Below are 144,179 nucleotides of genomic sequence, written 5' to 3'. Positions count from 1 at the left end.
CACACACACATTCATTGTGTATAGTAAACATTCTTAGTTTTCATTATCCACAGTGTCTTTCATTTCATTATTCCAGCAAACATTTCTTTTCATACATTTCTAGTACTTTTTTGTAACATAATTCTCTCTTTTGAAGGACTTCTATATCTTCTAATTTTGTTTCCATTTTCCATTTAATTCTTTGAAAGAATAGTCTGTATTTATTTAATTTTGCATTTTTCAGTTTATTATTGCATACCCCGAAATTATTAGGAATAGGGTTGGAGGTAAATAGATTTAGTGCTTTATTTATTTATTTAGAATATATATATATATTTTCCATTTTACAACAGCACGAAGCTTGGAAACTTCAGCCTGATGATGGTGAATGTGATTTCGCCGAAACGTCGCATAAACATGCAAAATATTACACAGGGCAAAACCCGAACTCAGAACAATCTACATATATATATATATATATATATATATATATATATATATATATATATATATATATATATGTTTTCGTAAATTTTCACGGGTATATGTATGTAGATTGTTCTGAGTTCGGGTTTTGCCCTGTGTAATGTTTTGCATGTCTATGCGACGTTTCGGTAAAATCACATTTACCATCATCAGGCTGGAGTTCCAATCTCTGTGTTTTTGCAAATGAATATTAGCAACTGACATTCCTTCTTAGCATGTAGTGTGGGGGTGGAGATTTGCTTTGAATGTAGCAAATAGATTGGGTGACTATGCTTCCGTGATCTGATTGGTTGGTGTAATCATGGTTATAGAAGGAATGGTATGAAGATTATGAAGTGTTTTGTTTAAGTCTGATTTCCAAATATAACCATATACAGAAACTATTACCTCATATGTTCAAAATTCATCCCACTTTATACAAATAATTAAAAAACAAAACCTACAACCCGATGACCTACTTGTAAGTTTCGATGTCGTGTCCCTGTTCACACAAATACCTATTACAGAAGCCTTGACAGCTATCCAAGACAAACACAAACCCCCCAAATATATCCTAGACCTTACCAACCACTGCCTGACCAATACATACTTCATCTATAATGAACAAAGATATAAACAAATAGAGGGAGCCCCCATGGGATCACCTCTATCACCTGTCATAGCCAACCTCTATATGGAATATTTCGAAAATAATGCTTTAGAGCAAGCCAAATACAAACCCAAACTTTGGCTGAGATATGTTGATGATACCTTTGTAATTTGGCCACATGGTAAAGAAAAACTAGACAATTTCCTCACTCATCTCAACAGCCTACACCCCAAAATACAGTTTACTATGGAAACAGAAATCAATGATCAACTTCCCTTTCTAGATGTACTGGTCTATAAAAAACCCAATGGCAGCCTAGGACATACTATCTACCAAAAGAAAACCCATACCAACCGTTATCTAAATGCACACTCACACCACCACCCCGCACAAATCACCTCAGTGGCCAAAACTCTCATCACCAGAACCAAACGCTTAGCTGACCATGAGCACTTAAAAACTGAATTGAACAAACTCAAAGATGTACTAATTTCTAATGGATTCAAAGAGAAAACAATAACAAACCTAATCAATAAAGAGACACCCCCCAAAAAACAAGATCAAGAACAGGACAATGGCACCACCATCCTTCCTTACATCAAAGGCACCACGGATAAAATTAGTAAAATTCTACAAAAACATAACATCAAAACCTCATTTTGCACTAACCAAAAAATATCTAATATCCTAAGGAGCCCCAAAGATAAAATCCAATTAGAATACCAAGGTATCTATGAAATCCCTTGCAAAACATGTGCAGCCACATACATTGGACAAACTAACCGAAGAGTGAGCCAGCGCATGGCAGAACATATGAATGCAGTCAAGAAACAGGAGAAGACCTCCTCCCTTGTCCAGCACATTAAAAGAACAGGGCACGAAATTGACTTTGAAAAAACTAAATTACTCCACAAAACAGAGAATTTATATAAAAGAATCTCTCTAGAAGCTATTGAAATTGAAAAAAGATCTTTTTGTTTAAATAAACGGGATGATACCTCACGTCTGCCAGAGATTTGGAAACCAGCCTTAAACAAAATAAAAACTTCATTATAATCAATATGTCAATCCTTTAATTATTATGATTTTAGAATTTTATATTTGGAAATCAGACTTAAACAAAACACTTCATAATCTTCATACCATTCCTTCTATAACCATGATTACACCAACCAATCAGATCACGGAAGCATAGTCACCCAATCTATTTGCTACATTCAAAGCAAATCTCCACCCCCACACTACATGCTAAGAAGGAATGTCAGTTGCTAATATTCATTTGCAAAAACACAGAGATTGGAACTCCAGCCTGATGATGGTAAATGTGATTTTACCGAAACGTCGCATAGACATGCAAAACATTACACAGGGCAAAACCCGAACTCAGAACAATCTACATATATATATATATATATATATATATATATATATATATATATATATATATATATATATATATATTAAGTCGGATCACCCTGGTATATTTAAGGAACGTCACAGCTCCTTTTTGCCTCTAGGCCCAACCCAGGACCACTACAAGGCAGTTAATATATTTATAGCCGACAACTATATTCTGTATGTGTTAAAATGTTTTCAGCTGAAAACATTTTAACATATATATATATATATATATATATATTTATTTGTTTTCGTAAATTTATATATATATATATATATATATATATATATATATATATATATATATATATATATATATATATATCCATCTACTCTCTCACAGTAACTCTAGGCAGCTTACAATAATAAAAACACAACACAGAAAAAAATAAAAAAAGCAATAACCCTCACCCCATTCCCCTAGTGACAGCACACAATGAATGATATCGACTATTCTTTTACATTTTTTATTTTACTTGTTTCCTTATTCACCCCAAAATTTGCCAAAATTATTTTTTTACACAATGAAACATGAATGAATGAAATGATTATTCCATTTTTTAAATTTCTCATCATTCTTATGTTTTTCTGGATCAGGTCATCTTGATATCGATCTATTACATCCACCCCCTTTAACTTCTGGACTACATGTTCTCCTCCTCCCAGCTTGTACCAGATAGATAGATAGATAGATAGATAGATAGATAGATAGATAGATAGATAGATAGATAGATAGATAGATAGATAGATAGATAGATAGATAGATAGATACGTAGGTAGGTAGATAGGTAGATAGGTAGATAGGTAGATAGGTAGATAGGTAGATAGGTAGATAGGTAGATAGGTAGATAGGTAGATAGGTAGATAGGTAGATAGGTAGATAGGTAGATAGGTAGATAGGTAGATAGGTAGATAGGTAGATAGGTAGATAGGTAGATAGGTAGATAGGTAGATAGGTAGATAGGTAGGTAGATAGGTAGATAGGTAGGTAGGTAGGTAGGTAGGTAGGTACATAGGCAGGCAGGCAGCAGGCAGGCAGGCAGAGATGGAGATGGAGATGGAAATGGGGATGGAGATGGAGATGGAGATGGAGATAGGGATAGGGATAGAGATAGAGATAGAGATGTGTGTATATACACAAACACAGAGAAAGAGAGAGAGATACACAGACACACATAGATACATACATACAAACACATAGATACACGCACATACATGCAAACACACACACACACACAAACATACATAGCATATTTTTGGGAGTATAAGATGCACCAGAATATTTTATACCCTGATGGGGGCTTAAGAAAACCTTCTTTGGAGGGAGTAACAATGAAGAAAGGTCTTCAAGCCAAGAAGAGCTTGGAAGATCGTTGGGACCTTGTTAGGGTTGAATGAGAGTGTAAAACTCACCTTAATTTTCAATCTCTTTTAGAGTGAGGAGAAGGTGTGTCTTATACTCCAAAAATATAGTACATGCATAAACATATTAACCATTGTCCATTTTGAATACATGGAGAGAGGAAACTAGAGCTTTCACAAAATTGGTGCTATGTGGAAGAAAACTATGACTGAATCTAGATTTTCTGCTTCAGATACCATGAAGCCTCCACCCAGAAGTAATAAAGAAAACAGGCCATGAAGAGGAGGTATCATGTTCCAGACAATCCTGCAGACCCTGCTTAAGCATCACTTACAGTATATGCAATGTCCTGGATGGAAGGGAGTGAACTGCCAATAATCTTTTCTGCTGTCCTCACCACTCCCCGCACTGCCTTACTGTCCAAATTAGTAATACTTCCCAACCAAACTCTATTTTAATATGACAGGTTGCTTTAGATCGTCCCACTTTAGAAACAGTGCTATATTGCAACAATAAAGAGAAATTTGCTAAATACAAAACAGGGAAATTGGTGCTTTTTTTCTCAGTGTGGAAATTATTTCTTCAGAGAGTCTTTCAAGACCTCTTTGAACTTCTGGTTTCTCAGAGTATAAATAAAAGGATTCAACAAAGGAATAATAACTAGAGTGAGAAGTGCAGTAGGTTTTTGCAAATCTCGCAAATGTCCTTTGGAGGGTAAGGAGTACATGAAGATGGAGCTGCCATAGAAAATGCTAGCTACTGTAATGTGGGAAGCACAGGTGAAAAACGTCTTCTTTTGGCCTTCGGTGGAGTGCATCCGTAAGACGGTGGAAATAATATAGACGTACGAGACCCCACTTAAAGATAGGGAAATGAGCATCGCCACTAAGGAGAGAGCTGCCTCATAGTCCATGAGGAAAGTTACACTCTTGCTGCAAGAAAGCTTTATAATTGAGGCATAGTCACAGAAAAAATGGTCAATGAGATTAGAGGCACAGAAGGAGAGATTGAGAAGGAAGGGCACTGGAACGAAAATGAGAATGAATCCTCCAGTCCAGCAGACAAGGGCCAAGAAGACACAGAGACCTTTGCTCATGATGATGGTATAGTGGAGTGGGTAGCAGACTGCAGTGTAGCGATCAAAAGACATTACAGCAATAAGAAGACACTCACAGATACCCAAGGAAAAATAGAAATAGCATTGGATAATACATCCCTCAAAAGAAATAGTTTTCTTCAGAGAAATCAGGTTTGCGAGCATCTTTGGGCTGACTGTGAAGACAAAGATAGTCTCTAGAAGAGACAAGTTGCAGAGGAAGAAATACATAGGTGTTTGGAGTCGTTGGTCCATACATACCAGGCTGATGATGGCAAAGTTCCCAGTTAATGTGAGCAGAAAAACCATCAGAAAGACACAAAACAATAAGTATTCCAAGGTCTTTGGAAGTTGGAAGCCTACTAAGATGAACTCAGTCACCACTGTGACATTGGGAGAGTTCAGTTCCATCCCAATTTCCACACATCCTGAAAGTCCAGATTGTTTCAGTGTATTAACTTCTAATAGTCCACATTTAGAATTAGAAGGATATTTGTTTCTGTGCTGTATTTGGATTACGTCTTGATATATTTCCATAGGATCACACATTCAGTAAATTACATGGTTTGAAAAAAAAACCAGTCCAAAATGCATAGCATCATCCCCACCCAAATTTTGTCCCCAAAACTTTTGCTTTAGAAATCTACCAGTGCTTTCTTTCTTTTCTCATGTAATTGTCCTTATTTTTCAATATCAAGGATTCCTACTTATCATAATTTTAAAATCCAAAATTGCAGAATATATACTGATTTTCTACATTGCTAGAATGATGCACTAGTTTCTTAGTTATTTACCTAGGCAAAAGTGTTGATGGCAGTAGATCTCATTCATATTTATGGTTTGCATTCTAATTTGTAGCCACCTTCATTTTGATGATCTTCTTGGTGAAATCTTAAGAAGGTGAAGAAAATGAGACCAACATCTTTTCTTCTTGCCTGTAGATTTGTTTAGCTTCTGTTGACTTCATTGGTTGAATATCCTGGCTTAATTGTGTTTACAGAAAGAAAGTTGAGGCTTGATTTATATTTGTATATCAAAGTATTGTCTGGATGACATTTTAATTGCATCCTTTAGGAATAATTGTTTGTCCTGTAAAAATAAAATTCTGACCATTGTCTCATTCTTTTGTGGAATGAATTAAAGGCCATGATTGTATAGCACAAAAGTAAGACACATAAAATGTGATTGTTTGATGAGAAATAAATTATATGTTTGATATTTCTGGTAACTTCTAATGACTTTTTCATTAAACCAGGACTGAAAATATTTCTGACTTGCATACGTATATGAGTTACTTCACACTAAGATGATTTTTTTTCTTTACAATTTTTAAAAAAGTATTATTATATTAATTTGTTTGTAGTGTGATGGAGGTTGGAACTTACTTCCTTATTATGATCTTGACGTCTTTTTTCTTTTTCTCTTATCATCACTCTTTCTTACTTTCTTACTTTCTTTCTCTTTTTCTTTCTTTCTATTCTCCTCTGTGCTTTTCTTTCTTTCTTTCTCTATTTTTCTTTTTTCTTTCTTTCCTTTTTTCTTCCTTTCTTTCTTTCTTTTTCTCCTCTCACTTTTTAAGCTTCTTTCTTACATTACTTTAATTTTTAGTATAGTTTCTGTTCCTTTGACACTGTCTATTAAAAACTTCAATATAATATAAAAATAGTAGTAAACATGAAAATGGGTGTCACTCATCTACTATTCATCTTGGAGTTTCAGCAAGGAGTAACTCCAGATGACCTACTAATTCTCAGAATTTCACTTTCTAAATCACTATCTTTTTAAAAACAAATTATTGAATTTTAAAAACAGAAACAAAGCACAGAACAAAAAAAGGAATTAAATTTTAATTAAGTTTGTTCAGACATAAAAGTTGCTAACAAAATGGGGAAAAAGCAGGAAAAACATAAATAAAACATACATTTTGGATATTTACATCCCCTTCTCATTTAGAATTTCGATCGGAGATATGTACGTTTTTACCCTTTTTTTGTTGATGTATTGCTTTACATATTTACACACTTGCGTACTTTTCTGTAAACTTGGATTATAATTTTTTGGACTGTCTTTCTGTATAGTTTCTTTTCTTTTATCCTTTCTTTCTTTCTTTCTTTCTTTCTTTCTTTCTTTCTTTTAATTATAAATGTTCTCCCATATTTTATAATAGCCTGAATCCACCTTCCCTTGTTGTTTTCTTGGCAGCATATCCATCTCTGCACAATCCATCACATTTTTAATAACCATCCCCCCTTCTGGTATTTTTTCACTTTTCCAATGCTCGGCATATATGATCCTCGCCACTGTCAAAATATGGATGATCAAATGCTACATTTCTTTTTTATACTTCGTATTAAAAATACCCAATAAAAAAAATTATGTTTCTCAACTTCTTTTTTTGTGCTAAATCACTACCTTTTTCTGCTATCACCCCCCCACCCCCCAAAAAAAATTCATCCTAAATTCAATAAATGTTTGAAATTATTCTGGAAAGATTTCTCTTCTAACATTATTATGGAACATTGCTCATGTATGTGAGGTTGTGAGTGTGTGTTTCATTGTTGTTATGAAACTGAACATATCTATCTGGTTCATTTCCAAGCTGGAAGAAAGGTACCTGAACACAAAATGGTAGTTAGAGGCTGATTGGAAACTGGGTTCATTTATTGATGAAGCAGAATAATCAAGCAAATGTGATTCTTGGCAGTTGATCATATGGAGTTGAAAGTGAGGGGTTTTTAAACCTTTCTTTGGACTTTGAACGTGAGCTTCCTGTTCCGGTGCAAGAACATATATTTTATTGGGTGTTGTCAGATTCCCATATGGGTTATGTAGGGGTCATACCTGGCTCTTTAGGCAAAGTAAAAATCCTCCCTCGTTTGGTTGGAATTTGGACCGCTCTGGAAAGATGGAATGAAGGGGCTTGTGTTGTGAAAGAGGGTTGGGCAATTCCTGTGATGGCTTAATGGCTTTCATCCATAGCTGAGGTGGCGCATCAGGTAGAATGCAGTACTGCAAGCCACTAAATCTGACTGTAGATCTGCAGGTCAGCGGTTCAAATCTCATCACCGGCTCAAGGTTGACTCAGCCTTCCATCCTTCCGAGGTGCGTAAAATGAGAACCTGGATTGTGGGGGCAATATGCTGGCTCTGTTAAAAAGTGCCAATGTATGCCAATAAATAAATTGCCAACATGTTGTAAGCGGCCCTGAGTTTAAGGAGAAGGGTGGCATAAAAAATAAATAAATTTCAAACACATACTTGTATATTCCAAAACCTTTTTCATAAATTGTATGGTTATTTGACATGAGATTAAAGAAAAACATTTTACAGTGATGTTGTATTTTAAACAACGGTCAGTGTATATTGAACAGACCTTTATCTATACTATGCTAAATACCATATTTTTCAGACTATAAAACACACTGGAGTATAACATGTACCTTAGTTTTTGTGGAGGAAAATAAGAAAAAAGCTGATTGGTGGGTGAATCGGCCTCTTACATAAATACATACATACATCTATACAAATATACATATGCAATTAAATTTCATTATAATGTATGCCAATTAACGTACATTTAATGTGACAATAACATTATTTTAAATCTAAGTTTATTCTTCTTCCACAATCATTAAATTCCTAACTTAAAATCATAATGTTTACTGATTTTTCCTCCTCCTTTCTCATTGACACTTGTCTTCAAATTCTTCAACATCTGTTTCCTATAATGGCTACTTTGTACCATATTTTTCAGAGTATAAGATGCACCAAAGTGTAAGATGCATCTTAGTTTTGGGGGAGAAAAATCTGGGGGGAAAATCTGCCTACGAGGTATTCATCTGGCTAGCATCCTTAGTCTGGTCAGCTTCAGTATATTATTTTATCCCCTGATTAGGGGTTTAAAAAAACCTTCTTTGGTGGGAGTAGCAATGAAAAAAGCCTGCAAGGACTTAGGGCTGGAAAAAGCATTCTTCGGAGGAAATAGCAATGAAAAATGTCTGCAAACTGGGAAGAGCCAGAAAGATTGTTGGGACCTTGTTAGCAGTGATGAGCTACCAAATTTTTTACTACCACACTGTTGGCATGCCTTATACATTTTGTTTCACATCTTTCAGTGCAAATTGGGTGTTCTGGGGTGGAGCTCCATTTTTGCTACCCCACTGCATTCGCCCTCCCATCTGGGCAGTAGCCCACCCCTGATTATCTACTATATAAAGCAGGGGTCTCAAACTCGTGGCCCGTGGGCCAACTACGGCCCTCAGGATAATAGTTTGTAGGCCCCACCTCAATATCAAAGTTTTATGTTAGTGTGGCCCGAGTTTGATATGAATGGCACTTTTCAGTGTTGTGTGTAGAGCTGAATGAACCTACCAATCATGGTGGGGTATATTGCTCTTAGAGGCGGGACATCAGCCGGGCATATTAGGAACTTGCACCATTACCCTGGGCTCAGAAGCAGAGGTGGAAATTGCTACTGAGCAGGACAGAAAAAAAGTGGAAAAAACACATCAGCTAAAGTTTAGCCGCTAAACACTGAAACAGTGACACCAAGTGGAATTATATATTACACAGCCCCAGACATGTATTTTTCTGCAGTGAAGAGAAAGGTTGATGATGAGCAAGGATAATTTCAGGAAAAGTGGGAAGTGCAATATTTCTTTGTTGAGCACAGGGACATCCCAACCTGTCTTATTTGCACAGAAAAAGTTGTGGTGCACAAAGAATACAATTTGAAACGTCATTACACAACTAGTATGCAAAATACTAGGGAGATGAGAGAGCAAACCAGGTTGCCAATCTTAAAACATATCTACTGAGGCAATAAGATTTATTTAAGAAAGCAACCAAAGAGAATGATACAGCGGTCGAAGCTAGCTACGTGGTTAGTGAGATTATTGTTAAAGCAGGAAAGCCATTCAAAGAAGGTGAATTTCTAAAAAAGTGCATATTACAGGCTGCAAGTATTGTCTGTCCAGAAAAGAAAGGTCAGTTTAGCAACATCAGCCTTTCTGCCAACATGATAGCAGAGTGCATTTCTGACCAGTCAAGTGATATTTATGATCAACTGTGTGAGAAAGCAAAATGTTTCAGTGTATACTCAGTCGCCCTTGATGAGACCACAGACATCACCGACACTGCCCAGCTCGCAATCTATGTCCGTTAAATGTTAAAGAATTGTTAATACAGACATTATTATTACAGAACCTGAATAATAATAATTACATTTCTCTAGTCAGCACCTATATGTGGTTTCTTCAGTCTTCTATATCTGCTGTATTATTATTATTATTATTATTATTACTAATTTATTTATTTTTTTCTTATGAATTTTTCTTATGAATTATTTTTTAATACAAAATAAGAAAAAAAATAAAGACAATTGATAACATTGGAATGTTTTTGTAAGAGCTTTTCTTGTATAAAACCTGTTGTGGCCCAGCCTCAACCAGCCTCTACCTCCAGTGCCCCCGGGTAAATTGTGTTTGAGGCCCCTGATATAAAGTGTATGTACACACATGCACGCACAGCTCCTCTAAAATTATACACATTCCACCTCATTTACTGTGATAGGAAAAACAGAGCCCAGAAGCGGGGGGGGGGGGGGGAGAGAGAAATCAAAATTTTGCTACTGGTACTCTGTACCTGACGGTACCCGTAAGAGCCCACCACTGCTTGTTAGGGCTGAACAACAAGCTTCAAAAAAGCTACATTCAGAGTGTAAGATGCGCCCAAATTTTCAATCTCTTTTAGGGGGGGGGGAAAGGTGTGACTTATACTCCAAAAAATATAGTACATACATGCATATATTAACCACTATCCATTTAGACTACATAGTGGAAAGAAGAAACTCAAAAGTTCATAAAATTGATGCTATATGGAAAACCATTATGACTGAATCTGGATTTTCTGCTTTGGATACCATGAAGCCTCCTTCCAGACAATCCTGCAGACTCTGCTCAAGCATCGCTTATATTATATGCAATGTCCTGGAGTGAACGGCCAATAATCTTTTCTGCTGTCCTCACCACTCTCTGCACTGCCTTATTGTCCAAAATAGTAATACTTCCCAACCAGACTGTATTGTAATATGACAGGATGCTCTTGATCGTCCCACTTTAGAAACAGTGCTGTATTGCAACCATAAGGAGAAATTTGCTAAATGCAGAACAGGGAAATTGATGCTGTTTTTCTCAGTGGGGAAATGATTTCTTCACACAGTCTTTCAAGACCTCTTTGACCTTCTGGTTTCTCAGAGTATAAATAAAGGGATTCAACAATGGAATAATAACTGCAGTGAGAAGTGCAGTGGGCTTTTGCAAATCTCGCATACGTCCTTTGGAGGGTAAGGAATACATGAAGATGGAGCTGCCATAGAAAATGCTAGCTACTGTAATATGGGAAGCACAAGTGGAAAAGGTCTTCTTTTGGCCTTCGGTGGAGTGCATCCGTAGGACGGTGGAAATAATATAGATGTACGAAACCCCATTGAAAGATATGGAAGTGAGCATCACCGCTAAGGAGAGAACTGTCTCATAGCCTAGGAGGAAGGTCACACTCTTGCTGCAAGAAAGCTTTATAATTGGGGCATAGTCACAGAAAAAATGGTCAATGAGATTAGAGGCACAGAAGGAGAGATTGAGAAGGAAGGGCACTGGAACGAAAAGGAAAATGAATCCCCCAGTCCAGCAGCCCAGGACCAAGAAGACACAAAGGCGTTTGCCCATGATGATGGTATAGTGGAGTGGGTAGCAGACTGCAACGTAGCGATCAAAGGCCATAACAGCAATAAGAACACACTCACAGGTACCCAAGGAGAAGTAGAAATAGCATTGGGCAATACATCCCTCAAAAGAAATAGTTTTGTTCACAGAAATCAGGCTTACAAGCATCTTTGGGAATATTGTCAAGACAAAGAGAGTCTCAATAAGAGACAAGTTGCAGAGGAAGAAGTACATAGGTGTTTGGAGTCGTTGGTCCGTACATACCAGGCTGATGATGGCAAAGTTCCCAGTTAACGTCAGCAGAAAAACCAACAGGAGGACCCAAAACAAGACGTATTCCAAGGTCTTTGAAAGTTGGAAGCCTACTAAGATGAACTCAGTCACCACTGTGACATTGGGAGAGTTCAGTTCCATCGCAATTTCCACACATCCTGAAACTTTGGAGGAGTCCAGATTGTGACAGTGTATTAACTTGTAATTGTCCACATTTAGAATTAGAAGGACATCTGTTTCTGTGCTGTATTTGGATTACGTCTTGATATATTTTATATAGGGTTACTTCAATAAATTACATGGTTTTTAAAAAATGACAGTCCAAAATGCATAGCATCATCCCCACCCAAATTTTGTCCCATAAACTTTGCTTTAGAAATCTACCAGTGCTTTCTTTCTTTTCTCATGTAATTGTCCTTTTTTTTCAATATCAAGGATTCCTACATATCATGGTTTTAAAATCCAAAATCTCAGAATATATACTGATTTTATATATTGCTAGAATGATGCACTGGTTTTTAGTTATTTACCTAGCCAAAAGTGTTGGTTTCTTTCTTTTCTCCTGTAATTGTCCTTATTTTTCAACATTCCTACATATCATACTTTTAAAATCCAAAATCGAAGAATACATACTGATTTTACACATTGCTAGAACGATGCACTGATTTTTTAGTTATTTACCTAGCCGAAAGTGTTAATGACAGTAGACTTCATTCATATTTATGGTTTTCATTCTCATTTGTAGCCACCTTCATTTTGATGATCTTCTTGGTGAAATCTCAAGAAGGTGAAGAAAATTAGATCAACATCTTTTCTTCTTGCCTGTAGATTTGTTTAGCTTCTGTTGACTTCATTGGTTGAATATCCTGGCTTAATTGTGTTTATAGAAAGAAAGTTGAAGCTTGATTTATATTTGTATATCAAAGTATTGTCTGGATGACATTTTAATTGTATCCTTTAGGAATAATTATTTGTCTTGTTAAAAAAAGAAATCTGACCATTGTCTCATTCTTTTGCGGAATGAATTAAAAGCATGATTGTATAGCACAAAAGTAAGACATATAAAATTTGATTCTTTGATGAGAGATAAATTATATGTTTGATATTTTTGGTAACTTTTAATGACTTTTTGTTAAGCCAGCACTGAAAATATTTCTGACTTGCATACATATATGAGTTACTTTACACTAAGAAGATTTTTTTCCTTATTATTTTTAGAAAAGAGTAAAGTATTATTATATTAATTTGTGTTTCATGTGATGGTCGTATAATGGTCTTGGCTTCTTCTTCTTTTTCTATCATCACTCTATTTCTTTCTTTCTTTCTTTCTACTATCTATCTTTCTTTCTCTTTTTCTTTCTTTCATTTGTTCTCTATTCTTTTTTCTTCCTTCCTTCTTTCTTTCTTTCTTTCTTTCATTCATTCATTCATTCTTTCTTTCTTTCTTTCTTTCTCTTTTTCTTTCTTTCCTTTCTTCTCTATCCTTTTTTCTTTTTTTCTTTCTTTTTTTATTTTTTAAGCTTCTTTCTTACATTTCTTTGATATTTTAGTATAGTTTACATTTCTTTGACAATTTCTATTAAAAATTTAAATACAATATAAAAACAGTAGTAAACGTGAAAGTGGGTGTTATTCATCTACTATTCATAATGAAGTTTCAGCAAGGAGTAACTCTGGATGACTCTCAGGGCTTTGAACATAAGCTTCCTGTTCCTGTGCAAAAGCATGCATTCTATTGGCTGTTGTCAGATTCCCATGTGGCCATGTAGGGATTATGTAGGGGTCATAGCTAGCTCTATAGGCAAATTACAAATTCTAGGAGCCTGTCTAAGTTCCCAGTTGCTTGAAATTTTGACTTTTCTGGGATGATGCAATGGACGGGCTTGTGTTCTGAAAGGGCGTTGGGCAATTCCTATGATGGCTTAATGGCTTTCATCCTGTTTTGATCTTGAGTGATGGGGCTAATCCTATCAGTCTGTCTTGGGTCAGAGTTTGCTTCAGGGAGTTTCAAAGTATCATGTCTTGAAAAAATATGGCATATTTCACTTAATCTTCCAAGGAAAGATTTAAGAAAAATGAAGTCTAGGCAGAAGAAGAGCACCATGGCTTTAAAATCTAAGGGGCTAGTTTGGACAAAACTCAGAAGCACTTATTTGTGTAGCTGTTGATTAAAAAATAGGGTTGCCAATATGATTACCAATGTCTGATGACAGAGATGGCACAACAACAAGAAGATCCTATCTTGAATGTATTTCTGCCTGCAGTATTTGCTCTGCTTATGAATAATCTCTTTATCGCTCTATCTCTTTATATCAGCTGTGGTCTGTTAAAGAAAGTGGGGCTGCTTTCTGTCTCTAAGAACTCATTTTTCCATTTCTCATTTAGAGAAATAAATAAAAATTAATATTTTATGTATTAGTTTGCTCATTTTTCATTTTTAAAACATGTATTTATTTATTTATTTATTTTATTTATTTATTGGATTTGTATGCCGCCCCTCTCCGTAGACTCGGGGCGGCTAACAACAATGATAAAAACAGCATGTAACAATCCAATCCAATACTAAAATAACTAAAAAAAACCTTATTATACAAACCAAACATACATACAGACATATCATGCATAAATTGTAAAGGCCTAGGGGGAAAGAATATCTCAGTTCCCCCATGCCTGATGGCAGAGGTGGGTTTTAAGAAGTTTACGAAAGGCGAGGAGGGTGGGGGCAATTCTGATCTCTGGGGGGAGTTGGTTCCAAAGGGCCGGGGCCACCACAGAGAAAGCTTTTCCCCTGGGTCCCGCCAAACGACATTGTTTAGTTGACGGGACCTGGAGAAGGCCCACTCTGTGGGACCTAACTGGTCACTGGGATCCGCGCAGCAGAAGGCGGTCCCTGAGATAATCTATAATGTATGATAATGTATGAGATAGCAAGTATAGGTATAAATAAAGAAAATACAGATAAATGGGAACAGTAAGACAAAATGGTAGACCCACTGGTGTGCTTATACATGGCCCCTTTACGAACCTCTTAGGAATGGGACAAGGGCCATGGTAGACAGTTTGAGGTTGAAGCTGTAAGGGTTTGAGACTGTAACAAGGGAGTCAGGTAGAGCACTCCAGGCATTTACACTGTTGTTGAAGTTGTAGTTTCTGCAATCAAGTTTGGAGCGGTTTACTTTGAGTTTGTATTGATTGTTTTCCCATGTATTATTGTATTGAAGCTGAAGAAGTCATTGACAAGAAAGACAAATCAAAGGCAAAACGAACAATATCTACCTTTTTTTAATTCCCTAGTTTATTTTTGCCAAGCATCATTTTTACCACTAAACAATATACTTAAAACATATTTAGGATGTCCCAAGACTTCTTTCTGAAGAGGCAACAGGACTTTGTGTTTTTTTCCCCTCTTGAATAAAGCACTTTTGACACAGCTATGACTTGGATGACTGACAATCTCCATAGATATGTAATATTTAGAAAATTTCCATGCTCTCTCTCTGCTATTATCGTATATTTTTTGTTAGTCATAGCCATTTTTCTAAATTGTGAGAATGTGCTGATTTTGCTTATGAATCAGAGAAAAAGCAAATGCATCTGTTAAAAAAATTATCCCTTAATTCAAAGTTTTAGAAGCATAATTTTCTCCATTATCAATGCTTTGATGGAGATGCTTTGTCTTCTTAGCCCACGGATGAATCCTCTGCACAGTTTTACTGCTTCCTTCTTCAATATTTTTTCTGGGCAATGAACATGGAAGCCACTTCTTATGAACAATGGACCTAGTTATTGTTTTGAAACACCTGTTTGAGATTAACTATGAACATCCCAAGGAGCAAAAAAGCCTATTGTTAATTGCATGAAATATCTATCATACATTTTCGATTGGCTTCCTGTGTAGATGTGAAACCCAATGTTAGACTAAACCATTGGGCATGTATTTCTCATGAATTGTGGTTTATTTTGTTGGGGATTATCAGAAGTTTTGGTTCCTGATTACCATCATCATCATCATCATCATGTTTTAATGATCCCATAATCCCTTGCAAGTTGTAGTCTGGCAAACTTAACGGATTTCAGTGATTACTGGCGAGATTCCCTTCCTGTCACCAAAATTGAGTTACTGGACATTCAGTAGATATATTGTACCCAGAGAAAGAAATAGCTGTCTCTATCTAGGATTGCACTCACAGCCTCATGATTGTGAGATGAGAGCTCCACCTCTAGGCCACTGCAGTACTCTTGGTTCCTGATTGCCATATCCTCTATGTATTCTCAAGTCCCTTTCTAAAACCAACTCTGTGCATTCATTACATATGAAAAGAAGCACATACCACAGCTTAACAATGTATATTTACCCATCAATGACAAATCATCTCAATTTCTTGCAAAGCCCAACCAATTGTCTCAGTTCAGTCCTCAAAGCATCCTGTACTTGTTTGTTCCTCAAACAATATATGAATGGGATCAAAAGTGGAGCCAGGACACTATTCAAAAGAGCCATTATTTTGTTAAAATCTAATTTGCTACTGCCTTTGGGTCTTATGTACATGAAAATACAGCTGCTGTACATGATGGAGACAACACTCATATGTGAGGCACAAGTGGAGAAGGTCTTCTTCCTCCCTGTGGTTGATGGGATTCTCAGAATTGTCGATATGATTTTGATGTAAGATACAATATTGATAATTAAAGTCCCAAGCAAAGAGAATATGGCAATCACAAAATTAATCAGTTCTAGGAGGCCAGTGTCCACACAGGATAGTTTGATTAGTGGCCCGTTGTCACAAAAGAAATGATTGACGACGTTGTTAGGACCACAAAATGGTATTTGAAAGAAAAAAATGGATGGAACTAGAATTAGTGACAAACCCCCAGCCCAACAACAAAGTACCAATATGGAGCAGATTTGTTCATTCATAATGGTTGGATACTGAAGAGGGTTACAGATGGCTAGGTATCGATCAACAGACATTGTGGCCAGTAGAAGGAATTCAATGGTTCCAAGAACAAAATGGAGGAACATCTGTATGAAACAACCAGCTAAGGAAATGCTTTTGCTGCCAGTAGCAATGTTGGCCAGTGTTTTTGGGATGATGGTACTCATATACCCAATCTCTACCCATGCCACATGTCTAAGGAAAAAATACATTGGGCTATACAGTTGGGCATTCAACAGTGTGATAATAATAATCAACATGTTTCCTATCAATGTTAAAATGTAAATTCCAAGCAGCATGAGAAAAAGACCAATGGCAAGTTGATGGTTGTTGGTCAGCCCTAACAATATGAACTCTCTCAGTGTGGTGCTGTTAGCCATTTAGTTAATACCTAAAAAATAGAATGAAATTATAAAATATTATTGAAACTTCATTTTCATTTTAATCACTAATTTCAAATAAGTACAATTTCACCAATCCTCAGATGATTAGTCTAAGGGGAAAAGACAAAGATGAGGGGACGTCAAGCTGTCCTCCAAAGCACCTGAAGGCAGAACAAGAAGCAGAATATGAAAACTAAGCAAGGAGAGAAGCAACCTACAACTATGGCAAAAAGTTCTTGACAGGGAGGACAATTAATCAGTGGAACAACTTGCCTTCAGAAGTTGTGTGTGTTCCAATACTCCAAGTTTGTAAGAAGAGATTGGACAACCCTTTGTCTAAAATAGTATAGGGCTTCCTAGAAGACCTCCAAGGTCCCTTTCAACTCTGCTATTCTGTTAATCTCTGATACTTCTAGTTGAAAGATTTGTCACTATTGTAATAGACTCTAAGAAGACACAGCATCATCCCTCACCTAAATTTTACCCCCAAAACATTTTCTTAAGAAATCCACCAATTGTTTCTTTCTTTTCTCCTGTAATTGTCCTTATTTTTCAACATTCCTACATATCATAGTTTTAAAATCCAAAATCAAAGACTATATACTGATTTTACACATTGCTAGAATGATGCACTTATTTTTTAGTTATTTACCTAGCCAAAAGTGTTAATGGCAGTAGACTTCATTCATATTTATGGTTTGCATTCTCATTTGTAGCCACCTTCATTTTTATGCTCTTCTTGGTGAAATCTCAAGAAGGTGAAGAAAATGAGACCAACATCTTTTCTTCTTGCCTGTAGATTTGTTTAACTTCTATTGACTTCATTAGTTGAATATCCTAGCTTAATTGTGTTTACACAATGAAAGTTGAGGCTTGATTTATATTTATATATTAAAGAATTGTCTGAATGTCCTTTTTAATTGCATCCTTTGGGAATAATTATTTGTCCTTTAAAAAAACCCATTCTGATTATTGTCTCATTCTTTAGCAGAATGAATTATAGGCCAAGATTGTATAGCACAAAAGTAAGACATATAAAATATGGTTGATTATACAGTATTTTTGATATTTCTGGTAACTACTAATAAACTTTTTGTTAAACCTGGACTGAAAAGATTTCTGGCTTGCATAGATATGAGTTACTTCATGCTAAGAAGATTTTTCTTTTTATAATTTTTAGAAAATAATGAACTATTATTATATTAATTTGTGTTTAGTGTGATGGGGGTTGGGGCTCACTTCTTCATTGTGGTCTTGGTTACTTTTCTCGTTTTCTTCTTTCATTAATCTTCTTCTTTTTCTTTCTTTTTCTTTGTTTTTTGTTCTCTATCCTTTCTTTCTTTCTCATTTTTAAGCTTCTGATATTTCTTTATTATTTTAGTATACTGTCTGTTTCCTTTTGATAGTGTCTATTAAAAACTTAAATACAATGTAAACACAGTAATGAAAGGGAAAGTGGGTACCACTCATCTACTATTCATCTAGAAGTTTCAAAAAAAGTAACCCCAGATGACCTGCTAATTCTCAGAATTTCACTTTGTAAATCATTATCTTTTTCTCTCCCAAAAAATTCATCCTAAATTCAATAAATGTTTGAAGTTATTCCCGGATTTGTCTTCAAACAGTATCATAGATCTTAGCATTATCCAATTGACTCATTTTTGTATGTGAGGTTGTGAGGTTGTGTTTCGTTGCTATTATGAAGCTGAAAATGTTGTGGGAAGAAATATTTATTTACTTACTTACTTACTTACTTATTTATTTATTTGTTTATTTATTTATTTGGATTTGTATGCCGCCCCTCTCCGAGGACTCGGGGCGGCTCACAGCATATAAAAAAACAGAACAATAATATAAATCCGATTAATACTACATTAAAAACAACCATTAAATTCAATTTTTAAAAAGTAAAACCTATCAAACCAATCATTCAACACTCATACTTAAAACATTCATTGATCAGGGGGAAGATCTAAAAGTCCCAAGCCTGGCAGCAAAGATGAGTTTTTAAGCTCTTTTGGAAAGTGAGGAGGGTGGGGGCAGTGCAAATCTCTGGGGGGAGCTGCTTCCAGAGGGTCAGGCTCCCACAGAGAAGGCTCTTTCCCTAGGTCCCGCCAGCTGATATTATTTGGTTGACGGGACCCTAAGGAGGCCAAATCTGTGGGACCTCACCAGTCACTGGGATTCGTGTGGCAGAAGGCGGTCTTGGAGATGATCTGGTCCTATGCAATGAAGGGCTTTATAGGTCATAACCAACACTTTGAATTATGCCCAGAAATGGATTGGTAGCCAATGCAGTCCGCAGAGTGATGGCGAGATGTGGGCATTTCTTGAAAGGCCCAAGACTGCTCACGCGGCTTTATTTTGGACGAGTTGAAGTTTCCAAACACTCTTCAAAGGTAGCCCCATGTAGAGAGCATTGCAGTAGTTGAACCTCATGGTTCAGTTCCAAGCCAGGAGAAAGGCACTGGAGACAAAACAGAGGCTCATTGGAAACAGGGCCATTTATTGATGAAGCACAATAACCAAGCAAATGTGATTCTTGGCTGCTGACCACATGGAGTTGAGAGTAAGGGGTTTTTATACCTTTTCTTGGGCTTTGAACATGAACTTCCTACTCCTGTACAAAAACATGTATTCTATTGGCTGTTGTTAGATTACCATGAAACCATGTAGGGGTTATGTAGAGGTCACAGCTGGCTCTATAAGCAAAGTTCAAATCCTAGGAATTTGTCTGAGCTTTCAGGTTTGGTTGAAGTTTAAACTTCTCTGGGATGATGCAGTGAAGGAACTTGTGTTATGAAAGGGGATTGGGTAATTCCTATGATGGCTTAGTGGCTTTCATCCTGTTTTGGATATTGAATAATGGGGCTAATCCTACCATTCTGCCTTTGGTCAGATTTTGTTTCAGAGAGTTTCAAAATATCATGTTTTGAAAAATATGGCATATTTGACTTAATCTTCCAAGGAAAGATTGAAGGCAAATAAAGTCCAGGCAGAAGAACAACATCATGGTTTCAAAATCTAAGCGGCTGGTTTGGACAAGACTCAGAAGCACTTATTTGTATGTCTGTTGATGAAAATGGGATTGCCAACATGATTGCCAATGTCTAATGACAGAGATGGCACAACAACAAGAAGATCCTGTTTTGCAGTATTTGTTCTGCCTATGAATAAGCTAACGCTTTATATCTTAAGTTCCGACATCTGCTTTGGGCTATTAAAGAAGGTGGGGGCTCCTTTCTGTCTCCAAGAGCTTGCTTTTCCATTCCTCCTTTAGAGAAATATAATATTGTATTTATTTGTTTGTTTCTTTGTCAGACATGCACAAGATAGAAAGTATAGACATAAGCATAAACAAAGGAAGTACAGATAAATGGGGACAGTTAGACACGGATGGTAGCCACACTGGTGAGCTTATGCATGTCCCCTTTACAGACTTCTTAGGAATGGGGTAAGATCTGTGGTAGATAGTTTGAGGTTGAAGCTGTAAGCGTTTGAGGCTGTAACAAGGGAATCAGGTAGAACATTTCAGGCATTGACCACTCTGTTGCTACAGTCATATTTTCTGCAAACAATTTTGGAATGGTTTACCTTGAGTTTGCATCGATTGTTTACCTGTGTATTATTGCATTGAAGCTGAAGAAGTCATTGACAGGAAAGACTTTGTAGCAAACAATTTTGTGCCCTATGCTTAGATCGGATTGCAGGTGGCACAGGTCTAAATTGTCCAAGCCTAGAATTCCAAGCCTGGTGGCATAAGGAATTATATTTTTAATAGAAGAGTGGAATACTCTACTCATGAAAATACTTCTGAGCTCTCTCAATTGTGTTCATGTTTGATATACAGTGTAGATTCCAAGTGGATGAGCTGTATTTAAGAATTGGCCTGGCAAAGGTTTTGTATGACCTAATTAGCAATACAATGTTGCCTTTTTAATATTCCTTAAAATATTTCATTCTTCTAGAAGAGGTTTGGATGCAAACGTTCTACAATATGCACTGCAACCTAGGAAAATCAGGTCTATTATCATTAAACTTTTGATGGCATCAGAATGAAAAAAAATTATTTCCAAACTTTACTCTCTGGGGAACCCATTAAGAAATGTCTCCAAGGAAGTATCTCAACTTATACTTTTAAAATGCCAGTTTATTTAACTGATTGTCAAGAAGGATTTGCTGTCTACTAGGTTCATTTTCAGAGAAAGTGTCAGAGGATGGAGGAAAATACAAACAGATTCTACATATTGGAACAACAAGAATGTCAGAATGCCAATCTAAGGAAGACTGGATTGGAAGTGGCCACATGAGATTTTCCTGATGAAAGTTTGGGATATGGAGATAAAAAAAGGACCCACTACTTCCATTCTTCTTCCAGATGCAAGCTGGACGTCTCACTGATGATTCTCCCAGAGGAATCCCCATTCTTCAGGCCAGTGGTGCCTCTCAGTTCATGTACCCTTTACAAGAAGGATTTTTTGTGAGGCTTTTAAATAAAGCATATGTTGTTCAATTGTCTATGCACAATTCAGTGGAAGCAACAGGCAGCCCCAAAGGATTACAATTGGTAATTTTTTCCTTCCATCACTTATTATCAAATGTAGCCAATAGGAAGAATTCTCATAACAGAATAACAGATGTGGAAGTCTTCTATCCAATCTAGAAGTTGTAAATGCCCCAACAGTGGAAATTTTTAAAGAAGGGGTTAGATAACCATTTGTCTGAAATACTATAGGGTTTCCTAAGCAGGGGGTTAGACGAAAAGACCTCCAAGGTCCCTTACAAATCTGTTATTCTATTCTAACCCCCGATATGGCAGGAATAGAACCCTATATTATTTCAGACAAACAGCTGTCCAATCTCTTCTTTAAAAACACCCAGTGATGGACCATATTCAACTTCTAAAAGTAAGCTGTTCCATTGATTAATTGTTCTAACTGTCAGGAAATTTCTCCTTAATTCTAAGTTGGAGCTCACCTTGATCAGCTTCCATCCATCGCTTTCTTTTTCTGCCTTCAGCTGTTTTAGAGAATAGATTTATCCCTTCCTCTTTGTCGCAACCCCTGAGATATTGGAACACTGCTATCACATCACCCCTAGTCCTTCTTTTCATTAAACTAGACATATACAATTCCTGCAACCGTTCTTCATATGTTTTTTAGCCCCTGGTTATTTATACATGTTTCTTGCTTTTCTCGGGACTCTTTCTAGAGCTCCAATATGTTTTTTTGCATCTTGGCAACCAAATCTGAATGCAGTGTTCCAAGTGTGGTCTTACCAAGGCATTATAGAGTGGTATTAACACTTCACATAATAATAGTCATAGGAAGAGCTTAAAATCTGAGGACCTTAAACTGGGAAAGCAACTGTTCTAGACCTTTGTCCTCGATGGCTTCTAAGCATACATGTTATAATTAGAACCTGACTATCCATGATAATTCAGAAATTTGTACCTTCCAATATGTTATTTGAAGTAGCACATATGATGAGGGTCATTCAGCAATTATGTTTTCATAGTTAAATTGATTGGGTTGGAAGATAATCTTTATATGTAGAATTTCAGTTCCAGAGTACCAGTTTGATTCTTCCTTCCAAAAGACAAAGACTCCACTAAAGAGCTGCCTGAAGAAAGACTGTAGGTGAAAGCATCGTTCCACCTGTCAGTCAAGAAAATATGACAACTTACAGCCCTGGCAGTTTCAAAGGAGAAGGGTGCAAAACTCCATTGATAGAAGAGTTTACAGGACATTTCACATCAATGTCACCTAAGATATTTCATCTCCTAATAATAAGCTCTAGTTGACTTAAAAGAAATGTATCTTATGGTCAATGTCTTTTACTTGTACCGATAGAAGAACTGAAAACTGCCTATGGTAAGTTCCTGCATGGATCTCTCAATTTTCCTCTAGTGTGTTTTTGAGCTCTCCATATTTTGTTGGATATAAATTACTTAGAGAATACTTTGTTAGGCCAAGTGTGATTAGACACAAGGTATTTATTTGGGCCTTGGTGGCACAGTGGTTAGAGTACAGTGCTACAGGCTACTTCTGCTGGCTGACGGCTCAAGGTTGACTCAGCCTTCCATCCTCCCGAGGTGGTTAAAATGAAGGCCCAAATTGTTGAGGACAAAATGCTGACTCTGTAAGCATCCGAGAGAGGGCAGTGAAGCACTGTGAAGTGGTATATAAGACTATGTGCTATTGCTACTTATTGTGTAGAAGCTCTCAGTGTTTGATACACTGTGTTTTCATATACTTTATACAGTAATTAAAAAGAAGTACTGTATCTTCACTATATAAAGGCATTCATGCTAACTTTTAATATTATATATATTAATTGTATATAATATTATATACAATCTTTCAACATGAACCATGGAAAGGAAAGGACAATAGGACAGTAAGACAGTAGGCACAATGGTGTGTTGTGCATGCCCCTTACAGACCACTTAGAAATGGGGAGAGGTCAACTGTAGACAATCTAAGGTTAAAGTTTTTGGGGTTTTGGGAAGAAATCACAGAGTCAGGTAGTGCATTCTAGGCATTGATCACTCCATTACTGAAGTTTTATTTTCTGAACTCGAGTTTAGAGCAGTTTACATTTAGTTTGAATCTATTCCGTGCTTGTTTATTGCTGCGGTTGAAGGTGAAGTAGTCATTAACAGGAAGGGCATTTTGGTATATGACTTTATGAACTACAGTTAGATGGGATTGGAGGTGATGTAAATTGTCTAATTTCAGTATTTCAAGTCTGGGGGAATAAGGTATTCTGTTGGAGCGAATATCACCTTGGAGCGAATATCTTGTATTGAATATACTTGGAGCAAATATCACCTAATAGCAGCAGTGCCAACTTTCGTAATAAAACAAGTTCCTGTTTTATTAAAAAAAAATCAGACATGCATCCATTGACTGAAAAGCAGTGATCCAATCAAAACACTTTTTTTTTTAACATAGTCACATTCTGAAAGGCAAGTGATTATTAGAACTCAGTTTCTATTCCTTGGGAGAAGGCATTTCAATGTTGGTGCATTTCTATGAGAAAAAGCCCAGTCTCATGGCTTCAGGAGTCTGTTTCTGGCATTCTTTGGTGAGAGGTCTCCAGGTTTGAACTTGGGACTTAACCCTGCTGTTCTGTTGAGAAAAACTCCCTAATCTTCTGTTCCCAGGTCACATACGATCCGGACCGAAAACCCTTCATTTGAAGTGGTTATGTTTGGTCAATTTGAAAAGATTTTTCACCTGGAAACAAGTTTGAACATTTCTGCACACAATGGAATGAAAATTGAACTGAAAAAATTAATCCTTATTGGTTTATTTTGCACATAAATGTGCCCCCCCCATTTTTGTCATTTTTTTTTCAATTTATGGAAAGTTTTGCTTGCAAAATGCTTTCTATTTTACTAAAGTTGGTGTGTGATTGGTAGCTTGAACATTTCTGCACACAATGATATGAAAATTGAAATGAAAAAAGTAAATCTTATTGGTTTATTTTGCTGAAATAATGCATGCCCCCCCCGTTTCTGTGAAATAGTCTTCACTTTATGGATAGTTTTGCTAGCAAAATGCATTCTATTTTACTAAAGTTGGTGTGAGATTTGTAGCTTGAACATTTCTGAACATAACGATATGAAAATTGAACTGGAAAAATGGATGCATATTGGTTTATTTTGCACATAAAGTTATTTCAATTTATATAAAAATTATGCTGTTAATTTCAAACTTACTTACTTTTTTTAGTAAAATGGATTTGTTACATAAAATTAGTTCTCTGGCTACAATGTGGTTGATTTTCAAAAGGATATTCCAAATATTTCTAGCCAAATATGTATAAAAAGTGACAATAATGGCACACAGCAAGGCCGAGGGGGTGGTGGCCCTTTTGTGGCAAAAATAAACCAATAAGAACCATTTTTTTCAGTTCATTTATATTTTTCTTATGTTCAGGATTGTTCAATCTAGTATATCAAACCTTTTGGGGGGAAATTCCTTAGGGATTTGTAGCCTTAAAAAATATAAATTGACACGAAATTCAGAAAGGCTGGGGGTAGGGGCTTTTTGATCAAAATAAAAATATAAGTCTCAATTTTTCCAGTTCAATTTTCATATCATTATGTTCATAAATGTTCAAACTAGTTTTCCAGTTGAAAAAGTTTTCAAAAAGATCAAATTCAAGTACCTAAAAAAATTCTTTTTGGTCCGGTCATATACGAACAGAAACAGACTCGAAGTGATGATTTTTTTTTGCCCAGAAAACAATTAGCCACCACCCCAAAAATATTTTTTTGATGATCAGCATTGTTAAATTGAGTAAATGAATGCCTAAGATTTTAAAGAATATTTCGGATTTGGAGCATAAAAAAATAAAAAGTGAAAATGGTTGCAAGCAGCCGAGGGGGGGGGGGCTTATTTCTGATTTTAAAAAACCAATAAGAATCATTTTTTTCAGTTCCTTTATATTTTTCTTATATTCAGAAATGTTCAAGCTACCAATCCCACAACAACTTTAGTAAAATAGAATGCATTTTGCAAGCAAAACTATCCATAAATTGAAAAAAAAATCACAAAAACGGGGGGGCATGCATTATATCAGCAAAACAAACCAATAAGATTTACTTTTTTCATTTCAATTTTCATACCATTGTGTGCAGAAATGTTCAGACTACTTTCCAAGTGAAGAAAGCTTTCAAAAAGACCAAACATAAGCACTGCAAATGAAGAGTTTTCGGTCCGGGTCAGGGTGACCCGGGAACAGAAGAAGTGTGACTTTTTTTGCCCAGCAAAAACTATGCCCCCCACCCCCCAAAAAAAATTTTCATAGAGAGAACCCCTGAAATGATGAAAAGTCATGACATTTCAAGTTTCAGATATGCAGGGAAAATTTTTTACAGGGACTCAAACTTGGCTTTCGGGTCACATACGACCCGAACAGAACAGCAGGGAAGAGAAGAAGGTAAAATATTTTTTTATGGCACCAATCTGAAGTGGGTTATTTCTTTGCTTGATTTTTCTCCTGCAGCAAATCCATGATGGGAACTAGGACTCAAAATAGCACTGCACAAGTGACAGAGTTCATCTTAATTGGCTTCCAACTATCCAGGACCATGGAACTCTTCTTTGTTTCATTGCTCTTGGTTGCGTGTTTTTTCACTTTGTCTGGAAACCTCATGATTATCACTCTGGTATGCGTGGACCGACGCTTGCAGACCCCCATGTATTTCTTCCTCTCCAACCTCTCTTTTCTGGAGATATTTTTTGTTCTGACAATTGTACCAAAGATGATGATGGATCTATTTTCTCTGAACAAATCGATCTCCTTTTTGGGCTGCATCACTCAGTGCTATTCCTATTTCTTCTTTGGTACCTCTGAGATCATCCTGATCGCCGTGATGGCCTTTGACCGCTATGTTGCTGTCTGTCATCCACTGCGTTACACAATCATCATGAATGGAGGGGTCTGTGTGAGCTTGATATTGGTGTGCTGGGTTGGTGGTTTCCTGAATAATCTTGGCCCCATTATTCTCCTGAGCCAACTGACCTTCTGTAGCTCTAATGTTATCGATCATTTCTTCTGTGACTATGCTCCACTGATAAAGCTTTCTTGCAATGATGTGCATGCTCTCCTGATGCTGGAATCTACCCTCTCTGCTCTGGTATTACTCAGCTCTATGGGTATCACTGTTGTCTCTTATCTCTACATAATTGTGACTGTCTTGGGGATGCAGACCAGTGGCAGTCGTAGGAAGACTTTTTCAACCTGTGCTTCTCACCTCATAGTCGCTTCCATCTTCTACGGCAGTGCCGTCTTCATGTATTCTTTCCCCAGCAAGGGTCGGTCTCGGGATGTCCAGAAAGCTGTGGCACTTCTTAATTCTGTGATCACCCCATTATTGAACCCTTTTATTTACACTCTGAGGAATGAGAAAGTCAAGGATGCTTTACGAAACTGTTTGCAGAAACACCAACATATTTTGTGAGAAGAAATCATTGGAAGGACATTGCCAACTTTGGCTGTTCTCATAAACAGACTTGGATTTTGTTAACACATGGGTGGGAGAACAATCATATATTGCTGTAGTGAGGGACACATGACATGGACTTTGTAATTTGTTAGTTAACATGGTTTTAATTTGATTTATTTTCTATGTTCAGGCTCATTACAGACTGGAAGGTGGGAAAACTTTTTTTTAGTATACTTTACTGGGTTTTCAAATCTTTTTAAAAAAATTAAAAATCACAATAAATCTGAGCCTTTCTACATCATCATATGTGCATTAATTTCTTATATCTACCAATCTTTTATTCCCTGGTTTATTTTTGCCAGGCAGTATTTTTACCACTAAACAATATACTTAAAACATATTTAGGATGTTACAAGATTGCTTTTTGAAGAGGCAATAGCACTTTCTTGGTTCTTTTTTTCTCTTGAAAAAAGCACTTTTGAGACAATTACACTTGTATGACTGACAATCTTCACAGATATAAAATATTTAGAAATTTTTCATGCTCTCTCTGTTCTGTTAATTTATATTTTTCTGTTAGTCATAGCCATTTTTCTAAATTGTGAAACTGTGCAGATTTTGCTTATGAATCAGGGGGAAAGCAAATGCATCTGTTAAAAAAATTACCCCTTAATTCAAAGTTTTGGAAACATAATTTTCTCCATTATCAATGCTTTGATGGAGATGCTTTGTCTTCTTGGCTCATGGATGTATCTTCTGTGCCGTTTTGCTACTTTCTTTTTTGATATCTTTTCTGGGCAATGAATATGGAAGCCATTTCTTATGAACAATGAACTAGTTATTGTTTTGAGGCATAAAGTCAGTGACGGGCTCCTGCAGGAACAGTCAGGAACGGAGTTCCGGTAGCAAAATTTGGAGCTCCACCCCAGAGCACCCAATTTGCACTGAAAGATGTTGAACCAAAATGCATAAACCACACCCATGGTGTGGTAGTGAAAATTGTGGTAGCCCATCACTGTATAAAGTGGAATATCTATTTGAGATTAACTATGAAGATCCCATAGGAACTTATCAGGGAGCAAAAAAGCCTATTGTGAATTGCATAAAATACCTATCATACACTATCTATCGGCTTCCTATATAGATGTGAAACCAAATGTTAGACTAATCCATTGGGCATGTATTCCTCATGTACTGTGGTTTATTTGTTGGGGATTATCAGATGTTTTGGTTCCTGATTACCACCATCATCATCTTTTAATGATCCTATAATCCTTTGCAGGGTGTAGTCTGGTAAACTGAATGAAGCTCAGTGATTACTGGCCAGATTCCCGTCCTGTCACCAAAATGAAGTTACTGAATATTCAGTAGATATATTCTCATTGTACTCAGAGAAAGAAATAGCTTCTCTATCTAGGTGGCACAGCAGTGCTGTACTGCAGGCCACTGAAGCTGACTGTAGATCTGCAGGTCAGCAGTTCAGATCTCATCACTGGCTCAAGGTTGACTCAGCCTTCCATCCTTCCGAGGTGGGTAAAATGAGGACCCGGATTATGGGGGAAATAGGCTGGCTCTGTTAAGAAGTGCTATTGCTAACATGTTGTAAGTCGCCCTGAGTCTAAGGAGAAGGGCGGCATAAAAATTGAATGAATGAATGAATGAATGAATGGACTCACAACCTCATGATTGTGAGATGAGAGCCCCACCTTTATGCCACTGCGCTACTCTTGGTTCCTGATCACCATATCCTCTATGTATTCTCAAGTCCCCTTGTAAAACCAACTCAGTGTGTGTTCATTACATCTGGAAAGAAGCACATGCCACAGCAACAATGTATATGAACCCATCAATGACAAATCACCTCAGTTTTTTGCAAAACCCAACCCATCGTCTCAGTTCAGTCTTCAAAGCATCCTGTACTTGCTTGTTCCTCAAACAATATATGAATGGGATCAAAAGTGGAGCCAAGACAGTATTCAAAAGAGCCATTGATTTGTTGAAATCTAATTTGCTGCTGCCTTTGGGTCTTATGTACATGAAAATACAGCTGCTGTACGTGATGGAGACAACAATCATGTGTGAGGCACAAGTGGAGAAGGTCTTCTTCCTCCCTGTGGTTGATGGGATTCTCAGAATTGTCGATATGATTTTGATGTAAGATACAACATTGATAATTAAAGTCCCAAGCAAAGAGAATATGGCAATCACAATATCAATCAGTTCTAGGAGGCTGGTGTCCACACAGGATAGTTTGATTAGTGGTCCATTGTCACAAAAGAAATGATTGATGACGTTGTTAGGACCACAAAATGGTATTTGAAAGAAAAAAATGGATGGAACTAGAATTAGTGACAAACCCCCAACCCAGCAACAAAGTACTAATATAGAGCAGATTTGTTCATTCATAATGGCTGGATAGTGAAGAGGGTTACAGATGGCTAGGTATCGATCAACAGACATTGTGGCCAGTAGAAGGAATTCAATGGTTCCAAGAACAAAGTAGAGCAACATCTGTATGAAACAACCAGCTAAGGAGATGCTTTTGCTGCCAGTAGCCATGTTGGCCAGTGTTTTCGGGATGATGGTACTCATATACCCAATCTCTACCCATGCCACATGTCTGAGGAAAAAATACATTGGGCTATGCAGTTGGGCATTCAACAGTGTGATAATAATAATCAACATGTTTCCTATCAATGTTAAAATGTAAATCCCAAGCAGCATGACAAAAAGACCAATGGCAAGTTGATGGTTGTTGGTCAGCCCTAACAATATGAACCCTCTCAGTGTGGTGCTGTTAGCCATTTAGTTCATTCCTTAAAAATAGAGTGAAATGATAAGACATTACTGAAACTTCATTTTCATTTTAATCACTAATTTCAAATAAGTGCAATTTCACCAGCTTTCTTTGTCCTCAGATGATCAGTCTATGGGGACAAGACAAAGGGAGATCAAGCTATTCTCCAAAGCACATGAAGGCAGAACAAGGAGTAATGGATGAAAACGTAGCAAGCAGAGAAGCAACCTAAAACTAAGGTGAAATTTACTGATAGGGGGAACAGTTATTCACTGGAACAACTTGCCTTCAGAAGCTCTGTGTGTTCCAATACTGGAAGTTCTTAAGAAGAGATTGGACAACCCTTTGTCTAAAATGGTATAGGGCTTCCTAGAAGACCTCCAAGGTCCCTTTCAACTCTGCTATTCTGTTAATCTGTAATATTTCTAGTTGAAAGATTTGTGTCCAGTACTTCCAATCATTATTGTAAAAGATTTTAAGATGACACAGCATATTTTCACCTGTACAAGATTATTCACAGTATCCTTCTTTGGGTCCAGAATAAACTATTTTATATTTGCTCAGTACTCTCTTCCCATCTTACCTAAAAAAAGTCATTTTTTCTCTCTCTTTCAGTCAGAGGAAAGTCACACAAATTTTTCAACTTTTCATACTGCAGTTCATAAAATTATCCTAATGTTAAATCAATGGCAATTTCAAACACATATTTGTATATTCCATATAGTTTTTCATAAATTGTATGTTATTTTACATGACACAATATAGCATCCCTGACATTAAAAAAAAACCATTTTACAGTAATGTTGTATTTTGAAAAATGGACAGTGAATATTGAACAGCCCTTTTACCTGTACTACGCTAAGTACCATGTTTTTCAGACTATAAGACACACTGGAGTATAACATGCACCTTAGCTTTTGTTGAGGAAAATAAGAAAAAAGCTGATTGGTGGGTGAATCGGCCTCCTGGAATCCCCTAAACAGCTGGTCCGGGAGGTAAACTTTAGCAACAGTTTTGTTGGTTGTGAGCTCCACACTGTTAGCCTTTAAACCTCCATTTTTCGGCCCCTGAAATCTCTCTCTCAGAGGATTTTTCCCCAGCCTCTAAAACCTCCATTTCAGAAACATTTTTCAGCCCCTGAAATCTCAGTTTGAGAGGTTGGATGAGACTTTTTTCAGCTTCTTAAAGCTGTTTCAAAGGATTTTTCCAGTCCCTGAAACCTCCGTTTCAGAAGGTTTTTTCAGCCCCTGAAACCTCCGTTTGAGAGGTTGGGTGGGACTACATTCAGTACATAAGTTGCACCCAAATTTTCACCCTCTTTTAGAGAGGAAAAGATGCATCTTATACTCTGAGAAATAAAGAAGTTATTTTTACTAATTTTGTATTTCAAATTAAATAATGCTCCAAATTCTGAAGAAAAGGTGATCCTATCATTCTTCTCAATAAAGCTTCTTTGAGCTTACTTGGATGGGTCAGCAGCTACTCTGGGTTTAAGACCTATCCTGCTGCAATAGCAGAGAATGGTTTAATGCTATTTGAAGAGGAATAATTTTTGAGACTGGATGTTATTAATAATTTAATAATTGTTGAACAAGCAAGGCATATTGGGGGGAAATATAAGAAAAAATAATCTGTATTGCCACATTGGGATGATCTCCACTATAGATTGATTATATGCCATCAAGTCATTTTTTATTCCTACCAAACATGTAGATTTTTTTCCCCATGATGATTTGTCTCTAGTCCTTCAGCTCTTCCAATAGTGTGTTTATCATTGCTGTAACTGAGTCTGTCCACTTTGCTTTCTGGTCTTCCTAATATTTCAATTCCTTCCACCTTTCTGAGCATCTGAACTGCCTCTGGAGAGCTAGTTCTTCACATAATGTGACTTTCCATTATAGGCACAGTACAACTTCCTTGTTTCCTTTCTTCTCTCTGGTCTCAACCAACAAATGCTCTGTCTTACATATTGACAAAATACAAGCTGGGTGGATACAACTTCATAGATGACTCTCACTCTGTCATGGATCTTGGAGTACTCATCTCAAATCACCTAAGTGCCAGAGATCACTATAACAGCATTGACAAAAAGGCATTAAGAGTTGTTAACCTAATGTTGTGTAGATCCCTCTCCAGTAATATTGCACTGCTGACCAAGGCATACCAAACTTTTGCTAGACCAATTCTTGAATACAGCTCATCTGTCTGGAATCCGCATTGCATATTAAACATTAATACAATCAAACAAGTCCAGAGATATTTCATGAGAAGAGTCCTCCACTCTTCATGGTCTTCGATCTGACCTAAGAGTAATACATAAAATTACCTAAAATGTCCTACCTTTAGCTTCAACCACAGCAATACCCGAGCGCATGATAGATACAAATGTATGGTAAACTGCTCTAAACTTGATCGTGGAAAATATGACTTCACCAACAGAGTGGTCAATGCCTGGAATTCACTACCTGACTCTGTGGTTTCTTCCCCAAATCCCCAAAATTTTAGCCTTGGACTGTCTACTGTCAACCAAACTCCATTCCTAAGAGATCTTCAAGGGCTGTGCATAACTGTACCAGCTTGCCTACTGTCCCTGTCCTAATATTCCCTTTTATTTGTATCCCTTTCATTTATTCACATTCATATTTATACTTACATGTGTTACCTGGTACATGCTTGACTGACTGAAAGTAAGAAAGAAAGAAAGAAAGAAAGAAGGAATGAAGGAAGGAAGGAAGGAAGAAGGAAGGAGGAGGAAGGAAGGAAGGATGGATGGAATAAGAGAGACAGAGAGAAAGATAGAAAAAGAAAGAAAGAAGACAAATGGAAAGATGGGAGAGATAGTGCAGGGAGAGAGAAGGAAGGAAGGAAGGAAGGAAGGAAGGAGAGATGAATGGATGGAGCAAGGGAGGGAGGAAGAAAGAAAGAAAGAAAGAAAGAAAGAAAGAAAGAAAGAAAGAAAGAAATTCTCCCTTCTAACATCTGTAAGGGGATTCAAAGTAACAGAGATGATACACAATAATACAGACTGATAGAGTTGAAGGGAACTTGGAGATCTTTTAATCCAACCCTCTGTTCAAGCAGGAACATCTACACCATTTTACACAATTAGCTGTCCAGTCTCTTCTTAAAACCCGCCAGTGAGGGGCCACCCAAAACATCGGAAGGCAAATCAATCCACTCGTTAAGTGTTAATTGTGAAAGGTTTCTAGAATGCCTTTTTGCAACTTCACTTATATGACAACACCATTGTGCTGGTGAACCCCTCCTTAGCATCATGCCATGAGAATGAAATGGAGAGATGAATTAAACATAAAACTTATCTAGGGAAACATTGATTTGTTTAACACTGTGACCAAATGCTCATCACCCAGATATGTCAGTCATGCAAATACAATCTGTATGCTTATAAACTAGGTTCAAAAGAGACTTGGTTCAGCAGTTCTGCAGGGCATTCTCCCCTAAGTTGAATTATATGAGTAAACAAAATTTGGCTTCAGTTTTGATTCTAAACTAGTCCTAAACTTCCTTTACCTCATCTGAAACTTTGCAATCAGTGTCTCGATCTTCCAAACAATATTAAAACTCAATATTCTTGACCCAAGTGTTGAAACACTTCCAAACTACTCCCGATTTCCAATTTAGTTTAAAATATTCATACAAATTTCATATGTCGTTATCTTCTTTCTGCCAATAAAATCATGTTTCAGTTTGTTACACAAGATTGAATGTACTGACAAATCGAAAAGGAGAAATTATCCATCAGAAATTGACTCCCTAATTTAAATTTGAGAAAAAGATAATATTCACTATTCAGAGTACCTTTGGAAAGATTTTTGGTTTGCAGATATAAACAGGACAATTCTATGCATATCTTCCATATCTTTTCATGGCAACAAGCAGAGAAGTAACTTCTTATAAGCCACAGAGCTAGTTATTATTTTTAAACAGATGGTATAAGACGTATACAAGATTGGCTTGCAAAGGTCCCTCAGGGATTCCTCAAGCAATGAAGAAATGCCTTGCAGGGGAATCTATAATTGGTATTCTACATCAGTTTCCTCTATTGATGTCAAACCCAAAGGCAAGCCAAATCATTATGTGCCCAAGCCTCATGTATTGTGCTTTATTTTGGCCTCTCTCATGCAATACCCTATTCAACTTTAATTGTGGCACCAATAAAGGAAAATATTTGTAGCTCATGGTTGAAATGGGGGGTCCTTGGTACTCTCTAAGCTTGGTTGTTTTCCTGCTGACATTTTATTGGCCAAACTAGGTAATATCCTCAGTGCTAGTGCAAGTACTAATACTAGCACTGATGATGTTACCTAGTTAGGGGATTGAAATAACTGCTAGAAAAACAACTTTAGATATGGTTTGGTTGTGTCTTTGCATCTGTGAACTAAACTCCTGTGATTTGTAAACCACAATCTTTACAAGATTGGTAGAATATTGGCAATGTTTTGATGAGGTCCCACTCATCATCTTTAGGCTACTGTTTTTAGCTTTGCGCTTGGGTAAAAAAAGAGTGGATAGAGCTGCCATCTTTCTATAAATATTGGTGTGCGTGTGTAGAGTGCTGGACTGTAGTGCTGGACTCGCTGGACTGGAGTGCTGTAACAAGTTGATGGGGTAACACTTTGAGTAGTTGATGGAGTTGATTAGATTAGTTGATGTTTTGTAATGTATGTCTGTGGTGTAACATCCCAGGTTTTGGTTTGGCTCTGAGTTTGTGATTTTGCTATGTGTTTATGGCCTGTGTCAGATTGCTTTTTGTGGGTGTTGGAGGAGGGTGCAGCAGTTGGAAGTGCTGATGTGTTTTGGCTTCTGGGTGGTGGTTGTATTTTGTGTGGGGTGTGCGTATGGGTTTGGGTCTGGTAGGGGTGATTGGTGGTGGCTTTCTGTGTTGTTCTGGATCATGTGTGTGTGTGTGTGTGTTTATGTATTTATTTGTTTGTTTGTTTGTTTGCTTGTTTGTTTGTTTATTGGACTTGTTATGCCGCCCCTCTCCATGGACTCGAGATGGCTCACAACATATCAAAAAACAATAACACATCTGAAATCCAATTAATATAAATAACTTATCTAAAGCTATTCTAAAAAGGCTAAAACACTAAAAATCATTCATTCAGATTCAAACTGAATCGTTTTGGATTGGGCAGCATAGAAGTCAAATAAATAAACCACAATCATACCATACACTTGGTGGCCAGAGTCAAGGGTATAGTGACCCCAAGCCTGGTGGCATAAATAGATTTTCTTATTCTTGCAGAAGGTGAGAAGGGTGGGGGGCAGTACGAATCTCTGGCGGGAGCTGATTCCAGAGGGCTGGGACTCAGAGAATGCCAGAGAATGTTCTTCCCCTAGGCCCCACCAAGCTACATTGTCTAATTGATGGGACCTGGAGAAGGCCGACTCTGTGGGACCTAACCAAATGCTGGGATTCATGTGGCAGAAGGTAATCCTGTAAGTAATCTGGTCCAATGCCATGTAGTTCTTTACAGGTCATAACAACACTTTGAATCATGTCCAGAAACCAATTGGCAGCCAATGCAGTCTGCAGAGTGCTGAAGAAACATGGATATGCCTTGGGAGGCCCATGACTGGTCACACAGCTGCATTCTGCACAATTTGTAGTTTCAGAGGAAGCCTCATGTAGAGAGCATTTTAGTAGTGAAACCTCAAGGTGATAAAGGCATGAGTGACTGTGAGTAGAGACTCTATGTACAGATAGAGCCACAACTGGTGCACAGCCAAAAGATGATGGTCCATTGTCAGCTGTGGATATATGTATCTGTATGCATGCATGTATGTATGTACGTACGTACGTACGTACGTACGTATGTATGTATGTATGTATGTATATCCATATATGTGTGTGTGTGTGTGTGTTTCTTCCTAGAGATTCCTGGCGATGTTTCAACGAGGCCCCACTCATCATCTTAAGGCTGGTGCTTTTGGCTTTGTATTAGTCTCCTTTCCTTTTCATTATCAGCAAAAATATGTTTTACATACATACATACATACCTACATACATATACATACATACATACAAATATATATATATGCAATGAAATTTCTTTGTAATGTATGCCAATTAGTATACATTTAAAGTGACAATAATATTATTTTAGTCTAAGTTTATTCTTCTTCCACAATCATTAAATTCCTAACTTAAAATCATAATGTTTACTGTTTTTCCTCCTCTTTTCTCATTGACCCTTATCTCCAAATTCTTCAACATGTGTTCCCCATAATGGTTACTTTATACCATATTTTTCGGAGTATAAGACGCACCAAAGTGTAAAGTGCATCTTAGTTTTGGGGGAGGAAAATCTGAGGAAAAAATCTGCCTACCAGGTATTGATCTGGCTAGCGTCCTTAGTCTGGTCAGCTTCAGTATATTATTTTATCCCCTGATTAGGAGTTTAAAAAAACCTTCTTTGGTGGGAGTAGCAATGAAAAAAGCCTGCAAGGACTTAGGGCTGGAAAAAGCATTCTTCGGAGGGAGTAGCAATGAAAAAAGTCTGCAACTGGGAAGAGCCAGAAAGATCATTGGGACCTTGTTAGGGCTGAACAACAATGTTCAAAAAAGCTAAATTCAGAGTGTAAGATACACCCAAATTTTCAATATATTTTAAGGGGGGAAGGTATGTCTTATACTCCAAAAAATACAGTACATACATGCATATATTAACCACTCTCCATTTTGAATACATAGTGGGAAGAAGAAACTCAAGAGTTTAAAAAATTGATGCTATATGGAAAAAAATTATGACCGAATATAGATTTTCCGTTTAGGATACTATGAAGCCTCCTTCCAGAAATAATAAGGAAGATAGAGCATGAAGGGGAGGTATAGTGTTCCAGACAATCCTGCAGACTCTGCTCAAGCATCACTTACAGTATATGCTATGTCCTGGATGGGAAAGGAGTGAACGCCCAATAGTCTTTTCTGCTGTCCCCACCACTCTCTGCACTGCCTTATTGTCCAAAATAGTAATACTTCCCAACCAGACTGTATTGTAATATGACAGGATGCTCTTGATTGTCCCGCTTTAGAAACAGTGCTGTATTGCAACCATAAGGAGAAATTTGCTAAATGCAGAACAGGAAAATTGGTGCTCTTTTTCTCAGTGGGGAAATGATTTCTTCACACAGTCATTCAAGGCCTCTTTGACCTTCTGGTTTCTCAGAGTATAAATAAAGGGATTCAACAATGGAGTAATAACTGCAGTGAGAAGTGCAGTAGGTTTTTGCAAATCTCGCAAACGTCCCTTGGAGGGTAAGGAGTACATGAAGATGGAGCTGCCATAGAAAATGCTAGCTACTGTAATATGGGAAGCACAGGTGGAAAAGGTCTTCTTTTGGCCTTTGGTGGAGTGCATCTGTAGGACGGTGGAAATAATATAGACATACGAGACCCCATTGAAAAATATGGAAGTGAGCATCACCACTAAGGAGAGAGCTGTCTCATAGCCTAGGAGGAAGGTCACACTCTTGCTGCAAGAAAGCTTTATAATTGGGGCATAGTCACAGAAAAAATGGTCAATGAGATTAGAGGCACAGAAGGAGAGATTGAGAAGGAAGGGCACTGGAAAGGAAAGGAGAATGAATCCCCCAGTCCAGCAGCCCAGGACCAAGAAGACACAAAAATGTTTGCTCATGATGATGGTATAGTGGAGTGGGTAGCAGATAGCAACGTAGCGATCAAATGCCATCACAGCAATAAGAGCACACTCACAGGTACCCAAGGAGAAGTAGAAATAGCATTGGGCAATACATCCCTCAAAAGAAATAGTTTTATTCAGAGAAAACAAGCTTATTAGCAACTTTGGGCAGACTGTCAAGACAAAGAGAGTCTCCATAAGACTCAAGTTGCAAAGGAAGAAGTACATAGGTGTTTGGAGTCGTTTGTCTATGCATACCAGGCTGATGATGGCAAAGTTCCCAGTTAATGTGAGCAGAAAAACCAACAGGAGGACCCAAAACAAGAAGCATTCCAAGGTCTTTGAAAGTTGGAAGCCTACTAAGATGAACTCAGTCACCACTGTGACATTGTGAGAGTTCAGTTCCATTGGTGACATGAGCCTGAAGTTCTTTCAGCATTAATTCCTACAACTTCCACGCAACCTGAAACTTCGGAGCAAGTGCAGATTGTATCAGTGTATTAACTTCTGATTGTCCAGATTTAGAATTTGAAGGACATATGTTTCTGTGCTATATTTGGCTTATGTCTTGATATATTTTATATAGGGTCACTTCAAAAAATTACATGGTTTTAAAAAAATACAGTCCAAAATGCATAGAATCATCCCCCAACCAAATTTTACCCACTAAAACCTTTGCAGCAGTACTTTTTTTTCCTTTTCTTATATAATCGTCCTTATTTTCCAACATCAAGGATTCCTATATATCATGGTCTAAAATCCAAAATCGCAGAATATATACTAATTTTACACATTGCTAGAACAATGCACTGGTTTTTTAGTTATTTACCTAACCAAAAGTGTTGATAGCAGTAGACTTCATTCATATTTATGGTTTTCATTCTCATTTATACCCACCTTCATTTTGATGTTCTTCTTCGTGAAATCTCAAGAAGGTGAAGAAAATGAGACCAACATCTTTTCTTCTTGTCTGTAGATTTGTTTAGCTTCCATTGACTTCATTGGTTGAATATTCTGGCTTAATTGTGTTTATAGAAAGAAAGTTGATGCTTGATTTATATTTATATATTAAAGAATTGTCTGAATGTCCTTTTTAATTGCCTCCTTTAGGAATAATTATCTGTCCTGTTTTTTTAAAAAAAACATTCTGATGATTGTCTCATTCCTTAGCAGAATGAATTATAGGCCAAGATTGTATAGCACAAAAGTAGGACTAAGTCAACGGGACCCGGAGAAGGCCAACTCTGTGGGACCTAACCGGTCGCTGAGATTCGTGAGGCAGAAGGCAGTCCCGGAGATATTCTGGTCCGATGCCATGAAGGGCTTTATAGGTCATAACCAACACTTTGAATTGTGACCGGAAACTGATCGGCAACCAATGCAAACTGTGGAGTGTTGGTGTAACATGGGCATACCTAGGGAAGCCCATGATTGCTCTTGCAGCTGCATTCTGCACAATCTGAAGTTTCCGAACACTTTTCAAAGGTAGCCCCATGTAGAGAGCCTTACAGTAGTCGAACCTCAAGGTGATGAGGGCATGAGTGACTGTGAGCAGTGAGTCCCGGTCTAGATAGGGCCACAACTGGTGCACCAGGCGAACCTAGGCAAACGTTCCCCTCGCCACAGCTGAAAGATGGTTCTCTAATGTGAGCTGTGGATCGAGGAGGATGCCCAAGTTGCGGACCCTCTCTGAAAGGGTCAATAATTCCCCCCCCCCCCCGGATTATGGACGGACAGATGGAATTGTCCCTGGGAGGCAGAACCCACAGCCACTTCATCTTATCCAGGTTGAATTTGAGTCTGTTGAACCCATCCAGACCCTAACAGCCTCCAGACACCAGCACATCACTTCCACTGCTTCGTTGACTGGACATGGGATGGATATGTACAGCAGGGTATCATCAGCATACTGATGATACCACACCCCATGCCCCTGGATGATCTCACCCAGCGGTTTCATGTAGATATTGAATAGCAGGGGGAGAGGACAGACCCCTGAGGCACCCCACAAGGGAGTAACCTTGGAGTCGACCTCTGACACCCCACACTAACACTGACTGGGCCCCATTGTCACTCATTGTCAGTCAACTCTGTTATCCAATTGGAGTCGAGGTCCGCCCGGATCCGAGCGATTTTATCAGCGAAAAACATGTTAAACTCCTCGGCACTACTCTGCAAGGGCTCCCCAACTTCCCCCTGATTAAGAAGGGAGTGGGTCACCCTAAACAGAGTGGCTGGGCGGGATTCCGCTGATGTGATCAAGGTGGCAGGATACGCGCATCTTGCCGCCTTGAGCGCCACTTCTCTAGACATCTCTTCTGGCATTTCAACTTCCAGAGCTCATTGTTGAACCATGGAGCTCTACGGTGTCTAATGCTGCGGGGAGGTCGCAACGGCGCAATCCAGTCAAGAGCCTCCGCTGCAGCCTTGTTCCAGGCCCGAGCAAGAGACTCTGCCAAACTGTGGATGAGTGCATCTGGAATAACCCCAAGAGCCCTCTGAAAGCCCTCTGGGTCCATCAGGCATCTGGGGCGGAACCACCTAGTCAGTTCCGCCTCCCTGTGGGGAAGGATTGGAGCCAGGAAGTCAAACCGCAATAGAAAATGGTCTGACCATGACAAAGGTAACACTTCTAAGCCCCTTAGTCTCAGACCATTACTCAGTTGCTCAGAGAGGAATACCATGTTGGGTGCGTGCCCCCCCTCATGAATCGGACCCTGTACTATTTGAGTCAGGTCCATAGCTGTCATGGTGGCCATGAAATCCTATGCTAACCCAGAGTTTCCCCGAGCGATGGTAGGTTAAAGTCCCCCAAGACAATAAGTCTGGGGAACCCCACCACCAGCCCGGCTACCTCCTCGAGCAGCATAGGCAGGGCTGTTGACACGCAGATGGGAGTCATGTACGTGAGCAACAAGCCCACCTGAACCCCTAAGTCCAACTTCGCTAGGAGTGACTCACAGCCCGCAATCTCTGGAGCAAAGGCTCTCCCTGGCTATAATAGCCACTCCTCCCCCCCTTCCCTGGGGTCGAGGCTAGTGCCATACCTGAAACCCAGCTGGGCAAATTTCAGAGAGAGGAACTCCTCCCTCCAGGCCCAGCCAGGGTTAATGACTTTCATCCTGATTTGGATCTTGAGTGATAGGGTTAATCCTACCACTCTGCTTTTGGTCAGACTTTACTTCAGAGAGTTTCAAAATATCCTGTCTTGAAAAATATGGCATATTTCACTTACCATATTTTTCGGTGTATAAGATGCACTGGTGTATAAGATGCACCGGTGTATAAGACACACTTAGATTTAAGAGGCGGAAAACAAGAAAACAAGTATTCTGAACCAAATGGTGTAGTATTATATTGTTTAATAAAATAGCAGTGTAGCAAAATACTTTTTACAACCATGTATACTTTTTAAAGCCATGTACAATTTTACAAACTTCAAACTTGACAGCTTCAAGGACTTCAAGTTTCTGGACTTCAACTCCCAGAATTCCTCCACCAGTCATTCTATCTTAGGAATGGGAGTTGAAGTCCACAAGACTTAATCTTGCCAGGTTTGAAGACCCTTGCACTTTTAACCCCTAACTTCAACTCCCAGAATTCCTTCACTACTCATGAGAGAAGGGACTTGGCTGGAGGATAACACTCTACCCATCTACCTCCTAGCCACCCACCAAGATTTCTTTCTTCATTTGCTAAAACTTGGAAGGCCAGTTTGCGCTTTTGCAGAGAGGGGGAGAAAGCAAAGGGGAGGATCCACCCAAAGACCACACACACACACACACACACACACACACACACACACCCATCACCCTTCTAGGATGTTAGCCTGGATGCCACCCCCTTCTCCAGGTGCCTTCCTCTCCAGTTGGGACAAGGTTTTGCCATGAGAAATGAACGTAGGAAAAACGTCCTTCGGGACCAGATGCTGGTCTCTCGTGGAAGGTGCTTTCCCATCATCTCTCTCTCTCTCTCTCTCTCTCTCTCTCTCTCTCTCTCTCTCTCTCTTGCACACACACACACACACTCCCCTCCATTCTCCTTTCCTCTGGTTTCCTCCAAAGTCTTTTTGAGCAGACAAGCCCAAATGCCTCTCTGAGGTGGACAGTTTCAGGGTCTGCCTTTCCTATCTATCTACCTCCCCTCCCTCCTTCCCCAGTTTGGATGGTGTGATGGGACCCTGGGGGGTTGCGGGGGGGCATGTTGCTCTCCAATGCAACCTGTGGATGCACAGAGCACAGAGGGGACACCTGCCCACTTCTCTGTGGTGTCCGTCACATGCCCCTGCCTTACCCTCCTCATGGAGTCCCTGCCGGCCCTACCCCTGGCAGGGACCCAATGAGGAACACCTGCAGCCAGGCAGGTGAGATGGAGCATGCGGTGGCAGATGCAGAGAAGCAGGTGAGCATCCCCTCAGTGCTATGTGCATCCCGCCAGTGGAGAAGGCCCTGGGGAAGCCCTGATCATCCAGCGGGAGGGGGCTCATCTCCATCAGCCCCCTTCTCAATCTTCCACCTTTGGGGGTGCCTTTGGTGGGTTGCAGCAGTCAGCAAAAGGCACTCCAAGTGAAGCTGCCTAAGCTGAGGAGAGGCGGCACCTGCATGGCCCCTGCCACAGCCACTCGCCCGAGCTGCTTTTCAGCCTGCCAGGAGGGTTCCTTGGCCAATGCCCACTGGTCTCCCATGGGGGGGGGGGAAGGGAAGCAACATTTGATGTATAAGACGCACCCGGTTTTTGATGCACTTTTTTGAGGTTAAAAGGTTAGCCCTATACACCAAAAAATACAGTAATCCTCCAAAGAAAGATTGAAGGCAAAATGAAGTCCAGGCAGAAGAATGACATCATGGCACCGGACCAGGTTATCTAAGAGACTGCCTTCTGCCGCACAAATCCCAGCGACCGGTTAGGTCACACAGAGTGGGCCTTCTCCGGGTCCCGTCAACAAAACAATGTCGTTTGGTGAGGCCCAGGGGAAAAGCCTTCTCTGTGGCGGCTCCGGCCCTCTGGTACCAACTCCCCCCAGAGATTAGAATTGCCCCCACCCTCCTTGCCTTTTGTAAGCTCCTTAAAACCCACCTTAAAACTCAGGCATGGGGGAACTGAGATATTCTTTCCCCCTGGGCCTTTACAATTCATGCATGGTATGTTTGTTTGTATGGATGCATGGTTTTACAATAAGGGTTTTTAATTGTTTTAGTATTGGATTTACATGTTGTTTTTATTATTGTTGTTCGCTGCCCGGAGTCTATGGAGAGGGGCGGCATACAAATCCAATAAATAAATAAATAAATAAATAATAAAATCATGGTTTCAAAATCTAAGGGGCTGGTTTGGACAAGACTCAGAAGTATTTATTTGTGTGGCTGTTGATAAAAATAGGATTGCCAACATGATTGCCAATGTCCGATGACAGAGATGGCACAACAGGAAGAAGATCTTATCTTGAATGGATATCTGCCTGCAGTATTTGCTCTACCTATGAATAAAGCTATCTCTTTATATCTTAAGTGCTGACATTTGCTGTGGGCAATTAAAGAAGGTGGGGGCTGCTTTCTGTCTCCAAGAGCTTGTTTTTCCTTTCCTCCTTTAGAGAAATAAATAAAAATAAATATTTTATTTATGAGCTTGTTTGTTTGTCAAACACGTACAAGATTGCAAGTATAGATATAAACATAAACAAAGTAAGACAGGGATGATAGGCATTCCGATGCACTTATGCACGCCCCCTTTATGGAGTTCTTAAGAATGAGGAAGGATCCAGGGTAGATAGTTTGAGATTGAAGCTGTAAGGATTTGAGGCTGTAAAAAGGGAATCAGATAAAACATTCCAGGCATTGAACACTCTATTGCTGCAGTCGTATTTTCTGTTTGGAGTGGTTTATCTTGAGTTTGTATCAATTGTTTGCCTGTGCATTATTGTGTTGAAGCTGAAGAAGTCATTGACAGGCAGGACTTTGTAGCAGACAATTTTGTGTACTATGCTTAGATCAGACTGCAGGTGGCACAGTTCTAAATTCTCCAAGCCCAGAATTCCAAGCCTGGTGGCATAAGGGCAGTGGTGGAACCTACTAGCTGGAACCTTAAACTGGACTCGCAGTTACAGCTCATAAATGCTTGCAGGGCCAGTGCAATTTTGCTTCCGCACCTGTGGAGGTAGCAAAATCGTGCATGGAGACGCAGGCGCACCCATGTTTCAATGAGGTTTTCTTACTTCCACACATGCCAAAGCATGGACAATCCTGCAGCTCCGTGTGTGATTTTGCTACCTACACAGATGAAGAAGCAAAATCGCACTGGTCCCGCAAGCACTTACAAGCCGCGTCGGCAAGCGCAAATTAGCATTCCGGCTAGTAGCCCACTCCTGCATAAGAGATTCTATTGTGAATAGAAGAGTGCAATACTCTACTGATGAAATACTTCTGGGCTCTCTCAATTGGGTTCATGTCTGATATACAGTGGATGAACTGTATTTAAGAACTGGCCTAGCAAAAGTTTTGTATGACCTAATTAGCAATACAATGTTGCCTTTTTAATATTCCTCAAAATAACGCCGGCTGACTTACCGGCCCCACGGCGATGTTGCTGAAGGGCCGGGCAGACTCGGACCCTTCAGATGGTGGCCGCCATCTTGTTTTCGGCCGAAATCTCGCGAGACGAGATTTCGGCCGGGAATGCCCTGCCCACGTGGCTGGGCATGACGCCAGGTCTGGGCGGGGCCTGCTGGCCCTATTTAAGGGGCAGCAGGCCGGGAAACAGCCTTTTCGCCCGGACCTGGTTGCCTGAGCAGACACTCCTTGGTGCTGCTCGGCCGCCATTTTGTGTCTCCCTCGTGTTGCGGCCGCCATTTTGTGGCCTACCGAGGGGGCGAAAAGTGCTTGGAAGACTTCTTGCTTTTACTCCTTCACCGGAGCTGTTTGCAGCGATCCCCCTCGGGCCCGAGGGGGACTGGTAACCTCCTCCCGGCTGGGAGGAGGGCGCGGTGGGGGTGTTGGGTTTGGGCCCCCGGTCTTGGGCGGGGGGGTGTTCCTGGTTTGCAGGCCTCTAAGGCCTGCCTGTGCAGGGAGGTTTTCCATCTTAATAATACATTATCAATAAATACTGTGCAATATATAGATATATCATTGTACTGTTATACCCAATACAGGGGTTAATAGGGGTAGCAGGGGCTCCCAGGCCCTAGGTAGGGCCCTGTGGGGGGAGTTGGGCCTGCCATTCGTGCTGTGGGTTTCGGCCTAGGTGGTTTTTAGTGGCTTATTGCTTACCTAAGGGGAAAGTGTGATGGCTCCTAAGAAGAGGCCTGCCACTGCTCCTATGGCTCCGCCAGCAGCGCGCCCCAGGAGGGCCCTTAGGCCTTCTGCCCGGGCCCGGGCCAGCAGGGAGGGGACTGCTGGGGTGGTCCCTGAACAGGGGGGGGTGGTCTCGGTGCCTCCTGCCCCTCAACCTGATTTTTCTCCTGCTATGTCTTGGGCCAGGGTGTTGGAGAGGCTCGATGAGCTCGAGCAGTGGAGGAGCGGTGCGGTCCCCGGAGTGTCCAGCGATCAAGTGCCTGCGGCGTTGGGGAGAGATCCGGCGGCGGCCCAGGCTGGGCAGCCGGCTCCGTTCGGACGGCAGGCCCCTGCAGGGCCGATGGCGGCTTTCCCGGGCCCCACACCATTGGGCCCCCCGTGGATGTCTTCAACCCCGTACGGGGCAGGTGAGGCTGCACCACACACCACATCTCTGTCTTTTCTTCCTCCCCCCGCCCCGGGTTTTCCCCCGGCGGGGGTCGGGAGTGGGTCCAGCTTTTTGGGGTCCCCCGCGGGCACCTGCGGGCAGGTGTGGGCTCCGCCGGTTCCTCCTCCGGGGCCGCCGGCGGCCAGCGCTGCTCCGTTGTCTGGGACGGGTCCTGCGGGGACACCAGCGGTGCCAGGGGCAGGGGGGTGGGTTCCTCCGGCCCCTCCTGTCATGCCCCCGCTCCCGGTTTTCCCCTACCCCCATGGGGCGGGTGTTTTTGGTGTGGCGGCCAACTCGGTATGGGACCCCTTCGCTTGTATTAAAGCGGGGGCCATACCGTGCGGGCTGCCGTCCACCCCTCTGGGATGCCACCTTCACCCGTCGGTCAAGGAGGCTATTTGGCGGGGCGAATACGTCGATCTTTTTTCGCTTTTGAACCGCGAGGTTCCCAAGCAGGAGAAAGAGATTGTCCCGGGGGAGAAAACGAAGAAGACCAAGGTAACGAAATGCTTCAGCTCCTGGCTGTATGCCTTTCTTACCTATGGGTCGGTAGTGATCCAACGGCAGCCGGCTATGGCCTCTGCCATGTTTAAGTATATAGACTTAATTGCCAGGGCCCATTTTGAATATAAGGGCAGCATCTGGCGCCATTATGATAAGGGTTTCCGCATGAGGATGTCTGTGGAGCCCAACTTGCCGTGGGATATGGTGGTCCCGGACCTGTGGTTCCGGGCCACGCATATGTCCGGGAAGGAAGGGTGTGAGCGCACGGATAGTGGGCACTTTATGGAGGAGGAGCCCGGCGCGGCTTCGCCGGCCAAGGCGACTCCTGGTGTGGCTGGCAAGGGGGCCTCGCCCGCTTGTCATGAGTTTGCTGCAAAAGGGGCGTGTTTTCGTCCCTTTTGTAAATACAAGCATGCCTGCGGGAATTGTGGGGGGTCCCATGCAGCTTCAGTCTGTCCCCGCCCCAAGAAAGGGGCGGAGAAGAAGGGCGGGGGTCCAGGAAAACCTCCCCCACCAGCTGGGGGAAAAGGGGCCCAGCCCAATTAATGTTTCTGTACTTGAGGGTTGGTTGATCGACTACCACCCTCGCCCGAGAGCCGAGTTGCTCTTGAGGGGCTTCTCCGAGGGATTTAGGATCCCTTATGTGGGTATTAGGAGGGCCTTCATGTCCGACAACCTCAGGTCGGTTGTCGGACATGAAGATATTGTACGGGCTAAGATTCGAAAGGAGGTGGCTGAGGGCAGGGTCCTTGGGCCCTTCCCGGAGCCGCCCTTTCCGAATCTTCGTGTGTCCCCCTTAGGTGTGGTCCCCAAAAAGGCGAGTGGTGAATTTAGGTTGATTCACCATTTGTCTTTTCCAAAAGGGGAGTCAGTGAATGACTTCATTCCTGACGAGCTTTGTTCCGTCCGGTACGCATCCTTTGATGCGGCCGTGGCTATGGTTAGGGAGTGTGGGGTGGGAGCCCTTATGGGTAAATGCGACATTAAGTCGGCATTTCGGCTCCTCCCCATTCACCCAGGCGACTTCGAGCTGCTGGGCTTCCATTTCGAAGGTGGGTTTTATGTGGATAGGGCATTGCCGATGGGCTGCTCTATTTCCTGCTCCCTCTTTGAGAGCTTTAGTACCTTCCTCGAGTGGGTGCTCAGGAGGCGGAGTGGCCTGGGGTCTGTCGTTCATTACCTTGATGATTTCTTGGTGGCCGGGCCTGCGCAATCAGAGCAATGCTTTGCTTTGATGCGGGACTTCGAAGCCCTTTGTGCTCAATTGGGGGTGCCTTTAGCCTCCGAGAAGACCGAAGGCCCTGCCACCAGGATTACCTTCCTGGGTATTGAATTGGATTCAGTGGAGCAATCTTCCAGATTGCCCCTGGATAAGTTGATTAAGATCAGGTCCAAACTTGAGGCGGTCCTGGGCTGCAGGAAGGTTACTCTTCGGCAGCTCCAGGAGTTGGCTGGGATTCTTAATTTTGCCTGTCGGGTAGTGGTGCCTGGTAGGGCTTTTTCTCGCCGGTTGTATGATGCGATGAAGGGGCTGAGTTTGCCCCACCATCGTACCCGCTTATGTGCAGGGGTCAGGGCTGACCTCTGCGTGTGGCGGGAGTTTTTGGAACGTTTTAATGGGTTGTCGTTTTGGCGGCAGGAGCTTCTTTTGGAAGCGGAGCTGCAGCTGTGTTCCGACGCCGCAGGGACTTGCGGTTTTGGGGTAGTGTTAGGTGACCAGTGGTGCTGGTCGGCATGGCCTCCGGAATGGAGTGCCTGTTCGTTGGTTAAGGACCTAACCTTTTTGGAGCTTTTCCCCTTAATAGTGGCCTTAGAGCTCTGGGGGGAGCAGTTCAGGGATAAGACTGTGCATTTTTGGTGTGACAATCTAGCGGTTGTCCATGTTGTCAACGCCCTGTCCTCTAAGAGTGACAGGGTGATGCGGCTTGTCCGCCATTTTGTGCACAGGTCCTTGTCTTTGAACGCCTTGTTTTTGGCTAGGCACGTCCCTGGTTTAGATAACGGGGTGGCTGACGCCTTGTCCCGTGGTCAGTTGTCCAGGTTTCGGACCCTGGCCCCGTGGGCCCGAGAGTCGCCGGAGGTATTTCCAGCCCACCTGTGGAGCCTGGGCGGGCTCTCGAGAGCTGGAGAGACGAGGCCTCCAGGGCGATCGCCTTATCGGTAGCTCCTAGTACCCTGCGAGCTTATCAGCGTGCAGGTAAGGAGTTTGGGGATTTCAGGCTGGGTAAGGGTTACCCCCATTGCTGGCCTGCCCCGGTTGAGCACCTAGCTGAATTCTGTGTCCTGCTGAAGGGGCGTGGCCTTTCAGTGAGGACTATCAGGGCTAGGTTAGCCGGCCTCGCCTTTCTGTCCAAGGCGGGGGGGTTTGGTGATTTTACGGGTGATTTTCGCATCCGGAGGATGCTGGAGGGTTGGGTGCGGGAGCGACAGGGGTTTCCCGCTGACACTCGTCGGGCCCTGACGGTTCAGCAGCTGTCTCTGATTAATCAGATGTTTGGCAGTCTGTGCGCCTCTCCTTACGAGGCTCGGCTGTTCAGGGCAGCGACTTGCGTTATGTTTTTCGGGGCCCTCAGGGTCAGCGAGGCAATGGCCTCCTCGCAGTCTGACTCGTCGCTCCGCGCCTTCCAGCTCGCTGATCTGTCCTTTAGACAGGGGGGTGTCTCTCTTTTGGTGAGACACTCCAAGACAGATCAGTTACACAGAGGGGTTAGACTTGAACTTAGTGCAGCCACCGATAAGTCTGTTTGCCCGGTGGCTGCTTTGCAGCAATTTTGTGTTTTGCGTGGGTCAGGGCGTGGGTACCTTTTTATACACCAGGATGGTTCCCCCCTGACCCGGTATCAATTCTGGGCGATAGTGTCTAAGGCTATGTCTCAGGTAGGCATGGATCCCGCTGGCTATGGAACGCATTCGTTCCGTATCGGCGCCGCCACTAGCGCGGCACTTTCTGGTCTCCCGGCCCAACGGATTCAGGAGATCGGCCGCTGGCGGTCAGCGGCATATTTGGGTTATGTCAGGCCCGCTGAGGATCCGGGGCAGGGTTTAGGCTAGGTAACCTCTCTGTGTGTGTCCTCTTCCAGGTTCCCAGTCCAGGCAGAAACCGACGGCGCTGCTGTGTGGCCACAGCATGGTCTTCTGGGCCGGCCGCTCAGCAGCCAGAAGTGCCATCGGGACCCAGCTGTCGTTGGGACGGTGGGTCAATGTTGTTTGGATGGGCCGGAGGGGTATGCGGTGGGAGGGCCTCCTACCGACGCTGCTGGGTACGCAGCATCTCAGGGCGGTACCCGGCGCTGCTGGGCGGGCGGCTACCCAGGGTCGCGCCCAGATGGGACTGGGTGGTCGGCAGCCCATAGCCGCACCCAGATGGCTGGTCTTGCACCTTGGTGGCAATGACCTATGCCTGCTTGGCGGTCTACCGTTGATCGTCCAGGCGCGCGAAGACCTGCGGCGGCTTCGCACGGCATGGCCCACCACGCAAGTGGTGTGGTCAGAGATCCTCCCACGGATCGTTTGGAGGGACGCCATTTCCCTTAGGGCCATCCACCGGGTTAGACGTAGGGTGAATAAGGCCGTGGGAAAGACTGTCAAAGAATTAGGGGGGATTGTAGTTGCCCATCCCCTCATCACTGTAGATCGGCCGTGGCTTTACCGGGCCGATGGCGTTCACCTGTCAGAACAGGGGAACGCCATTTTCTTACAGGACCTGCAGAGGTCTCTGCGTGAGCTGGCGCAGATAGAGGGGGGAGTCGGGGGGCCAAGATAGAGATCTGACCCCCGCTCCGTGGCAGGTTAGGGGCGGAAATCTGGGTGGTTTCAGCAACTGCGCGTTCTCCCTTGGGCATCTTTGGGGATGATTGACAGGTTCTCTCCAAGACCATGGTGGGTGCTACCTGCGCTCTTGGGGGGAACCTGTCTTTGGGTCCCGCTATTGAAGTCCCAGGGTAGGGGTGAGCCGGCGGGACCCCCCTCATGCGAGTGTATGGCAGGGTCTCAGGTGAGGGAGAGGTCCCTCACCTGGACCAGCATCGATTACGCCCATAGTTGCCCAGGAATGTTGACCTTTTACGTCATTTCCGCCCCGGAAGTGTTTGTTTGACCCTGCAGGTCCATTTGGTTCCGGGTCATAGTTAAGTATGTTGATTATGCAAATTTATGCTAATTTATGCTAATTTAATTAATAAATTATGCAAATTTATTATAATAAAAATGACCCAAGTTTAAATCCAGCTCTTGTGTCCGAGTCGTTACTCCGTCTCTTCTGCAATAACGCCGGCTGACTTACCGGCCCCACGGCGATGTTGCTGAAGGGCCGGGCAGACTCGGACCCTTCAGATGGTGGCCGCCATCTTGTTTTCGGCCGAAATCTCGCGAGACGAGATTTCGGCCGGGAATGCCCTGCCCACGTGGCTGGGCATGACGCCAGGTCTGGGCGGGGCCTGCTGGCCCTATTTAAGGGGCAGCAGGCCGGGAAACAGCCTTTTCGCCCGGACCTGGTTGCCTGAGCAGACACCCACCCGCCCTTCCCTATTTTGCAGTGTGCCTAGGGGTCGCCTGCGGGGGCCGAATGGGAATTTTTTGCAGCTTCGCCCATTAGGCCAGGCTGTTTTTTCGCCCATTCCACACTGGGGAGATGGATGTGCGGTTAGGGGGTGTTCGCATTTAATTAGGTTAATTGGCTTACCTCTGGTCATTGGGTAGGCAGGTTAGGGGCGGAAATCTGGGTGGTTTCAGCAACTGCGCGTTCTCCCTTGGGCATCTTTGGGGATGATTGACAGGTTCTCTCCAAGACCATGGTGGGTGCTACCTGCGCTCTTGGGGGGAACCTGTCTTTGGGTCCCGCTATTGAAGTCCCAGGGTAGGGGTGAGCCGGCGGGACCCCCCTCATGCGAGTGTATGGCAGGGTCTCAGGTGAGGGAGAGGTCCCTCACCTGGACCAGCATCGATTACGCCCATAGTTGCCCAGGAATGTTGACCTTTTACGTCATTTCCGCCCCGGAAGTGTTTGTTTGACACTGCAGGTCCATTTGGTTCCAGGTCATAGTTAAGTATGTTGATTATGCAAATTTATGCTAATTTATGCTAATTTAATTAATAAATTATGCAAATTTATTATAATAAAAATGACCCAAGTTTAAATCCAGCTCTTGTGTCCGAGTCGTTACTCCGTCTCTTCTGCAATATTTCATTCTTCTAGGAAAGGTTTGGATGCTAACGTTCTACAATATGCAGTGCAAGCTAAGAAAATTAGGTCTAATATCATTAAAGTTTTGATGGCATCAGAAGGAATAAATTTATTTCCAAACTTTACTCTCTGGGGAATCCATTAACAAATGTCTCCAAAGAAGTATCTCAACTTATACTTTTAAAACGCTGGTTCATTTAACTGGTTGTCACGAAGTATTTGCTGTCTACTAAGTGCATTTTCAGAGAAAGTGCCATAGGATGGTGGAAAATACAAACAGATTCTACATATAGGCACAACCAGAATGTCCGAATGCCAGAATGCCAGAAGATTGGATTGGAAGTGGCCACATGAGATCTTCCTGCTAAAAGTTTGGGATATGGAGATAAAAATAGGATCCACTACTTCCATTCTTCTTCCAGATGCAAGATAGACCTCTCATGATTGTCCCAGAAGAATCCCCATTCTTCAGGCCACGGGTGTCTCCCAGTTCATGTACCCTTTACGAGAAGGATACTTGTAAGGCTTTTAAATAAAGCATATATTGTCAATTGTCTATGCACAATTCAGTGGAAGCAACAAGTAGTCCCAAAATATTACAATTGGTGATTTTTTTTCCCTTCCATCACTTATTATTCTCTTAACAGAATAACAGATGTGGAGGTCTTCTATCCAATCCAGAAGTTGTAAATGCTCCAACGGTGGAAGTTTTTAAAGAAGGGGTTGGATAACCATTTGTCTGAATTACTATAGGGTTTCCTGCCTAAGCAGGGGGTTGGACGAGAAGACCTCCAAGGTCCCTTACAACTCTGTTATTCTATTCCATTCTATTCTATTCTATTCTAACCCCTTGATATGGAAGGAATAGAATCCTATATTATTTCAGACAAACAGCTGTCCAATCTCTTCTTTAAAACATCCAGTGATGGAGCACACTCAACTTCTAAAAGTAAGCTGTTCCATTGATTAATTGTTCTAACTGTCAGGAAATTTCTCCTTAATTCTAAGTTGGAGCTCACCTTGATTAGCTTCCACCCATTGCTTACTTTTCCTGTCTTCAGGTGCTTTGGAGAATAGGTTGACCCCTTCCTCTTTGTGGCAACCCCTGAGATATTGGAACACTGCTATCACATCACCCCTAGTCCTTTTTTTCATTAAACTAGACATATACAATTCCTGCAACCGTTCTTCATATTTTTTTTTTAGCTCACGGTTATCTAAACATGTTTCTTGCTTTTCTCTGGACTCTTTCCAGAGCTCATGTGTTTTTACATCTTGTCAACCAAATATGAATGCAGTGTTCCAAGTGTGGTCTTACCAAGGCATTATAGAGTGGTATTAACACTTCACATAATAATAGTCATAGGAAGAGCTGTAAGTTCTGAGGACCTTAAAGTGGGAAAGGAACTGTTCTAGTTCACCTTTGTTCTCAAAGGTTTCTAAGCATGCATGTCATAATTAGAACCTCACTATCCATGATAATTCAGAAATCTGTACTTTCTCTATATGTTATTTAAAGTAGCACAGCTGATAAGGGTCATTCAGCAATTATGCTTTCATAGTTAAATTGATTGGGTTGGACATAATCATTATATGTAGAATTTCAGTTCCAGAGTACCAGTTGGATTCTTCCTTCCAGAAGACATAGACTTCACTAAAGAGCTGCCTGAAGAAAGACTGTAGGTGAAAGCATCGTTCCACCTGTCAGTCAAGAAAGTATGACAACTTACAGCCCTGGCAGTTTCAAAGGAGAAGGTTGCAAAACTCCATTGATAGAAGAGTGTACAGCAAATTTCACATCAATGTCATCTAAGATATTTCATCTCCTAATAATAAGCTCTAGTTGACTTAAAAGAAATGTATCTTATGGTCAATGTCTTTTACTTGTACCGATAGAAGAACTGAAAACCGACTGTGGTAAGTTCCTGCATGGATCTCTCAATTTTTCTCTATTGTATTTTTAAGCTCGCCATATTTTATTGAATATACATTACTTAGAGAATACTTTGTTTGGCCAAATGTGATTAGATGTAATGTATTTATTTGAGCCATGGTGGCACAGTGGTTAGAGTACAGTGTTGCAGGCTACTTCTGCTGACTGACAGCTGCCAGCAATTTGATAATTCAAATTTCATTAGGCTCCTTGAGGATGGATTCAGCCTTCCAAGGTGGTTAAAATGAAGACCCAAATTGTTGAGTACAAAATGCTGACTCGGTAAACCTCTTAGAGAGGGCAGTAAAACACTGTGAAGTGGTATATAAGGCTATGTGCTATTGCTATTTACAGTGTGGAAACTCTCAGTGTTTGATATACTGTGTTTTCATATACTTTATACAGTATTAAAAAGAAGTATCTTCACATACTTCTATATAAAGGCATTCATGCTAACTTTTAATATTATATACAATATTTCACCATGAATCAAGGGAAGGGAAGGACAGTAGGACAGTAAGACAGGGATGGTAGGCACAATGGTGCACTTATGCATACCCCTTACAGACCACTTAGAAATGGGGAGAGGTCAACTGTAGACAATCTAAGGTGAAAGTTTTTGGGGTTTTGGGAGGAAACCACAGAGTCAGGTAGTGCATTCCAAGCATTGATCACTCTATTGCTGAAGCTGTATTTTCTGCACTCGAGTTTAGAGCGGTTTACATTTAGTTTGAATGTATTCTGTGCCTGTGTACTGCTGCGGTTGAAGGTGAAGTAGTCATTAACAGGAAGGACATTTTGGTAGATGATTTTATGAACTACAGTTAGATCAGATCGGAGGTGATGTAGTTGTAAATTGTCTAATTGCTTCTATTTCAAGTCTGGGGGAATAAGGTACTCTGTTGGAGCGAATATCACCTTGGAGTGAATATCTTGTAGTGAATATACTTGCAGCAAATGTAACCTAACAGCAGCAGCAGCAGTAATTATAATTATTACTTTTATTACTATTACTATTATTATTATTTATTAGACTTGTATGCTACCCACCTTCCTCAATAAAACAAGTTCCTGTTTTATTTTTTAAAAAAATCACACATGCATCCATTGACTAAAAAGCAGTGATCCAATCAAAATGCCTTTTTTTTTTAACATAGTCACATTCTGAAAGGCAAGTGACTATTAGAACTCAGTTTCTATTCCTTGGGAGAAGGCATTTCAATGTTGGTGCATTTCTATGAGAAAAAGCCCAGTCTCTTGGCTTCAGGAGGTTGTTTCTGGCACTCTTTGGTGAGAGGTCTCCAGGTTTGAATTTGGGACTTAAGAGAAGAAGGTAAAATATTTTTTTAATGGCACCAATCTGAAGTGGGTTATTTCTTTGCTTGATTTCTCTCCTGCAGCAAACCCATGGTGGGAACTAGGACTCAAAATAGCACTGCACAAGTGACAGAGTTCATCTTAATTGGCTTCCAACTATCCAGGACCATGGAACTCTTCTTTGTTTCATTGCTCTTGGTTGTGTGTTTTTTCACTTTGACGGGAAACCTCATGATTATCACTCTGGTATGCGTGGACCGACGCTTGCAGACCCCCATGTATTTCTTCCTCTCCAACTTCTCCTTTCTGGAGATATTTTTCATTCTGACAATCGCACCAAAGATGATGATGAATCTATTTTCTCTGAACAAATCGATCTCTTTCTTTGGCTGCATCACTCAGTGCTATTCCTATTTCTTCTTTGGTACCTCTGAGATCATCCTGATCGCCGTAATGGCCTTTGACCGCTACGTTGCTGTCTGTCATCCACTGCGCTACACAATCATCATGAATGGAGGGGTCTGTGTGAGGTTGATATTGGTGTGCTGGGTTGGTGGTTTCCTGAATAATCTTGGCCCCATTATTCTCCTGAGCCAACTGACCTTCTGTAGCTCTAACGTTATTGATCATTTCTTCTGTGACTATGCTCCACTGATAAAGCTTTCTTGCAATGATGTGCATGCTCTCCTGATGCTGGAATCTACCCTCTCTGCTCTGGTGTTACTCAGCTCTTTGGGTATAACTGTTGTCTCTTACCTCTACATAATTGTGACTGTTTTGAGGATGCAGACCAGCGGCAGTCGTAGGAAGACTTTTTCAACCTGTGCTTCTCACTTCACAGTTGCTTCCATCTTCTACGGCAGTGCCATCTTCATGTATTCTTTGCCCAGCAAGGGTCGGTCTCGGGATGTCCAGAAAGCTGTGGCAGTACTTACTATTGTGGTCACCCCAGTACTGAACCCTTTTATTTACACTCTGAGGAATGAGAAAGTCAAGGATGCTTTACGAAACTGTTTGCAGAAACACCAACATATGTTGTGAGGAGAAATCATTGGAAGGACTTTGCCAACTTTAGCTGGTCTCATAAACAGACTTGGGTTTTGTTAACACATGGGTGGGAGAACAATCATCTATTGCTGTAGTGAGGGACACATGACATGGACTTTGTAATTTGTTAGTTAAAATGGTTTTAATTTGATTTATTTTCTATGTTCAGGCTCATTACAGACTGGAAGGTGAGAAACCTTTTTTAAAGTATACTTTATTGGTTTTTCAAATCTTTAAAAAAATCACAATAAATCTGAGCACTTCTACATCATCACATGTGCATTAATTTTGTATTGATACATTAATACATTACATATTTAGATATTTACAGAATTCTGCATTTTTATTTCCCTTTCCCTTTATTGTTTTCTATATTCAACCCATTGATACCATTTTTCCCACACGTCATAGTAATCCCAATCTTTTTGTCCTCTTCATTCTATCGCAAGTTTATCCTTTTCAGTGCAGTTGTAAATCTTTTTAATTTTTAAACTTTCCATAGCTGAATTGGAATTTTTCCAGCATTGTGCATATGCAAGGCTTGCTGCTGTATCTGTGTAAAATCAGATATTTAATATTCTTATTATATTGATTTTTAAATATTCCCAGTAGTAAGAGCTCTGGGGTGAACTCTATTGTTAATTTTGTTATTTCTTATTGCCAGTTGTGAATTTTGGTTTTTTCTTGCTTCAGGACTTAACCACCACTTATGAAAGAAGGCCTTGTACTTTTATTCTCCCCTAAAAGAGAAATAGAAATCTGAAAGGAAACAGAAATTTAGAACCACAGTTCTCTGCCCCCAAGCAGATACTGCTATTAGAAATGCAGTTTTCATAATCCCTTCAAGACAGGGTATTTGGGGGCGGGGGAGGCAGAATTATGTAGAATGGTAGGATTATTATTATTATTATTATTATTATTATTATTATTATTATTATTATTATTGTGTCAGTACAACACAGCAAACGAGATCACTATGCTGGATTTCGTATTTCATCACCAGTCGGGCACTTCCCAAACACCTAGGACTGCGTGATGTAGCGGCGAATTATGTTTGCCGATCCCAGTAAAGTGGCCTTTTGCAATTGACAGATGGAGATTTTGTCAATTCTGATGGTTTTCAAATGTCCGCTGAGATCCTTTGGTACTGCACCCAGCATGCCAAGTACCACTTGGACCACTTTCACTGGCTTATGCCAGAGTCGTTGCAGCTCGATTTTTAGATCTTCGTATTTCACTAATTTCTCTAGCTGCTTCTCCTCAATTCTGCTGTCTCCTGGGATTGATCCATACTTTCTTTTTCTCCATGATCACAATGTCTGGTGTGTGATGCTTCAGAATTCAGTCAGTCTGAAGTCAGAAGTCCCACAGTAGTTTTGCTTGCTCATTTTCGACCACTTTTTCAGGCTTATGATCCCACCAGTTCTTTGCCACTGGTAAATGGTAGTTCCGGCACAGGTTCCAGTGGATCATATTATTATTATTATTATTATTATTATTATTATTATTATTATTATTATTATTATTATTATTATTTAGATTGGTATGCCACCCCTCTCTGAAGGCTTGGAGTGGCTCACAACAACAATACACAATACAAATCCAATGATTAAAAAGAACAGTTAAAACCCTTAATATAAAAAACAGTCATACAACCCAAAAAACGATAGATAAAATGGGACGGCTGGGGGGGAATCAATTTACCCATGCCTGGTGGCAGAGGTGGGTTTTTAGGAGTTTGTGAAAGGCAAGGAGCATGGGGGCAGTCCTGATCTCTGGGGGGAGTTGATTCCAAAGGGTTGGGGCCGCCACAGAGAAGGCTCTTCCCCTGGGTCCCGCCAGATGGCATTGTTTCATCAACGGGACCTGGACAACTGGTCCAATGCCATGAAGGGCTTTATAGGTCATAACCAACACTTTGAATTGTGACCAGAAACTGTTCGGCAACCAATGCAGACTGCGGAGTGTTGATGTGACATGGACATGTCTGGGAAAGCCCGTGATTGCTCTTGCAGCTGCATTCTGCACGATCTGAAGTTTCCGAACACTCATCCCTCACTTAAGATCCAAACCAGGAAAGCCATTAAGATACAATAAGAATGGCCCAACATCTTTTCAGGCGCTTTTCAAGTCTGCTCATTGCATCATCTCAGAAAATCCAGGCTTCAATCAAACTTAATTCAGACAACCTAGAAATAGTTAGCTATGACTTCCGCATAGCTGCCATTGGGAGTCTGACAACCAATAGAATACATTTCTTGCACAAGAACAGGAAGCTCATGGGCAAGGCCCATGAGAGGGTCTCCCCCCCCCTCTCCAAAAAAATCAATTTCCAGAAGCCCACACAGATGATTGATTCAGATGGATTCATTAGCTTCTGTCTACAGAAGAATACAGATGAAGCAAACTTTACAATACCAACATAGATTCTTCTTCAAGCAGTTATAGCTGCAGAGAACAGTTAATTTCATTTCAGCAGCAGACAAGCACAGAGTGGACAAGGGAGTAGAGAGCACACTGTGGGCTCAGCCACCCCCAGCCTTGAGCTTAAGTTTCCAGTTTAGATTCTCTGCACAGACTCAGAAGTATTTAACTTCCATTGGTTGACTTAGTTGATATGCCTGTTCATTGGCTGACCTTGTTAATAGGGCTCTGTCCATTCATGAATATTTTAATAAAACCCATCTGGTCCTGTTCATCAATAAACCATCTTTCCAATCATCCTCTATGTTTCCAGTGTCTTTCTCTCCAATTGGAACTATTTATCTTTCAACTGTACTTTAAGAAAATGCTATACACATGCATGTGCAACTATACACACACATGTATACAAAATATATACAGTGATACCTTGTCTTACAAACACCTCATCATACAAACTTTTCGGGATACAAACCTGGGGTTTAAGATTTTTTTGCCTCTTCTTACAAACTATTTTCAGCTTACAAACCGACCGCCACTGCTGGGATGCCCCGCCTTCAGACTTCTGTTGCCAGCGAAGCACCCGTTTTTGCGCTGCTGGGATTCCCCTGAGGCTCCCCTCCATGGGAAACCCCACCTCCACACTTCCGTGTTTTTGTGATGCTGCAGAGGAATCCCAGCAACGCAGAAACGGGTGCTTCGCTGGCAACGGAAGTCCGGAGGTGGGGTTTCCCAGCGAGGGGAGCCTCAGTGAAATCACAGCATCACAAAAACACAGAGGTCCGGAGGTGGGGTTTCAAGGACTTCAGTGTTTTTGCAATGCTGCAATTTCACTGATGCTCCCTTCGCTGGGAAACCTCACCTCCAGACTTCCGTTGCCAGCGAAGCGCTCGTTTTTGCGATGCTGGGATTCCCCTGCAGCATTGCAAAAACACAGAGGTCCTGAGGTGGAGTTTCCCATGAAGGGGAGCCTCAGTGGAATCCCAGCAGTGCAAAAACGGGCACTTCAGCTGGCAAAAGGGGTGAATTTTGAGCTTGCACACATTAATCGCTTTTCCATTGATTCCTATGGGAAACATTGTTTCGTCTTACAAACATTTCACCTTAATAACCTCGTCCCGGAACCAATTAAGTTTGTAAGACATGTTATCACTGTATTTGTATGTATGTGTGTATATGTGTGTGTGTGTGTGTGTGTGTGTGTGTGTGTGTTTATGTTTATGTGTATCTGTCTGTCTGTCTGTCTGTCTATCTACCTCCTAGACCTGTCACATGGCAAACCTATGGCATTCATATCACAGGTGGCAAACAGAGCCATGTCAGAGGACATGCGAGATGTTGCCCTATGTTAGCTCCAGCGAGCACTGGCCAGCTGATTTTTGCCCTCCAGGCATTTCAGAGAAGCTTCCCTGAAGCCCTGGAGTGCAATAAATGCCCAACCGGAAGTTCAGAAAATGCACTTCCGATTTGCCCATTGTGCTGTTTTTTGCACTCTGGAAGGTTCAATGAAGCTTCCTTGAATCCTCCAGAATGCAAAAAACAACACAACGGGCAAATTGGAAGTATGCTTTCTGAACTTCCATATACCTATTTGGCTGTTTTTACACATCCCAGACATCACTGAAGCCTGTGTGCATGTGCGAGGATAGGGAGGATTGTGTGCATGTGCTGAGGCAGCAGGGGAGTGCGCATGCATGGAGGTGAGGGAATGGGTTTGGGCACATGCATGCATGCTAGCACACCCACACACCACCCTTTTTGGCACGCGAACCGAAAAAGATTAGCCACCCCTGTCTGAGACCATGGTTTACAAATCAGGCAGGTTGAGTTCACCCATGTGAAATCAAAAACAAGCCTCACCAAAACTTAATGTATTGCATCAGAGAGACCAAAATAAACCACAAAACAGGAGGAACATGCACGTGATGGGGTTTTTTTTCTTTGCTCTTTGAGACGTCCCTCAGGGATCCTCACAAGTCAGTCTTGAATTCTTCTAATACTCAATGCTTCAGAATAGTAACCAGCACGACTGAGTTTGAGAGATTGCTCCTGTTTTCATTGCTATGAAAAAATAGAGATATTGCACAGGGAGTACAGCTATGAGCTAAGAAGACAAGGCATCTTTGGAAAAGCACAGCGAATAGAGAACATTATGCTTTCCAAATGTTGAATTAAGGGGTAATATTTTAATAAATGCTTTTGTTTTTATTTGTAGACATAATGAAACATACTATAGATTGGGTGGATGGGTGGATGGATGGATGGATGGATGGATGGATGGATGGATGGATGATAGATGTTTACAGGGGGTGAATTCTCTTTCATGCTTATGGTCCTTGAGAGCCATGACCAGTAAGATTACTTTATAAAATTAAGAAATATTTTGTATAGTTCAAAAGTGATAAATTAAATCAGGTGATTTCTAATGTATAATATTGGGGACTGTTTTATAAGAAAACATAAATTACATTTGATCCAAATAATTCATATATGAATATAATACAGAATGCAGTAGCACTTGGTCCGCATGCTGGCTTTAACCATAGTTTAAGCCAGGATTGGTGGAAGTACATATGCCACAATCCAGGATTTACAAACCATCAATGCCTACTGCATGCCACATATAAATGTCATAATGGCTAGGTGCAATGTATCTTCTTGTTATTCAGAATAATCATTAGATTTCTTTAATAAAGTTACATTGTGAGGCTGAAAACAGATGTTCTCCATGTTTCAAGGCTGCAAGGAATGAAATCCAGTGAATATTCATCAGTTGTTATCTTAAAGTAAATATTTAAATATAGTTCTAATGACATTTTTAACAAACTCATGCAATTCTCTTCAACAAAATGAGAAAGCTTCAGATAAATGGAAAAGCAAAGATGCTACCACTGTATCCTACTTAGACAAAGAATGTGGCTTTGCTACAGCTTTTCCAAAAACTCTTCTTACTCTAAATTTTCTCTCTGCAATACAGCTTCCATGGATAAGTGAAAAATCTAGGAAGGTCCTTAAATTCAGATTAACAGAGTTGGAAGGGAACTTGGAGGTCTTCTAGTCCAACCCTTTGTTCAAGCAGGAAAATCTATACCATTTCAGACAAGTACTTGTCCAATCTCTTTTTTAAAACTTCCAGTGTTGGAGCATTCACAACCTCTGAAGCATTGGTGGGTTACACTTAACTTCACCCCCGGTTCGCATTGTGACATTTCACTCACATCTCCTCATGCAATTTGACTTCCACGCTTGCTCAGTAGCAAGAATCAGCCCGAAACACAGCTGAGTAGCTGATCAACTGTGCTTTGAGTGACAAAATAAAGGTCAGTATTAACCCAGGGGTGGGCAGGAGCATAGTTCCCTCTAAGCTGAGCAGTGAGCAATCGCTCACTTAAAAATCATCATCAACTCAGAGTTTTTCAAACCTGCCCAGAAGCCGAGAGGGAAAGAGTGAGAGGGAAGGAGAGAGAGAGGAAGAGAGGAAGAGAGAGAAACAGATAGAAAAAAGAGAGGAAGGAAAAGAGAAAGAAAAAGAATGGGAGTAAGGAAGAGAGAAAGAAAATCAAAATCTAGTTTGAAACTAGCTCAACTATTTAAGTGGCATTTTGATATTGATAGAGTTGCCCTATTATGAGCTCACTGTTATAGACACACAGTACAGTATTTTATTTTGAAATTCTCTGAGGCAAAACAGGGTGGGTTTTTTATTTATTTGTTTGTTTGTTTGTTTGTTTATTATTTCTGTGCCGCCCAGTCCCAAAGGGACTGCCGCTCAGACACTATACTTTTCCGCCCACCCCCCCAAAAAAGTAGAGGGAACACTGGGCAGGAGGTCCCTTTTTCAAACAGCAGAAGAGGAAAAGCCATCCAAACAGGGAAACATTCACAAAAACAAAAAATATAGATGGCAGTGCCCAGAGAATGGCACCGACTGAATTGAATCCATGAGGTCACCAGTGGGTCACTACCAATTCAGGTGATCTGGTCCCAATTGGGAGGAACCCATCCCTGCTCTGAAGGCAAGTCATTTCAATAATTAATCATAAGCATAAAATGTATCAGGAAAGACTTAATGAACTCAATCTGTCTAGTCTGGAGGACAGAAGGAAAAGGGGGGACATGATTGAAACATTTAAATATGTCAAAGGGTTAAATAAGGTTCAGGAGGGAAGTGTTTTCAATAGGAAAGTGAACATAAGAACAAGGGGACACAATCTGAGATTAGTTGGGGGAAAGATCAGAAGTAACGTGAGAAAATATTATTTGACTGAAAGAGTAGTAGATGCTTGGAACAAACTTCCAGCAGACGTGGTTGGTAAATCCACACTAACTGAATTTAAACATGTCTGGGATAAACATATATCCATCCTAAGACAAAATAGAAGAAATAGCATAAAGGCAGACTAGATGGACCATGAAGTCTTTTTCTGCCATCAATCTTCTAAGTTTCTTTGTTTCTATTAATCATTCTTATTGTCAGGAAATTCCTTTGTCCATGCAGCTTGGTTCTCTCCTTGACAATTTTTTATCCATTGCTTCTTGCCCTGCCTTCAGGTGGGAGAAGACTCCCTGTTCTTTATGGTAGCCCCTCAAATATCCATACACTCCTATCATGTCACCCTTAATCTTTTTTTTTTCATTAGACTTGATCCATGATGGTCAACCTATGGCATGCAAAGCCATATCATAGGGCGTTGCCCTATGTCAGCTCCAGAACCCATGCATGCATTAACCAACTGATTTTTGCCCTTGATGAAGGCCGTTTCATCCTCTGGAAGCTTCAAGAAAGTTTCCTGAAGCCCCAAAAGTGCAAAAAACAGCCAAATGGGCAAGCTGGAAATTCTGAAAAACAAACTTCCCATTTGCCCATTGTGCTGTTTTTCGTACTCCGGGGCTTCAGGAAGCTTCCTTGAAGGCTCCAGAGTGCAAAAAACAGTAAAATGGGGAAACCGGAAGTCCATTTTTCCAAACTTCTGGTTTGGCCATTTCACCATTTTTTTCACTGTCCCAAGCTTCAATGAGGCCTGTCCACCTGCGCGGGGACAGGGGGTGGATTGCAAGCATGCACAGGGGCAGCGCATGGAGTGCACATGGATGGGGAGGGAATGTGTGTGGGCACGTGCACGCATGCTAGCACATGTGCACAACTCCTTTTGGCACACAAACCAAAAAAGGTTCACCATCACTGGACTAGATCTACCCTATTTATTTATTCATTCAATTTTTTAATGCCGCCCTTCCCCTTAGACTCAGGGTGGCTTTACAATATGTTAGCAAAAGCACTTTTTAACAGAGCCAGCATATATTTCCCCCACAATCTGGGTCCTCATTTTACCCACCTTGGAAGAATGGAAGGATGAGTCAACCTTGAGCTGGTGATGAGATTTGAACTGCTGACCTACAGATGTACAGTCAGCTTTAGTGGCCTGCAGTACTGCACTCTATCTGGTGCGTCTATTCCTGAAACTGTTCTTGATACAATTTACCCTCCACACACACAAACACACACACACACTCATCTTTGCCTATTCACATGCTTTTTTTAGGTAAAGGAATCAAAAGAGAATTTGGACCCATCTCAGAAAAACAGTCTGGAGAACATTGTGCAAAGGTGAAATAACAACGACAAATCATCATGCAGAGACAGATCTTTGCAGGTCCGTGAAGATGAATTGTTTTTTGACAGGTGGAAACATGGAGAGATTCCATCTAGCTCCACTTGGATTAGCCACACCTGGAATTAGTTTGTAAGGAAGAATGGCCCTACTTCTAATAACATAGCAGAAGAATGTTGCTCTGTTTCAAACTATCAAGTTTTAAATTTTCTTGGCTTTTAATACAAGAAATGGAAACTGATAAAGCCATGCTCATTTGAAATGTGATTAAAAGAAGAAGGAAAAATAATGTTTTTAGAAATGGACTGATGACAAACAGGACCACAGTAAGGGAATTCATATTGTTGGGGCTGACTGACAGCTTTCCCCTTGAAGTTAGCCTTTTTCTCCTCCTGTTTGGAATTTATCTCTTGACTTTCATAGGAAACATAGTGGTTATTATTATCACACAGGTGAGTGTTCAACTCTGTAGCCCAATGTATTTCTTCCTCCGACATTTGGCATGGGTAGATATGGGGTATATGAGTACTATAATTCCCAAAGCACTGGTCAACATAATTACTGGTAGTAAGAGCATCTCTTTAAGTGGTTGCTTCATTCAAATGTTTCTTTATTTGGTCCTGGGTACCACTGTTTTCCTCCTACTTGCCACAATGTCTGTTGATCGATACATAGCCATCTGTAACCCTCTTCACTACCCAACCATTATGAATATCCGAATCTGTTCATTATTGGTATTTTGTTGCTTGGCTGGAGGGATATCACTAATTCTAGGTGGATGCATTCCTTTATTTCTGTTGCCATTTTGTGGTCCCAATATCATGAATCATTTCTTTTGTGACAGTGGGCCTCTAATGAAACTGGTATGTGTTGACACCAGTTTCCTAGAAATGGTGCATTTTGTGATTGCCATATTTTCTCTGCTTGGGACCTTAACTGTCAATATTATCTCTTACGTCAAAATCATTTCCACCATTCTGCGCATCCCATCCACTACAGGGAAAAGGAAGACCTTCTCCACTTGTGCTTCACACATTACTGTGGTCACCATCGCTTACAGCAGTTGCATTTTCATGTACATCAAGCCAAAGGGTAACAGCAGACTAGAGTACCACAAAATAGTGGCTCTTTTGAATACTGTTATGCTTCCTCTTCTCATCCCGATCATATATTGTTTGAGGAACAGACAAGTGCAAGATGCTTTGAAGGCTGCACTGAGACAAAGGATGAGTTTTGCAAAAAAATGAGATGATTTCCTATTTATTTATTTGTTTGTTTGTTTGTTTATTCAATTTTTATGTCGCCCTTCTCCTTAGACTCATGGCAGCTTACATGTTAGCAATACCACTTTTTAACTGAGCCTGCATATTGCCCCCACAATCCGGGTCCTATTGATATGGCTCTAAGTAGATGTTCAGATTTAATGTCTTAGAATGCAATTTTTTTTATTTTTTATTTGTTTATTTGTTTGTTTGTTTGTTTGTTTGTTTACTTACTTACTTACTTACTTACTTACTTACTTACTTACTTACTTACTTACTTACTTATTTATTTTGTCCAATACACAATGAGAGTTTTAGTGGAGATATATATATATATATACACACACACACACACACATACACGCACGCACGCACACACACACACACACACAGAGTAAAATACATGATGAAGGTTATAGAGGAGATATTCATAGTAAAATATATCTATGAAAGAATAGAAAAGAAGATATAGTAATAGAACATATCAGTGAAAGAATAGAAGAAGAGATATAGGAATAGAAGAAAGGTATAGGAGATATAGGAGAGCAAGGCACTCTAGTGCACTTGTACTCGCCCCTTACTGACCTCTTAGGAATCTGGATAGGTCAACCGTAGATAATCTAAGAGTAAAGTGTTGGAGGTTTGGGGATGACAGTATGAAGTCCAGTAATGAGTTCCACGCTTTGACAACTTGGTTACTAAAGTCATATTTTTTACAGTCAAGTTTGGAGCGGTTAATATTAAGTTTCAATCTGTTGTGTGCTCTTGTGTTGTTGTGGTTGAAGCTGAAGTAGTCTCCAACAGGCAGGACGTGGCAGCATATGATATTGTGGGCAATACTTAGATCATGTTTAAGGCATCTTAGTTCTAGGCTTTCTAGGCCCAGGATTGAAAGTCTAGTCTCGTAGGGTATTCTGTTTCAAGTGGAGGAATGAAGGGCTCTTCTGGTGAAGTATCTTTGGACATTTTCAAGGGTGTTAATGTCTGAGATGCGATATGGGTTCCAAACAGATGAGCTGTATTCGAGGATGGGTCTGGCAAAAGTTTTGTAATTGTTAAGCTGTAGCATGTGCTGCCTTCAGATGTATAAGTCACCCACTGATATGCTCTTAGAAGTGCACTTGAGAATGCATTAGAATGGAAACATGGGATTGACATCTGAGGCAGAATCCCTGAGAAACTGGTTGCTAGTGAAGAGCAATGGAAAAAGACAATTGCCTACATTTTCTCATCTGTTTACACATTATGTGACCTAGGAGGCATGAGGGTTTCATCTAAAACAGCGACGTCAAACTCCTGGCCTGCGAGCCAGATACATCATACACTTGCCACCCTGTTGCCCTTTTGAGAGAAGAAGGGAATGTTCTGATACATCACGTGCTGCTATTATGAGGGTGTGGGTTTGATACCCCTGATTTAGTGCTTCTTCAAAGCTTTTACAGTCTTCTATTTCGAACTTACAGCTACCTTCTGCTAATTGTTTCTTGTGTCTAAATTATGTTTTCCTAGTAGGCTGTTTATGTAGTAGACATATGTGAATCATATGTACGGTAAATGTTCCCCTGCACATGAGTGCTAGTCATTTCCTGCTCTAGAGCTCACTCCATTACATGGCACTAGGGATTTGAACTGCTGAACTGCTGATCTTCTTATCGACAAGCTCAACATCTTAGCCGCCCCTGAGCCCCTGCATCCTGAATCATATATAATACTATACAATAAGAGATTTGGTTTTGGTTCAGACACGGAGTCAATATTTGTGAATGTAGATTTTTCAATTGAAATTTATCCCAACTAAAATAACAGTGGAGAATGAAGGTTTGCAATTAGGGAATATCATCAGGCAATTATCCTGAATAAAACAGGAAATGCATAATGAACGCATTAAATGTGAGATCTGAGGTTGGAGAATGTAGAAATTTATGTTTGTAAACTGCCCACAGTCATCTCAATGAGCAAATAGGCTTAATAAATAAAATGAATAAAATAGATTTCTCATGAGGTGGTATTCGTTGGTTAATTCAGATTAATCCACAAGGTTATGAACTTCTTAAGTAATAGTGTTTCATTTTGCAAAGCCTATCAAAAACTTTTGCAAAGTTGCTTTGCCATATTGGGGAAAGATGGTGGGCAAGACGTCCCTTCCTTTATCTTGCTTACTGTGATTGATAGCTCTCATTTATAAATCCAGTTTGATATCCAAATATCAAGGAAAGATTGAAAGAGGGAAGTTCTTAAAAGGCTCAGAACTCAAGCAAAACTACTGTTGAATAAAAGAAAAAGAAATACAAGTACAGAGCAGAAATGGACATCGACTTCAAAGTTCTGATCATGTTTTATTTTATTTTATTAATTGGATTTCTATGCCACGCCTCTCCGAGGATTCTGTGCTGCTCTGCAATTCTTTCTCAAATATCTTCCATCTCAATCCACTGACTCATTGGGAGGTTTGGTTTTATTAACATTGGCCAGTGGAAATAGACACAGCCAAGTCTATTTGATTTCTACCATTTTCAATGTTTTTTGCAAAAATTGCATTTATACTATTTGTTAGATCTGGTACACCAGGCTGGACACGTTGTAGTTAAATTGTTTGTTATTAAGTTGGCATAAGTGCACTAGGGTGCCTTCCGACCCCTGTCCTATTGTCTCTCCTATATCTTCTCTTCTATCCCTATATCTTTCTTCTATTCTCTCATTGATTTATTTTATCCTATATTCCCTCTTCTATTCTTTCTCTAATTCTATTTCCTTGAAGATGTCATCTATTATCTTCATTGTGTATTATTGTGTATTGGACAAAATAAATAAATAAATAAATAAATAAATAAATAAATAAATAAATAAATAAATAAATAAATAAAAGTAAATAAATTAACAATTAACTGGAATGGGAGCAAATGGGTAGCACAGGCTGGGTAGCACAAGAAGCATCCTAAAATAATGGCACACTTTATAAAACAGTTCAACAGGGTAGATGTGGCTTTAACAGCTGTTTAAAACTGGCAGCAGCCATTGTTATCCAATCAGCAGCTGACATTCAAATGGCCGCTGTTATCCAATCATAGGCCAGTATGCAAATTTCCTCAGAAGAACACCATTCTACTCAAAACTGATTGAGAGATAACTTATTTGTATTATTCAATCCAAACTGAATGGATAACCAAAGGTAATTTCCTGGCAAATGGGTGCCACAACACATCTTCTCTGCTGACCTGATGGCCTGGGCAAATGTAATTGGAGAGAGACAGTCCATCACATAATCCAGCCCGCTGCTTCTTCAGTGCTTGTAAGCTCTGGCCCTTCCTCCTTATTCAAGAAATTAAAGACTCTTGAAACTTGGCATTTCAAAAGGGACCTTTTATTGAACAGGATAGCAGGGCAAAATCAAAGCAGGATATGAAGGCCCTAAGGCAATGCAGTTTACAATAAAATAATAATTACAATAAAGTAATTAAATATAATGATGAGCCTGGGTGGCGCAGCAGGTAGAGTGCTGTACTGCAGGTCACTGAAGCTGACTTTTAGATCTGAAGGTCAGCGGTTCAAATCTCATCACCGGCTCAAGGTTGACTCAGCCTTCCATCCTTCCGAGGTGGGTAAAATGAGGACCCGGATTGTGGGGGCAATATGCTGGCTCTGTTAAAAAAGTGCTATTGCTAACATGTTGTAAGCTGCCCTGAGTCTAAGGAGAAGGGCGGCATAAAAATCAAATAAATAAATAAATAAATAAATTAGAACATTGCATTGCACTGTTGAGAGGGATGGAGCAGAGCTAGGTCTTCTTTGCTACAGCGTCCATTTTGTGGAATCCTTTCTCCATCCCTCTCAACAGTCCACATCAATATATGATAATGTTACCAGGCAATGGTCCCTGAGGTGTGCCTAATTGGTATTTGGAGATAGGCCTCTGAGAGATCAATTGAGTAGATCCTGCTGACTGATTCACCCAAGGATGGATTGCAGGGTATGAATCTTAAACCTCTTGTAAAGTATATCTTTATTGAGGTGTTTCAAATCCATGATTGCCCTCCACCTGCCTGATAGTTTGGTCAACATGAAGAGATTGAGTAGAAACCTTGTCCTACTGGCTCTCGGGCACCCTCTGGATGGCCTGAATATCCAACAGGTGATGAATGGCCTCTTCCATGAGGGCCCTTTGGGTGGGATTGCATGATTTGGGGCACTGTATGAAAAATCTTGAGTGAATGGACAGAAATTCAAGAGCGAGGCCCAATGAGATTGTCTCCCAAACCCACTTATCATTGGTGGTCTCTTCCTATCAGCTGGCAAAAAGAGCCAGACGACTACCAATGTAGGTATCTGGGTTTCAATGGCTCCAACAGAAGGGGTGTCTGCCAGAGCCCCAAAAGGACCATTTGACTTGTGATCCCCTATATGCTCTATCCCCTGAAGGATGGTTAGGGGAGCTGCAGTGTCCAGGGGATTACCCATAGGGGGAGTCTGGGGGCCTTTAACCCCTCCTAGTAAACAGATTCGAGTGAAAGGGGGCCTTGCATGTGTGAAAGCCAATTAAAATCCTTCAGCTCAAATTCAATGATGGGAAGTAAAGCACATGTCCTTCGAGGCTACAGAGGGGCAGAATCAGATTCAATCCTCATTGGTCATAGAGCGGTCTTAACCCATACTTGGAGGCTAGCTCCAACCAACTTGGAGAATGCTTCTCACACCATGCTATATATGAGACTCACAATAATATTTCAGAGACACAACGAGTAAAGTGAGATATTTGTTAAGGGAGCTTTGCCCCATTTTACAACATTTCTTGTCACAGTTGTTAAGTGAATCATTGCCAATGTTAAGTTAGTAATGAGGTGGTTAACTGAATCTGGCTTTCCCATTGACTTCACTTCTCTCGCCACTGTCTCTATTCACTATTCACTAAGGCTGCATTACTAATACTATCAGTCTTCTCATCATCATAATCATCATCATCATCATTAGTGATGGGCGAACCCAATGGTGTTTGGGTTCGGCAAGTTCGGACAAACTTTATGCAAAATTAGGCCAAACCCGAACCGAATCCGAACCCGAATGGGGAATCCCACCAAGAGATTCCGGGGGCGGAGCTTTGACATCACATACACCGGCAAGTTGCTAAAGACACCAAGGTGATCACCTTGGCATCCTTAGCAACCTGCCGGTGACGTCAAGGCTCCACCCCCGAAATCTCTTCATGGGAGGAATTCCCCAGCTCCTTCAAAGGGAGGTCTTCATGTAAAAATAAACATTGTTCTTTTTACGAAAAAGTATGCCACAGCAGCACTGCAAGCAAAGGACGGTCCTTTCATGTAAAAATTATGTGAAAGGACCGCCCTTTGCTTGCAGCACCGCTACGGTGTCCTTTCATGTAAAAATAAACAGTGTTATAAATATCATAATAATATCAAATAAATAAATAAAATAAATTCCTTGAGTGTCCAGTCGCACTTGGCCAATAAAGAATTCTGTTCTGTTCTATTGTCAGAAGGTTGAAAAAAGGGATCACATGACTCAACAACACTGCAACAGTCATATACTATACAATTGATATACTAAATTGAACATTCCTGATCATAAGAAAAATAGAAATGAACTGGAAAAAATTATTCTTATTTGTTTATTTTGGCCACAAAAGGGCCACCCCCCCCCCCTCGGCCTTGCTGTGTGCCATTATTTTCACTTTTTATATATATTTGGCTAGAAATATTTGGAATATCCTTTTGAAAAGCAAGCACATTGTAGCCAGACAACTAATTTTATGAAAGAAATCCATTTTACTAAAAACAAGTATGTAGGTTTCAAATTAACAGCATAATGTTTATATAAATTGAAATAATTGAACAGGGGGGGGAGACTTTTATGTACAAAATAAACAAATATGCATCAATTTTTCCAGTTCAATTTTCATATCATCATGTTCAGAAATGTTCAAGCTGCCAATCTCACACCAAGTTTAGTAAAATAGAATGCATTTTGCAAGCAAAACTATCCATAAATTGAAAAATATTTCACAAAAACGGGGGGGGGGGCATTTTTATCAGAAAAATAAACCAATAAGCATTACTTTTTTCATTTCAATTTTCATTTCAATGTGTGCAGAAATATTCAAACTTGTTTCCAAGTGAAAAAAAGCTTTCAAAAAAGACCAAATATAAGTACCTAAAATGATCAATTTGCGGTCTGGGACAAATAGACCCGGGAACATAACATTAGGGAGTTTTATCGAATAGCACAGCAGGGTTAAAAAAGAAAGAAAGAATGAAGACACTATGGGAAGAAAGAATAAATCTTAAAATGGCTGATTCAATAAATGGGAAATCATCATTTCAACCTTGTCTGAATATTTTAATGACCTTTGCATTAAACTGAATATAACATAGAGGGGTTGTTTAACTTTGCCAGGTTTGTTTTCCAAGAGTGCTCTGGAACATGGCTTCCATATTCAGACTGTGGTCGGGGGGGGGGGGGGAAAGAGTAGGATTCCACTGTTTTAAATTCTGGCCTTCCCTACAAACCTGGCCACAATTACGAAGAATTTCTCCAACTTCTGAACCGTGAAGGTTTGAGCCCGATCAAAGAGCTTTTGCAGAATTTTCTTCACCAGATCATTCCTCAGGGTGTACACAAAAGGACTCAGGAATGGGTTAATTATGCTGCTGAGTAATGCCGGAATTTTACGAGCCCCCAAAACCGACGGCTTAGATGGGATCACATAGAGTAAGATGGAGACACTTGAAGCCATTGTGAACAAAGTCAGATGAGACGCACAGGTGTTGAAGGCCTTCTTCCTCCCAGAGTCAGTGGGGATAACCAAAATAGCAGTGACAATGTAAATATAAGAGACCAGTGTCAGGCTCAAAGAACAAAGAATGACAAGGGATGATAACACAAAGAGGATGATTTGTATTGAGCTGGTATCGGTACAAGATAATTTCAGTAGAGGTTCACTGTCACAGAAGAAGTGATCGATAACATTGGAGTGACAATAGGAGAACCTGGTGATCATGATGGTTGGATAGAGGACAAAGGCAAACGCAAGTAACCAACAAGCCACTACCATTTGGATGCAAAAACAGTCATTCATGATCAGGGGATAATGTAATGGGTTACAGACGGCCACATAGCGGTCATAGGACATACAGGTCAAGAGGAAGTATTCCACTGTGCCTAGGAAGAAGTAGAAATAGGATTGGGCCATGCAGCTAGCAAAGGAGATGGTCTTGATTCCAGAGAGGAGATTCCTCAACAAACAGGGAGCAGTTACAGTTGAAAAAAAAAGGTCTAGGACAGAGAGGTTTCCAAGGAAGAAATACATTGGTGTATGGAGACAACTGCCGGTAAGGATAATGGCCAGAATAGTCAAGTTACCAAATATTGTTGATGTATATACCACCATCAGTATGATTGCCAAGAATATCTCTGCTTTACGCCCAATCAGAAAGCCCAAGAGGATGAATTCTTGATAACTGGTGTGATTTCCCATTTCTAATTTTACAAAGGGGGGGAAAGGGTGGGGGGAGACTTGACTTCCACAAAAGAGACTTTTACTTCCAGGTAACAGGCATGTTGAAACGATGGCAACCTACACCTTGTTATTTGACATTCAAATGCTTCTATCGTTGTCCCATTCCATTAGTCTCATTCCTCTCCACTGAAGAAATTAACTTGTCTAAACCCAGGAATTGTGGCTTGTTAAACCCAGAGCTGATTGTCCTGTGGAAACCCAACCACAAAAATATTGTGAGTGAGGGTTGCTTTTCTCTTCTCTTCTGCACATATATAAAAATTGCACAGTGGTTCTTGCAGGTAGATTTATATTTTAAAACAATGCTACAGTAATTTCTGATTTTTTAAAAAATATATATATTTATGCTTCTCTCTCCTTTAATAAACGATAAAATAAAATCCTAACAGACAACAGCCAATTTAACAGACAACCTTGTGGTTAGCTAAAGCTTTATTTAAAATGGTTACGTTTAGGTTCACTCACATCAGGATTTAAGTTATGTCTCATGTTGAAATTAAATGTGATGAATGTAAAGTAGACCCCAGTTTTTCTATTGCCCTAAAATAAAATTGAAACATACATGTTTCATAATTTAGCTTTTAAAAGTCCACCGTGCTCCCTCCCTCCCTCCCTTCCCTCCCTCCATTCCCTCCTTCCATCCTTCTTACAGCTATATACCCCAAGCATCTCTGTGTAGATAAGCAACATTTCCCATATAGTCATAAAACCATTCTATTCAATACTTCCTTCCTCCTCCCTTCCTTCCTTCCTCCCTTCCTCCCTTCCCACACACCATGAGCCACCCTGAGTCCATAGAGAGGGGAGGCATACAAACAAACAAACAAATAAATAAACCATTTCACTTTACTATTGTGCCTACTATCCCTGTCCTAATGTCCCCATTTATTTGCATCCATTTCATGTATTAATAAACATGTTTATACTTTTCTCTGTTACTTTATACCTGCTTGAAAAATAAACAAAATAAATCATTTAAAGGTACAAAAAAAATTATCCAAACACATTTACTTTGTCAGCTTCTGAGACTTTTCAATGGTGACAAGATCGTCTTCCTCCTCTTCATATGGTGACCTGGTGTTTTCTTTTCTTTATCCCTTCATCACAATGCTGCACTGAGTTCAAAAAGATTTCATTCCCCAGGATATGGGAAGTATAAACAATTAGTTTCACATTACCTTCTCAAAACATCTGACAATGGAAATACAGCCCAAATAGTCAGAATGGTGACATCAAAAGCCAGTTCTCCATGATACGTTATGACAAACTAAAAATAAATACATGTATTGCAGTTGTTGCTTGTAAATTGCCTTGCTAATCAGTTTTTTGTAACTTTTTAAGAAACAAAAGCAACATAGTGCATGGTTGTTCCTATTGAGATAAATAGGATTGTATACGTGAAAAGTATCTGAAATAGAGAAAAATAGGGAAAGAGATAGATGACAGAAGTGTCAAGCTATTAAAACAGAGGATGGAAAGATGGGTACATGGATGAATGGATGGATATATAGATGAATGGATAGACAGATAGATATGATTATTTAAAATATGACTCTAACAACTTTTCAGTCAGCATTTAAAAAATGTTTATATTAACTGTACAAGAAAGAAATATTTCCATTTCTCTCTGTCCAATTATTACTATAAAAGGATGGTTTTATTCTGCACTTTAAAAAAAATCATTTTTTAAAAACTCCATTGGGTCTACTTCAATGGGAGAATACAACCCATCACCCTAGGGATCCAATTAGAAACAATAGTACCTAGAAACCAAAATATTACTGTATTGTACTTTGCTGGAATGAAACTGTTGTACTCACTCGTTCCTCAAAGTCTACTTATTCCAAGAATAAATCTACACGGCTACCAAAATTTTTACTACCACACTGTGGCTATGGCTTATGCATTTTATTTCAACATCTTTCAGTGCAAAGTGGGTGCTCTGGTTTGGAGTCACTACATTTTCCCCCATCCGGGGAGTAGCCCAATCCTGCTGCTGTCTTAAAGTTTTAGTAAGATACATGTCTTCCATGAATAGTTTCTAAATTTAGTCCCAACCCCTCCAATGGTATTAAAATTCCATTTTATAACCAATTTCTCTTTTACACTCCTTTGAACCAATTTGACATCAACTCATAACCATATAGAGCCGGGGTGGCACAGCAGGTAGAGTGCTGTACTGCAGGCCACTGAAGCTGACTGTAGATCTGTAGGTCAGCGGTTCAAATCTCATCACCGGCTTAAGGTTTGACTCAGCCTTCCATCCTTCAAGGTGGGTAAAATGAGGATCCAGATTGTGGGGGCAATATGCTGGCTCTGTTAAAAAGTGCTATTGTTAACATGTTGTAAGCCGCCTTGAGTATAAGGAGAAAGGTGGCATAAAAAAATCAAATAAACAAACAAACAAACAAATAAATAGCATTTAGACTTATATATCTCTTCACAGTACTTTAAAAGTCCTCTACAAGCGGCTTACAGAGAGTAAGCATATTGTCCCTAACAATCTGGGTCCTCATTCTACCGATCTTGGAAGAATGGAAGGCTGAGTCAACCTTGAGCCTACTGAGATTTGATCTGCCAAACTGCTGGCAACTGCTGGCAGCCGATGTTCAGCAGAACTAACTGCACTCTAACCACTGCACCACCAAGGGTCACCATGACCTGGATGATTGAGGATCTCCATAGACAAGACCTAGATTATTTATGCAGGGTGTTGGATTATTGAAAAGGCAAAATATTATATTTCCCTGGAAAAGAAATGGAGATACATTTTTTTAGAGGGAGAAAGAAGCCTCCGCCGTTTCTTAATAGCCTACTGCAGATGTCAGATAAAGAGATAGATAGCTCTATTCATAAGGAAATACCCTCACCCAAGATGCAACCCAGAAAAAAGCCATTAAGCTTTAATAGGATTTGCCCAACATTCTTTCAGCACACAAGCCTCTTCTTTGCATAATCTCAGCAGTCCAAACTTCAACCAAACCTAAGAGTTCAGACAACCTATTCAGGCAGCTAGAACCCCTACATAACCCTTACAACAGCCAATAGAATACATGTTCTTGCACAGGAACAGGAAGATCAAATGCAAAGCCCAAAGAAACTATAAAAAACACCCCACTCTCAATTCTATTTTGGACAGCTGCACCAGAATCGCAAAACCATGCAGTTCCACTTCATCAATAAACCATCTTTCCAATCAGCCTCCATGTTTCCAGTGTCATTCAGCAACATCTGGACCACAAAGATCTTTGGCTGGGCAGAAGGTTGGTTGAGCTGTAACCAATCAATTGCATTGAGCAGATTTCTCAATGTCAAAGTAGACACTTCTCAGGACAACAGCCCATTCCTCAGTTGCATACTTGAGCCGAATGAGAAAATATTGAACGACACCAATGGAGATGTGCTTGTCAGGTGTTTCATTTTATTCTGCTTGGTTGAGGCTGAGGTAGGGTAGAGTGTTTCCTGGTTCCCTGATCTCACCGTCAGCCACATATGGAAGAGGGGGAGGGGGAGGAGGACCTCTGTGATAGTCCCTTGGAACCACGTACCATGTAGGAGGAGGTAGGTCTTCTTCTGCCACCATGGATGAAACCAGAGTTTCCATTAGGCGATGGTAACGGTGGTTTTCTTCCCGTTCTCCTCCGTCTCCAGAAATCCACATTGTCCAAGAAGACAAAGGTGGACAAGATCTCTGGGCAGCCCGACGTAGCCTTGCTCCTCTCCATCCCCAAGTTGAAGTTGCCTCCTTTGGAATGGGGTCCAAACCTTGGTATAGTATCTCCTTGGAGGTAAGGGGCATCTCTTTGGACTGGAACACAAAGACAGAAAGAAAGAACCCCATTTTGGTGTCCAACTGATTGAGCATCCCACTTGTTAATATCATATTGGGTGAGTTTTAATTTCAGTTTGAATGGGGGAGGGTTAGCTTGGTGTTTCAATGGAAGTTGAAGAACATAGCACTATTTCTTAAGGAAATCTCAAAAATCTTCCAGATCTTTTCAAAATCTGTAAAAAAAACCTAGACAAAAGAACCATTTTTTTTCCTGAACACCATCACTCTGCTAAACAAAGAATTCCCCAACACTGTCAAACTATTTACTAAGTCTGGAGTACTATTAACCATGTCATCAATCCCATAATCCCATAATCCATTTCCTCCCACTAATGACTGTGTGACTATAACTTCGTTGCTTGCATCCTTGCGATTCATAGTGACGGTTCCTAATATGATTTGATTGCTTATTTGTACCTGGACTATCATTAAGTGTTTATCTTATGATTCTTGATGAGTTTATATTTTCTTTTATGTACTCTGAGAGCATGTGCACCAAGAGAAATTCCTTGTGTGTCCAATCATATTTGGTGAACAAAATTCTATTCTATTCTGTTCTGTTCTATTCTATTCTATGATCCCATATTGTGTGTTTTGGGGCAGTTCCATTTGTAGTGCATATTTCTTCCTATTCTAGCACCAGATCCAGAAGATCTTAGAGAGATGGAGGAGAAAGAGGAGGAGTGGGGAGGGAAGAGGAGGGGAAGAGAAGAGAAGGAGGACATGGATGCCAAAGAAGGGAGGAAGAGGAGGCGGGGGAGGGGGAAAGAAGGAGGAGAAGGATGGGACAAAGAGCAGAAGAAAGGGAAATTAATATACCCCTAGCTACTATGGTTTTAGGTATGGATTGTTAGGTTGTGTGATTGTTTTTCCTTTTATAATGAGGGTTTTAAATTTTTTTAAATATTAGATTTGTACATGTTGTACTGTTGTTGTGAGTCACCCCAAGTCCTCGGAGAGGGGGGGCATACAAATCTAATTTATTATTATTATTATTATTATTATTATTATTATTATTATTATTATTATTATTATTGGAGATGGAGAAGGAGATGGGGAAATGGGGGTGCAGGACATGGAGGAAGAGAAGGGGCAGGCAGAGGGGAAGGAGGAGAAGGAGGAAGAAGAGGGAGGGGTGGCAAATAAATATAACAAATACATAGTAATACTTAATACATATTTATTCATTCATTCATTCATTCATTCATTCATTTGATTTATATACCACCCTTCTCCAAGGACTCGGAGCTTACAACATATAATAAAAAACAATAAATTAAAATGGCTAAATCCAATTAATTAAGCTTGATAACTAACCTAAAATCCCCAATATATTAAAAATTAATTGTACTCATTCAGACCTCAGCTATACATTGTTGTGGTTAGCTCTGGCCCTGCTCCTGCCCCAAGGACTGTGGATGTGGGGGAGACATCCACATGCTGCAGGCCTGTTTTGCCCCCGGTGGAATCTGATGATGAAGGCTCCTCTGACCAAGAAGACATGAGTGACAGGGAGGAGGAGAGTGTGGCAGACAGCTCAGAAGGAGATCAATTATCTAGCTCCTCCTTGGATTCAGAACAAGAATTAATGATACAGCCACGCATGTGGAGAGCGATGCATAGGCAACAACTGAGAGATTATTATCAAAGAAAATGAGGCCACCTGTGGTTGGGTGGGGCTGTGGTAATTAGTGAGGCTGCTATAAATAGCAGCCTGTGGGTTTGGCCATTGTGGAGGATTATCTGATCGTTGTGTTTCGTGACTGCTTTACTGACTTTGACTTTTTGTGTGCTGATTTTTCCCCGCTTTGAAACTAAACCAGAGCAAAGTGTGTTTCACTTTTTGCAAGAAGGAGGACTGTGAATTGCCTCACAGCTGCAAGCTAAGTACCACAGAACTGATAAGGGACTTGTACAAATTACCAGTTTGTTTGGAGATGAGTGCCCTTTGCTATACCAAAAGAGGGCTTGGTTTAAGTGAATTTTCATTATAAAGAACATTGTTTTGAATTTTCAAACGTGTGTGTGTCTGAAATTTGTACCTGTGAATTTTTGGGAGGATTCTACTAGAGAGCCCGGCAGAACATACATAATATTTATCAGCCAGGGGGCCAAGATCTTATCACCCCAAGCCTGGTGATATAAGTGAATCTTAAGATTCTTGCAGAAGGTGAGGATGGGGGAACAGAACATAAAGGAGAAGGAGGGAGGGGAGGAAGAGGAGGAGATAGAAGAGGAAGAATAATGTGATGGTGGCCTGGCCTTCCTTGAACCTCTCTTCCAACTTGTGCAAGGAAAAGGAAGGAACTATAAAATGATAGCCTACTAGAAAGGAAAATTTTGAGTAAGGCATAACAACAGGAAACATTTACTTCAGTTTCCTTTAGCGCCCCTTAGTAATTATGTGTTTGGATTGCCTCTATTCCAAAGAACACTGGATAGTGTAGGAATGCAAAACGTTATAAGCACCTTTCCCTACAGTTGTGGTGGACTCTTTCTTGAAAGAGATTTCCAGTGGTGGGATGGCTGGTCAGGGTTGGATTAGTAGAGTTTTGAACAGTGAAGGGCTGCAAAAAAATTTACTATCACATTGTAGGCATGGCTTATTTTGTGGGTGTGGCTTGCTAGCCCTGGACCAGGTGGGAGTGGCTTGGTGATCATGTGATTAAGGTCACGTGACTGGCTTAAAGGTGGCCAATGCGACATCACTCACATCAAGGATTTGGGTCAGGGTTAGGGTTAGGGTGTCTGGCCTCTTCTTGCCTCAAAGAGATACAATGTCCCTATCTATTTATTATTACCGAACAACCAAAATATATTATTTAATGCTATGTATATATGCCATATGTGTACATACATATTGCACACAGGCCCACAAATACATGCATAAGAAGAGCCATGCTGAACCAGGCCAAAGCCCATCGAGTCTAGCATTCTGTGTCACACAGTGGCCCACCAATTGTATATGGGGATCTTGAGCAGAAAGAGAAGGCAAAATGCTCCCTTTCTCTTGACCCCCAACAAATGGTACTCAAGGGAATCCTGCCTGCCTCAACCAACATAGAGGTGGCACATGGACATATCATTTCAATAACCACCGATACAGTTGGCATCCATGAATTTGACATCCATGAATTTGTTTATATAGTGAATAATTCATACATTATCCACTATATAAACTGTATGTGTATGTACACACACATGCATGCACAGCTCTTTTAAAATTATACACATTCAACGTCATGTACTGTGAGATGAAAAACATACCCAGAGCCCAGAAGGGAAAAATAGGGGGGAAAAAATCAAAATTTTTCTACCGGTTCTGCGTACCTGACCATACCCATAGGAGTCCATCACTGGTTTTGAATTAAGCAAAGGGTTGAGTTAGATGAGCTAGCAGATCCCATCCAACTTCCATGTTCTCTAATTCTTATTAGAGGAGAGAAGGTTTGTGACTAGCTAGGGCAGGGGTCGGCAACCTTAAACACTCAAAGAGCCATGTGGACCCATTTTCAACAGAAAAGTAAACACTGGGATCCATAAAATGAGCATATGTAGTTGAACTAAAGATTCTGTTTTCTTCTGAAACTTTTCTTTTCTTGGATTTATCCATGGTTGACCTACCAGGGGTTGAAAAGCTCAATAAATAACGTGCCAGCAAAAATCACATGTTGATGGTTGTGGCACATATTTTGAGCGACTGTTAGCCGCAGCAGAGGGACGAAAGAGCTACATGCGGCTACAGAACTGCAGGTTGCTGACTCATGAGCTAGAGGTAACCCCTAGCAGAACCAGATGGAATCAAATTGAAGAAGACATCTTCTGATCATCTTCATCTAAAGCTTCATTGAGCAGATTAATGAACAGGGGACATTTTTCAAGTTTTCTATTAAAGAGGTCCTATTTCTTCAAGTTCAGTTTTTCTTCTCGAAAGATGAAGAAATAAATAAACTCCCCCCCCCCCCAATTCTCAGCATTACCCTGTGATACTCACTGCCCATTGGCCTCTTCGGAAGAACTTTAGTCGTCCTGGAGCTTGAGGTACCTTCGTCTGCTCTTCTGGTTTGAGTTCTTCATCCTCCATTGCCTCGGACTTTGTTCCAGAGGTCCAGTTCCCCATTCCAGGGGGCTTTCCGCCCCTTGATAGGAGATGCCTTCTCCCCTCTTTTTCTCCCCTCTTTTAAGCCAGGTTGCTAGTCTCCACTGCAGCTGAGGAGGTGTGGTGGAATGATGGCATTGTGACCTCATGAAACTGGCCACCAGGGAGACCATGAGATCAGTAGCATCCAACTCAACCCATTGAGAAGTTTATTTATTTAATTTATTTAATCAATTCAATTTCTATCCTGCCCAACTCCTTAAGGACTCTGGGCAGCTGCATTGAACTGCTTCCTAGTTCACACGATTCTTGATGATCCAGAATCCTGATTTCATACCTAGTAGTGTGATAGGATACTGGGATAGATCCAAAAATGATGACTGCAGCAATGCCCAATCACATCATAGAAACCTTATTTCCCCCCGTCCCTCGCTCCCTCGCTCCCTTCCTTCCTTCCTTCCTTCCTCCCTCCCTTCCTTTTTCTTTCCATTCTTCCTCACTCATTTCTTCCTTTTCTTCCATCTTTACTTACTCCTTTCTTCCTTTGTTCTTTTTTCTTTTCTTTTTCTCACTTCCTTTCTTTTTTCCTTCCTTCAGTTCTTTCTAGTTCTGTTCTATCTATCTATCTATCTATCTATCTATCTATCTATTTAATTTCCTTTTTTCTACTCCTTTCTTCCTCCTTTTTTCCCTCTTTACTTACTCATTTCTTTGTGCTTTGTTCTTTCTTTCTTTCTTTCTTTCTTTCTTTCTCTTTCTTTCTCCCTCCCCCTCCCTCTCCCCTCTTTCTCTCTTTCTTTTCCTTCCTTCTTTTTTCTTTTTTCTTATTTCTTTCTCTTTCTCTTTTTCCTTCCTTCCTTCCTTTCAACACAGTTCTATGAACCTGACCCTGTAGCCATGGTACAAACTCTGTAGCTGGTTATTTGACTCTCAAGGACCTTTTGAAGGATGTTTGTTTGTTTGTTTGTTTGTTTGTTTGTTTGTGTTAGAAGGGATCGTGTAGGTCATCTAGTCCAACCCGCTGCTCCAGCAGGACTTCCTAAACCATTTGAAACAGTTGGTAGTCCAATCTCCCTTTGAAAGTCTCCAGTGTGCGGGCTCTCACAACCTCTGCTGGCAAGCTGTTCCACTGGTTAATTACTCTCACTGTCAGAAAGTTTCTCCTTGATTCCAAGTTGAATCTGTCCTTGGTCAGCTTCCATCCCTTATTCTTTGTTTGTCTTTCTGGTGCCATAGAGAACAGCCTGACCTCCTCCTCTCTGTGGCATCCGCTCAAGTATTGGAATGTTGCGATTATGTCATCCCTGGTCCTTCTCTTCACCAGATTGGCCAAACTCAGTTCCTGCAGCTGCTCTTTGTATGTTTTATTTTCCAAACCCTTTATCATCCTGGCTGCTCTCCTCTGCACTTTCTCTAGAATTTCAATGTCTTCTTTATACTGTGGTGACCAAAACTGAATGCAGTACGCTAGGTGTGGTCTGACTAAGGCTTTATAGAGTGGTACTAGTACCTCTCTGGTCCTTGATTGTATCCCTCTGTTTATACAGCGCAGGACTATGGTTGGCCTTTTGGTCGCTGCTGAACACTATTGGCTCATATTGGCTGTCTATCAAGACTCCAAGATCCCTCTCACAGTCACTGCTATTGAGTGTGGTTTCACTCAGTTTGTATGTGTATCTTTTATTTTTCTTGCCTAGGTGTAGGATTTTACTTTCCTCCATATTGTAATTCACTTTATTGGTTTGGGCCCAGTGCTTGAGTCTGTTGAGGTCCCTCTGGTTTCTGAGTCTGTCCTCTGGGGTGTTTGCTACTCATGCCAGCTTGGCATCATATGCAAATTTGATTAATTCTCCTACTATTCCCTCATCTAGATCATTTATGAAGATATTAAAGGGTACTGGTTCTAGGATAGAATCTTGTGGTACCCTACTGCTTACTTCTCTCCATGTGGACTTAGAGCCATTGAGGACTTCTCACTAGGTACAGTTGGTTAGCCAATTGTTGAGCCATCTAGTTGTGTAGCTGTCTATCCCACTTTTTTCTAGCTTGCAAAGTAGATTACTATCTACTTTGTCAAATGCTTTGTTGAAGTCGGAGGTATATCACGTCCACTGCATTTTGCTGGTCTACTAATTTGGTCACAGTGCTGAAGAATGAAATGAGGTTGATTTGTCATGACTTTTTCTTGACAAATCCACGTTGGCTGTGGTCAGGAACGCAGTACTGGTAGCAAAATTTGAAGCTCCATACAAGAGCATCCAATTTGCACTGAAAGATGTTGAAACAGAATGCATCAGCCACGCCCACAGTGTGTTAGTAAAAATTTTGGTAGACCATCACTGCTTGGTTAGTTTCTAGATGATGGGAGATGTGATCGTGCCTTTATGTATTCTGAAATTCATAATGTTTGGAAAGAACAGAAACCTTAGTTATTTTCTTTATAGCTCAGTGAAGAGCAGAGATGAAATAAAATGTTGTATGTATTTAACACATAGTTGGTAAGTTCCAACATGAGCCCACAATCTGGATTTCCTTTCGAAATAAAGGACCTGAGCTTACCATGAAGGTCAGAGTGTAGTAATAAAGGAGGAAGTAAGGAAACGTATTGGTCACCACTAGATGGTAGCAAAGCCCAAGGATTTCTTTATAGAAGCCATTATTGCTTAATTGGAAATCAGCAGGACAGAGGTTTTCAAACTTGGCAGCAGGCTTGTGGACTTCAACTCCCAGAAATCTCCAGCCAGCTGAGAGTTGAAGTCCACAAGTCTAAAAGCTGCCAAGTTTGCGGACTCCTGCATTAGGATCATAAACTAAGTCAAACCAAATTTTATTACCATTTGTTTAACTGTTGTTAAACAAATCCATGGTCACTAAGCAAACACCCATTATCCCGAAGGGCAGTTTTGCAGGAATTTGTGGTGGGGGAGCCGTAAATTCAGATCATGTGACTGAAAGACATTGCAATTGATCAAATTGGAAGAAAATTCCAGCGTGGTTCCAAGCCTGGAGAAAAATGCTGAAAATAAAATGAAGGTTGGCTGCAGGGGGAGTTGATTCCAGAGGGTCGGGGCTGCCACAGAGAAAGCTTTTCCCCTGGGTCCCGACAGATGGCATTGCTTAGTCAACGGGACCTGGAGAAGGCCAAATCTGTGGGACCTAATTGGTCGCTGGGATTCGTGCGGCAGAAGGCTGTCCTGAAGGTATTCTAGTTCAATGCCATGTAGGGCTTTATAGGTCATAACCAACACTTTGAATTGTGACCAGAAACTGATGGGCAGCCAAAGCAGGCTGCAGAGTGTTGATGAGACATGGGTATATCTGGGGAACCCCATGATTGCTCATGCGGCCGCATTCTGCATGATCTGAAGTTTCCGAACACTTTTCAAAGGTAGCCCAAGTAGAGAGCATTGCAGTAGTCAAACTTCAAGGTGATGAGGGCATGAGGGCTGCAACTGGTGCACCAGGTGCAACTGGTGCACCAGGTGAACCTGGGCAAACGCCCTCATGGCCCAGCCAAATGATGGTGCTCTAATGTTAGCTGTGGATTGAGAAGGACACTCAAGTTGCAAACCCTCTCTGAGGGGGTCAATAATTCCCCTCCAGTGTAACGGACGGAAAGATGGAATTGACCTTGGGAGGCAAAACCCACAGCCACTCCATCTTGTCAGGGTTGAGCTTGAGCCTGTTGACGCCCGTCCAGACCCTAACAGCCTCCAGGCACCAACACATCATTTCCACTGCTTCACTGACTGGACATGGGCTTGAGATGTATAACTGGGTATCATCGGCGTACTGATGATACCTCACTCATGCCCTTGGATGATCTAACCCAGTTGTTTCATGTAGATATTGAATAGCAGGGGGGAGAGGACTGACCCCTGAGGCACCCCACAAGGGAGAGACCTAGAGGTCGACCTCTGCCCCCCCTGCTAACACCGACTGCGACTGACCAGAGAGGTAGGAGGAGAACCACTGCAGAACAATGCCTCCCACTCCCCATCCCTCCACCCGGTACAGAAGGATACTATAGTTGATAATATTGGAAGCCGCTGAGAGGTCAAGAAGCACCAGGACAGAGGACAAACCTCTGTCCCAGGCCCACCAGAGATCAACCATCAGTGCAACAAAAGCAGTTTCCATGCTGTAGTTGGGCCTGAATCTTGACTTCTGAGGGCCTAGATAATCGACTTCTTCCAAGGACCTCTGGATCTGGAGCGACACCACCTTCTTGACAACCTTCCCCATAAAGGGAAAGTTGGAGACTGGACGACAGTTGTTAAGCACGGCTGGGTCCAGGGAAGGCTTCTTGAGCAGGGAACACACAAGTGCCTCCTTGTAGGGAGCCAGGAAGGACCCCCACTCAGAGAAGCATTGACAATCTCCTGGACCCAGCTCCACATCACCTCTCTGCCAACCAAGAGGGACATGGATCCACTAAACAGGTGGCGGAACTCACAGCTCCAATGGCCTTGTCCACAGCTCCAATGGCCTTGTCCACTTAATCAGGTGTCACCAGGTCAGACTCCTCCCAGACAGATGGACAAGGATGGGCACCAGTCACTTCGACTGACTCATTGTCAGCCGACACTGTGATCCAATTGGAGTCAAGGTCCGTCCGAATCTGAGCAACTTTATCAGCGAAAAATGAGTTAATGCCCTCGACACTGCTCTGCAAGGGCTCCCAAACCCCCCTCTGATTAAGAAGGGAGCAGGTCACACTAAACAGAGTGGCTGGGTGGGATTCCGCTGATGCAATCAAGGCAGCATGATACGTGCATCTTGCCACCTTGAGCTCCACTTTGTAAGCCTTAATATGAGCTCTTACAAGTGTTCTATCAGACTCAGATTTACTTTTCCTCCAGTGCTTCTCCAGACATCTCTTCTGGCCTTTCAACACCTGGAGTTCCTGAGTAAACCAAGGAGCTCTCCGGGTTTTGGTGCCACAGAGAGTCCACAATGGCACAATCTGGTCAAGAGCCTCTGTTCCAGGCCACGGCAAGAGACTCTGCCAAACTGTGTATGAGTGAATCTGGTAAAACCCCAAGCGCCCTCTGAAAGCCCTCAGGGTCCATCAGGCATCTGGGGTGGAACCACCTAATTGGTTCCACCTCCCTGCAGGGGAGGATTGGAGCCTCGAAGTTAAGCCATAGTAGAAAATGGTCTGACCATGACAAAGGCAAAACATCTAAGCCACTCAGTCTCAGACCATCACTCAATTGCTCCAAGAGAAATATCATGTCAGGTGCGTGCCCCCCCCCCCATGAGTCAGACCCTGCACTACTTGAGTCAGGTCCATGGCTGTCTTGGTGGCCATGAATTCCTGTGCCAGCCCAGAGCATTCACCGAGTGATGGCAGATTAAATTCCCCAAGACAATGAGTCTGGGGAACTCCACCGCCAGCCTGGCTACCTCCTTGAGCAGCATTGGCAGGGCTGTTGACATGCAACTGGGAGGCAGGTACATGAGCAGCAAGCCCACCTGAACCCCTAAGTCCAGCTTCACCAGGAGGGACTCACAACCCACAATCTCGGAAGCATTGAATCTACGTAGGCAAAACGTCTCCTTGGCTAAAATAGCCACTCCTCCCCCCCCTTCCCCGGGGTCATGGCTGATGCCATACCTGAAACCTGGCTGGGGAAAAGAAGCTCTCTGTTATAAATGAAATGTTAGAACCAGGATGGCCACAGACCTCTGGAAAGAAACTTGAACAAAGTGACTATCCAATCAACAACAAAGATGAGAATTACATGAAACTATCTCCTCAAAGGAGGAGACAGTTTCTTTCAAAATCCCCCAAAAAAACCATCAACCAAAACGAGTTTGGTTGATTTGTCAAAATGACAAGCATTGAGTTCATCAAAATAGCAGAATAATCATAGCAATCCAGTCAGAGCTGAGGAAGCTTCTTCGATGAGAAGTGAAATGTCTTCAATGACAAAACAGAAAGTCCAATTGCCTCTTGAGAAAAAACACCTTTGGGATAGCGATCATTGAACTTTACTGAAGCAAGTTCCATCCCTTCTTTCCACAGGATACAACTCAACAGATAACACAGCTGAACCATATTTTACACTCTCTTAGGTTCTCTAAAGCAGTGTTTCTCAACCTTGGCAACTTGAAGATATTTGGACTTCAACTCCCAGAATTCCCCAGTCAGCGAATGCTGGCTGGGGAATTCTGGGAGTTGAAGTCCAGATATCTTCACGTTGCTAAGGTTGGGAAACACTGCTCTAAAGACTTCACAATATGTCTTATGCAGAAAGAGGGGGAGAGGGAGACCGCTAGAATCAAACTCACCTTAAAATTAATTTAATATTGGATTTGTCTTGTATTGCTGTTGCTGTGAGCCGCCCCGAGTCTGCGGAGAGGGGCGGCATACAAATCTGATTAAACTAAACTAAACTAAAACCTGCCACCACACCTTAGCACTCAGTTCTTTATTGTCCAGCAAAAACGCACAATTTACCACATTACCCCAAATTAGACTTCCCTTGCCCCAAGGACAATCAGAACACCGTCAGATTTTTCCATCGACGTTTGATGTCTCGAGAGAATTGGTCCAGCCACCATTCTGCGAACATGACTTCCTGGAGCCAGAGTTGAAATTTCTCCCATTCGTACGAGTTCTGGAAGTCTTGTGGGGTCAACTCTAAGAGGGCAGACTCCAACTTACGGAGCGTTGCTCCCGAAAGACGCAAATTCCGATAACGGAAATTCTCTTTCCAGCTTCTTACTTGCCCCTGGATTGCAATAGAGAGTGGGAGCCTTGATCAAAAAAGATTCACAAGCTAGGAAAAGAAATTGTGCTGCCACGCCACCATGACTCCAACCTTATTTTCTTGACCACACAAAGATATAGAACACTGGAATGATTAGATAAGGGAAGGCATAGCACACAACTGCATAGCATACATCTGAGAAAGAAACTCAGAATCAAAACTTTCCTAACTTCTCAGCCTGTAAAACAGACAGCGGGAGTTTTGTATATTCGGATGCACAAGATTCTGTTAACGTAGCCATACAAAAAAAATAAAAAATAAAAAATACTGCTCACATTTTCAGTCCGATTTACCTTGGAAGATTGACTTGCACACCTGAAAATTTGCACATATAAATCTCCCACTGTCTCCTTTTACTGCATGATGAGTTAGCAAGGTTCTTTGCTGAGTTTCTTTCTGTGCATGTTGTGAAGTGTAGGGCATGCCCTCTCTTATTCTGATTGTGACTAGCTTCTCTCCTGACTCCATGTCTCCCCTCTGAACCTCCATTTTGCCCTGCAATATACTGGCCCAGATCTGTGCATGCCTAAACAGAGTGCCGGCAAGGTGGCCCCTCTGAATCTCCATTTTGAAATGTGCTGGGCAAGGCCTGCCCAGGCCTAAATGGAGTCTTAGAGGTATGGCCCTTCTGAACCTCCATTTTGGCCTACAATGTGCCAGATGAGGCTACGCAAACTTAAATGGAGCATCTGATAGGCCCTATGAAACTTCATTTTGTCCTGCAATGTGCAAGGAGAGGCCTATCCAGGCCTAAACAGAGCATTGGGGAAGTGGTCCCTCTGAACCTCCATTTTGCCCTGCAATATACTGGCCCAGATCTGTGCATGCCTAAACAGAGTGCCGGCAGGGTGGCCCCTCTGAATCTCCATTTTGAAATGTGCTGGGCAAGGCCTGCCCAGGCCTAAATGGAGTCTTAGAGGTATGGCCCTTCTGAACCTCCATTTTGGCCTACAATGTGCCAGATGAGGCTACGCAAACTTAAATGGAGCATCTGATAGGCCCTATGGAACTTCATTTTGTCCTGCAATGTGCAAGGAGAGGCCTATCCAGGCCTAAACAGAGCATTGGGGGAGTGGTCCCTCTGAACCTTCATTTTGGCCACCAAAGTACAGGACAAATGTCGCAGAGCCTCTGTGGCTGTTCGTAAGGGAGAATAACTGAGCCGGGGTGGCGCAGCAAGTAGAGTGCTGTACTGCAGGCCACTGAAGCTGATTGTAGATCTGAAGGTCAGAAGTTCAAATCTCATCACTGGCTCAAGGTTGACTCAGCCTTCCATCCTTCCGAGGTGGGTAAAATGAGGACCCGGATTGTGGGGGCAATAGCCTAGCTCTGTTAAAAAGTGCTATTGCTAACATGTTGTAAGCCGCCCTGAGTCTAAGGAGAAGGGCGGCATAAAAATTGAATAAATGAATGAATGAACGAACGAACGAACGAACGAACGAATGAATGAATGAATGAATGAATGAATGAATGAATGAATGAACTGCCAAGATGTTGCAAGATTTGTAGTTTCGGGATTTGGGCCACTGATTGTGTAACTTCAAGTGTTCTCTAAAAGAATGCTTAGAACCCAGGGACTACCTGTATTTGAGGGGCTGTCAGGAAAGAGAGAGGGTCAGCCTGTTTCCCAAAGCATCTGAAGGCAGAACAAGAATCAATAGATGGAAACTAATCAAGGAGATGAACAACCTGGAAATAAGGAGAAACTTCCTAACAGTGAGAACAATTAACTGATGGAATGCCTCAGAAGTTGTGCATGGAAGTTTTTAAGAAGAGACTGGACAGCCACTTGTCTGAAATAATACACAGTCTCTTGCTTGAGCACTTAGAAATTTTAGAAATAATGACAGAGGGAATTGCTTGTTGCAGCCATCAAAAGTGACTAAGAACTGGAGAGCTAGATTCAAAGGTGCATAAGAACCAGTTAAATCAGAATCAGATTAAAGATTAACAGATTTGGAAGGGACCTTGTAAATCATCTAATCCAACCCACCACTCAAACAGGAGACCTTACACCACTTAATCCCTTAAGAAAAAACCTAAGTACAACTGAAAGACTAAGTGGTTGACTGTGTGCGAACTGGGTGGAAACTAATCAAGGAGAGAAGCAACCTAGAATTAAGGAGAGATGTTCTTTCAGTGAGAACAATTAATCAATGGAATGGCTTATCTTCAGAAACATAGAAACATAGAAGTCTGACGGCAGAAAAAGACCTCATGGTCCATCTAGTCAGCCCTTATACTATTTTCTGTATTTTATCTTACAATGGATATATGTTTATCCCAGGCATGTTTAAATTCAGTTACTGTGGATTTATCTACCACATCTGCTGGAAGTTTGTTCCAAGGATCTACTACTCTTTCAGTAAAATAATATTTTCTCACGTTGCTTTTGATCTTTCCCCCAACTAACTTCAGATTGTGTCCCCGTGTGTGTCCCCTGAAGTCCCAGTGTGTGAAAAATAGCCCAACAAGCAAACCAGCAGTTCGGAAAACGGACTTCCAGTTTGGCCATTCTGCTATTTTTCACACTCTTGGAGAATTGTACGCATGCTCAGGAGCAGCAGGCGGGCTGTGCATGCATGCGGAGGGGAAGGGAGTGGCTTGGGCACATGAGCACATGCTAGTACATCGACACACACCTTTGTGGCACGTGAACTAAAAAAGGTTCGCTATCACTGGCCTGCTACAGCACGAATCCCAGCGACCGATATGGTCCCACAGAGTTGGCCTTCTCCGGGTCCCATTGACTAAACAATGTCGTTTGGTGGGCCCCAGGGGAAGAGCCTTCTCTGTGGTGGCCCCGGCCCTCTGGAACCAACTCCCCCCGGAGATTAGAATTGCCCCCACCCTCCCTGTCTTTCGTAAACTACTCAAGACTCATTTATACCGCCATAAAGTTGAGATAGCTCTTCCCCCTAGGCCATTACAAGTCATGCATGGTATGTTTGTGCATATGCTTGTTTTTATAGTAGGGGTTTTTAGTTGTTTTTTATTATTGGATTGTACATGTTGTGTTTATTATTGTTGTTAGCCACCCTGAGTCTGTGGAGAGGGGCGGCATACAAATCCAATAAATTATTATTATTATTATATTATTATTATAGGGTCTCCTGCTAGAACAGAAGGTTGGACTAGATGGCCTCAAAGTCCCTCCCAACTCTGTTATTCTATTGTATTCTGTTCTATTCTGTTTTGATTTTCAAACATGTTCAAACAACATGTTCAACTCTATCCAAGATCTGTTTGATCTGTTCATTTGCGGAAGAAAGATCCAATCATAGTAAAGATAATTGGGAATAACCATTGAAAAGCGAGGCAAGGAATTTCAAGTGGGGAGGAATAAGATGGAAGCAAAGTGGTCCTTTTGCAAAACCCAAGATGGCCAGGAAGAAGCTAAAAGAAAATTAAGGGAAATGAGGAAAGATTGTTTTTTTCTTCAGCACAGCAACGCCAAAGTGAGTTTATAAAGGCCACTTTGGTCTACTGATTAGGACACCAAGCTAGAAAAAACAGCAGCTCATGAATTCAAGTCCTAAATTAATTACAAAAGCCAGCTTGGTGACTTTGAGCCAGTCCCTCTCTCATCTGAACCCACCTTACAGGCCTATTGTTGTTGTGTAGAAAACAGAAGGGAGAATGTGGCATTGGCTGTGTTCGCCACTTATTTGTAAAATAATAATAATAAAGAAATACAAAAAAAGGTAAAGAATTAGAATTCACAAAGATAAAGGAACATGTAACTCATCCCCTTATATAGAGCACTGGTGAGACCACATTTGGAATACTGTGTTTAGTTCTGGAGACCTCACCTACAAAAAGATATTGACAAAATTGAACGGGTCCAAAGAGGGGCTACAAGAATGGTGGAAGGTCTTAAGCATAAAACGTATCAGGAAAGACTTAATGAACTCAATCTGTATAGTCTGGAGGACAGAAGGAAAAGGGGGGACATGATCGAAACATTTAAATATGTTAAAGGGTTAAATAAGGTTCAGGAGGGAAGTGTTTTAAATAGGAAAGTGAACACAAGAACAAGGGGACACAATCTGAAGTTAGTTGGGGGGAAAGATCAAAAGCAACGTGAGAAAATATTATTTCACTGAAAGAGTAGTAGATCCTTGGAACAAACTTCCAGCAGACGTGGTTGGTAAATCCACAGTAACTGAATTTAAACATGCCTGGGATAAACATATATCCATTGTGAGATAAAATACAGGAAATAGTATAAGGGCAGACTAGATGGACCATGAGGTCTTTTTCTGCCATCAGTCTTCTATGTTTCTATGTTTCTACCCCCCCCCCACTAATCTTGGGTCAGTGAGTTCCACAGATTATTAGAATTGGAAGGGACCTTGTAGGTCATCTAGTCCACCCTCCTATTCCATCAGGAGTTCCTACACTATTTGAGAGAGATGGCAGTCCAATCTCCTTTTGAAAGTCTCAAGTGTTGGAGCTTTCATAACTTCCGCAAGCAAGCTGTTCCACTGGTGGATCGCTCTCACCATCCTTATTTCTAGGTTAAATCTCTCCTTAGTCAGCTTCCACTCATTATTCCTTGTCTGTCCCTCTGGTGCCTTGGGAAAACACGACTAACCCCCTCCTCTCTGTGGCAGCCCCTCAAGTATTGGAACGCTGCTATCATGTCTTCCCTGGTCCTTCTCTTCGCTAGACTGTCCAAGCCCTGTTCCTGCAACTACTCTTCCGACCTGTTTTAGTTTCCCATCCCCTAATCATCCTGGTTGTTCTCCTCTTCCAATCAACCTCTTCTGAGAACAACATTTGCCCTAGAATTGGAAGACTGGCCTTGTTCGGCCTCCCCACCACTTACAACACAACAGATCCTTGGCCAACAGCAATCCAACACTTCAGGGTGTTTCTCTTGCCTTCTTGGGGTACAGGAGGCAGCCTGGCTGACCCCCACTTGGGAAGGAACACTCCCCATCAGCCCCTAGGGCCGCCTGGGCCAAGGCTGCTGGGCTTTTCCTGGAGTGATAGGTGAAACCTCAGCTGGTCCTGCCTTAGAGATGGCCTTCAACTCCCCCCTCAGTCTGACCTCATAATGAAAAAGAGGGGGGGAAATAAGATGAAGGGAAACCCCACCCACCTTCCCTCCTTCCCACCCTTATTGATGCCTTCATTTGCTGGGAGACCTTCTTCCCCACTCCTAAAATGGAGTAGACTGTGGAGGGGGGGAGAAGTCAAGCTACAAACTACATTTTGTGTCATTTAAATTTCAATTGGATCACAATGAAGCACATTCAGTGATGTTGCGTGATCCGGTCTCTAGATCCTTTCACTTCTAAACATCCCACAAACTGCAGTTTAAGGAACAAGGTATGGGAAAGGGGACCTCTGTGATACTTGTGGTCTCCATGAGGAGCCTCAGGTGGCTTCAACAGTCTACCTCAAAGGTTTGTAACCTCTGGTGTACAGTAGTACAGTGTTTCCTAACCTTGGCAACTTGAAGATATTTGGACTTCAACTCCCAGAATTCTCCAGCCAGCAAATGCTGGCTGGGGAATTCTGGGAGTTGAAGTCCAGATATCTTCAAGTTGCCAAAGTTGGGAAACAGTGCAGTAGTAGATCCCAGCAATTGAACAGTTGAAGAACCTTTGTCCCCTCATGAAAGAAAGAAAGAAATAAATAAATACACTTTTACCTCCTCTAAAAGACATTTATTATGTTTGAAGCTATAGGTCTATTGTATTTATTATTTACTGTCAATGTTTCTCCACTTTGGTAAATTCTAGAGAGGTCTGGACTTCAGCTCCCAGAGTTCCTTGGGAAATGAGAGTTCCTTGGGAAGTTCTGCAGTGTCACTGCTGAGAATGCTGGGAATTGAAGTCCACTCAGACTGCTCAAGAGGGGATGAGCGGATTTAAAATTGTCTGTCTGTCTGCCTGCCTGCCTGCCTGCCTGCCTGCCTGCCTGCCTGCCTGCCTGCCTGCCTGCCTGCCTGCCTGTCCATCCGTCTGTCTGTCTTTCTATCTACACACACGTGTGTGTGTGTGTGTGTGTACACTGAGAGCATATGCACGAAAGACACATTCCTTATGTGTCCAATCACACTTGGCCAATAAAATTCTATTCTATTCTATTCCATTCCATTCTAATCTATTCTATTCTATTCTATTCTTTCCGCGAGTAGTCTATTTCATATTATCTATTGCTATCCCAGCTACTAATTTAAGATTAATAAATGTCAGATAGGCCCTTCTAAACTCCATGAGGCCACTTTCAGCTTTGGGGTGTCATGAAGCCGCAGCCAATATCGCTTTTCCTTTTCTTTCAATCATAATTTATTGTGGTTCATGTATTGCGGTTCGCCCTGAGTCTACGGAGAGGGGCGTCATACTAACTAACTAACTAACTAACTAACTAACTAACTAACTAACTAACTAACTAACTAACTAACTAACTAACTAAACAAACAAACAAACAAACAAACAAACAAACAAAAAACAAACAAACAAACAAACAAATAAATAAATTTAAACAACTCCATGTTTAGGAGACATTTTCTCCACTAGCTCTCAGCGGCTCTGCCTTTCTTACAACTATGTTTTAATTCCCACACTTAAGCGTTCAAACCGACCATATGAATTTTGCTAAAACCCTTATAGATGCAAACAGAAGTTTCACGGCAGCAAACCATAAAACCAGATCAGCGAAAGTGTAACATTCACAGCCCATTCTCTTGTTTTCCAAAACATTCCACCCACAACAGCTCTTCTTTTTAATTTTTATTCCAGCTTTTTAACCAAAGGTTCAAGACCGTAGCGTTCCTTCCTCAATTTGTTACACAACAACCCTGTGGAGATAAGTGGCATGAAGAATGTTTGGGCTCAGAAGTCATCTTCTGAGCTTTCGAAGCTTAGGGGGAATTTCAGCTAGAATTATCCAGATCCAATCTCTTAAACACTCTTGTTGTACATCATCTCCAGGAATTAAAGATTGTCATTTCAAAAGGTGGCCAGTAGGTGGCAGTCATGAATTATAATGTGTAGAAATACCAAAGTAATAATAGCAGTTATAAAACCTTCAGAGTAGCCACAGTACTTTATATTTTAGCACAGTGATGGCAAACCTATGGACGTATGCTGCTGGTGGCATGCAGAGTCATATCAGAGGAAATGCGAGGCGTTGCCTTATGTCAGCTCCAGGGCATGCACATGCTGACCAGCTGATTTTCAGCCTTGGGAAAGACCTTTCACCCTCCGAAGGCTCCAGGTAAGCTTCCTGAAGCCCCGGAGTGTGAAAAACGACCCAATAGGCAAACTAGAAATTCATAAACATAGAAACATAGGAACATAGAAGATTGACGGCAGAAAAAGACCTCATGGTCCATCTAGTCTGCCCTTATACTATTTCCTGTATTTTATCTTACAATGGATATGTTTATCCCAGGCATGTTTACTTGGGTGGCAAAAGTGCACACAAAGTTCTCACTGAAGGCTCTGGACTTCTGATAGGCCCATTATGCTGGTTTTCACCCTCCCCACGTTTTAGGAAAGCCTTGATTTCCAAACTTCCAGTAGGCACTTTGGGTCCATTTTTCGCCATCCACAGGCTGTCCTGAAGCTTGGGGAGGGCAAAAACAATTACTCCCTGCCCTCCGGAAGGCTGAAAATAAGCTGGCCATTGCTCACATGTGCATTAGAGCTGGCATAAGGCAATGCCTCATGTGCTCTCAGATATGGGTCATGTGCCACCTGTGTCATATGTTTACCATCATGGGTATAGGTTGGACTAGAAGACCTCCAAGGTCCCTTCCAACTTTTCTCTTCTATTCTGTTCTGACATGCTCAGCTCAGTCTAAGAGATTTCATCTTTTCATTGATGGGAGAAAGATCCAATCATGATAAAGGTAACTTGGAATAACCATGGAAAATGAAGGGAGGGAAATTAAAGGGGAAGGAAGGAATAAGAAGGAAGAAAATATGGAAACAAAACAATTCTTTTATAGAGCCAGAGATGGCCAGAAATCAATAACACAAAGGGAAATTTTTTAAAAAATTTCCAGGCCAGGTTATCTCCGGGACCGCCTTCTGCCGCACGAATCCCAGCGACCAATTAGGTCCCACGGAGTTGGCCTTCTCCGGGTCCCGTCAACTAAACAATGTCGTTTGGCGGGACCCAGGGAAAGAGCCTTCTCTGTGGCGGCCCCGGCCCTCTGGAACCAACTCCCCCCAAAGATTAGAATAGCCCCCACCCTTCTTGCCTTTCACAAGCTTCTTAAAACCCACCTCTGTCGTCAGGCATGGGGGAATTAAGATAGTCTTTCCCCCTAGGCTTCCACAATTTATGTATGGTATGTTTGTATGTATGATTGGTATTAAAATAAGGGTTTTTAGCTTCTTTAGTATTGGATTGTCAGATGTTGTTTTTACCACTGTTGTTAGCCGCCCCGAGTCTACAGAGAGGGGCGGCATACAAATCCAATAAAATGAAATGAAATGAAATGAAAAAAGCTTTTCTTCTTAAAGCTACAGCAGCACCAAATTGAGTTTGCCTCTCCCTTCAAACTCTGTTATTCTGTACATCTTAAAGCTGCTGAAGTTGAGAAACAGTAAATCCGAAGAATGGATACCGAAATCCCCAAAGCAGAGAAACGCATCCAGTTTTACAAAGACACAGGCTATTCCCCAAGTGTTTTTAAGCAATCGTTGTTTTTAATAAACATACAAAATTAGTACAAACGATTCCATAGATGGCACTGCTAGGAAATCAATCAGGTGTAATTCAAACTGTCTCCTACACCCAACATTAGAAATTGTGTTAATAGTGCTCCAGTTAATTGGCTTCTTTGTCCGAATAACCACAGCTCCAAGAACTCCCAACTTTTTTTTTTGCCCCTACCTCATTAAAAAATTCATACTGCAGGGGGCCGGTTCCAACAGACACATTTAAAGCTGGAACACAAAAGTGAAGTGAACCAAGCTGAAAAAAGGGGGGGGGATTCCTTCTCCCACTCCCCATTTTGGCGTTCAGAGTCCAACACCAATATTTACCAGCCACTAGGGACATCAATCCCTGTTAGGAAAGAGCAGCTAGTTTGAGAGGTGGGCAGGATTTCACAAGAGGTTATGAATGTCTCATTTTCTCGTCTCCGTTTGTCCAAAATGGTGTAGGGACTCCAGGCTTGAGCGGAGGGTTGGACTAGATGACCTCTTCCAACCCTAATAATCTAATTTAATTCTAGGAAGCTTCCAGGGACTACAGCAGATCCAGTTTCTGTCCTCCGTCTGTCCCCAGCTCATTTTTAGAATAGAATAGAATAGAATAGAATAACAGAGTTGGAAGAGACCTTGGAAGTCTTCTAGTCCACCCCCCAGCTTAGGCAGAAACCCTACACCTCTTCAGACAAATGTTTGTCCAATATCTTCTTAAAAATTTCCAGTGTTGGAGCATTCACAACTTCTGGAGGAAAGCTATTCCACAGATTAATTGTTCTGACTGTCAGGAAATTTCTCCTTAGTTCTAAGTTGTTTCTCTCCTTGATTAGTTTCCACCCATTGCTTCTTGTTCCACCCTCAGGTGGTTTGACTCCCTCTTCTTTGTGGCAGTCCCTGAGATTTTGGAACACTGCTATTATGTCTTCCCTAGTCCTTCTTTTCATTAAACTATTTTTACTTCTGTTGGACTGCAACATCCACCATTTCCTAAAGCTGTAGTGGATGATTTGGGCCAGAAGGATCATACTTTGGTGGTGGAATTCAAATACATCAAATATAAATAGAACAGATGAAGCCTTCAGATCAAACTTCTCATCAACCAATTGCCATGTTTTGTTTTTCTTAACATTCCCTGGTGGTTCCTCATTCAAGTACCACTTAACCTTAACCCCCTTCAACTTCCAAACCCAAGAAAGGTCATCCAAATGTTCCTCACATTAAAATATTTTTAGAATCAACAAGGTTGAGGGTCAATTGCAAGACCTAATTACGGGGCTAACTCTCAAATATCTTCTATTTGGAGCAGGATCCTTACATCATTTTCTGAGCCAGATTCTCCCCTGATTACGGAAGGACAAAGGGCCTGCATATCATGTTGAAGCCTTGGTTGATAACCTTGAGGTTGTAAAAGTCTGGGTTTCCTTTTAACTCCATGCCCATCTTTCCATCCCCATCTTTCAAACGTGACCGTTCCTTATGGATTTAATAAGTTCCTGTTCCAGACTGTTGGTCACGTTCGTGCTACACCTGTTTTTCAACGGTATTACACACACCATCCTAAAAAAAAAAAAAAAAAAGGAACCCCTAAGCTTGGATGTAATTTCCACTTCTAAGGAAAATAGAATCATGTATCATGTGGAGTAGAAAAAAAACCAATTCATGTGTTTAGGAAGGTCAGATGCAGCTCCTCTCAATTATTTTGGGAGTGAGCTGGGCTCAAAATATGTTCTTCACCAAGTACCAAACAGCCCTGAGCAATTGGGACAAACTTAGATTGGAAAAGAAAAAAGACTATTTATTTGGTGGCTCCAACTAAATGCTCCGAGTTCGAAGCCACTTCTACAACAGTTTGCACGTTCCAATTTACCTACAGAGCCTGTCCACTTCTTGGATTTAAGTTTGGGATTAAGATTTGGTTTTTAGATTATGGGTTATATATAATATGGGAAATAGGTATGGCCACATCATGCATGAGAAAGAGGTCAGGTGTGGATATCCTGTTGAGGGGAACTCAGTCTCTCTCACTGTGTCTCCAAAATACAGTGATACCTTGTCTTACAAACTTAATTGGTTCCAGGACGAGGTTCTTAAGGTGAAACGTTTGTAAGACAAAACAATGTTTCCCATAGGAATCAATGGAAAAGTGATTAATGCATGCAAGCCCAAAACTCAACCCTTTTGCCAGCCGAAGCGCCCGTTTTTGCGTTGCTCGGATTCCCCTGAGGCTCCCCTCCATGGGAAACCCCACCTCTGGACTTCTGTGTTTTTGCAATGCTGCAGGGGAATCCCAGCAGGGGAATCCCAGCATCGCAAAAACAAGTGCTTCGCTGGCAATGGAATTCCGGAGGTGGGGTTTCCCAGCGAAGGTAGCATCAGGGGATTCCCAGCAGTGCAAAAACACCGAAGTCCTTGAAACCCCACCTCTGGACCTCTGTGTTTTTGCGATGCTGTGATTTCACTGAGGCTCCCCTCGCTGAGAAACCCCACCTCCGGACTTCCGTTGCTAGCGAAGTGCCTGTTTTTGCACTGCTGGGATTCCCCTGCAGCATAACAAAAACACGGAAGTCCGGAGGTGGGGTTTCCCATGGAGGGGAGCCTCAAGAGAATCCCAGCAGTGCAAAAACAGGCACTTCAGTGGCAATGGAAACCCGGAGGTGGGGTTTCCCATGGAGGGGAGCCTCAAGGGAATCCCAGCAGTGCAAAAAGAGGCACTTCAGTGGCAATGGAAGCCCGGAGGTGGGGCATCCCAGCGGCCGCGGTGGGTTTGTAAGGTGAAAATAGTTTGTAAGAAGCGGCAAAAAAATCTTAAACCCCGGGTTTGTATCTCGAAAAGTTTGTATGACAAGGCGTTTGTAAGATGAGGTATCACTGTATATCCGATTTTAGGGCATCTCCTCAAAACTATAGAACATTATCCACCATTTCCATAGGGGAGTTTCTGAAGCACCCAGATGCTTCTGAGGACCACCTAGAGTGTTTTGTTTATTTCCTGATGCTTCATTGACAGAGACATCTCAGCCACATGGAATTAATAGAACTTCTTTTCAGAAATATATATATGTATATAAATTCTGCAACTAACAGTTTATCCCCAAAGGCACCAAGTATCCGAGATAAGGACTCTAGCATCAACTAGCAACTCATAAGAGATTCAAAATACCCTGTTTCATACCAAAATAAGATAACAAGCCCTATTGCACTTTTGAGTGCAAGGCAATAAGGCCAAGCACTTATTTCAGGGTTCAAGGAAATATAACACAGGATTCAACTTTCAGAGAAACACGGTAAATAGGTAATAGATTAGAAAGATGATAGATAATAGATTTAGATAGCTAAATAGCTCTCTCTCTCTTTATATATATATATATAGCCATACCCTTACTGGGATTTGATCTTACAGCTTCTGCCTTTAACCTCTAGGCCACAGGATCTGATCTCTTCAGCTTTGTACCCGGGAGGAGCTATTATGTTTTTTCTGTCAGATCACCCTGGTATATTGAAGAAGCATCACAGCTTTCTTTTTGCCTCTCGGCCCAACCCAGTGCCATTTCCAAGGCAGTTAATTTTGTTCATAGCCAACAAACTATATTGTGTATGTATCACATGTTTTTTGCTGAATTTTTAAAATTAAGGAAGAGTAGGAAATTTCGGCCTTGTTCTGGCCTCATCAGCTAGCCATACCCTTACTTGGATTTGATCCTGCAGCTTCTGCCTTGTAAGGCAGAGAATTAACCTCTAGGCCACAGGATCTGATCCCTTCAACTTTGTACCAGGGAGGGGCTATATGTTTTCTGTGTGTGTGTGTGTGTGTGTGTGTGTGTGTGTGTGTGTATGATCCGACATAAAAAAACATATAGCCCCTCCCTGGTACAGAGCTGGAGGGATCAGGCCTGGTGGCTCAACTGTTAATTCTCTGCCTTACAAGGCAGAAGCTGCCAGATCGAATCCCAGTAAGGAAGGGTGTGGCTAGCTGATGAGGCCAGAACAAGGCCGAAATGGTACCATCCTAGTCTCCCTTAATTTTAAAATTTCAGCTAAAAACATTTGATACATACAGAATATAGTTGTCGGCTATGAATAAATTAACTGCCTTGAAATGGTCCTGGGTTGGGCCTAGAGGCAAAAAGGAGCTGTGACGTTCCTTCAATATACCAGGGTGATCCGACATAAAAAAACATATAGCCCCTCCCTGGTACAGAGCTGGAGGGATCAGGCCTGATGGCTCAACTGTTAATTCTCTGCCTTACAAGGCAGAAGCTGCCAGATCGAATCCCAGTAAGGAAGGGTGTGGCTAGCTGATGAGGCCAGAACAAGGCCGAAATGGTACCATCCTAGTCTCCCTTAATTTTAAAATTTCAGCTAAAAACATTTGATACATACATACAGAGAGAGAGAGAGATACCATGTTTGCCCCAAAATAAGACATCCCCTGATAATAAGGTCAAATGGGCTTTTGAGTGCATGGCAATAAGGCCAAGCACTTATTTCAAGAAAATATAAGACAGGGTCTAATTTTGGGGAAAACACAATAGCTTCCCAGAAGAAACCAACAATGGCTTTGCCTTTCAAATACACAAAAGGGAGGGAGTGACCATGGATATGATGAAGGGAAATGAGGAGGAGGAGGAATAAAATTGGGAGTGGGGACTGTAGTAGGAATCAACGACATGAGGAACCAGCGTTTAATGTGAGGATGTGGTGCAAACCAAACCAAGATCAAAACATTAGCAGGGCAAAAAATAATAATAAAAAATATAAATAAATAGACTGGTTAGACTTAGATTAACCCAAAACAGGCGATCTGCAACCTTTAAGTAGAAAGATGATTCGAGGGGATGGGGAGGGGTAAGGGAGGGAGTGCAGGCTAGACATCAGAGATCCCCGGAGATCCATTGGGAGTCAGATCCACAGGGATTTCAGTTTCAGCTCCCCGACGGCGTGGGAATCGGCATGTGCCTTCTGCGTCTCCCCGCAGCTGAGCGATAAGTTGGTATGATAAGAGCTACTTTTTCCACTCTGGTTCAAGCGGGTCAGTCCACAGAGTCGCAAATTTGTTCCACCGCAGCGTTGAAAGCCCGGGGTTGGTCAGCGTAGACGTGGTGGGAGGCTCTAGGGATGGCCTAGAAGAGCAGGACAAAAGAGGAACAGCTGTCATGGTCAGCTGGGGATAGACGGAGTTATCATTATGGCCCATTCCTGTCACATTTCGATAAAACACCAGAGTTGAAAATGTCCCAAAGGTGTGTGGGGGGGGGGCGGAGAGATTTGTTCCAGGAGGCAACTGGAATTTCTGGTTTTTCTTTTGATGACGTTTCGCTTCTCATCCCAGAAGCTTTGTCAGCTCTGACTGGTTAGTGGGGGAGTGGAATTATTTATATTCCTTGCAGATAGCTAGAAATATAAAACTGCAGTTAAGAGAGGGAGAAAGGAAGGGAGAGGGGGAGAGAGAGAGAGAAAGGGAGGGAGGGAGAGAGAGAGGAGGAAGAAGGGAGAGGGAGGGAGGGAGGGTAAGGGAGGAAGAGAAAGGGAGTGAAGAAGCAAGGGGAGAGAGGGAGGAGAGGGTGGAAGAGAGGAGGAGGGGGAAAGGAGGGGGAGAGCAAGGAAGAGAGATGTGGTAAAAGAGAGCGAGGGAGGGAAGGAGAGAGAAGGATAGAAAGGCAGTGAGAAAGGGATGGAATGAGAAGGAGTGAGGAGAAGGTAAAAGAGAGAGAGACAGAGAGAGGCAGAGAGGAAAGGAGAGAGAAGAAGGGAGGGAGAGAGAGGGAAGGAGAGGGGGAGAAAGCGAGAGGGTGGGGGAAGGTGAAAAGGAGGAGGAGAGGGAGGCAGGGAGAGAGAAAGAAGGAGAGGGGGAAGGAGGTAGAGGAAGTGAGGGAGGGAATGAGGGAGAAACAGGGAGGAAAGGGAAAGAGAGGGAGAGGGGAAGGGAGAGAGAGAGTGAAGGAGAAGGAGGGAGAGAGGGAGGAAATAGAGACAGAGCAAGAGAAAAGGAGAGTGAGATGGAGGGAGGGTGGAACAGGGAGGAAGAGAGAGGAGCAAGGAGGGGAGAGAGAGAGGTGGTAAAAGAGAGAGAGACAGGGAAGGAGAGAGGAGAGAAAGTGGGAGAGAGCGTGAGGGAGGAAAGGAGAGAGAAGGAGAGAGAGGGAGAGAGAAAAGGAAAGAAGGAGCGGAACCGTAAGTGAGGGAGCGAGAAGGTGAAAGTGGGCGAGTCAGAGAGAGGCAGAGAAAAGGAGAGAGAGGGAGGGAGAGGAAAGGAAAGAGCGGGTGAAAGGGAGGAGGAGAGGGAGGCAGGGAAAGAGAAGGAAAGAGAGGGGGAAGCAGGTAGAGGAAGTGAGGGAACGAGGGAGAGAGAGGGAGGAAAGGGAAAGAGAGGGAGAGGGGAAGGGAGAGAGAAGTGAGAAGAAAAGGGAGGGAGAGAGGGAGAAAATAAAGAGGGACCGAGAGGAGACAGTGAGAGAGGGAGGAGGAAGTGGGGAGGGAGAGAATGAATTTTATGTCTGATGTCCATGCTTGTAGAAGCACCATTCTTTGGGTCAAGGTCTTACCATGTCTTTAACGTAGCATCCTGGCCGTAGGTACCTAACCTTCTCCCCAGTGCTGGTATCGATCCAGGAGTTGGCTCCATAGATGAGGGTGATGGGCAAGTCACGCCGGATCATGTGGATACGTTGCAACATGGGACGGCGGGCCCATCCTAGGGATTCAGTCATGGCCTTGAATGCTGCCTCCCCACTAATTCGGCACAAGAAGAGAGAACATGTGTCTATGGAGCTTCTCAGTCATCCAGGTTATGGTTATTCCCAAAGGGTTCTTTTTCTCCAAGACACAACTGGACTTTCGGATTTTTTCTTTAAAGACGTTTCACTTCTCATTCAAGAAGCCTCTTCAACTCTTTGAAGAAAAAACCCAAAAGTCCAGTTGCCACTCGACAAAACACCTTTGGGATCAGAGTGGACATAATTCCATGATTTTGCTTTTTGAAGTTGTGGGTGCTCCATTATTGGAAGCTTTCAAAAAAGGACTGGACAACCATTGGTCCGTAATGATATAAAGACTCATCACTTGGACAGGGTGGTTGGACTAGAAGACCTTCAAGCAAAGAATTGGAGAAATGTACATTATGGCAGTATATTAATGCCAGAAAGTTTTCTTAAATGTAATCACACTAATTCCTCCTAATTATTTAAATAAATGTACTCCAAACATGACTAAGTCAGGACTGAACTCAGCTGCTTTATCCTAATACTAAACAGGGCACTTACATTTCAGACTATAGTTATACAGAACTGTTAAAATTGATGTGGCTTTCTGAAAGTATACATTATTCTCTATTATTTCAAAGAAGATGTAATAGCACTGGGCCACTTCAGATCAAGCATTTATTTTAAAAAGCTTCTTCATTTTGTTAAGCTGCCTAGAACAATAATAAAGCAGCCTTTAATAAATACTGTATACAGTGATCTCTCGGTTAGCGCGGGGGTTACGTTCCAAGACCTCCCGCGCTAACCGATTTCCGCGTTATACTGGATGCGGAAGTAAAAACCACCATCTGCGCATGTGCGCCATTTTTTTCATGGCCGCACATGCGCAGATGGTGGAGTTTGCGTGTGGGCGGCGGGGAAGACCAAGGGAAGGTTCCTTCAGCCGCCCAACAGCTGATCTGCTCCGCAGCGCGGAAGCAGCGAGGAGCCGAAGATGGGGTAAAGGCAAAGGGGAAACCCCATCTTCGGCTCCTCGCTGCTGCCGTGCTGCGGAGCGGATCAGCTGTTGGGCGGCTGAAGGAACCTTCCCTTGGTCTTCCTGCCGCCCAGGCAAAGGGGAAACTCCAAGATCGCTTGCCGCTTTGCAGCTTGGAGCCTTGCTTTGCCTCCTTCGCTGCAATAGGCAAGCGGCAAGCGATCTTGAGAAAGAGAGAGAAAGGAGGGCGACTTGCCAGTCCACGCCCCCCTGGATGAACAGCCTCGCATGGCCCCAGCGCCGGGCTCCGCTGTTGCCTCCGCCCCCATTCGGCTCTGCAGCTGAGAGGCCTTCCTGGCAGAGCCCTCCCCAACAGTTCCCGCTGCCAGCGCAAAAAAGAAAAGAAAAAGAAATCCCCAAAAGAGGCAGGCACAAAGCGGGGGCACAAGGGGAGCTGCCCGGCAGAGGTTGCTTTTTTTCTTCTCGTGGGCAAGTGGAGGGGGGGAGAGAGAAGGGAGGAAGAGAGTGTGAGAGAGGAAGAAAGAGAGAGAGAAATGATAGAAAAAAGGGGAGAAAAAAGAGAAATGAGAAAATGATTGAAGCATAGTGACAGGAAAGAAAGAGAAAGAGACAGAGAAGTGACTCTTGGTGATGACGTATGACGTCATCGGGTGGGAAAAACCGTGGTATAGCAAAAAAACCGTGGAGTATTTTTTAATTAATATTTTTTGAAAAACCGCATTGCAGCGTTTCGCACTAATCGAGACCGTGCTAATCGAGGGATCACTGTATACTCGAGTATAAGCTGAGTTTTTCAGCCCCCAAAATGGGCTGAAAAACCCGACCTCGGCTTATACCCGGGTCACCACAAGAGGGCGCCGAATCACCACAAGAGGGCGCCCCGCCAGCAAGCTAAATTGGGGGGGCCTGGGACGGCATGAACTCTCTCCAGGCTTTAGAAGCCTCCAGCTGGAGAGAGAAGCAGATTTGCTACAGAGATCCACTTGGTACGCCAGCAGGGGAAGGAGGAGGAGGACAGCTCTTTCCTTTCCTCCTCCTCCCCCACAGCTGTGGGCTATTCTGGCTCTCCTCCTCCTCATTTCCCTGTTGCCGTCCCAAGTGGATCTCTTTAGCATATCTGCTTCCCTGCACAACACATGGGGCAATAAAGGGAGACGGGGGAGGATCAGGGGTGGGAGATCCAGACAACGAGCCAGCCAGCAAGCTAAAGGGGGGAACGGACGGCATGAACTCTCTCCAGGCTTCTAAAAACTCAAGTTTAAAGACCCATGGGTTAGGGTTAAAAATGCAAGAGTCTTCAAACCTGGATAGATTAAGGCTTGTGGACTTCAACTCCCACTCCTGAAGTAGCATGGCTGGTGCAGGAATTCTGGGAGTTGAAGTCCACTAGTCTTAAAACTGTCAAGTTTAAAGACTCCTGGGTTAGGGTTAGAACTGCAAGTCTTCAAACCTGGAAAGATTAAGGCTTGTGGACTTCAACTCCTACTCCTGAAGTAGCATGGCTAGTGCAGGAATTCTGGGAGTTGAAGTCCACTAGTCTTAAAACTGTCAAGTTTAAAGACTCCTGGGTTAGGGTTAGAAATGCAAGTCTTCAAACCTGGAAAGATTAAGGCTTGTGGACTTCAACTCCCACTCCTCAGGTAGCATGGCTGGTGCAAGAATTCTGGGAGTTGAAGTCCACTAGTCTTAAAACTGTCAAGTTTAAAGAGCCCTGGGTTAGGGTTAGAAATAGGTTTTAGCTTGGTTGTTGATTGAGCTACTTTTTTTAACTTTTTAATTTGTTGTTATTACCAGATTGCTTTTGTTTACCCTCTTTTAAATTTACAGAGCTAATTTACTGGTTTTCTTTAAAATAAATATTCTAAAACATTTAATCTACTGATGTCTCAATTAATGTAATTTTATTGGTTTCCATTTTTATAAGTTACCAGTAGCCACTGCATTTTCTAACCTCGGCTTATACTTGGGTCAATAAGTTTTCCCAGTTTTTGTGGCAAAAACTGGTGCCTCGGCTTATACTCGGGTCGGCTTATACTCGAGTATATACGGTAAGTCTAATAATTTGAACATTCTACAGATTTATAATTAGTGACTTACTTCCTTGCATCCAGATTCAGCAACTGATTAGCACAAGAAATACATTCCATGTATAAGATGAACCCAAGTTTTCACCCTCTTTTGGGGTGTGTCTAATACTCCAAAAACATGGTAGTTGTACTAATGTTTTACCATCACCAATACCACTTGTCTTCACTGCCACTCCTGAGCTACCAGACTGGGATCTGTCCAATTCTCTGGCCACCACTCAGATAAGACGCTTCTTACTGGGGGGCATAGCTAAACAGGTGGCCATATGGATGGACCAGGGCTTACTCACCTCGGCGTCTGCGCATTGCAGTGGTAGATGTATTCAGAGATGGTATCGTCATCAAAAAAATAGGCAAACTTCTGCTTAAAATCTGGACGGAACCGCTGGACCAGCCCAGGTCCTAAAGAAAAAAATGGATTCTCTAAACACATTTGTCACAAAGAAGAACATAAGAAGAGCCATGCTGAATCAGGCCAACGCCCATCGAGTCCAGCATTCTGTGTCACACAGTGGCCCACCAATTGTCCATGGGGATCTTGAGCAGAAAGAGAGGGAAAAACCCTCCCTTTCCCTTGACCCCCAACAAATGGGACCCAAGGGAATCCTGCTTGCCTCAACCAACATAGAGGCGGCGCATGGACATCCGTTTCAATAACCACTGATGGCATCCATGAATCTGTCTAATTCTGCCTTGAAGCTATCAAGGCTGACAGCTGTCATGATCTCTTCTGGAAGTGAATTCCATAAACCAAAGACCTTCTGGGTGAAGAAATATTGTCCTCACTTTCTTACCTATGAGCTTTAGGGAGTGCCCCCTCGTCCTAGTATTGTGTGATAGAGAAAATAATTTTTCTCTATCCACCTTTTCTATCCCATGCATGATGTTATACACTTCGATCAAGTCATCCCTTAAACGCCATCTTTCAAGGCTGAAGAGACCAAGGGGTTGCAACCTGGTTTCATAAGGCAGGTGCTCCATTTCCTTCATCATACTTGTTGCCCTTTTTTGCACCTTTTTTGCAGAAGGGGGAAGGGGGTCTAGTTATTCTTTGGATAATTTTGAATAACTTTGGAAAAAGTTCAAAGAAGGGCAACTAAAATGATGAATGGTTTCCAACAATGGTTGGAAACTAATCAAAAACAGAAGCAACCTGGAATTAAGGATAATTAACCAGTGGAATAGTTTGCCTTCAGAAATCATAGGTGCTCCATTACTGGAGGTTTTTAAGAAGACACTAGACAGTCACTAATCTGAAATAGTATAGGTCAGTGATGGCAAACCTATGGCACGCAGGCCACAGGTGGCACACAGAGCCATGTCCGAGAACACATGAGGAGTTATGCTATGTCAGCTCTACTGCACATGTGTGTGCTGGGCAGCTGATTTCGGGCCTTCTTTTCGGCCATTTTCCCTCTCCTCACGCTCCAAGAAAGCCTCCTGAAGCCTGGGGATGGCGAAAAATGGCCCAACGAGCCAACTGGAAGTTGGGCAGTTTTTTTGCCATCCCCAGGCTTCACGAGACTTCCCTGAACCTGGAGGAGAGTAAAAACAGCCCAACAGGCCTATCGGAAATCTAGAAGCTTCAGTGAGGCCTATCACCTTTATAGGTTCTCCTGCTTGAGCAGGGGGCTGGACTAAGAGACCTCCAAGATTCTGTTCTATTCTTCTCTGTTCTACTCTATCTTAAAGTAGTTATTATTATTATTATTATTATTATTATTATTATTATTATTATTATTATTAATTAGATTTGTATGCCGCCCCTTTCCGTAGACTCGGGGCGGCTCACAACACAATAAAACAGTTCATGACAAATCTAATAATTTACAATTTAAAATATTTTAAAAAACCATTATTTAAGCAAACATACATACAAGCATACCATACATAAATTGAATTGAATAGGTCCGGGGGAGATGTCTCAGTTCCCCCATGCCTGATGACAAAGGTGGGTTTTAAGGAGTTTACGAAAGGCAAGGAGGGTAGGGGCAGTTCTAATCTCTGGGGGGAGCTGGTTCCAGAGAGTCGGGGCCACCACAGAGAAGGCTCTTCCCCTGGGGCCCGCCAACCGGCATTGTTTAGTTGACGGGACCCGGAGAAGGCCCACTCTGTGGGACCTAATCGGTCGCTGGGATTCGTGCGGCAGAAGGCGGTCTCGGAGATATTCTGGTCCAATGCCATGAAGGGCTTTAAAGGTCATAACCAACACTTTGAATTGTGACCGGAAATTGATCGGCAACCAATGCAGACTGCGGAGTGTTGGTGTAACATGGGAATACCTGGGGAAGTTAAAGTTGAGAAAGACCACTCCGAGCTCTTGCCAAGTTTGATTCAAAAATCATCCGGCCAACTGCACTCACCCCAAGGTCCTGCAACTCTCAGGACGGCCAGAGGGTTAGACCGTCCCAACACGGTAGCTACAGCCTTAACCCAAGTTGGAGCATTGCGGACTTCAGCTGGATCAGATGGTCGTGTGGGGAAGCCCCAAGGATCCACCAGGATTAGGTGTTTCACCCTGGGAAATAAAACACAAACCTTTCTTTAACCAATAGAGAGAACCACACTGATATAAAATCAAAGCTGATCATAAAAAAAAAACCCTCCTAAATTAAACTTGCTGCTTTCTTCTTCCCTCTCCACATTTTTTCTCTTTGGTTTTGTTCCTTTTAGAAATTTAAATTAGCGGACAGAAACTTTCTTGTCTAGTCTATAGCAACCCACAAGTCATTCCAGGAATGATGGCAGCCAAGGAATGGGAGAAAATATTTGAATGAACAAATATTCACTTTTTAATTTTTATTTTTAAGAAATCTTGGCACTTAGTGGACCAACTTTTTTAAAAAAAATGTGTGTGGTTTTCAGATTGAATTATGTTAAAGTGTCAGCTGATGTTCTACATTAAAGTTTATTTTATTTATTGATTTGATTTGATTTGATTTGTATGCCACCCCTCTTTGTAGACTCAGGGCGGCTCACAGCAATATAGTTGATAAACGAAGGAAGTTTGGATGAGGGTTTTTTGAATTGCTTAAGCATCATCTTTTATTTGGTTCTGATAAGTGAACCACACAAAATGTACAGCTAAATATCTTTTTTTAATTATTATTTTTATTTTTCCTCCATAGTTCTCATATGTACCGCATTTTCGGAGTAAAAGATGCACCTTTTTCAACCCTAAAAGGGGATGGAAATGTTGGTATGTCTTTTACAGCCAATACAGCCATTTGGGATGTCCCAAAGCCCTGCACCGCCCTGCACCCCATTTTTGAACTGAGGGTCTGGGAAGTCTGCAGAGTGCTCCTGGGTGCTGGCAAAAATGGCCCTGTTTTTTTGGGGGGGGGGGAACAGCCAAAATTAGCCCGTTTTTCCACAAAAATGGGGGGGAATTTTCCATCCCCCAGCACCCAGGCGTTCTCTGCAGGCTATCCAGACCCTTTCTTCACCCCATTTTCCCCCCCCCCAAAAAAATGCCTCATTTTTCACAAAAACGGGGCTGTTTCTGCCTTCTAATTTAACATGAACATATCTCCGAGACCGCTTTCTGCCACACAAATCCCAGCGACCGGTGAGGTCCCACAGAGTTGGCCTCCTTAGGGTCCCGTCGACCAAACAATGTCGGTTGGCGGGACCTAGGGGAAGAGCCTTCTCTGTGGGAGCCCCGGCCCTCTGGAATCAACTCCCCCCAGAGATTCGCATTACCCCCTCCCTCCTTGCCTTCCGAAAGAGCTTAAAAACTCATCTTTGCCGCCAGGCTTGGGACTCTTAGATCTTCCCCTGACCACTGAATGCCTTAAATATGATTGGTGAATGTTTGGTTAATAAGTTAATTTTTTAGGTTAATCTTCTCTTTCTAATTGTTTTTAATATTGTAGTACTAATTGGATTATATTACTGTTCTTTTTTTATATATGCTGTGAGCCGCCCCAAGTCCTCGGAGAGGGGCGGCATACAAATCCAATAAAATAAATAAATAAATGACTGGAGGAGGAATTCTGGAAGTTGAAATGCACTAGTCCTAAAGCTGTCAAGTTTGTAAAAAGTAGACACGTTTGTAAAAATTATTCTGCTACACAGGTACTTTATTAAATATATCCCTACATCATTTGGTTCAGAATACTTTTGTTTTCCACCTCTAACATTTAGTTGTATCTTAAACTCCAAAAAATACAGTACATCTATGCATGTTCCATAAGACATATCAAAACATACATAATTATACATTTTTATCTAATCTATCATGAATCAATATCCTATTTTACACCTATTTTATACTGCCATTTATCAGTTTCCACATTTCTTTACACTCTCCTCCCTCTATCTCCATCTCCTCCTGCTATCTTTTTTCTTCTTCTCTTCCCTTCCTAGTTCCCTTCCCTCCTTCTCTTCTCCCTTCCCTTTCTATATCCTCTTTCTCCCTCTTAACCTTTCCCTGAGTGAATCTAATATTTAGATATAATATAATATTCATCTTATATTTAACAGAATATTTAACATATTCCCATATATCTTTTAATTAATCGGTGTCCCTTCTAAATTCATTGTTTTTATGTCATATCTATACATATAACTCTTTATTCTAGGTATGTACTGCTAATCTAATGCTATCTCTTCAAAATCTAATTTTGTCATCTAAGTCTACCATGTATTTAAACTTAATATCAACCGCTCCAAACTTGACTGTAAAAAATATGACTTCAGTAACCGAGTTGTCGAAGCGTGGAACTCATTACCGGACTCCATAGTGTCATCCACAAACCCCCAACACTTTACCCTTAGATTATCTACGGTTGACCTATCCAGATTCCTAAGAGCTAAGTAAGGGGCGAGTACAAGTGCACTAGAGTGCCTTCCGTCCCCTGTCCTATTGCTCTCCTATATCTCCTAAACCTTTCTTCTATTCCTATACCTCTTCTTCTGTTCTTTCATTGATATGTTCTATTACTATATCTTCTTTTCTATTATTTCTTAGATATATTTTACTATGAGTATCTCCTCTATAACCTTCATCATGCATTTTACTATGTGTATATAGATATAGATATATACCCTCTAAAACTCTCATTGTGTATTGGACAAAATAAATAAATAAATAAATAAATAAAATAATAAATGTACAGCTAAATATCTATGGAGATTCTCAGCCATTCAAGTCATAGTTGTCCCCAAGGTGTTTATTCAAGAGGACTTTTAGGGTTTTCTTTGAAGACATTTCGCTTTTCATCCAAGTAGCTTCTTCAGATCAAAGCCTCTTGAAAAAGCACCTTTGGAATATGCAGAAGCGTCGCACGCACTCCCAATCTTTTATTATTTTTCCACACCTTAGAGATTTAAATACACATACCTCAAATTAAAATACAATACAATATAATATCAATAGCCAAATTCTTAAATCAAAATGTCCTAATTATTTATCCATTTTATTCTGGTACACATGATTCATCTTGTGCTACCTCCTTTTCAGATTTTATCATCCGGATTTCAGAAATTATTTTTCACTTTCATTTGAATTCAAAATGCTATTAGCTATCCAAATTTCTCTTGGCTTTTTGCTTTTATCTACTAAAACTATGCTGTTGTGCTTCAATCCATTTCTTGTACTCTTACTTAACTTATTCCTGCTTTTTAAGCCATCATTTTATCATAGTTGCCCTTAATAAAAACAAAACTCCAAATTTACTTCTCTTTATATCACAGGAAGAAAAAAGAAGAAGAAAAACCCATCCGCATCATCCCTTAGTCTGATTATAACATTATCAATACATATAGGAGGAAGGGTTATTATTAAAAAAAATTACAATAGATTTTCTACTCTCTGTGTTTAAGCATTTTATCATTCCTTTCATTCTTTTCACTCTACCAATATATCATTTTTGATTTAACAAATCGTAATCATTATGTAACATAATCCTGAAGCAAAGATAAGTGAAACCCACCACTGACACACAGGTCATTCTGTGTTTATCATGACTTAGAAGCAGCTCTTGGAATCAGAGCTGTCTTAATGTAGGGCTCTGATGGACACTTGCCCCTGGGTCTCACAAATATAGGGGTCTCATAACAACACTGATTTTATCTATCTATCTATCTATCTATCTATCTATCTATCTATCTATCTATCTATCTATCTATCTATCTATCTATCTTATTGGATTTGTATGCTGCCCCTCTCCTGAGATTCGGGGCGGCTAACAGCAACAATAAAATAGTGTACAATAGTAATCCAATACTAAAAATGATTAAAAACCCATTAATATAAAAACCAAACATACATACATACATACCATGCATAGAATTGTAAAGGCCTAGGGGGAAAGAGAATCTTAATTCCCCCATGCCTGACGGCAGAGGTGGGTTTTAAGTAGCTTACGAAAGGCAAGGAGGGTGGGGGCAATTCTAATCTCTGGGGGGAGTTGGTTCCAGAGGGCTGGGGCCACCACAGAGAAGGCTCTTCCCCTGGGTCCCGCCAAGCGACATTGTTTAGTTGACGGGACCCGGAGAAGATCCACCCTGTGGGACCTAACTGGTCGCTGGGATTCGTGCAGCAGAAGGCGGACCCTGAGATAATAAGATTTTGTTGGAAGTGCAAATAAAATTAATGTCTGTTTCATTTTATTGACCATTTACATTTTTATTCCCGGGAGTAGCTGTCGTAATGGGCCCCAGTACACTGCTTTGCCCAGGCTCCATACTGCTGTTAAGAGGGCCCCTGCTTGGAGTCCCAGATAGCTCACTAGATGAGCAAGCCCAAGGAGTAAGAAAGTGATTACCTGGGAACCAAGTCGATCTTACCTCTCTGGGTACTGTAAGCTGTATGAGGCTGCCAGGAACCCGCCCAAGCTGTGACCCAACAAGATCATGTTTTGGATTCCCATCTCCTTGCGCCAAGCCTCGATGGAGCTCACAAAGGCTTCCTCAGCCCCTTGGGCGTCATGGGGGAATGGGGGACGAGAGCTACGTCCAAAGCCCAGGAGGTCAAAGGCGTGGAGGGGACGGCGGTGACTTAGCGGGTCCAGGTTGAGAATCCAGAGCCCGATGCCGCCCCCAAAGCCATGCACCATCACCAAAGGGGTTCGTCCCTTGCCCCATTGTGGAGACAGCGAGATGGTCCAGATCTTGGCCTGGTTCGGGAGAGGCACGTAGCGGGCCACAAATCGGTTCTGGAGGCCTGGGGGAAAAGAAGGAGAAGTAAGAGATTAAGCACGTAGGGCCAAACCATCTCAAAATCCAGTGGTTCCAGCTGCTGGGAAAGCTAGAGGAAGGGGATTTAATCCGGTAGAGCAGTGTTTCCCAACCTTGGCAACTTGAAAATATTTGGACTTCAACTCCCAGAATTCCCCAGCCAGCGAATGCTGGCTGGGGAATTCTGGGAGTTGAAGTCCAAATATCTTCAAGTTGCCAAGGTTGGGAAACACTGCGGTAGAGAACAAGATTCAGGGGTGAGATGATAGCAATGTCTGAATACACAGTCCTTTTTTTCTTTATTAAATTTTATTGATTTTCTACTATTTGCGTTTCTTAGTGCTTAATAGATATCGTGTTCAGTGGGTGGATTGTTACAGGTTCGGTCCTGTTTTCGCAAACCAGTGGCAAAAATTTGGCCCTGCTTGCCAAACTGGAAACGATGGCCAGCTGTCCATGCCCTCAAACCAGTCCACCAGTCGCCACTTCTCGAAAGCGCCTGCCAAAGAATCTTCTGTGCATTGGGGTCCTTTTCGCAATGTGACATAGGCCAGTGCGCGAGTGAAGTGACACCGGAAGGGAAGTGTAACCTGCCAATGATCACATTGTCTGTGTAATTTAATTTAATGTAATGTAATGTAATGTAATGTAGTGTAGTGTAGTGTAGTGTAGTGTAGTGTAGTGTAGTGTAGTTTAGTTTAGTTTAGTTTAATTTAATTTAATTTAATTTTTTTTATTTTTATGCCGCCCTTCTCCTTAGACTCAGTGTGGCTTACAACATGTTAGCAATAGCACTTTTTAACAGAGCTAGGCTATTGCCCCCACAATCCAGGTCCTCATTTTACCCACCTCGGAAGGATGGAAGGCTGAGTCAACCTTGAGCCGGTGATGAGATTTGAACCGCTGACCTTCAGATCTACAGTCAGCTTCTGTGGCCTGCAGTACAGCACTCTACCTGCTGCGCCACCCTGGCTCATAATAATTTGCTTAAATGCCATTCTTACTCTCCAACCCTTTATTTTCTAACAAATGGTAAAATAAGTTGCAAGTTTCATAATACTTAAGAACTTAATTCATTCCGTGACCAGGTTCTTAAGTAGAAAAATTTGTAAGTAGAAGCAATTTTTCCCATAGGAATCAATGTAAAAGCAAATAATGCGTGCAAACCCATTAGGGAAGAAGGAGGAGGAAGAAGAGAACGACAGTCGCTGCTGGAGGAAGAAAGTGAGGGGAGGGGAATCAAAAATATCCAAAACTCTAAGGCTTAAAAAAAAAAGAGGGACACTGAGGCAGCGAGGAGGAGCACACACCTCTCATACTCACAGCGTGAGGCTGCCAGAGAGAGAAACTCATTTTTTTTGGTTTTTTTAATGGAAAGATATTGAGATCCCAAAAGAAAGAGATATTCTCAAGAAGATTTTAGACTGTGCCGAATTAGATATGATGACAAGACGGTTAAATAACCAAGAAGAATCAGAATTTTATGATATCTGGCAGAAAGTATATACTTGGTGGGAAATAAGGAATAAGAGATAAGCGTGTTGCTATATTATTTTGCATATTTGAATTTAGTATTAGAATTGTATAAGACGGTAATTATTAGGACAAATATAAATCTCTTTCTTTTTTTTCTCTCTTTCTTTTTAGAAAACTTTTTTTTCGTTCACATATATTTTTATAAATTTTGATACAGATTTAGATTTATATATTAAAATTGATATTTTTATTCCATATAACAATATGTATTTTATAGATAAACTTTTTATTTTCATATGAAGACTTCTATCTTGAGCGGAGCGACTGTAGCTCCACTAAGTGTTATATGTTTTGTCTGTTGTGTTTGTTACTTTGAAAAACCAATAAAATATATTTTTAAAAAAGAGAGAGAGAGAGAGAGAAACTCAGGAGGAATGGCAGGAAACTGGCCGGGCTTTCGTGCCGCTCTCAAATTTCCTGGGAAATTTTTCTGGGCTCAGGTTCTTAAGTAGAAAACGGTTCTTAAGAAGAGGCAAAAAAATCTTGAACACCCGGTTCTTATCTAGAAAAGTTCTTAAGTAGAGGCATTCTTAAGTAGAGGCGCCACTGTATTCTGTGTCCTCTTTCTGTTTGCAGTATTGCAGTACTGCATTCTAGCCACTGCATCACCATGGCTCTTATAAGGGACTTCTGGTGATTCTTAACAAGGGGACAGGGCCCAGGCACCCAAAATGAGCAGATAAATCGTTCTTACACTGGAGGATCCGAGTTTCCACATTCTTGAGGTGAGACATAGATGTGGGCCGCCAGGCTGGCAACCAACCACCTAGCCAGCCTTGGGACCTGTAGGAAGAAAAGGAGACCATGAGGAGAGGGATTATTAGAAGTATCTAGGAAAGAGAGGGAAAAGACCTGAGACAGCCAAATGATCATTGATCCAAACAGCAAAAGAGAGCTTTTTTCAACAACTTCACAACAACATTGCGATACCCAAAAGTTCAAGTTTTCCCCCCAGACCGGGAAGAAAAGAATGACATTTTTTACAATTAAATGAAGAAGCTAAATGAATCTTTCTAACTACATGTCCTTCAAAGACATGCAATTCCAACTTTATTATTAAATGATTACACATACATGCACAAACATACAAAAGATACATTTTGGTGATTTACATCAATTTTATTTTATTTATTTATTTATTTATTTACTTACTTACTTACTTACTTACTTACTTACTTACTTACTTACTTACTTACTTACTTAATTAATTAATTACTTACTTACTTACTTACTTACTTACTTAATTAATTAATTACTTACTAATGTTAATCTCAAGGTTAATTTTAGTCAGTTTATTTTATGCTTTTCACTTTCTTTGGGCTACATAACTCCCATCAAGCATTAATCTATCTATTGAGAGTGTGTATGTTATTGCTTGCTTTCTCTTCCTGTACTTATTTTATCTTTTTTAATGTGTGTGTGTGTGTGTTGTGCGCGTGTACATGCATGCATGCATTATATATATATATATATATATATATATATATATATATGTGTGTGTGTGTGTGTGTGTGTGTGTGTGTGTGTGTGTGTGTTTGCCCGAAAATAAGACCCGGTCTCATATTTTTTGAACCCTGGAATAAGTGCTTGTCATTATTGTCATGCACTCAAAAGCCCAATTGGGCTTATTATCAGGGGATGTCTTATTTTGGGGAAAACTGTGTGTGTGTTTGTATGTGTGTGGGGGTGTGGGTGGATGGATGGATGGATGGATGGATGGATGGATGGATAGATAGATAGATATAGATTGATGATAGATGAATAGGATATAGATAGATAGATAGATAGATACATAGATAGATAGATAGATAGATAGATAGATAGATAGATAGATAGATAGATATAGATAGATAGATAATAAGATAGAAAGGATTGAAAAGATAGTATAGATAGAAGATAAAATAATAGATAAATAGGATAGAGATAGATAGATAGATAGATAGATAGATAGATAGATAGATAGAGATTGATGATAGATAAATAGGATAGAGATAGATAGATAGATAGATAGATAGATAGATAGATAGATAGATAGATAGATAGAACAACTGAAAGACAATGCATTATTTTTATTTCTTATAAGCTATATTTATATACTTTTACATGACTTATGACTGACATTCCTGGCTAATAATAATAATAATAATAATAACAACAACAACAACAACAACAACAACAATCAGGAAGGATATCTGGCTAGCATTGCTCAGTTCCCACCCTGATGCAAGGACCAGAGTACCTCCGGAACCACCTGCTACCACACGAATCCCAGCGACCGATAAGGTCCCCACAGAGTTGGCCTTCTCCGGGTCCCATCGACCAAACAATATCATCTGGTGGGACCCAGATGAAGAGCCTTCTCTGTGGCAGCCCCGGCCCTCTGGAATCAATTCCCCCCCCCCGGAGATTAGAACTGCCCCCACACTCCTTGTCTTTCGTAAATTACTCAAGACCCATCTACACCTTTCCCCCAGGCTTTTTTTTATATTTATGTTTGGGTATGTATATGTTGTTTGCTTTTTTAAATATGATAGGGTTTTAATATTATGTGCTTTTTAATATTAGATTTGTTTTCGCTAGAATATTGTTTTTATTATTGTTGTGAGCTGCCCCGAGTCTTCGGAGAGGGGTGGCATACAAATCTAATAAATTGAATTGAATTGAATATTACACAGTTGTAAAAAGTAAACACACAAAAACACCCCACCCTACAATCCATTATATGAGTTCCAAAGTGGCACCATTGCTCAGAGCAGAGCTGGTGAACAGGGCCTCCTTCCTTCCCCAGTTGTGTCCAGCAAAACTGTACTGGTGGGTGGGCATGCACACACATCTGCACACAGATGCAAACCTCTGCAGAGGTCAGTCGATCAGCCAGAAAGGGGTTCTTCCGTGCCCAGACACAAATGTGGCAAGATGTGTGCAACAGAGTCTTCCTTCTTTATCTCTCGCCTGTTCTCTCTATCCGATTGGCATTGGGAAAGAGGGAAACAATGAATGACTTATGTTACAGGGCTTGTGGTTTCACACAATAAAGCACAAGCTGCCCCTGCAGGCTTTCAGCATGGCAGGCATATGAATGAATTAAAAAGCTCAGTTTGCACATGCACCCTTTTGAAACTTTTAATGCTGAGCTCAACACAGGCAGGGAGGCAGGGAGAAGAGAGGGAGGGAAGGAAGGAAAGAAGAAAGGAGGGAGGGAGGAAGGAAGGAAGGAAAGAAAGAAGAAAGGAGGGAGGGAGGAAGGAAGGAAGGAAGGAGGGAGGGAGGAAGGAAGGAAAGAAGAAAGGAGGAAGAGAGGGAGGGAGGAGGAAGAGAGGGAGGGAGAGAGGGAAGGAAGGAAAGAAGAAAGGAGGGAGGGAGAGGGAGGGAGGCGGGAGGGAAGGAAGGAAGGAAAGAAGGAAGGAAGGAAAGAAGAAAGGAGGGAGAGAGGAAGGAAGGAAAGAAGAAAGGAGGGAGGGAGGAGGAAGAGAGGGAGGGAGAGAGGGAAGGAAGGAAAGAAGAAAGGAGGGAGGGAGAGGGAGGGAGGCGGGAGGGAAGGAAAGAAGGAAGGAAGGAAGGAAGAAAAGGATGGATAAGAGAGAATGAAAGGAGGGAATATCAAAGAGAAGGAAGGATGGAAGAATGGAAGGATGGATGGTTGGATGGGTGAGTAGATGGATGGAAGGGAGGGAGGGGGAAAGGAAGAAAGTATTGGAGAATGAAAAGAGAACGAAGAGAGAGGATCAGAGAGAAAGATGGATGGTTGGAGGGAGGGAGATATGGGGAAAGGAAGAAAGGAAAAGAGTGGGAGAAAGAAAAGAAATGATGGATAGATCAGAGAGAACAAAGGAAGGATCAGAGAGAAGGATAAATGGAATAGAAGAATGGATATATGAATGGGCGAGGGTAGGGAGGGGAAAAGGAAGGAAGGAAGGGTCGGAGAATGAAGAGAGAATGAAGGGAAAGGATCAGATAAAAAATGGAGGTTTGGATGAATGGATGGGTGGATGGGAGAGTGGATGGATGGATAAAAGGAAATAAGGAAGTTAAGATTCACGCAAATGCGCATGCATGAGGGCATGTGCACATGCGGACATGCGCGAGTGTGCGCACAGCACAGCAAAACCGAAGACATCCCAACACCTGCAGCACGGCAAGAGGTAAGATATTTTCTTTCGTGAACTTCTGTTTCTTTGTTTGCAGAGAAACAGAAGTTTACAGAAGAAATATCTGGGATGACAACGTGCATGTCAGCAGAGTGGGCTCTACCCACCACCTCTAGCATGTGTGCCATAGGTTTGCCATCATGGTACTAAAAATATACCCAATTCCTGCAATTCCTAATTATTTATCTGTATCCCACTGTTATCTTTGTCAAGTAGACCAGGTGTCCTCACTTGACCACTTTCAATTTCAATGAAACTTTGCACATACAGTGGTACCTCTACTTACGACCAGGTTCTTAAGTAGAAAAGTTTGTAAGTAGACAAATCCAATAAATAAATAAAAAAAATAAAAAAAATCTGGCCAGCATACACATGTGTGCTGGAGTTGACATAGGGCAACACCTCATGTGCCCTGAGATATGGTTCTGCATGCCACCTCTGGCACCCGTGCCATAGGTTTGCCATCACTGCTGTGTGGCAACTCCCCAGCCGTAAAAGTAGCCTTGAAAGGGTTTCTCGGTTTGGATTTGACTTCCTGCCTTTCTTTCCCCTTAGGAAATGAAACTGGCCTGGGCTTCAGAAATGCCATCTGCTTTCACCTAAGGCTTGGGCGGAGGAACCAGCAGACTCTTAAAAGATTATTCTTGAGTTTTATTTTTATTTACCAAGGGAGAAAAGTTTCTGTCTCTTTGGGAAGAAGAAAGCAGAAAGCAGCTGTGAGAGCAGTCATGGGCCTACCTAGGTATGCCCATGTTTCACCAACACTCCGCAGTCTGCATTGGTTGCCGATCAACTTCCGGTCACAATTCAAAGTGTTGGTTATGACCTTTAAAGCCCTTCATGGCACTGGACCAGAATATCTCCGAGACCGTCTGCTGCCGCACGAATCCCAGCAACCGATTAGGTCCCACAGAGTGGGCCTTCTCCGGGTCCCGTCAACTAAACAATGTTGGTTGGCGGGCCCCAGGGGAAGAGCCTTCTCTGTGGCGGCCCCGGCCCTCTGGAACCAACTCCCCCCGGAGATTAGAACTGCCCCTACTCTCCTTGCCTTTCGTAAACTTCTTAAGACCCACCTGTGTCGTCAGGCATGGGGGAACTGAGACATCTCCCCCGGGCATATACAATTTATGAATGGTATGTGTGTATGTATGTGAGTTTAGAAAATGGGTTTTTTTAAATGTTTTTAGTAGAAATTTAGATTTGTTATAAACTGTTGTTTCCACTTTGTTGTGAGCCGCCCCGAGTCTGCGAAGAGGGGCGGCATACAAATCTAAATAAAGTAAGTAAAGTAAGTAAGAATCACGGACGTCCTAGCAACAGAAAATAATTTGTAGGGCAGTGCTTAAGTTGATGTATTGAAACCAAGGGACCCAGAACCAAACTACCTGCCCTCCTTTCTTTGCCTTTGAACTTTTTGGGCCTAGCTTTCCGTGAAGTTTTATTTTGTCCGTGCCAATCCCCAGGCGCCGGCCTCTTCTTGGCATCTCCTAGGAGCTGGAAGAGGAGAAAGCCGGCTGCATTTCAATCTGCCCTCTTACCGGCCTGCTTTTACAAACAAAGGCGAGCTTAATCCTCAGATCTTAACACCCAGCATTACCCAGCTGGAAAAAACTCAAATACGACAGATTTGGAAAGTTCTTTGCAGAAAACGTATTCGACCCTCTTCATAAAGTCTAAAAGACTCCTGGGAGATCTTCCCCAATTTTTCACAAGGGCTTGGAAGCTTGACACCCATCATAATAAAAAAACAATTCTTATAATCAGTGTTCCCTCTAATTTTTTTTTGGGGGGGTGAGCAGAAAAGTATAGTGTCTGAGCGGCAGTCCCTTTGGGACTGGGCGGCACAGAAATATTAAATAAATAAATAAACAAACAAACAAATAAATAAACAAATAAATAAACAAATAAATAAACAAATAAATAAATAGAGAATTTCAAAATAAAATACTGTAGTGTGTGTCTATAACAGTGAGCTCATAATATGGCAACTCTATCAAAATCAAAATGCCACTTAAATAATTGAGCTAGTTTCAAACTAGATTTTGATTTTCTTTCTCTCTTCCTTACTCCCATTCTTTTTCTTTCTCTTTTCCTTCCTCTCTTTTTTCTATCTGTTTCTCTCTCTTCTTCTCTTCCTCTCTCTCTCCTTCCCTCTCACTCTTTCCCTCTCGGCTTCTGGGCAGGTTTGGAAAACTCTGAGTTGATGATGATTTTTAAGTGAGCGATTGCTCACTGCTCAGCTTAGAGGGAACTATGGGTCTCCACCATACAGCCAGACAGACAGGCTTATACAATAGACTGGATTTGTCATTCTTATCCGCCTCTCAAGTCCTTCTGAAGGACCTGGCTTAGGCTAATGTTGTTTGGTAATATTAAAGGTATTAATAGTTAGAACAATTAACCAGTTGAACAGATTGCCTCCAGAAGCTGTCGATTCTCCAACACTGGGGGCTTTTAAGAAGAGACTGGACAACCATTTGTCTGAAGTGGTATAATATCTCCTGCTTGAACAGGGAGTTAGACTAGAAGACCTCCAAGCCCCCTTCTAACTCTGTTCCATGTAAACCTGCCTTTTGTAATTGGCTGACTGATGAGTTCCGATGCTAAAGAGAAAGGTGGAGTCTCTTCAGTGGTGAAGTGTCTTTAGGTGTCTTTAGTATTAAAAAGGGGTGTGTTTGTGTGTGTGTGTAAATGGGGAGCCAATCCAGGCAGGGAACCAATCAAAAATTTCCTACTTAACTTCACTGTCGGACAAGAGTGAAAACTTTCCCAGTTCTCCAGGACATAACACCGGCAATGATGGCAATCCCATAGTATTGGACTGGTATTCCAGATGTTTTACGATTGAATCTAGTTTATTTCTATTGGCATTTTTAAAACAGTATTTTTTTTTTCCCTCTCCATTTTTATAAATTGCTTAAGGCAGTGGACATAGCTCCTTATTTTCCCCACAGCAAAAATAACCTTCTGAGGTGGGACTGGCTGAGAAGAAGTGGCCCAAAGTTACACATACATAGATACATATTCATTTAAAAAATATTTTTATGTATAAATTATATTTAAGTATGTATATAGCATTCATTGTGGGTGTTATGCACGTGTTTGGTTAGATATATGCACTTTCTCTTGAGAGAAAGTAACAGAATTTTATTTTCATTTTTTAATAATTTTATTTATATATTTTCTCTTTAACATCCAAAAGTGCTTAGTGAAGAGTGTATTTGTCTGTGTCAATATACTTTACATACAATTCTAATAATATCTAAGGATATCTGTGAGACCGCCTTCTGCTGCACGAATCCCAGCGGCCGGTTAGGTCCCAGAGTTGGTCTTCTCCGGGTCCTGTCGACTAAATAATGTTGTCTGGCGGGACCCAGGGGAAGAGTCTTCTCTGTGGCGGCTCTGACCCTCTGGAATCAACTCCCCCCAGAGATTAGGACTGCCCCCACCCTCCTTGCCTTTCGTAAACCCCCCACCTCTGTTGTCAGGCTTGGGTGAACTGGGACATCCCCCCCTTGCCTATGTAATTTTGTGAATGATATGACTGTGTGTATGTATTTTATCTATTGGGGTTTTTTTTCTTTTTAGACTTGGTAATGTAAAACTGTTATTTTAGATTTTAATTATTAGATTTGTTACCATGTATTGTTTTAATCACTGTTGTGAGCCGCCCCAAGACTACGGAGCGGGGCAGCATACAAATCTAATTAATAATAATAATAATAATAATAATAATAATAATAATAATAATAATAATAATGATAGTACTATTTAAATATACATATTCATAATTCTTCAACTTCTAACATTTTTGTGTGTATAGTAATTATAATATATTCTATTACATTTCAGGATACTACTATTTTTCCAATTTCTGCTTTCTACTCTTCTTTTATTTATTTATTATTAGAGTTGAAAGGGCCCTTACAGGTCATCAAGTCCAACCCCCTGCTTAAGTAGGAAATCCTACAGCACCCCAGCCAAATGGCAGTCCAATCTCCTCTTGAAAATGTCCAAAGTTGGGGAGTTCACAACCTCTGCTGGCAGGCCGTTCCACTGGTTGATCGCTCTGACCGTCAGGAAGTTTCCCTATCTTTTTTTCTAACACTTAATAAAATAACCACTTTAAAAAAAAAAAAATATGTCTATCCATGATCTCTTTTCCTTTTTGGAATTTCAAGTTTTATTAGCTTCTTGGTTAATCTTTCACGCTTCTCCTCTGGTATCTTGTATCTCCTTTCATGATGTAATGTAAATATTCCATCTGCCACAGCATCTATCTCTTACTGTTGAATCTCTATAGCACCCATCCTCAGTTTCCCTACTAATTTTTAGAAGATCTTTTTATTCTTTTTAAAAATATATATTTTGTACTCTAAAGGAATAATCTGTCTGTTCTGTGTTAACAATTATTTCATTTTTAATGTGGGCCAGTGTGCAGGCAGTAAAAAAATAATGACACTGGAGATATTTTATCTTCATTCTTTTTAGCTTGCTTTCTTTTGCCACAAATCTTACTACCGGTACTTCTATTAGGTTTTTATAGTGTGTTATTATTTCTCCAGTTCTTTCTCTCCTACTCTGCCTGTCTCTCCAAGTATTGCTACATCAACCACACAAGGCTTTTTGTTCAATCAACATTTTTTAAAAGCCAGGTCTGTGTTATGCAACAGGTGTTTTGTCTATTTGAATTTTTGGTCCTTCATTTTCTATCACGTTTTATCCCCATCATCACTGACATGTTTTAATAGCACCCCACACACGCACATGCCAAAGACCCTTTAAAATGCTTGTTATGGTTTGTTTTCTGCTCCCCTTCATCACGATTATGATCATCACTTATATCTTTACGTACACTGAGAGCTTACGCACCAAAGACAAATTCCTTGTGTGTCCAATCACACTTGATCAATAAAGAATTCTATTCTTTCTATCCTGTTCTATTCTAAAATATTGTTTCTTTTTCGGAGTTATAAATCCATTCTGACCTTTCCATCCTCTTAATTTTCAAATTTTATTCCGAGGTTTCAAGATTCTCACTTTCAGGGCCATCATTGTTGATTTGTTCAGAAAACACTCTTGTTAAATATATTGAATATCTTACATTAATTAGGCTTAATTAAAAGATATAAAGGTTTCAGCAGATATAACTACTTCAAGCATGGGCAGCACACTTTAAATTCTCCAACATAAATATGATAAACACTTCCTGAAGTAGAATGGAAGTACATTAACGTACAATATTGGTGGGTCAACTTTATTCTGTTTAGAATTCACCCTCATATTGCTGTAGCCTTCCCCTTTGTTCCACTTCTGACATGCTTGCTGGGCTGGAGTTTTTTGTGTTGGTTTTTTTTTTCTTTCAGTCAGCTGTTTGGGGATAGTTTTGTAACCATGACTCAGGATTTAACACCGGCAAAGCACACGGAAACACAACCACACACAGCAATCGAGAAGCCAGAACAAGCTGTTGCTACTAGGAAGGGAAATATTAAAAAAACGCCCCCCAAAAGTGCTTTGCTGAGCCAAAATGAGTGAGAAAAGAATCCAAAGACAGGTTTTAGGATAGGAATCACTCAGGGAAAGGTTGAGAGGGAGAAAGAGGAAATAGAAAAGAGAAGAGAAGGAGTGGAGGGGAAAAGTAGGAGTAAGAAAGTAGAGGGAGACGGAAGGAAGGGAGTGTAAAGAATTGAAGAAAAACAGACTGATAAATAACAGCGTAAAACAGGTGCAAAATAGGATACTGGATTATAACTGGATTAAAAATGTATAACTATGTTTGTTACGGATATATTCTAAGGGGCATGCCTTCCTTCCCCTGTCCCAATGTTTCTGTTTCTTTTCTTTTTTACTAGTATCATGCATATAAATATTATTATATCTTTGTATACCACTTGTATACAAAGTTTTGTAAATGACAAAACAAACAAATAAAATACATGTATGGATATAAGCATATATGTATGGAAACTTTGTGGAGGGGAAAGAAATATATTTTTTTTACAAAGGCAGGCTTAAAAATAGAATAAATCCGTGCTCCCAGCCGCCGCTGTTACCACGCGAATTCACAATTACACAACCAGGCGCTTAAAGCAACAATAATTGATCCTTGCTTTCTCCTGACACCAGCCTTGCTTCTGATGTTGCAAAAGAAGCTGGTGCTTCCTCCCCACTACCACTTTGGGGAAGACCCCCTCCCCGGGAAACCTCAGAAAGGCGGGGCAGCCCCCCCCCCCCACGTCACCCCCTCCTCCGCCAGCCAGGCCCGGACTTACGACGGCTCAAGGTCTTCCTCCATGGCTCCTCAAGAAGGAAAGCATCGCAACAGCTGGGCGGGAAGGCGGGGTCGTTCAGAACGGGGGCGTGCCCAGCTTCTGGCAGGGGCGGGGCAAGGCTTGCATTTTATGAATGGGTTGGGCGGGAGAGAAAAAAAGAAGGGGACGGTTGTGGAACGTTCCTGCTGGGTTTTGGATTAGAGGGAAGGGGGGCGGCGGCGGGAGGGAAGCTCCAAAAGAGAGCGCGGCAGGCCCTCTCCCTGGGGCTCCCTCCTGCCTGGGATGGGCGAGTGACTGAGAGAGTGGGTGGGTAGGTGGGTGGGTAGATGGGTGACTGAGTGATCAGTCGGAGAAAAACTGAGAAGTGTTGGGTGGGGGGAGACAAGGAGGGAGGCGTCACAAAGAGGGGAGGAGCCTGGGGGGCTTGATTGACAGACGGGGAGGAGACTGGCCTAAGTGGTGATCTGCATGGCAGATAGGGCTTTACGCGTCTGCAAGAGGCAGGGTTTCCCCAGCGGATGATAGGGTTTTTTTCCCTGCTGCTCGCTTACGGGCATGGTTTCTGAGCTCTGGCAAAGTACAGAGGGGTTTCGAAAGGCTGTAAGAACTAAATTAACAAGATGCATTGCATTCATGTAAACTAATAGATCCTGGACGGCCAGATGGCAGCAAACTTTGCAAAACCTGGCTGGCTTGCTGACCTTTCCAGATCAAAAATCCTAGTGCCAACTCCCCGGCTGAGGAATTGCTGGGAATTGAAGTCCATAAATTGTAAAGTTGCCATGGTTGGAGGTTAGAGACCTCTTGATAATATATTGTATCTTTTATTACCCATAGGCTGAAGGTAGTTAATATTTTTGTGCCCAAGAGGCAACTGGACTTTGTTTTTCGTGGAAGACGATTCGCTTTTTATTCAAGAAGCTTATTTTGGTTAATTTATGGGTGGATGGATCAGACAGATTGAAGGGAGGCTCAGAGAAAAGGATGAAAGGGATGGATGAGAGAAAGGTCAAAGAGAATAGAAGGATGGGAGGATCAGAGAAAGATGGACGGGTCACAGGAAAACTGAATGACTGAGAATCTACATAAGTATAATGCTTTCATAAAACATATTGTAAATATATATTTTTATTTTTTATACTTCTATTCCTGCATTGTAACTCATGGAGGGATTTATCCCCTTCACCCATTTTTTTGGAGGCGTGAAACCAAAGGAATGAAAGATTTGCTTTTTAAAGTTTCTTTAAGCACCAATCCACTGAGAATAAATTCATTCTTTTTGACCCCTGGATAGGATCAAAAGCGCACGCGCAAGGATGACTGTATCACGCATGCGTAGAAAGCGATTCACGGGCAACAAACAGCTGCTCGGATCATCTGACTACACCGCGCATGTGTCATCGGTCAAAAGTTGACGCACCACGCATGCGCATTAGTCTGCCCACACCAAGCTGACGTTGGGGGAACGCGGCTTCTACACTACGCATGCGCCTGCCCCAAAACAAACCCGGAAGCACTTGTGCTCGCTTCCTGCCACTAAAGCAAAGAAAGGCTGAGCAGCGTTGTCCACCGTCGTTATGTCGGGTTCGGCTTCTAGTTCGTCCGGCTCCGGAGCGAGCTCGGTGACCTCCGTGGTGCGGCGCTTCCTGTCCGAGTACAGCAGCGGGACGCCGAGCCGTTTGAAAGTGCTGGACGCCTATCTGCTTTACGTCATGCTGACCGGGGCCTTGCAGTTCGGCTACTGCCTCGGCGTCGGAACCTTCCCCTTCAATTCTTTCCTCTCGGGCTTCATCTCGGCTGTAGGCAGCTTCATCCTAGGAGGTGAGATGCTTTCTGACTGGGCCCAGTAGGTTTGCGCAGGCGCGACTTTCCCCGTGGCAATCCGCGGCTACAGGAGGTTCAGGCTTTCCCATGGTAACCACCACCCCCATTGACGAGTTTTGTACCTTGCGGGGCGGGTGTTTCTATATCGCCTTGGCAACGCTCCTTGAGGCGGGCGGGCCTTTGGGGTTGCCATGGCAATACAGATAATCCTCGATTCACAGCAGTTCATTTTGTCCAAGTTCGAAATTACTAGGGCACTGGAAAAAAAATGACTTTATGACTGTTTTCCAGACTGAACAACATTATTCAGACTTGCAGCATCTCTTTGGTCACAGGATCAAAATTCAGAGGCGCTTGGCAAGTGGATCATATTGATTGCAGTGTCAGGAGATCACAGGATCTCCTTTTGCGATCTTCTGACAAGAAAAGTCAATGGGCAAGCCAGATTCACTTAACAACTAAGTAAGAACTTTCATATGCTGATGATACCCAGCTGTATATCTCCACCCCATGTCCAGTCAACAAAACAGTGGAAGTGATGTGCCGCTGCCTGGAGGCTATTAGGGTCTGGATGGGTGTCAAGAGACTCAAACTCAACCCTGATAAGATGGAGTGGCTGTGGGTTTGCCTCCCAAGGACAATTCCATCTGTCTGTCCATCATCCTGGGGAGAAATTACTGACCCCCTCAGAGAGGGTCCGCAACTTGGGCGTCCTCCTTGATCCACAGCTTACATTAGAGAACCATCTTTCAGCTGTGGCGAGGAGGGCATTTGCCCAGGTTTGCCTGGGGCACCAGTTGCACTCATGCCCTTCTCACCTCGAAGTGTTCGGAAACTTCAGATCGTGCAAAATGCAGCTGTGAGAGCAATCATGGACTTTCCTAAATATGCCCATGTCAAATCAACACTCCGCAGTCTGCATTGGTTGCTGATCAGTTTCCGGTCACAATTCAAAGTGTTGGTTATAAAGCCCTTCATTGCATCGGACCAGAATATCTCTGAGACTGCCTTCTGCCGCACGAATCCCAGCGATCAGTTAAGTCCCACAGAGTTGGCCTTCTCCGGGTCCCGTCGACGAAACAATGTTGTCTGGCGGGTCCCAAGGGAAGAGCCTTCTCTGTGGAGGCCCCGACCCTCTGCAACCAACTCCCCCCGGAGATTAGGACTGCCCCCACCCTCCTTGCCTTTCGCAAACTCCTTAAAACCCACCTCTGCCATCAGGCATGGGGAAATTGATTCCCCTGGGCCATCTCTGCTTTACGTATGGTCTGTATGAGATGTATGATTGTTTTTATATTAAAGGTTTTTAATTGTTTTTAACTATTGGATTTGCACTGTTTTGTTGTTTTAAGCCGCACCGAGTCTCCGGAGAGGGGCGGCATACAAATTAAATAATAATAATAATAATAATAATAATAACAACAACAATAACAACAACAACAACTATAAGTGATTCATTGAACAAAGGTGGCAAGAAACATTATAATCTGGGGCAAAACATTACTTCACCAATGTTTCACTTAGCAACATAAAAGTCTGGGATTGATTGTGGTCTTAAGTCACGGACTACCCCTGTAGCCTAAACTATATTTAAGAATATCACTATAGAGATTTTCATTTGAACTGTGAGAATATGGGGAGGAAATACATTAATTAAGAAGTAGTTCTCAATATATTGGGTCCTAAATTTCTATTGCAAAGCAACACAGTTAAGTGAGCTTTGCCACATTTTACAATCTTTCCTGCCGTTAGTTCATTGAATCACTATAGTTGTTAAGTGAATCATTTCATTAAGTGAATCTGGTTTTCCCCATTGACTTTGCTGCAAAGATTACAAAAGATGATCATCCTGCAACTGTACAACTCTCATAAATATGTGCCAGTCGAGATGTGTTTGAATATTAGTTGGGCTGTGGGTTTGAGCTTTGAGCTTGGCATTTTGATTACAAACATTTCATCACCATTTGAGGAGACCAATGCGCTTTGAATTGTGTTCATCTGTCACACTGGTTTTTAAATACTTATTTAAATGCTCATTTAAAGACTACAACTTGTTTAAAGTATTTAAATATGGAGTTAAATACTTATTTATAGACCAATGTTCTGACAGATGAGCACAATTCAAACTACACTGACAATGTCTCCTTGAATGGTGATGAAACGCTTCCATCCAAATTGCCAAGGTTGGAGCTCAAGCCAATAGCCCAGTTACCCAACCTCCCAATTTGGATTATGTGACCATGGTTGTAATATTGCAAATGTGAAAACTGATTGTAAGCCTCTTTCTCAGTGCCATTGTTACTTCGAAGACCCTAAATGAATGCTTTCAAGTAGAAGATGAGCTGTACAGTACAATTTAATTTGTATTATGCTATGACATAAGATTAGTTTACTAGATTGGCTACTGTATCTTGCAGTGCTAAAACCAATTTTTGTGTTTAACTGGACTATTTGTCATTCAGCCGTCTTTGATTTTTTTCTCCAACATTACATTAAAACAAGGTTTGAGTGTCAAACTGTCAGCCCACAGAACAGATGAGTCACGCACAGGCTAGCTCCGAAAATGGGAAAATGGGAAATGTCATGTGACAGCAATGTCATGCGGCGGGTTTGACACTCATAAGTTAAAATAATGTTTTTTTACCTTCTCTTTTGCTTTATTTAGTTTGCTTGAGGATTCAAATCAACCCACAGAACAAGGGAGAATTTCAAGGAATCTCACCAGAACGGGCCTTTGCAGACTTCCTTTTTGCTAGTACCATCTTACATCTGGTTGTCATCAATTTTGTAGGTTGATGAAGAAGGTATGTGCACGTTTTAGACATGAGGGATATTTTTCAGAAGAGAAGATTTGCTGGTATAAAATAAGAGGTTGGAAAAAATATTTCAGGAAGCAATTTTGTGAAATGCCCCCTTTGGGGTGGCAAATTGTGTATTCTCTTAAAAGTGGGAACTCTGCTACACAGAGTAACCTGGAAATGTTTCAAGTGCAGAGCACCTGCTGCCAATTCTCCACTTCTCATCCACCTCTCAAATAAACAATCCATCTCATGTTTGAAATTGCAGTTTCATGCTGAAGGAGGGAAATTGCAAGTTCCAACTGAAAAATTGTAGAATTTCTCATATACTCTCTAATTATCAATAGTTTTAAAAATGAGATTTCAGATGCTGGTTTTTCTGTTCTCCTCCTTTTACGTTTCATGTTATTTTTAAATGGTGTATTTTAGTTGAAAAACTTTCTGTACCACAGACACTATGCAGAATAATATTCTTTGAACACTTTCCATATAATGGTCTTTTTATCACATTCTGATAAGAAGAGCCATGCTGAATCAGGCCAAAGCCCATCGAGTCCAGCATTCTGTGTCACACAGTGGCCCACCAATTGTCCATGGGGACCTTGAGCAGAAAGAGAAGGCAAGACCCTCCCTTTCCCCTGACCCCCAACAAATGGTACTCTAGGGAATTCTGCCTGCCTCAAGCAACATAGAGGCGCGGCACATGGACATCTGTTTCAATAACCACCGATACACTTGGCATCCATGAATCTGTCTAATCCTGCCTTGAAGCTATCAAGGCTGACAGCTGTTACAACCTCTTGTGGAAATGAATTCCATAAACCAACGACCCGCTGGCTGAAGAAATATTTCCCATGATTTGTCCTCACTTTCTTACCTATGAGCTTTAGGGCAGTGATTTTCAACCTTTTTTGAGCCGCGGCACATTTTTTACATTTACAAAATCCTGGGGCACACCACCAACCAAAATGACACAAATTAATTAAATAAATAAATAAATACATACATACATACATACATACATACATACATACATACATACATACATACATACATACATAACCCCCTCGTATATACAATCCCATGTAACATCCCCTTATAAATACAGTAAATCATCAATCATCCCTACTCAAATTTATATCTCATTTCTGGGTACTTCTCCTGTCTTTCCCCCTTTTCTCTCTCATGTTTGTCATTTCTCTCTCTTCCTCCCTTTTTCCCTCATTCCTTTTCCCTCTCACTTCTCCTCTTTTTCCATCCCTGTCTCTCTCCCCCCCTTATGTGTGTGTGTGTATACTCACTGGAAAAACCAGTTGAGGGCTGGGGTTTTTTCTCTTTTATTCTTTTCAAAAAGAGGTGTGGGCTGGGGGGCATTTCTTATTATTTGGGTGCTTTTTACCATATGCTTCAAGAATCACCCCTCTCTCTTTTGTTTCTCTCTCCTCTCATTCTCTGCCTCAATCATTTCTCCTTTTTTCTCCCCTTTTTGTTCTCATTTCTCTCTCTCCTTTCCTCTCCCTATCTGTCTCTCTTGCTTTCTCTCTCTCTTGCTATCTCTTTTTCTCTTATTTTCTCTCTCTCTCTCTCGTTCTCTCTTATTTTCTTTCTCTCTCTCTTGTTCTTTCTCTCTCTCTCTTTCTCTCTCCCTCCCTCTTTCTCTCTTTTTCTCACTTTCTCTCTTGTTTTCTCTCTCTCTCTTGCTTTCTCTCTCTCTCTTGTTTTCTTTCTCACACTCTTTCTCTCTCTTGTTCTCTCTCTTGCTATCTCTTTCTCTCCCCCCTTTCTCTCTCTCTCTTTCTCACTTTCTCTCTATCTTGCTGTCTGTTGCTGTCACTCACTCTCGTTCTCTCTCCGTTCTTCTCAGCGGAGGCCAGCGAAGGTGATATTCAATGTCGGGAGCGCGCGGGCGGTTCCGCGCGCTCCCTACCCCCCTGCTAGCCGCTCGGAATATTCAAAATAAGAAAAGCCTTCACCGGCGAAGGTTTTTCTTATTTTGAATATTCCGAGCGGCTAGCAGGGGGGGAAGGGAGCGCGCGCAACCGCCCGCGCGCTCCCGACATTGAATATTACCTTCGCTGGCCTCCGCTGAGAATGGAGAGAGAACGAGAGTTGGGCCATTTTTTGTCTCCTGCCACGCCGAAAGGCAGGAGACAGCGGAGGAGGAGAGGGGGCGGGCGGGGGGCAGCGCCGAAAGGCCGAGGGGGCCGGAGGCACCGTGGGGAGGCAGGGGCGGCCGCGGCTCCCTTCCCTTCTGCTGCCTGCGCCTCCCCGCCCCCCGCCCCCCCCCCCCCCCGGGCTGGCAGGGAGATGAGGAGCGCGCTTTCGGGGAAGCGACGGTGCTTTGGGGAAGCGACGAGAAGCCATGGGCGCGAGGGGGCCGACTTTCAAAGCAACCTTTGCCGGCCTCCCGTGGGAGGGTGCCAATAGCGGCGGCGGCGGGGGGGCAATAGCGGGGGGGGCGAACCGCCTCGCGGCACACCTGACCATGTCTCGCGGCACACTAGTGTGCCGCGGCACACCGGTTGAAAAACACTGCTTTAGGGAGTGCCCCCTTGCCCTAGTATTGTGTGATAGAGAAAATATTTTTTTCTCCATCCACTTTTTCTATCCTATGCATGATTTTATATACTTTGATCAAGTCACCCCTTAAACGCCATCTTTCAAGGCTGAAGAGACCAAGGCGTTGCAACCTGGTTTCATAAGGGAGATGCTCCATTCCCTTGATCATTCTTGTTGCCCTTTTTTGCACCTTTTCCAGGTCCACTATATCCTTCTTGAGGTGCGATGACCAGAACTGTACACAGTACTCCAAGTATAGTCTCACTATCGATTTGTACAGAGGCAATACAACACTTACCGACTTATTTTTGATTTCCTTCCTAATCATGCCAAGCATGGAATTTGCTTTTTTTACTGCTGCCACGCACTGGGTTGACATCTTCATTGTGCTGTCCACCAAAACCCCAAGATCCCTTTCTTGGATAGTCTCAGAAAGTTTGGTCCCCATCAGTTTTGTGGTATAATTGGGGTTCTTTGCCTTGATGTGCATAACTTTGCATTTGTTTAGTTTAAAATGCATTTGCCACTTTGTTACCCCACTCACTCAATTTCGAGAGATCCTTCTGGAGTTCCCGAAAATCAGTTTCACTTTTCACTACCCGGAACGATTTAGTGTCATTGGCAAACTTTGCTACCTCACTATTTACTTCTATATCCAGATCATTAATGGATAAATTAAAAAGTAAAGGTCCCAAAACTGAACCTTGGGGTACACCACTTCTCACTTATTTACTGTATTTTTCAGACAATAAGACATACTTTTTAAATTATTATTATTATTATTATTATTATTATTATTATTATTATTATTATTATATTTATATGCCGCCCCTCTCCAGAGACTTGGAGCGGTTCACAACAACAAAGCACAGTACAAATCCAATTATTAAAAAGAACAGTTAAAAACCCTTAGTATAAAAAACAGTCCTACACCCCAAACAAACCATACATAAAACAAAACGGCCAGGGGGAATCAATTTTCCCATGCCTGGCGGCAGAAGTGGGTTTTTAAGAGTTTGCGAAAGGTAGAGAGAGTGGGGGTAATCCTAATCTCTGGGGGGAGCTGGTTTCATAGGGTCGGGGCCACCACAGAGAAGGCTCTTCCCCTGGGTCCCATCTGACCTGAAATTCAGCTGACTGGTGGGAGACAGTCAAACATGCTCAGTGGAGCTGAGCTGGTTAACAGCTCATATGCCTCCAGAGAGAGCTCTGCGTGCCATTTGTGGCATGCGGGCCATAGGTTCACCATCGCGATCCTATGGGCTATAGAACATTAAAATGATTGGTATAATATTAGTATATGTAATTAGTACACAAATGTGATTAAGTTTGTTCCTCTTAATTGGTCTTTACTGTGTTATTTATCCTTAAGCAAATAATATATCTGGTGTTATGTGGAGCATACTATGAGTTTGTGTAGCATTTCCCCAACTAAAATTCAACATATTGAATTGGTGGTATCAATCACTGCTTTAGTACAAAGCATGGAATGGTTATGAGTGGGAAGCTTCAAAATTTTCCATAGGCAGTCTAGAGGAAAGAGGAATGGATACATTGATAACCATGAACCTAGGAAAGTTTAATATGTGATTGAATTTGCAACAAGTGCAGACAAGTAGTGGTGTTACAGCAAGCAAGATACTCCGAAAAGCAATTGTACCTACTTTTTCTTTTCCAGATTGTCCTGGATTGCTTGCTGAAGACTGGCCTCTGTTGGACAACATCCCAGACCCGAGTTTGTTTCCTAACAAGAAATAATCTAAGGATCAAAATGATTGAAGGAATTGGCCGTTGCCTTTTATGTCTCAATAAATTCATTTTTATTACCCCTTCTGTCACTTGTTTGGATCTTGACAGCAGTTAGAAAACCACAACAGTGTTGGCAGGGTTTGAATGGACGACACTTCTGTATCCTCAGATTTGTTAAGGATATTTCAGATAGTTGCCTAGACACCTTCATTCTGCAGCCAGCTGAATGTGCATTTATTTCTTCCCAATCTGTTGTGAGCTTTGTTCTTGTTGCCTAGATGTTGGAGATGGCTCTAAAAGCATTGACAATGCTAGCATTTCATTACTTTACCCTTTATTTTGCTGCCATCTGATGTTTATTTAGAATAACTGCATTGTCAAACATCTTCCTTGGTGACTACCTCTCATGGGGGAGAAAGGATTACGAAGTTACTCAGTTGTATCAAGAGCACAACAGTTTTTCTAAATTTGCACAAAGAAAGCACTTTTATTTCTGCTTGTAGGTTTTCAGCTTCCTATGCTAAAAGGCACTAGTCTTGACAGTATTGTGCAAAGCCAGATAGTGGCCAAAAATGTATTTTAAAAATGCATCCAAATCTCACATCCAGGGGACTGTAAGCTACCATGAAAATAAGACCAGGTCATATATATTATTATTTGCTCCAAAAGAGGTGGTAGGGCTTATGGCCATTCTGAAAGATCATGCTAGAACAGTGATGGTGAACCTTTTTTTCCTCAGGGGCCGAAAGAGTGGGGGCAGGTGCTATCGTGCACGTGCAAGTGCTCACACTCATAATTTAATGCCTGGGGAAGGTGAAAACAGCTTCCCCTGTCGCCCAGAGGCTCTCTGAAGGCCGGAAATGGCCTGTTTCCCAATTTCTAGAGGGCTCAGTAGGTTCATGGTTTGCCTTCTCCGGGCTCCAAAGGCTTCCCTGGAGCCGGGAGAGGGTAAAAAACCCTTCCCCCATCATCTACATACAAATCTAATAAATAATAATAATAATCTGGAGGCTCTCTGGAAGCCTGTGCAAGTCAAAAATCAGCTGGCGCACACATGCATGTTGGGCAATAGTTTGGCAATGGACAATGGTTGAGTTAGGGCAATGGTTTGCGTGCCGGCAAATATGGCTCCGTGTGCCACTTGTGGCACCTGCGCCACAAGTTCACCATCACTGTGCTAGGACTTATTTTCGGGTTAGGTCTTATTTTCGGGGAAGCATAGTTCAAATTTCTAGCGGGTAAAATAATCTTCGCAAAAACGTACAATTGTGTGTGAGCTCCCAAGAGTCACAACTCTTATCCAAAATATTGTAAGCTTTCGATTCAAGCTTTTATCAGATTTGGAGACACCACCACTCCTTTTTTTTTTTAAAGTAATGCTGGATTTTCAGACTTATATCTAAGATGTCCATGTATTTGCACCACTTCAGATATTCACATCCATCTTTGGGCTGCAAAATATGGCTGTGGTTTCTACTCAGATATTGTTTCTGTATGAAACCAGAGAAATGAAGGGGAAGTCCAATTATACAGAGTAAATAAAGACACTGGTATCATTTACTGTTAAGTCGTCTAGTATATTTAATGATTAGCAATGATAGGAGTTGGATTTTGCTGCAAGCACTCAATTAATGCAACATTTACTTTGAAAGTAATATAAATGAAATAATCACATATTAACGTTTGTCCCTGTCTAGTATGCTGGCTGGGGAAATCTGGATCTTGGAAGTCCACACAACTTTAAGCTTCCATGGCTGGGAAACATTGGTGTATACCAGTGATGACGAACCTTTTTTGGTTTACGCGCCAAAAGGGGGGAGCACTGGGGAGTTTTATGTACCTATGCTTATAAGTCCAGCCCCCCCTCTCCCACACATGCGTTTGTAACTCACTCCTCCCGGCACAAGATGGCACACCCATTTATTGCTCTTCCCATGCTTCAGAACCTTTCTAGGAACCTTGCGAGGGTGAAAACTGGCTTTCCCAACCCCCCTCGCCCCAGGCCCTCTGGGGGCAGAAATCGCCTTCTCCACTCACAGCCTGATTCAAGATTCCTAGTGGGCCCAGAATGCTAGAAAAATCAGCTGGGTGGTGTGCACGTGTGTTGAACCTGAGCTTGTGGTGCCCATCAATGTGGTTCCACATGCCACGAGTGGCACACGTGCCACAGGTTCACCCTCACAGGTACATATGGTATATAGTGAGTGTTTTAAGTGGATTCAAATTTGATACGTGCCTAGATATCCCAGTTTGCCATTTTTAGGTGCCTTAAGAGAAAAATAAGGTAAATTAGTAGAGGATTTATTTATTTATTTTTAGAATGACAAGTTTGGAGGTTCCTAGCATTGCTAAATGACAACTTCGTTGGATTGCTTGTAGTGGGCAGCTGGCAAACTTTGGAAGAAACCATAGTTAAATGTATATTCCAGCAATTGAGGGTAAATGGATGGAAACTTCAGTATTCTTACTTGTAAACTGAGGTTATCTTATTCCAGGTCAAAACTTAACCTGATTCTTGGAGGTTTTCCAGAACTTGCAGAAGAGGCAGATTTTATTTATTTATATAAATAAATGCCATCTGGTTAGGCATTCCAATGTGCTACAGCTTATCTGACCTCATTTGAATAGTTAATAGACACTTTTTTTCAGCCTATGCTATGTAATAAATCCTGTTCCCAAGCTGTTGTTACAGGATTCACACATAGTGTATTTAAGCACTGGTGTATTTAATTATTTTCAAGAATTTCGTAAAATGTCTTGCGCAGGAGTCTGGATTGATAATGTTGCATTGACTACTACAAATTCCCACCTTCGAAAAAAGTATCCAGATCTTTTTCCTTAAACACTTAACACTATGAAATGCTTTTCTCTCCAATGATATGTTTTGGGTTCTAATCCCTTCAGCAATCATTGGATGCTTGCTACCGGAGCAAGAAAAAAATAATACAGTCCATTTCAGAAATAAAATTATTTGGCTGGCTTTCATAGACTAGATCTTCCTCAAAGGGGTGCACAAGGGCTCTCTCTAGTTATTTTTTCTTTTGTTTCAAATTCCCCACAAATGAAGCAACCACAAAGTTATTCTTAGTCTCTGCAGGGCCTTTTACTAGTAGTATACTTAGCTGCACCTCCCCCCCCCCCATCTGCACCTGTGCATCTGGCCCCGTTGTGGGTTTTCACCTTGACTCAACTTGAGGTGTAACGTTTTCCCGGCGCCAGCTTTCTGCCGGAGCTCTGGCACGTGCCAGCTCTTTGATCGATTTTGCAAAAACAACTTTTTCTAGAGGAAGCGGTCTCTGCGGGAAGAGCTTCAAAGGCCAACCCAGATCAACTTTGCACGCTCCTGACGTCATGGAAGACTCAGGTGGGTTGGCTTTGACCCATTTTAAAACCTGCCCCTTTTTCCGTTTCCTGCTTTTGTTTATTTCCTGTTGCTTTAGCTTGCTGGGCCAGGGGTGAACCCTGCTGAGAAGATATTTTTAAAACTTAAAAATGTAAATTTCTGCCAAGATGAAGAACACCTGGGCGGTGTTAAAAATAGTCCCTCCACTTTAAAATATCAGAAAACAAAAATGCTTTTTTTCCCACCATGGAGGGCTGAACATGACCTAATTACCCAGGGGGTTTATTTAATAGAAATTCTCTAATTCTTGTTACTAAGAGAAAATCCATTTGCCTTCAGAGACAGGTTTTAACACATAGTTGTGCATGCTTCAATTATGTAATTGGTGAAAATTGCTTTGAGGCATGCTTTAATTAAGTAATTAGAGAAGATTAGATAATGGTACCTTAGCACTGATTGGCACCAGATTTTTGCTGCTGTAATGTTTTAACTGGCTGAATTTTTATAGTTTTTAAAATGTTATGTTTGGGGGGAAAGTAATTGAAAACCACCCAAAGTTGGTAGAGAGATGGGCGGCTATGTAATTTGTTTCAAATAAATAATGATTTAAATTACTGTAATGTGCTACCTGAGAAAATGCAGAGATATTTTGTAAAGCAAGTTAATATCATCTTTGAAATAGCTGCCTTAAAATAATTTCCGTTTTTTTAGCACTCAGAAATGAGACATATCTTTTTGCCCTTAAAATGTTGCTGGGTCCAGCTCACCATCTTCTTTTTTTTCTTTTTTTAAGCACACCTTAATAAAAACTCCACAAAAAATTTATGCCTGTTCAATTTCTTTACATCCATCAACTTAAATGTATATTTCTGAGAAATAGCTTGCATGCTCTGTGATCCAAAGCGAAGGAAAACCTATTCCCCCCTCCTCCAAAACATCAATCTTTTGGAGAAGGTAAAGTCCACATTCTCAACCACTGATTTGAAAGAAGAGTCAGAGGCCATCTAGGTTCAAATTGAAAAGCTACCTCTCAACATAATACATTATCACTTAACTCCTGTTTACAACACAGCCTTTTTAACAGTTCAAAGAAGGTTCACCGCCCATGTCAATTTTTCAGGTGACCCTAAGGGCAAAGATAAATCTCCAAGTGGCCTCAACTCTCAGAGAGAACGCTAAGGACCAGATGGCTGCAAGGCATGTAAATCCACCCTTACTCTGCCATTCAGTCAGAACTGCGGAAGCTTTGATTAGAAGTGAAATGCCTCCAAGGAAAAACAAAGTCCAGGTGCCTTTTGAAAAAAAAAGTATCTTTGGAATTATGCCCCCTAGGTCATCTAGGATTGGTACTTCTAGATGACCTATTATTAAAGGCTGTTGGAACTGTACAAGTATCTGGATGGATGGATGGATGGATGGATGGATGGATGGATGGATGGATGGATGGATGGATGGTACATCTTTTTATTGCACTTTGAGAGTAACTAATAACATACATAGTATCATAGCATTATTGGTCCGGCAAACCAGACCTTGGCCCAATATCAAATAATAGTTTATCTTTAACAAATGGCTGTCTGACATTTGATTAACCCCATGTTCTCCTCAGGTCCTTTTAGACATGAAACGAAACTTTTAGACACTAAAAATTTTCCCCTGCATATCTGAAACTTGAAATTACATGATTGTGTCTCATTTGAGGGGTTCTTTCTAAGGAGGGGTGGGGTTTTTGTTTTTTGGGTTTTTTTTGGTTGTTTAGGATTTACTTACACTTGTACTCCTCCGGGTCCTTTTAGACCCGGAGTAAAAAAAAAGATGGTTTTAGCTACTGGAATTGGTTTTTTTTTAATACTTTTTTCACTAGTATACTAATTTGAACATTTCTGAACACAATGAAATGAAGAAAATTAATGCTTATTTGTTTATTTTGCTCAGAAGAGCCCGCTCCCCCCGGCTGTGTACAATTTCTTTTCAATTTATAGATAGATTAGCCTGCAAAATACAAATTTTTTGATTATCTTGGGCATTGGCATCTAATTTGAACATTTCTGAACATAATGAAATGAAAAAAATGATGCTTATTTTTTTATGTTGCTTAGAAAAGGCCTCCCCCCCCCCCCCTTGGCTGTGTGCAATTATTTCACTTTATATATAGATTAGGCTTCAAATGTTCAATTTTTTGAATACCTTTGGCCTTTGTATACTAATTTGAACATTTCCCAACATAAAGATTATACACTTGTGCTCCTCCAAGTCATATTTGACCCGGACTAAAAAAAGGATAGTTTTAGCTACTGAAAGTGGGTTTTTTTGTATACTTTTTTCACTAGTATACTAGTATACTAATTTGAACATTTCTGAGCACAATGAAATGAAAACTATAACAATGCTTATTTGTTTATTTTGCTCAGAAAAGCCTCCACCCCGCTGTGTTTCAATTTATAGATAGATTAGCCTGCAAAATCCAGTTTTAAATTTCATTTTTCATTTGTTTGTGATCAGGAATGTCATAGGATATAAATAAGCAACGAGGAAACAATATTAATGTAAATTGTCAGGATACAAGCAATAGGTTACAGTCATTGTCATAAGTGGGAGGAGATGGGTGATAGGAACAATGAGAATAGTAATATTAATGCACCCTTAGTGAATAGTTTGACAGTGGTGAGGGAATTATTTGTTTAGCAGAGTGGTGGCATTCAGGAAAAAAAGTTTTTGTGTCTAGTTGTTCTGTATGCAGTGTTCTATAGCGTCATTTTGAGGGCAGGAGTTGAAGCAATTTGTGTCTAGGATGGGAAGGTTCTGTACATATTTTCACTGCCCTCTTTTTGACCCATGCAGTATACAGGTCCTCAATGGAAGGCAGGTTGGGAGTAATTGTTTTTTCTGCAGTTCTGATTCTCCTCTGAAGTCTATGTCTGTCTTATTGGGTTGCAGAATCGAACCAGATAAGTTATAGAGGTGCAGACGACAGACTCAACAATTCCGCTATAGAAATTATTATAATGGAGTTATTGTTTCAAATAATTTTGAATCGCGTATCCCAGTGAAGGGTACCATACTGTGGGCATGGCTTATGCAGGATGCCTCGCATTTTCTTTCAACTTTCAGTGCAAATTGGGTGCTCTGGGGTGGAGCTCCATTTTCGCTACCCCGCTGTGTGTCTCCCCCCACCCCCCCGGTCCAAGCAGCAGCCCACCCCTGGTATGTCCAGTAAGTTACAGAAGACTTTATTTTCTCATAAAATAAAACACTAATCTATAACTGTTCCCTACAATGGGTGATTTAATATTCCTTAAGGCAAGAATAATTATAAAGTTATATAATTCGCCCTTGACTTACAACCTAAATTGAGCTCCACATTTCTGCTGTTAAACGAAACTTTTGTTGAATGAGTTTTGCCCCATTTTACAACCTTTCTTGCCATCGTTATTAAGTGAATCACTGCAGCCGATAAGTTAGCCACCCAGTTGTTAAGTGAATCTGGCTTGTGCATTGACTTGGCTTATCAGAAGATCACAAAAAGGGATCTCCTGATCTGTTGGGATATACAGCAACAGTCATAAAGATGAACCAATTGTCAAGCATCTGGATTTTGATCACATGATTGGAGGGATATTGCAAAGGTCATAACTGTGAAAAATGGTCATGTCCCATTTTTCGGTACCATTGTAACTTTGGTCACTAAATGAATCATCATAAGTATCTGTATATGGTACATAAGAAGAATATCCTCCTTAGTTGAGAAATAAGACACTGTGGGTCTTACAAAAGAAAATAAAGGAAGAAAATAGCTTTGTTGGACCAGACTTTCTCAATTTACTGTCTTCTCAATTTGGAATTCAAGCAGCATTATTCCTTAACTAATTTGGAGAACTAAGTTTGATCTAGTAGTGAAGCAGGAGATCTTGAGTTCAAGTCCTGCCTTAGCAATGAAAGCTAGTTGGGTGACGTTGGCCCAATTACTAGGAGACTTTGAATTCTAGTCCTGCCTTAGTAATGAAATCCAACTGGGTGACTTTGGGTTAATCACCAGGGGACTGTGAATTTTAGTCCACCTTAAACATAAAAACCAACTGGGTGACTTTGTGTCAGTTAGTCAATGTCTCTCTCAGCCCAACCCACCTCATTGTGGGGAAAATGGAAGGAGGAAGTATGTTGCCCTATTGGCCTATTTGGACAGGGAGTCACTGCTCACAGTCACTCATGCCCTCATCACCTCGAGGTTCGATTACTGCAACGCTCTCTACATGGGGCTATCTTTGAAAAGTGTTCGGAAACTTCAGATCATGCAGAATGCGGCCACAAGAGCCATCGTGGGGCTTCCTAGATTCGCCCACATTTCTGCAACACTCCGCGGCCTGCACTGGCTCCGATCGGTTTCCGGTCACAATTCAAAGTGTTGGTAATGACCTTTAAAACCCTACATGGCATTGGGCCAGAATACATCCGGAACCGCCTTCTACCGCACGAATCCCAGTTGGCCTTCTCTGGGTCCCGTCGACCAAACAATATCGTTTGGTGGGCCCCAGGGGAAGAGCCTTCTCTGTGGCGGCCCCGGCCCTCTGGAATCAACTCCCCGCAGAGATTAGAACGGCCCCCACCCTCTTTGTCTTTCGCAAATTACTTAAGACCCACCTTTGTCGCCAGGCATGGGGGAGTTAAGTTATCCTTTTCCCCTAGGCTATTACAAGTTATGCATGGTATGTTTGTATGTATGTTTGGTTTTTTATAATAAGGGTTTTTTAGTTGTTTTTATTAATTGGATTGTTCATGTTGTTTTACCACTGTTGTTAGCCGCCCCAAGTCTGCGGAGCGGGGCGGCATACAAATCCAATAAATAATAATAATAATAATAATAATAATAATAATAATAATAATAATAATAATAATTTGCAAAAGTAAAAATGAAAATAAAAATGAAAGTTCCTTCCAATACCTAATCAATATTAGGAGCCAGGGTGGCATAGTGGTTAGAATGTAGTATTTGCAGGCTAATTTTGCTGACTGCCAGAAGTTCAATCCTCACTGGCTCAAGGTTGACTCAGCTGTCCATCCTTCCTAGGTCGGTAAAAATGAGGACCAGATTGTTGGGACAATATGGCCGACTCTGTAAACCACTTAAAGAGGTTGGAAATATATCCCCAAAAAAGAGGATGTAGTTAAAAAAAAAATGATTGTGCAGAGATGGATATGATGACAAGAAGGCTGAATGATCAAGAAGAATCTGACTTTTATACTATCTGGAACAAAGTTTATACATGGATAGATAAGAATAAAGTTGAATATAAGGTTATGAAAACTGTATGAATATAATTAAATGTTACTGATATTTTTAGTTGTTGCTGTTGTTGGTTTTTCTTTTTTTATCAATTTAACTCTAAGTGTATTAGAATATGTAAACAAAATTCTTCTTTTCAATTAGAATGTTATTTTGACTTGAAGATTTAAGATTTTATCCTTTTTTCTGTATTAAAAATTGACTTCAAGAAAAGAGGGGTAACTACTATGTTTTTAAATGTTTGTAAGCTTGTATGTCTTTTTATTGAAAATTAATAAAGTTTTTTTTTTTAAAGAGGGATGTAAAGCACTGTGAAGGAATATATAAGTCTGAGTTCTATTGCTATTAGCAACAGATTTGTTAAAATCCACCTTAGAAGTAAAAGAGAGCAAACAAGTTCTTCCTCACTCACTGGTATGTTCGTTTTGAATACGGTGGTTTGTTCTGGGAAAATGAAACTATAATTACATTTGTTTTCTGCTTTGAAACCTCTTTGTGTAGGCGTTGATTGAATTTTATATATGATTCAGACCTGAGCAGACTTTCTGGAATCTCTCCCACCTATTTAATCTGGTTTAATACCAAGATTGCAAAACTTAATGCATCAAGTCACGAAGAGTTTCTAGAAATGAATGTAAAAAAACCTGATCACAACTGCTTCAATACTTGTTTTGGTATCAAATAAAGCAACTTCTAAACTTTTGGAGTCGGGTGCAGTAATGTAGCTTCATTGTTGGCTAAATCCAGTTGAATAAGTGTTGACAGTTGGAGATTACTATTATTTTTTAAAGAAACTTCTGGTTGCGATGTTTCCAATACTTTGTTCAAATACTGTGTATAATACTATGACATCAGTACCGTGAACAACTGATACTGAGTTTTCTCATTGTTCCCGCTGATAAAACAGAATTGGCATAGGTCTTCAAATCTGAGTGGTGGTGTGTTTTTTTAGATATTTATTTATTTAATTATTTTTTTATTTTTTTATTTTTTTATTTATGAAACTTCTGGTTGCGATGTTTCCAATACTTTGTTCAAATACTGTGTATAATACTATGACATCAGTACCGTGAACAACTGATACTGAGTTTCCTCATTGTTCCCGCTGATAAAACAGAATTGGCATAGGTCTTCAAATCTGAGTGGTGGTGTGTTTTTTAGATATTTATTTACTTACTTACTTACTTACTTACTTACTTACTTACTTACTTACTTACTTACTTACTTACTTACTTACTTACTTACTTACTTACTTATTGGATTTGTATGCCGCCCCTCTCCATAGACTCGGGGCGGCTAACAACAGTGGTAAAAACAACATGTGACAATCCAATACTAAAACAGCTAAAAACCCTTATTTTAAAACCAATCATACACGCAAACATACCATGCATAAGTTGTAGAAGCCTAGGGGGAAAGAATATCTCAGTTCTCCCATGCCTGACGACAGAAGTGGGTTTTGAGAAGTTTACGAAAGGCAAGAAGGGTGGGGGCTATTCTACTCTCTGGGGAGAGTTGGTTCCAGAGGGCCGGGGCCACCACAGAGAAGGCTCTTCCCCTGGGTCCCGCCAAACCACATTGTTTAGTTGATGGGACCGGAGAAGGCCCACTCTGTGGGACCTAATTGGTCGCTGGGATTCATGCGGCAGAATGCGGTCCCGGAGATAACCTGGCCCGGTGCCATGAAGGGTTTTATAGGTCATAACCAACACTTTGAATTGTGATCGGAAACTGATCGGCAACCAATGCAGACTGCGGAGTGTTGGTGTGACATGGGCATATTTAGGGAAGCCCATGATAGCTCTCGCAGCTACATTCTGCACGATCTGAAGTTTCCGAAAACTTTCCAAAGGTAGCCCCATGTAGAGAGCTCATGTGGTCATGTTCAGGGTTAGGCTTCAAAAATTTTAGCCAAGAGTTCTCTTCCTAGTTGCTGGATAGATGTAGCCATGGTGGGTATAGCCTAGTTGGGCTCCTGCACCATTGTAGGGGCAATTTGATTGATTGATTGATTGATTGATTGATTGATTGATTGATTGATTGATTTAGACTTCTATGCCGTCCAATCCCGAAGGACTCAAGGCGGCTCACAACAATATAAAATTACAATAACAATGACAATAATAAAAAGATGTCAAGGAAGAA

General features: G+C 41.5%; 11 protein-coding genes across 13 annotated transcripts; 4 read left to right on the top strand and 7 right to left on the bottom strand.

The window, feature by feature from the left end:
- Positions 1-4,389: 4,389 nt before the first annotated feature.
- Positions 4,390-5,460, bottom strand: LOC139154276 (olfactory receptor 6M1-like). The gene has a single exon (XM_070728702.1). It carries the CDS (start codon positions 5,458-5,460, stop codon positions 4,390-4,392), a length of 1,071 nt encoding a protein of 356 aa, XP_070584803.1.
- A 5,641-nt stretch (positions 5,461-11,101) lies between these two features.
- On the bottom strand, positions 11,102-12,046 carry LOC139154275 (olfactory receptor 6M1-like). Its single transcript, XM_070728701.1, has one exon. It carries the CDS (start codon positions 12,044-12,046, stop codon positions 11,102-11,104), a length of 945 nt encoding a protein of 314 aa, XP_070584802.1.
- Positions 12,047-16,274: 4,228 nt separating this feature from the next.
- LOC139152976 (olfactory receptor 6E1-like) lies at positions 16,275-17,222 on the bottom strand. The gene has a single exon (XM_070726459.1). The coding sequence runs from the start codon at positions 17,220-17,222 to the stop codon at positions 16,275-16,277; it is 948 nt and encodes a 315-aa protein (XP_070582560.1).
- A 9,028-nt stretch (positions 17,223-26,250) lies between these two features.
- On the top strand, positions 26,251-27,201 carry LOC139153375 (olfactory receptor 6J1-like). The gene has a single exon (XM_070727202.1). The coding sequence runs from the start codon at positions 26,251-26,253 to the stop codon at positions 27,199-27,201; it is 951 nt and encodes a 316-aa protein (XP_070583303.1).
- A 1,842-nt stretch (positions 27,202-29,043) lies between these two features.
- Positions 29,044-29,991, bottom strand: LOC139175924 (olfactory receptor 6E1-like). The gene has a single exon (XM_070767321.1). The coding sequence runs from the start codon at positions 29,989-29,991 to the stop codon at positions 29,044-29,046; it is 948 nt and encodes a 315-aa protein (XP_070623422.1).
- A 7,122-nt stretch (positions 29,992-37,113) lies between these two features.
- Positions 37,114-38,067, bottom strand: LOC139154274 (olfactory receptor 6M1-like). Its single transcript, XM_070728700.1, has one exon. The coding sequence runs from the start codon at positions 38,065-38,067 to the stop codon at positions 37,114-37,116; it is 954 nt and encodes a 317-aa protein (XP_070584801.1).
- Positions 38,068-51,197: 13,130 nt separating this feature from the next.
- On the top strand, positions 51,198-55,340 carry LOC139153081 (olfactory receptor 6J1-like). 2 transcript variants are annotated; one of them, XM_070726651.1, is made up of 2 exons: positions 51,198-51,211; positions 54,416-55,340. In XM_070726651.1, exons 1-2 carry the CDS (start codon positions 51,198-51,200, stop codon positions 55,338-55,340), a joined length of 939 nt encoding a protein of 312 aa, XP_070582752.1. The 2 variants fall into 2 exon arrangements, with proteins under 2 accessions (XP_070582752.1, XP_070582751.1); XM_070726650.1 differs by lacking the exon at positions 51,198-51,211 and having other exon boundaries at positions 54,390-55,340.
- An 8,347-nt stretch (positions 55,341-63,687) lies between these two features.
- LOC139153311 (olfactory receptor 6E1-like) lies at positions 63,688-64,626 on the top strand. Its single transcript, XM_070727061.1, has one exon. The coding sequence runs from the start codon at positions 63,688-63,690 to the stop codon at positions 64,624-64,626; it is 939 nt and encodes a 312-aa protein (XP_070583162.1).
- A 6,508-nt stretch (positions 64,627-71,134) lies between these two features.
- LOC139154350 (olfactory receptor 6J1-like) lies at positions 71,135-72,127 on the bottom strand. Its single transcript, XM_070728821.1, has one exon. It carries the CDS (start codon positions 72,125-72,127, stop codon positions 71,135-71,137), a length of 993 nt encoding a protein of 330 aa, XP_070584922.1.
- Positions 72,128-100,225: 28,098 nt separating this feature from the next.
- Positions 100,226-124,838, bottom strand: ABHD4 (abhydrolase domain containing 4, N-acyl phospholipase B). 2 transcript variants are annotated; one of them, XM_070726571.1, is made up of 8 exons: positions 124,481-124,536; positions 116,909-117,018; positions 114,752-114,840; positions 112,132-112,507; positions 107,703-107,857; positions 105,630-105,741; positions 102,100-102,286; positions 100,226-100,677 (listed from the first exon to the last, which is right to left on the bottom strand). In XM_070726571.1, the coding sequence occupies exons 3-8, from the start codon at positions 114,789-114,791 to the stop codon at positions 100,588-100,590; spliced, it is 960 nt and encodes a 319-aa protein (XP_070582672.1). In that variant the 5' UTR covers positions 114,792-114,840; positions 116,909-117,018; positions 124,481-124,536; the 3' UTR covers positions 100,226-100,587. The 2 variants fall into 2 exon arrangements, with proteins under 2 accessions (XP_070582672.1, XP_070582671.1); XM_070726570.1 differs by lacking the exon at positions 116,909-117,018 and having other exon boundaries at positions 124,481-124,838.
- Positions 124,839-125,981: 1,143 nt separating this feature from the next.
- On the top strand, positions 125,982-133,487 carry DAD1 (defender against cell death 1). Its single transcript, XM_070730132.1, has 3 exons — positions 125,982-126,301; positions 128,970-129,108; positions 133,340-133,487. The coding sequence occupies exons 1-2, from the start codon at positions 126,058-126,060 to the stop codon at positions 129,098-129,100; spliced, it is 375 nt and encodes a 124-aa protein (XP_070586233.1). The 5' UTR covers positions 125,982-126,057; the 3' UTR covers positions 129,101-129,108; positions 133,340-133,487.
- Positions 133,488-144,179: the final 10,692 nt, after the last annotated feature.

Source organism: Erythrolamprus reginae, chromosome Z (assembly GCF_031021105.1).
Source record: "Erythrolamprus reginae isolate rEryReg1 chromosome Z, rEryReg1.hap1, whole genome shotgun sequence".
In the NCBI taxonomy this organism is placed as follows: Eukaryota; Metazoa; Chordata; class Lepidosauria; order Squamata; family Dipsadidae; genus Erythrolamprus; species Erythrolamprus reginae.
The sequence above is the reverse complement of the archived record's forward strand: the minus strand, read 5'-3'. Positions and strand labels throughout refer to the sequence as shown.

Coding starts and splice junctions, on each gene's coding strand:
- LOC139154274 (XM_070728700.1), bottom strand. CDS start 38,067: ATGTCACCAATGGAACTGAACTCTCACAATGTCACAGTGGTGACTGAG.
- LOC139154276 (XM_070728702.1), bottom strand. CDS start 5,460: ATGTGTGATCCTATGGAAATATATCAAGACGTAATCCAAATACAGCAC.
- LOC139152976 (XM_070726459.1), bottom strand. CDS start 17,222: ATGGCTAACAGCACCACACTGAGAGAGTTCATATTGTTAGGGCTGACC.
- LOC139153081 (XM_070726650.1), top strand. CDS start 54,390: ATGGTGGGAACTAGGACTCAAAATAGCACTGCACAAGTGACAGAGTTC.
- LOC139175924 (XM_070767321.1), bottom strand. CDS start 29,991: ATGGCTAACAGCACCACACTGAGAGGGTTCATATTGTTAGGGCTGACC.
- LOC139153375 (XM_070727202.1), top strand. CDS start 26,251: ATGATGGGAACTAGGACTCAAAATAGCACTGCACAAGTGACAGAGTTC.
- LOC139154275 (XM_070728701.1), bottom strand. CDS start 12,046: ATGGAACTGAACTCTCCCAATGTCACAGTGGTGACTGAGTTCATCTTA.
- DAD1 (XM_070730132.1), top strand. CDS start 126,058: ATGTCGGGTTCGGCTTCTAGTTCGTCCGGCTCCGGAGCGAGCTCGGTG. Junction 126,302..128,969: donor AGGCAGCTTCATCCTAGGAG/GTGAGATGCTTT, acceptor TGCTTTATTTAG/TTTGCTTGAGGATTCAAATC.
- LOC139153311 (XM_070727061.1), top strand. CDS start 63,688: ATGACAAACAGGACCACAGTAAGGGAATTCATATTGTTGGGGCTGACT.
- LOC139154350 (XM_070728821.1), bottom strand. CDS start 72,127: ATGGGAAATCACACCAGTTATCAAGAATTCATCCTCTTGGGCTTTCTG.
- ABHD4 (XM_070726570.1), bottom strand. CDS start 124,503: ATGGAGGAAGACCTTGAGCCGTC. Junction 107,858..112,131: donor AGCTTACAGTACCCAGAGAG/GTAAGATCGACT, acceptor TTTATTTCCCAG/GGTGAAACACCTAATCCTGG. Junction 105,742..107,702: donor GAGAGTTGCAGGACCTTGGG/GTGAGTGCAGTT, acceptor TTTTTTCTTTAG/GACCTGGGCTGGTCCAGCGG.